Source organism: Budorcas taxicolor, chromosome 19 (assembly GCF_023091745.1).
Source record: "Budorcas taxicolor isolate Tak-1 chromosome 19, Takin1.1, whole genome shotgun sequence".
Taxonomy (NCBI): domain Eukaryota; kingdom Metazoa; phylum Chordata; class Mammalia; order Artiodactyla; family Bovidae; genus Budorcas; species Budorcas taxicolor.
Window position 1 is genome coordinate 43,613,243 of NC_068928.1, and position 112,415 is coordinate 43,725,657.

Sequence of the window (112,415 nt, forward strand, 5' to 3'; positions counted from 1 at the left end):
AATCCCTTTTTGATGGACATTTGGGTTGTTTTCAGTTTTTCACCATTTTAAATAATGCTGTGATCTGCCTTCTTATAGCTAAATCCTTGCACACATCAATTATTGTTTTCGTAGAGGTGGAGCTGTTTTGTCAAATATCTTGCATGCATGCACTCGTGCCTGCTCAGTCGTGTGCGACTCTCTGCAACCCCTTGGATGGTGGCCCCCCAGGCACCTCTGTTCATGGGATTTTCCAGGCAAGAATACTGGAGAGGGTTGCCATTCCCTTCTCCAGGGAATCTTTCTGACCCAGGGATCGAACCTGTATTTCTGGCGTCTCCTGCACTGGCAGGTAGATTCTTTACCACTGAGCCACCTGGGAAGCCCGTTTTGTCAAAGGGTCTACACACTTTTAAAGCTTTTGATGATTTATTTCCCACCTTGTAAGGGACACCACCCTGGGACCCAGTTGTCCAAGTCAGAAGCCTCAGGTGAAGTTCAATCCTAGAGAAAAAGGTTGACTGATACCCGGTGGTGGGATTCAGATTGGTCCTTGGAGGAACAGGTCCCGGGAGTGCAGAGGAGAGAAGCTACCAGGTTCTGAAGACTGTCAGATACTGGGGGGACACTGTGGGATCTCCCTGGAAACCAGAAGAATACTCTTGCCGTTACTCCATCCCCTCCTCACCACCAGCCACAGGTGCCCCAGACAAGCTTGAGCAGCTCCTTCCCTGCTGTCCCGTTTGTCTCCGTGCTCCAGGCAAGCTGGACATGGCTCGCAGGAATCTAGCCAGCTGCAGTCTGTCCTGAGTCCTGCCCTCCCCCACGGTCCGGAGAGAGTCAGCGTCGCTTCTAGGGGCCGACCTTGGCACCCCCCACCCAGGGGTCCAGCCTCCCTGCCTTCACCCCGCAACCGTGGAAGACCGCACGCGGAAGGCTTGGAGAGGTGGGTGTTGGACTGGAGGCGTAGATCTTGTGATGACTCACATGCCAGCGGAGAGGGAGAAAGGGGCTGGGGGGATGAATGGATTGCAAACCAGAGGGGAGGGGCCAAGGAGAAGAGTTTTGGTGCCTCGATTCCACCGCGTCAGTTTCTTCAACATCTGCAGTGCGTGGGGCTGAGCGATCCCACTGGGGAGTTAGGGGGGGTGGGCTGGCTGACGTTTGCTTCCCGCCCGCTGGGTTGGCCCGAGCAGTTCATGAATGACTCACCTCATTGTCAGGCTGATTCACTGCTCGCCTGGGGACTTGGAGGAGGGGGGGGACTCGGGGGGAGCTGGGGCGGGGGCGAAGGGGGGACTGGGGGAGGGGAGGCGGCCGCAGCCTCCCTGCTGGGGTCCGGACGCGATGGATGGGTTTCCGGGATAGGAAGGGGGTGCGTGCACCTGACTTGGTCCGTGGAGAACAAGCTTGAGGTTCTGTCACTAGTCTACCTGTGACTATTTACATTTAAATTAATTAAAATTAAATCCAACGAGAGCTTCAGTTCCTCAGTGTCACTAGCCACACTTCAAGCTGTCAGTAGCACGTGCTGTTGTCAACAGCTACTCTATTGGATAATGCGGAAAGTTCTATGCGGCAGTGCTGGTCTACACAGCCTTCACATACACAATGCCACACAGACCAGACCTTCAGCCACCCCCGTACACTCAGATCCCCCCTCTTTGTAGGCAGCATATAACAAACACAATTCCACACACATTCCACACACTCATTCAACATGCAACAGCCACCCACAGACACATCCCTACAGAACTCTCAGTATGTGTACACACTTCCAGTGTATGCCACTGTCCATGGGAAGACAAATGTAAACACATAAACATGCATCATCACTGTGAATTGCATACAACTGTTAATATGATCAAAATACAAATTAGGACAAAATGTATTTGCAAATATGCTGAAATAGATACAAACTCAAGCCATGTGGTTCCCATAACAAATCTCAGCACGTTTGCAAACTCCAGTATGGGGGAAGGGAACCCATGTTGTTGAGCCTCTGCCAAGGTGCTGGGCATGGAGTTAGCCATTTCAATGCGTTAATTCATTTAATTCCACAGCAATCCTGTGAGGAAGTTGTATTATTCTATTTGCATAGAGGGGACAGCTAAGTTCAGAGAGGTAAAGTAACTTACTGAAGGTCACACAGCCAGTTAGCAGTATGGTCAAATATGAACCCCCATTTATCTAGCTCCATGGACAATTGGAAAAGGAAATGGCAACCCACTCCAGTATTCTTGCCTGGAGAATCCCAGGGACAGCAGAGCCTGATGGGCTGCCATCTATGGGGTCGCACAGAGTTGGACACGACTGAAGCGACTTAGCAGCAGCATAGATAATGTAGCATGCTGTCTCCAAACACTCCCTCTAAACACATACACAAATACAGGTGTGCTCTCTCCTGTACTTAAGAAGGTGAGGCTCCTCATCCAACAAGTACAGGTATTTGGGGAAGTGAGCATGGAGTTGCCTAGACTCCTTTGTACTCCCTTATGACAAATAGCATTAGGTCATTCAACAAACACTTGCTAGTCTTCTGTGTGCTAGGTCCTGTGCCAAGTGCTGGCTCACAAAAGTGAAAAGTCATAGTCGGTTGCTCTGAAAAAGTTCAAAGGCCAGCAGGGAGGTATGAGGGAAACTTGAAGACAATACAGGGCATGCAAGAGATCTAAGCTATCAGAGCCCCCAAGTCCAGGGAGCCAAGGGGAAGGAAACCTGAGTCAGTAAAAGAAGGGTTCTTGGAGGAGGCAGCATGTGACCTAGGGCATGAAGAGTGAATGAGGTGAAGAGGGATTGGTATTGATTGGGACATTAATCACTTCCCAGGTGCAGGAGACACAAGAGACCTTGGTTTGATTCCTGGCTTGGGAAGATGCCCTAAGTAGGAAATAGCAACTCACTCCAGTGTTCTTGCCTGAAAAATTCCCTGGACAGAGGAGCCTGGCAGGCTATAGTCCATGGGGTCACAAGGAGTCATAGCACCAATGCGCATGAGAGATTAAATAGGACAGGGAAGCAGATTCCGGGTCATTGTAGGTGCTGGGGAAATTTTTTTTTTTTAACCCCACCATGTGACATGAATCTTAGCCCCCTGAGGAGGAATTGAACTGGTGTCCCTTGCAGTGGAAGCATGAAGTCTTAAGCACTGGGCCACCAGGGGAAACAGTCCCAGCCCTGGGGATATTATATATCATCCTCAGGTGACTAGAAGAGATTGAACATTTTTTACAATAGAAAAAGTAGTATCCTGCTTGCATGTTGGAAAGAATGGACCGAAGGGAGGAGACCTTGGACTAGGGAGACAGTGCAGCAGGCTATGGGGATTGTCCAGGCAGGAGATAGTAAGGCTTGACGTAGAGTATAAGATCTGGATAAGATAAGAGATACAGGGGGATGAGGGATCAGAGTGCATTCTGGCCCTGAGACAGTGCAAGGCAACAGCTTTCCCACCCATGAAAATGTAGTGAAAGCTATGATTTCTTTCAGAGCAAGGCATATGTGCATAGGCACGTGATGTTTTGGGCATAATTATAGGGGATCTGTATTCCCTGAATACCCAGTTTAAGAGCCCAGTTCATTGGAATTCTAAAAGGCAAAACAATGTACTGGTTAAGCTTGTGGATGCTGGTATCAAACTGGCTGGTTAATTATCTTAGCTGCAACACCTATTAGCAACGTGGGCTTAGCCCAGACATTGCCCCTTTCCTCCTCTGTAAAGCAGAAGTGATCCTAGCACCAATATCAAGACCTGTGGCTATGAACAAGTGAGCTAATTCATGTAAATTAATGAACCTTGCCTGGAACACAGAAAGTGCTCAGGGAAGTCCTGGTGGTTATTACTATAGACTGTTGTTACTGTTTAGTCCCTCGGTCATGTCTGACTCTTTTGCAGCCCCATGGACTGTAGCCCACTAGGCTCCTCTGTCCATGGGACTCTCCAGGCATGAATACTGGAGTGGGTTGCCATTTTCTTCTCCAGGGGATCTTCCCAACCCAGATATTGAACCCCCGTTGCCTGCACTGGCAGGCAGATACTTTACCACTGAGCCACCAGGTACGCCCATTACTATGGATTAACTCAGTACTAATGAGACATTCCCCTTTGTACTCGACTTCACAGCTGAAGTTCTGGTGTCTTCTGGTATGGGTCCTCCTACCTGAGTCCTAGAACCCACTTTTCTGTTTCCCAGAATCTACCCTTCCTTTTTGGTCTGAGTCTCCATTATCCTCAACCCTGGTTATTAGTAGTAAGCCCACTAACTCCTCTTCTAAAACAAGGAAGAAGAGGACCAGACTAGATCACCATGGGGATCTAGTCTTTGCTTTTACTTTGGAAGAAAGTGTCAGGAAGAAGACCTGTGATTTGGAGGAGAAGCCTTCAGCATGAGAAAGTGAAAGTCACTCAGTTGTGTCTGACTCTTTGTGACACCATGGACTGGAATTCTCCAGGCCAGAATACTGGAGTGGGTAGCCATTCCCTTCTCCAGGGGATCTTCCCAATCCAGGGATCGAACCCAGGTCTCCCGCATTGCAGGTAGATTCTTTACCAGCTGAGCCACAAGGGAAGACCAAGTATACTGGAGTGGGTAGCCTATCCCTCCTCCAGCGGATCTTCCTGACCCAGGAATTGAACTGGGGTCTCCTGCATTGCAGGCGGATTCTTTAGCAACTGAGCTATCAGGGAAGCCCAAGTCAAATCAGCATGATTGTCCTCCCCAAATTTAAAATCATAGACAACTTCCTCACTGTGGCCTGCCAGCCCCTCTCCAAAATGTCCCTGGCCCACATTTTCCATTTACTTCAGCCATCACTCCCACCCCCATCCAAGTTCTAACAGGAGGCGGGGGTGGCATTTGCCAAGTTCACTTAACTCAGAAAGGCAATGGAGGAGAAAGCATAGGACTTCCAATCAGAAGAGCCACCACCGAATGACTGTGTGACCCTGAGGAAGTCCCTTCCCCTGTAGGCCTCAGGTTCCTAATCTGTAAGTAATACCCACCCTTCACTCTTCGTGGAATCTCGTGAAGACAAAATAAGCCAATGGTTAAAACTGGAAGATGGAAGCTACGGTGTGGGTAGGAGTTGATAGTATTCCTCTTGGGTTTTTGGCCTCTGTGATGTCCCTTTAGCTGGAGCTGTCAGAGCCCAGAGCCACAGGAAGCCCTGTAACTAGGTCTCTAGGACTATCCACAGTTGGGTTGCCTGGGTTCCCTGGGAGGAGAGGGGGCCTGAAAATGGGAGGGTTGGGGGTCTGTCCCCTAGTTCAGAAGCACAAAGGCCTTGAAGGAATTCCTAACCTGGATGAGAGTCGGAGGTTCAGGTTTCCTCTCTCATCACCATTCTGGCCTCAGTTCTGACATATGACAGGTTAACTGGTCCACAAGGAACAATGATAGAAGTCATAGGCTTCCAAGAGGTCAGACCAGGCCAGGCAGTCTGCCCTTGGGAAGATGCATGGCTGGTTCAGATCAGATAGTTAAGAATTCACATCAGCTACCTTCCTTCTGCCTTTTGAGTCCTCAAAACTATGCAACCTGTGCTGTCTCTCAACTTTCGTGATAAGCAGGAAGGGAAACTGAGGTCAGGCTGAATCAGTAACCACAGTAGGCTTTAGTGATAACAACTGTACTTCCCAGATCACTAGGCCCTCTCCTGGTCTCTATCTTTTGTTCTGTATCTCCCTGACGTGTTCATATTTTATTTACTTATTTAATATATATATGTATTTTTGGCCACTGCGTGGCTTCTAGGATCTTAGCTTTCCAACCAGGAACTGAACTAGTGCCCAAGGCAGTGAAAGCATAGAGTCTTAACTACTGGACCACCAGAAAATTCTCTCCTTGATTTGTTCATGAACTTGAGAGTACAAGGAGTCATTCTTTTCTCTATCCCCAGTGTTAAGCACTGTGCCTGATAAATAGTAGTCGCTGTGTCTTTTATTTATTAATTCTATAGAGCATTGTTCTAAGTGCTGGGGATACAGAGTTGAACAAGCCAGACAATGTCCCTATCCTCATGGAGTTCATATTCTAGTGAGGAAGACACACAATAAAGATGTAAACCATGACGATTATCAATAATGAAAAATGCTGAGAAGGAAATTAAGCGTTGTGATGGGGCGAGGGATGTTACTTGAGAGATTAATGTGACAGGAAAGATCTGACATCTAAACTGAAACATGAAGGATGAGAACAGCCCGACCACCAACATCTTGCTTAATAAATATGTGTGGCAAGAACTGACGGATGGATGGATGGATGGATGGATGGATGGACAGGTGAACAAACGAACAGGGTGGATTCTGGTGTAAATGAGAGTCATGCTGTTAATACTCAGTCCCTAGTATGCTTAACACAAGAGAGGAAGGTGGTCAAGATGGGATGTAATGGGTCCCAAATTCCCAACCTTGCTCTCAACCCGAGTGCGCATCGAGCAAGCGGATTGGATCCAGGGTCTGCTGGGGGGCGTCCGAGAGCTCATGCCTTTCCCTTTAAGGCTGGGGCGGAAGACCGCGGTGAAGGGCCTTTGTGTCGGCGGGAAAGAAATAGGTCCGCCCCTTTAAGAGGGCGGAGACGCTGAGTGGCGGCGGCTTCGAACGCGGCCTAAGGAGCCAGACACCTGGTTCCCGACAACCCTCTTTCGGCCCCCACCTGGGTTTCCAAGACGCCTCTCTCCGACCTCGCCCCAGAGACATTGTCGCCAGGACTCTGACCCTCCCACGTGGACCAAGGCCGAAGCCCCGGCGACCCCTGGAGTCAGGGTCTGTCCGGCCAAGCCGCGGCCGGAGCCTACTGGCGGTCGCCATGGTAATGCCGCCCCGGGGACCACCCGGCCGCCGGGTCCCCCGGCCGCGGGGACCTGTCTTCTGGGTTCCAGCCTCTCCCTCATGCGAGCTGCAGGACCGGGTTAGGGTTTCAGGGAGAGCTTGGTGGGGTCGGGACGCCTGGCTCTAGTCAGGGCTCGTCTTGGACATGTCCGGCCCCCCAAAAAAGGTCTCCCACTCACCTCCGTCAGGGCTTCATCTCCCAGTCTCTAGCCTTCCGTTTCACCAAGGAAGACTCCGGTTCATCCTTACTGGTGTGCTCAAACGTCACGCCTCCCGGGCCCTCCCCCTCCCCCAACCATTCTAGTCTGTTTCTTGACATTGGGCGATAGGTCTCCCTAACTGTAGCTCTTGCTGCTTTGGCAGCTGGAGTTAGGCACATCCCTTGGCTCTAGGGCTGACACACTTTTAATGCCGGCCACAGCAGCCCTGCTGTCCAGAAAGGAGGATCTGTGGGGACGAGGGTGGGAGTGGGGGATAGGGGGTGGGGGTGGGGTACATCCCACCCTCCCAGGACCCTAGCTTCTGGGTATTAGATAAAAGGAAACCACTGACTTGTCTTTCAGAATCAAGGCCTCTGTGCTGGGCATGCTTGGATTTATGGTAATATCCCTTACATCTGACAAGGGTTCCCCAGGCCAGGCCTTTGGGGGTGTGACAAAATACTTAGACCTACATGCCCTGTACTAGCTCTAAAGAATGACACAGGCTCCCTTGGGCAGCCTTCCCTTTGCTTCCTCCCTCTTATTACAAGATTAAGGCAGATAGACCTAAGGGAATTATTTTACTAGACAGGATTCTAAATCATCATCTAAGCCTTTAAGTAAACCCCATCTCTCCTCATCCTTTATTCCTTCCCCAACACGACAGAAAAAAAAAGAAACAAGCAAACAGAAAACAGTACACCTGATGTCTTGTTAGAATTAGGAAAAAGCAGAGTGAAGACAAAATGTACTTGCAAATGGTATTTCTCCTCCAACCTCAATTGCTTTGTTTTCCTTTCAGGCATGCAGTCTGCAGAAGCTGTTTGCTGTGGAAGAGGAGTTTGAAGATGAGGTAAGGAAGTGTTGGTGATCAGAGATGGCACCCAGGCCTAGAACCCAGGTTTCCTTTTACCTGACATGTGTATCTTTTTTTCCTTTGTTTTCTGTGAGAGGCTGAGAGATGACGAGAAATATAAACAACCCACTTAACTGTCTTAAAAAACAAATAAAAAACCAGAGAGATGAGCTGCTTAATTGTCATACCTTTAAATTATAAGGGCCTTTGCCTGGAAGCTGTGTCACGTGGATGATTGGATCCACCTTCATGATGACATACTTCATGTGGGAAGGAAGTTAATGGAGAGGCAAGAGCAGGTACTAGACAGCTGGGGACCCAGGGTCACCAACTGGCCACCTGAGCCAGGGCAAAGTATTTCATTCTCTGGCCTTCCATTTTTGCTCTTATGACATGAGGGATGTTCTTCTGCCTCAAACATTCTTCCCTTTCCTGCTCTCTCTGGAGAAGATGAGGGATTAGATTAGACCTGAAGCTGGCATCTTAGAATCACCTCTGCTGGCATCTTAGAATCACCCTGCCACGTACCAAATAAATCAGAATTTCTGGGGATGGGCCCAGGCAGGGGTATTTTTAATCTCTGGGTGCACGCAGAGGCCACTGAACTAGTGATCTGCAATGCTGTCTTCCCACTCAGATCTAACAGATGTAGTTTCATCTGGGTGGCCCAAAATTGTTATGTCAAATCCTTTTCAGAAAGAAACAGGATTGAAGTGAATAAAGCCCCCAGAGGTCAATTAACTTGCTTAAGAATACAACACTGGGCTTCCTTGGTGGCTCAGTGGTAAAGAGTCTGCCTGTCAGTGCAGGAGAGATGGGTTCGATCCCTAATCTGGGAAGATCCCAGATGCTGTGGAGCAGCCAAGCCAATGCATCACAACTATTGAGACTGTGCTTTAGGGCTAGGGAGCCACAACTACAGAGCCCACGTGCCGTAACTACTGAAGCCGCACACCCTAGAGCCCCGTGCTCCGCGACCTTGGTGAAAAGCCTGTGTGTGCACTGCAACTACCGTGTAGCCCCTACTCGCCACAGCTAGAGAAAAGCCCACACAGCAACGAAGGCCCAGCGAGCTAAAAGAAAAAAATACAGCACTGATAACCAGCACCAGCGTTAGACGCAACTCCAGTCTCATGTGCATGGAAACTACTAAACTACGTTGATAGAAGAGTTGCTCTGGTTTATCAATGACAAGCCATTCAGAGCTACTTTTTGACTCCCAGTGGTCTGCTTTTAAAAAAACTCACTTCTAGATTTGTCCGGATGCCTAATTTATGCCTAGTGAGATGGTGCCCCAAGGACCCTTGTGGCAGCCATAGCCCCACACATCCCTCCCTTTGAAGCTTTTGAAACCTGAGGTTTGAAGGGAAAAACAGACCTTTTAAAATTCCCTCTCTGGCTTGTCTCATACCCTGAGGCCCCAAGACACAGTGACAGAGGCATGTATGAGTTCCAGTCCTGGTTCTGTGAAGTTACTTAACCTCTCGGAGTCTCGGTTTCTATATCCATAAAACAGGGATAATAATATACCTATTCATAGGGTCATTGTGATAATTCATTGAGAGAATTCTGATAAAATGTTTACTGGTACCTGGCACCCAGTGAGATGCTTCACATGTTAGGTGTTTTGTTATCTTTGGGGAATTGATTTTTGTTTTTAAAAATAACTCAAAACTGCCAGCTTTGTCGAGGAGATATGTGTCCTTGTCTTTGTCTTTCAGCTTTGGAGATGTGTAATTACAGACTGAAAAAGTGACCCTCCTGGGTCTTACCAGGTCAAGGTAGGACTGCTAGGCTAGTAATGGAATTAAGAGTGAAGGACTCTGACAGCTCAAGTTTCTGTTCCATGACCAGTCCCTTCCCCCTTCCCAAGGCAGATGACATCATGTCTGAGAGGGAGCTCTTCAGGGGAAAAGGGCTCTGTCAACTCCCAGGGTCATCAGGATTTTATTCCTGCTGTAATTCTAATATTATTATTATTACTAAGTCCTAAAGTAGTCCTTGGAGTATGCTAGTCTCCTGATAATACACCAAGCAGGAAAGATCCTTTCTCTAGCCTAGACAATCTAGTGCGGCAGCAGGGGGTGGGGGTGGAGGGGACCTTCCTGTCAGTTAAATCAGCAGTTCTGACTCAAAAACACCCTCAGAACAGGTCTGTTGCTCTTGAAGGTGTCAATCTCACCTTGCTTCCCAACTGGAATCCATACTTAATTTAACTTGCCTGAAAAGCTATATTTAACTTCTGCCTATTTTGCTGGATCCAAGGCCTCTTTGACTTAGCGAAGACTCTGTGTGTGTGTGTGTGTGTGTGTGCGTGTGTCTGTGTGATGAGGGGAAGAGTGGGTTGAGGACACGAAGCAAGACCAGCTCCTGAGTGACAGGCTGGACACCAGAAAGCTGATTTCCTTGAGACGGGTGTGTGCCCTGGGGAATTTGTTTGACTCCTTGGTGACCTGGTTCCTTTGCTTCTCTTACTGCTCCAACTGCCACCACCACCACCCCTCCTCTCCCCGCCCCCTCGAGACTGAAGAAAGAAAGAAGCTACCTGAAGACTTAGCCTTAGAATGTGTCTGGCAGAAGCGTGGTGGCGGACTCTTGGGCGAGGTCAAAGGTGGTGAGAGAGTCTACAGCTCCCTTACATGTCTTGGTTTCCTGCTTGCGTGTATCTGCACACACAGACGCACCACATGCCTGAAACAGTAAAAGCAGAGTGCTTCTTGATTTCCAGATGCCAAGACCCATTGTCTTTGCTTCTTTGTAGGATTTCTTGTCGGCTGTGGAGGATGCAGAGAACCAGTTGGCGGGCACACGGCCTGTAAATGCCGGGTGCCTAAGACCTGTCTCCTCCCGGCCACAGGAGGCCCAGCTGCTGCCTCGAGTCACTGCCCCAGCAGAGGCTGCAGGCCTGCCAGCCCTGGGACTCCGCCTTCCTACCGGCGGTGGGCCTAGGGCCACTGGGGGTCCGCCTCCCACAGGAACAGCTCCCCTGAGGCCTGTCTCGACATCCCGCAGCTGGACTGGCACTCAGGGAAGAGTGACACTGACAGAAGTGCTTGAAGAGCCAGGAAGACCCCAGTCCTCAGCCTCCTGCCCCCAGCTTACCTTCAAGAGCAAAGAGCAGGTGATTGGTGGCTTCGAGGGGCCTGAACAAGATGAATTTGATAAGGTCCTGGCAAGCATGGAGCTGGAGGGGCCCAGCTTGGAGCTGCAACTTGGAGTTCACAGTGAGGCCACAGAAATCCTGCCCAGCTGGCAGCAGGAGGACTCCACATTGGCTAAAAAGGCTCGGGTGGCTGATCTGAGCAGACCTGGTCAAAGGGGGCCTGTTCCTGCCCCCCACGTAACTGGTATCCCATCAGCCCGGGATGCACCCCCGGATCCCGCAGTCCTCTGCAGGACTCCACAACCTCACTTGAGACCTGGAACTGTGGGTAACTTTCCTGTCCCAGCTACCTCAATGGTTCGTGCTCAGCCACCCCACTGGGAAGTCTCTCCCGTGGGTCCCCCTCCTCGAACACCCCAGCCTCTCCAAGATGCTGGCAGGCCCATTCAGAGCAGCCCTCAAAATCGTTTCCCTGCTCAGCCATTCCGGTCTCCAAACACCTGTTCAAGTGGTGAACTCCGTTTTCTTAGACTCCGGACTCCCAACTCAAGCTGTGCTGCTCCCCCAAAGACCAGCTGTGGACTGTTTCCTCAGGGCCCACCCCAACCCCGAACTCCAGCGTCTTCTGTCCTGTCTCCTGTCTGCACCCCAAAGGGTCCCAGTCCCTCCCCGCTCCCTCAAGCAGCTCTGCAGACGCCCATCGTCACCAACCACCTGGTGCGGCTGGTCACCGCTGCCAGCCGGACACCCCAGCAACCCACCTGCACCTCCACCCGGGCCAAGATGCGCCGCTTCCCCGGCCCAGCAGGGCTCCTGCCTCACCAGGTGAGTGACAGCTTTGCTCTGACCAGAGCCAGAGCTCCCCAGGCGGCTCTCCTGGCTGCTGGAGAGCAGCTGGGTGTGTCCCGGCCCTGCCCAATCCCAGAGGATCTTCAATCCCAGAGGAAGTAGAGGAAGGAAGGGCAGGGGTCAGGGGCTTTCCAGAGCTGTGGGAGAAGTCAGAAGTGGGGAGAACTGAAGGCCTGAAACCCACATAGATGGAGATGCCTAAGGCTCTGAGAACATCACAGTTTCCATACATTTGTTGAGCACCTCCTGTTTCCTGGCACCGGCCAGGAAGACTCAATCTCTTACATTTACTAAGGACTGGTGTGTGTTGGGCCCTTTGCTTGGACCTGAGGATACAGAAATTAACATAGAAATAGTTCTCATTTTTCAGAGCTTCCAGGGGAGTGGAAGAAGCAGACTTAAACAATACGTAAAAGGGACAGAGAGAGTAGAGGTCATTTCCTGGGTGCTGGGGAGACACTGGGCTCCTTGTGCTTCCTGGGTGGGCTTTGGACAGATGAATAGGAGATTTACGGAGGTACATGTTGGACGGCTGTGTCCTGGAGGGCATTTCAGCAGTGGAAAGACAGGAGAGAGTGTGTGCAAAGGCACAGATTCTCTGGGAGATCCACGGAACCATTCAGTGTGGCTGGTGTGTGGGGTCACTGTGGGGGAGTTGGGGCTGAGCCTGGAGTGTGGATTTTGGCAGCAGTAGAGAGACAGGGTCCCTCAGACTAGTCTTAGATCCAATCCCAGATAATTGGACTGAGAATCTGGTCTGGTTGTGATAGGTTACCCCTTTCCCTCACATTTGAAGGGTGTTTTCTTCAATCAGAAGAGATTTCTACCCATTAACTTGCTCTTCCCTGGCACTTTAAGAGAAATCCAAGGAAGCCATGTACATTCCTCCTGGGTTGGATCCCTGTCAGGAAGGGTGAGGTCCCCAAGAAGGGGCTTGGGGAAAGCTACGCTCTTACTCACTTCAGGCCTCTCTATTCAGGTCATCACCCCCTTCAGGAAGCCCCGGGATTTGTTCCTGAGCCAGCTCCAGCTTCCTCACATTTTCCCAAACGGTCCCCAAAGCATCTTTTTTGAGCTGCCAGCAAGGCTCTTGAGACTTCGTTAGGAGAGATGTAATATGTGTTAATTGTCCCTGATAGTTTCCTGAACTCATTATGTAACCCAGACAAGAAGCTGTACTTGTAAATAACAGCTGCTGAGCTTGCTCTCTCTTTCTCCTCCCCTCTCCCCTCGTAGCACAGTGGGAAAAATCTGGACGACATCATGGTTTCCACGCCCCAGACTCCGACTCACGGTGCTCTGGCTAAATTCCGGACAGAGGTAACTGACTCCATGCAAATGCTAACTTCCTGGGACTCATTTAAGAGAGAGGGACATCCTTGTGAGTTTCAGAAGCTGAGAATCAGAATCAGTGCTGCTCAGCCTATTTTCTGGGGTCACACACGATAGCATGTTGAGGGACGCCCATCCTGATGCCAAAGAGGTATTAACTGATATCATGGGTTCAGCCTTCTTTCCCAGCTAAGAAAGAACCGCCTGGCTAACTCCATCTGCCCTCAGCGGAGGAGAGTGTAATAAGTATCAGGAAATTGTATCTCAGGAACCCTTCCTCTCAGGTTTCTGGGAATCAAGCTGGGAAGCTTGTGCCTTCACCTTGCCTCTGGTGGGTTCCCTCTTGGTGGGTGAGACTCAGCCTCCCTCCTCCCTGGGATTCTGGTTGACCTGCTCTGCCCCCGAGACTCACTTTTGCTTTTAATTCTCTCTAGAAGTTTTCCTCTGCTATAGCTCTGTATAGCCACCAGTCCATTTCAGCTCCAAAACAGTAAATACTCATCTGAATTTAAAGCATTTTTTAATATAACTAGGTGTACAGTTAAAGCCAGAGGCATCTCAAGTGAAATATAATTGGTTTCAAAATTGCCTGGAAGCTTATAAATTTTTGTGGGGGCTCCCCAGCCCTAAGCCTTTTCAAGTTCATTACAAAGGACAAGCGTAGCTAGCCTTTTGCATTATAATTTAATAATTTAATATAATTAAAGTCAGGTCCTGATTTAAAATAAACTAAGTTACAGAGCACCTCTGCTCTTGTTTCTCAGTGAAAGATGTGATATGCAGCAAGTTTTCACATACCCTTTTCTGAACCTTGAGATAAACGAAGGGAGAAAGCATGGCCACCGCGCTGCTGGGAATTCACCCTTGTTCCCCCACCCCTCCATCCCGGCTCAGTCAGGGTCTCTAGCAAAGTGGACCCGTGAACACCAGGCTCCCCTTCTCTGTTGCGCCAGGTTGTCACTCGTTCCCAGGCATCGGTGGAGGAAGACTTTGGACGAGGGCCCTGGCTGGCCATGAAGTCTACTCTGGGTCTGGATGAGAGAGACCCTGCTTGCTTCCTCTGTGCCTACAGCATCATCATGGTGCTGCGAAAGGTAAGGTTCTGGATGCTGAGACACAGAGGAAAGGCCGTTTTTATATCTCTCCCCCACCTTGCCTGCTCCGCCTTAGGAAAGGGGCACTCTGTTTGCTCCCTCCTACCCTAGGCCTGTCTCTGAGCAGCAGCATGAAGATACCATTGGGTTGTATCTTCCACTCACCTACCTTTTCACTACCATCCACAGTATCAGGCATAGGCAGAAGTGGCTTACGGGCATGTCTCCATACATCTGAGTCCTGAATGGGGTAGGCCAAGCACACTGCTCCCCTTAGAGCTCCCCATAGGTCAGAAGGCACGTGCAGACTCATGTTAGTACATACGCTAACATGCTCCTGCCTGTGGTCTGCGTGATAGAGATCTGTATAAATATATACACATAAATACATAAGAGAAAGGAGGCAGGGGAAAGAAATGAAGGGCCTGCCAGCTTCAAATCTGCCAGGGGGAGATGGGCTGAGCCCTTTACACTGCCCCTTGGCCCTCCACAAAGGAAGATCATCACCACACTGCTACGCTGCATCACCACCCCCACCCCTCCCTAGGTTGCCCTGGCTCATTTGGGAACCTTACAGATGGGACATGGCTGGCTCAGCAAATGCCTCTCCTTGTAACCAGGCAGCCCTGAAGCAGCTTCCTGGGAACAAAGTCCCCAACATGGCGGTGATGATCAAGTCCCTGACTCGGAGTGCAATGGATGCCAGCGTGGTTTTCAAGGACCCTACGGGTGAGGAGTTAGGTTCTGGGACTGTCTGATGAGTGGCCCCATTGAGGTCAGCAGGTGAAGAGGAGCCACCCTCTACATTCACAGTTAGGATAACTGAGACAGTGAGCCACCTACTTCCCAACTGGGCCCAGACCAGGCACTGTGCGGTCCTTGACCGTGAAACTGATGGGCGGAATGGTGTTTGCAGGAGAGATGCAGGGCACAGTGCACAGGTTGCTGCTGGAGACGCGCCAGAATGAGCTGAAGCCTGGCTCGGTGCTGCTGCTCAAGCAGGTACTCTCCCCCTCCTTCCATGGAAAAAGCCCTGGTTGTCTCCCTGATTCCCTGCCCTCCCAGGCCCCAGGCAGAGAGTAGCTGCGCTGGTGCTAGACCCTGGCTTACTGGAGCCGAGTAAAGGCCTGACCTCCATCCTCCAGGGGGTGGGTGGGAGTGGGAGTGGCCTGTGAAGGGCCAGGGGTGGGCAAGTGGTTCTACCCTGGCACCAGGGCTGAAGTGGGAGTGATTTCTGTGATCCTGGTGCAGAGGCCACCAAGGGAGAGGCAGGCGGGACCAGGTGGCCAGCGGTGCTCTCTTAGGACACTGGACCCCCCCGCCCACCCCTTCTCTCCTCCAGATAGGAGTGTTTTCTCCTTCACTCCGAAACCACTACCTCAACGTGACTCCCAACAACCTGGTCCATGTTTATAGTCCAGATGCTGGAGACGGGAACATCCTCAAGCGATCTCAGTCCTTCCCCAAGGTAAGAGGAGCAGGATGGAGGAGGAATGGGTAGAGCTGCTCTCCACCTGGACCTTCTGGTTTCTTCCCTTCCTCCACCCTGGGGAGCAGTTGCCCTAAGGTGAAAAGATGCCTTTGGGGACAGGGCCATCGCCTCCTGTCCCTGGTCCAGCCACCTGCCAGATGGCACGGTAACAGGACCTAGAGGAGCAGCTGGCTTCTGAGTGATCCCTGAGTGTCTGATGGCAGACTTGAACGTCATAGAGCATGGGAGTCACTTGAGAACTAACCAAGGTGACAGTCCACAAGGGGGCGGGACCCTCAGTGAGTGACTGAGGGTTGGACTTGCTGCAGGTGGCTGTGCAGAGAACAGACAGCTACAGGTGGTGTCAGGTGAGCCAGCCCTTGCTCGACATCTTTCCCGCTGCTTTCCACCTCTGCTAGGTGAGGGGACACCAGCCTAGAATGCCTCTGGGAACCAAGGAAGACAGTTCCAGGCAGCTCCACTCCAGGGTGAGGGTGCAGAGCCTGGCCTTGACGTGGCACACAGTGTTCCCTCTGGCCACCTGCACCTTCCTGGGATCCTGGGTTGTTGTCATGGCCTGGCCTGCCGGTCAGGAGACCTAGGTCATGTCCCTGCTCTGCTGGAAATTTGTAACATGACCTTGGGCAAGTCCTGTCCCTTCCCCCGCTGTTGCTTTGTCTATAAAGTGAGTCTATAAAGTTATACTCAGTGACGGCTAGTCAAGCTATGCTTTTAGCTCTAATTTGCTACTTCTCATCTTTCTCCCTAACCTTCTACATTCTCTCAGTATCACCCCTTTCTAACAAAGCATCTTGATTTCCTTCTAAATTTCAAGTCACCCCTGGACTTCCCTGGTGGTCCAGTGGTTAGGAGTCCATGCTTCCACTGCAGGGGGCAGAGGTTCAGTCCCTTCTCAAGGAACTAAGATCCTGCAAGCCAAATGGCATGGCTAAAAAAAAAAAGATCCAAGTCATCTATACTTGTTGAAAAAATATTGAAATGGTACAGAATAAAGAAACATAAAACTGACCCTTCCCTGTTTGCATTCCCTAGGGCTAACCATGGTTAACAGGTTTAATTACTAATTTTAATTACCTATTCATGTAATTTGGGGGATTGTTAGCAGCTCGTTTTTAATTCCAGCCTAACTCCTTAGTATATGTCTGAATGGCTTCTTCACTGTCTGCTCCAGTTTTAGAGATTCTCTAAAACATCAGATACCAGCTGAATTAGAAAAGAAAATCAGCCAAAAAGTTTTTTGGTTTTGTTCTATTTTTAAATTATCTGTTCTTTGGGGTGTTTGGTATTTCATCTACCTCCCCAGCATGGGCTGGGTGACTGGCCACTGCCGCTTCCTCTGTCCTGTCTTTCCTGAGCCCCTACCTATTCCTTTGAGCTTGTCTGGGTGGAGATGGTACCGTCTAGAGAGATTTCAGGGGTACAGATATTGGTAACCAGATCCTCTGTCCCCAGGATCTTGGAAGTTTCCATGAAAGCCTCCAGCAAGAGAGCGAGAAGCCTGGGAAAGGCCTCCAAACAGTACAGAACCCAGAGGAAGGGGCGTCCCTCGAGAAAGAACTCCCAGAAGCAGGTAAGACGGTCAGTCCACCCAGGAGCCAAAAAGATTCTCCGTTTCCTCTTGAATAGCTCAGGCAGATTGTTCTGGCTGCATCTTGTTCCTCCTCCTGTGAATCTTTGGATCTTACAGAAATTAAATGTGGTATCTTTCCTGGCAAGGCTGCAGGCCACAAACTAATTAACACAAAGAATGTGATCCTCAGCTCCTGCGTTTCCAGGCCATGTGCTGTTAGCCACATGGAGGAGATAGACTGGCGCCAGCCTTGAGTCTTCTGTGGGCTGATGGCTAAACCACAGAGGCAGATTTCTCCATCCTGACTAAGCTCTGAGGCCCTCCAGGTGGTGCTAAGGGGTCCAGCATCCCCGTGCTTAGGGTGGGACCAGGATACAGACCTGAGAGGCCCAAATACAGACCTCTTTGTGGAGGGCCAACTTGTTCCTCAGGAGGGAGCCTCACCCAGGTGATGGCTAACACAGTCCAGGTCTGGTCCTTAGCTCTTGGACCCCATAAATGGAACCCTCATGGGATTATGGGTAGGTGTCTCCATGTTAACCAAATTCACAGTAGACCATGGATAAGCCACAGAGCCCATTTATTTATATTGTATGAAAAAGTATCCACCCCATGTGCTGGAATCTTCTCTAGAATCTTCCACTATCTCCTTGTAAGTCAGCTTGAGGACAAGCCAAACCCTCCTCAGAAGGTTGCTGGTGGTCATGGAATAAGAGAGGCAAGCTGCCTGTAGAACGTTGTGGTTGGTGTCACATCTCCACAGTAGGGATAGACCTGCCAGGCAGACAGCTGCTGGTGGCGGCCCGGCAGCACTGAGACACAGATGCAGATTCCTGCTCTGAGTCCCATTCTCCTTGACTCACACTGGCTGCTCACTCCCCTTCATTTACCCTAGTGTTTCTCCAGACAGTGTAGCTAGTGAGCGGCAACTTTTTTGTTAAAATCAAATTCCAGTCCTACTTCCCTGGGTACAATGCTGGTCACCCTAGTTAAATTTAAATGCCCCCAAACTGACTTCTGGGCTTCCCAGATGGCACAGTGGTAAAGAATCTGCCTGCCAATGCAGGAGACGTGGGTTTGATCCCTGGGTTGGAAAGATCTCCTGGAATAGGAGATGGCAACCCACTCCGGTATTTTTGCCTGGAAAATTCCATGGACAGGGAAGCCTGGTGGGCTGTAGTCCATAAGGTCACAAAGACTCAGACACAACTGAGCATGCACACAGACTGACTTCTGCCCTTCTAGCAGCAGTGTTTGTCCGGTGCTCTGTGCCAGACTGGGAGCTGGCCTCTGCAGGTATAGTTTCCAGCCTGACTGACGCTAGGGCTGCCTGATTCCGTCCATTCAGCGGGCGCTTTCTAGTTGGAAGCCGTGGCTCTGGCGTCAAACGGATGCGCACTTGGGCAAGTTGTTGACCTCTTTAAACCCTGTTCTCTTGGGCAAAGTAAGGATTGTAACAGGAACCACCACGAGATGCCCTCTGCAGAGGCCCTGTGAGGCCAAAGTGATGAGTGTAACGTGTGCGGGCCTGTGCCTGGCACCAGGTGTGACCCCAGTTCATGTTAGCTGCTCTTGTTCACAGTCAGAGCAGCAGTGAGGGTTACTGAGGTCAGCTGTTTCCAGCTTCTCAGGCAGAAGTACCCATCTGAGAACTGTAGTCAGGACAGTTACTTCTGTCCTCTCGGCTCACAGAGGCACTTTGGGGGAGGGGACGGTGACTTCTCCCACCACGCAGAGTGCAGGTGAGAGACCATGTGAATGAGCCGTGTGATTCTCAGCGCATCTGAGGGCTTTGCCCAGCCTTCTTTGTCCCTCTGTCCAGTCAGACGGTTGCACTAGGAGACCTCTGGCGCCTTTCCGCTCAAGGACTGTGCTTCAGGATGGAAAGAAGAACCATGGAGGCCCAGGGGGAGCCCCTTTCTTTGCAGAGTGACCCTGGCATTTTGCCTCTGCCTTTTGTTGAGTGTGGGGAGCAGAAAGGAGATGGAAATCAGGCCAGCCTCAGGCCCATCGATGTGGGGGCCACTGCCCAGAGAGCCCCCTCCCTAACTGCAGCCAGGTTCAGACCCTCCTAAAGGGTGGGAGCTTCAGCTCTGAGTCACAAGGGGCCCTCAAGTTATCACTGAGTCTCCCCACCCTCCCTGTCCTCCCCTGCAGATGACCTGGATGGACTCCTGAGCGAGCTCCCTGAAGACTTCTTCTGTGGGACCAGCAGTTGGGACTGCCCCAGGGCAGGGCACCCGCCATGAGCCGGCAGCCTCTCAGCACCGTGCCAGAGCTCTGGTTGTGTCTGATCACATGCCTGGGAGAGAGGAGGACCAGCACAGCTGGAGAGCAGACAGAGTTCTGAGACCTCTGTGGTTGTTCCCACCCTGGACACTTTCCCTGAGAACACCCTTGTCCCTCAGATTGTGCACTGTCGTCACTTTGGGTCTTCCTTTGGCACGCGGAACTCTGCTCAGTATTGGATCTACTGTCCTTCAAGCCCTCGGGTGCATATCCCTTCTCCTCCAGCAGGGAAGGTGTGTCACTCTTCCACCTCCGCTTGACTTTAGAGGATGCTGGGCCTGGTCCCTTGACTCCCTAGTCCCAGGACAGCTGAGGAGCGAAGAGAAGCTGTGGCTTTTGTGGCAACTTGTCCCTCTGGACAAGGAGGGAACACACTCAGGCTTCCCTCTGCTTTGTCTCTTGAGGCCTATAGCTGCCCAGCTCACCTGTGTCTGGGGCTCCAAGGTGCGGGGGCATGGTTGTGGCTGGGGCATCTTATTCTGAAATAAAAGCAGCTGCCTGCTTCACCTGCCTCCCTCTCTTTCCCAGCCTCTCAACTCCTTGTCCTGTCTGCCCTGCCCTTGGTGCCTTGGCCAGGACAGAGCCAAAGCTACTCATTTTCTTTCTCTTTTTTCTTATAGACTTCGTTGTGTTTTTTTTTTTTGCTGCACTGGGTCTTAGTTGTAGCACACGGGATCTTTAGTTCCAACATGTGAACTGTTAGCTGCAGCATGTGGGATCTAGTTCCCCAACCAGGGATCAATCCCAGGCCCTCTGCATTGGGAGCTCAGAGTCTTAGCCACCGGACCACCAGAGAAGTCCCTATAAACTTTTTGACAGTTTTAGATTTATAGGATTATTGCAGAGATGTTCCAGGGAGTTCTCCTATACCTCACAGCCAGTCTAAGAGCCAGTATTGACACATTATTAACTGGACTCTATGCTTTATTGACATTAACCCAGTTTTCCGTTAATATTCTCTTTCTCTTCCAGGATCCCATGCAACATTTAGTCATCTTGTCTGTATAGACTTCTCTTGGCTGTGGTAGTTTCTCAGACTTTCCTTGTTTCTTAGTGACCATGACAGCTTCCAGGAGCACAGGTCTCGCTTATTGTCAGATGCCCCCCTGTTGGAATTTGTCTGGTGTGTTTTCGTGACTAGACGAGGGTTATGTGTTTGGGAGAGGAAGAGCACAAAGGTGAGCTCGCGTTCTCGTCGCGTCATATCAAGGGCTGGTGGTGACTTTGATCACCTGGCTGAGATAGGGTTCGTCAGGTTTGGTCAGGTTTCTCCTCTGTCAAGTTACTCTTTTTCTCCTTTTCCACACGATTTTGGAAGGAAGTCACTCTGCCGCCTACACTTAGGGAGTGAGGGGTTATGTTCTCTGCCTCTTGAAGGGCAGAATATCTACATGGATGATTTGAAATTCGGCATGGAAGATTGGTCTGTTTTCCCTTATTTCTTGTTCAGTCACCTGTTTATTATCAGTATGGACTCATGGATATTTATTTTATACTTTGGGTTAGAGTCCACTACTACTTTATTCTGTTGCCAAGCAACTCTTCGCCACTGTAGATTCTCTGTACCACCTTGAAGGCAAGAATTGGACAAGGGTCATGGGTGGGGTATAAAAGGTCTAATTATACCAAGTAACCAGCCAACCTTGTTTTCCTTTATGGAATGCAGGGAAAAGAGGAAGATGCTCTTAACATACGGTTGAGGGGATGTGAGCCCAGTTTGATGGCTGGTTTTGCCTGCCTCTGCCTCGGCTTTCACCAGGCAGCTGTAAGTCGGTGCCTCCAATAGACTTGGCACTGCTCTGGGGAAGGTGTTATTTTCCCTGTTTCCAAAGAGATCCCATGGATCCCAGCCTCAAAGCTGAAGGGAGCAAGTGCCCTAGGAACTCCATGTTCACCTGGCGGCTGGTTGCAGTGGGACTCTTCTAGAAGGCTTTTGTGGCCCAAGCCTGGGAACAGGCAGGAGCTAATTCACCAGCTCTGCCCTTTCACACTCTCACTTAGTCTTCCTGCTTGAACACCTACCTGAGGTGGTTGGATGGCTTCACCGATTCAATGGACATGAATTTGGGCAGACTCCGGGAAATGGTGAGGGACCAGGAAGCCTAGAGGGCTGACCAGGAAGAGTCAGACACAACTTGGTGACTGAACAACACCTGAGCACACCACGTAGTTCCATCTCTTCCCCCACTAACTCCCCAGCTCTGCCTCTCTAGCTTAGATCTGGGCCAGAGCCCTTCTACTCCGGTGGTCTTCATGCAGCTAAACCACCCGTTCCCCTGGCCTGTGTACCCATCCCCCCTCAGCCCCTTGGAGCTCTGTTCTTCACTCTTAACCATCCTGACAGATGTCCTGGTTTCTTGTGTACTCCATCACCCCATAGGCTCTGAGCTCCCAGAAGACAGGCTGGGTATCCAGTCACCTGGCCCGGTTTCTGCCAATAAAACTGGGCTCCCTGTGGGTTCCTGTGTGGGTTGAAGTAAAGGCCTCAGGAAGTTAATGCTGTGTATAGTTCTTCTGCCCTCAGGAAGTTAAGGCTAAGGACAGGACACAGAACATACGGTGTCTCTGGGGACTGAGCTGTAGTCAGCACCTTCAGGCCTGTGGCAAGAAGGCTGCCGAGAGGCTGGGGAGGTCAGCACAGCCTCAGGCCCCGCTCACAATGACTACTGTGAACCTCGGAGAAGGCCCCTCACAGCCCCACCCACCTTGCCAGCTCCCAACCCTGGGAACCCAGATGTGGGTGCTCAGCTGGGCTGTTGGCGGGGCAATTAAAACACCAAATGGGTGCCAACAGGGTTAATCACACCTGCATTTATAGAGGCGCCTTTCTCTGAGGATCTCTAAGCCCTCTCTGGGCATGATCTCATTGCTTCTCTGGGATTCCCCACCCTGGAATACCACCAAGAAGCTGGGGCCAGAGTGGGTGAACTCTGGGTAAGGCAGAGCCAGAAACAGCCCAGGCTGCTGCCACACACATGGGCAGGCAGATGTGTGTCCGCTCTGGTGGAGAACGGGGGCCTTCAGTCAACATGCTGCTCACAGGAGGCCAGCCTGCGACAAGACCTACTGTGTGCCATGTCCTGCTGGGGACCAGAAACCCAACTGAACCCACTCAGGTCCTGCTCTGGAGCCCATATCCAGGGCAGCAAGCTGTGGGCCACAGTACATGACACAAGCGGTCCTCCAGGAGCATGGATGGGGAGGGGCTGGAGCCTCAGGGGTGGGAGACCTGAGCGGGTGTCTCCCGGAGCAGGTGACCTTTGAGGTGGACTTTGAGGGATGAATCAGAAGGGACTTCCAAGCGGAGGGAAGGGCTAGGAAATGTGAGGGGAATGGTGCCTGACGCGGAGCCAAACCAGGGCACGGGGTTTAGTGGGAGAGGGCAGAATTCAGCAAACGTTTTTAAGCTGGGAAATGAACCATTTCAGATAGATCCTTCCCTATGGGCAGTGGAGCAGAAGAGGGGATACCAGGTAGGAGGCTAAGCTGGTCCGGGTTAAAGGTCTTGAGATGGTAATTGAAAATGTGAGAATGAGATGGAGTGTGTGTGTGTGTGTGTGTGTGTGTGCGTGTGCGTGTGCGTGTGCGTGTGCGTGTGTGTGTGTGTGGAGCGGGACAGCCAGGGCGTGCACCTGCAGTCAGGGCAGGATAGGGACAGGCCGACCCTGAGGGGCCCAGAGGCCACCCTCCACCCAGAGCTGAGGAGAGCTTCTGGGGCCAGGATTGGCCAGCCTCCCTCCCGCCCTCCCCTTCACTGCTGGGAACCCACAGCAGCTAGTGCTGTTTCACGGCCTCATTCCTCCCCCTAGAGGCTCCCAAGAGCAGAGCACTTTGGGTGAGTGGTTTTGCAGCTTGAAGGTCTCCATGGTCCCCAGAGTTGTGAGGTCAAGCCCTTGGTCCTCCTCAGGCAGGCATGTGAGCCCTTTTAGGAGCTAGGGAAAATCAAATAAGAAAACCCTAACCAAAATTCACTGAAGGCAGCGTTAGGGACCATGCTGTCCTGCTTGGAAGGTGGGGAGAGGCGCTCTTACTGAATCATTCCCATCTCGAGTCAGACGCACAGGACCCCAGCCTGGCTCCCCGTCACAAGCTGTGACCTTGAGCAAGTGGTTTCACCTTGCTAAGCCTCAAGTGCCTCATCCATGAAACAGACATAAGACCACCCATCTCAGAGGTGTTCAAACTGTGATAATCAGCCTGATCATATAATTTATTGTCAAAACCAAGGTGCTGTTTACCCGGGAAGAGCCAAGAAATCTGTATGGTGATCTGAGTAAAGGTGGATATAAAAACAATCTGAGTATTCTAAAGCTCTGGGCCCATATGTGCGGAGTTAGTGTTGTTAATGCAGATGCTGAGCAGAGCTGTTGGAACTCCGATGTGACCTGCCGGTATTTCCTGGGCTGGGGCCTGGTTTCCAGCCAACATCAGAGAGCCCTGTCCAGTCCATTTCTGATTGATTCATTTACCTCAGACCTGGCTGACCCAAAATACTCCAGGAAAGTGGGAGAATGCAGACCTGGGGTTCATCTGGGGGCCGGCTCCCCAGTCAGTCTGGGGGATGGCTCCCCACAGGGGCCATCCCAACCCTGGGCTGGGGGTTGGCCCAACACCTTCTCTGCACCAAGATCATGACTCTGGGCAAACCCTGTTTATCAGAGCAGCGAAGGGCCTATTTATAGCCTCAGCTGCTCCTTTCTTTGGGTTACGGGTGAGGGGGCAGGGTGGCTTCTCAGAGCAAGGGTGGCAGTCAGGCGAGGGAACCAGCCCTGCCCAGCTGCTGCCGCCCAAACTCCTGGATCCCCCGCCCTGGGCCCCCCTGCCATGGCGGAAGAGACCTTCCCCTTCACCTCCTCCACCCTGCGCTCTCTCCGCCTGCAACGGGAGTGGCTGGAATGGGAGGACCGGCGGCGGGCAGCAGCCCAGCAGTGCCGGAGCCAAAGATGCCCCCCAGATTCCCAGGCCCGGCTCACTAGGCCACGCCGTTCCTGCCGGGACCCAGCTGTGCACAATGCCCTGTTCTCCGGTGAGCTGCAGCAGATCAAAGCCCTGTTCCAAGATGAAGACGCTGCCAACATGATTGTGGAGACTGTAAGCAACCAGCTGGCCTGGTCAGCTGAACAGGGTAAGGAGCACCCGGTGGGGGCAGAAGAGGAGGGGTAGGGAGGAAGGTAGGGGTGGGGATGGGAGAGAGCCTGGGCCCAATCTCCCCTCTCCAGCCCAGAGAATAGACCATCCCCTCCCACTTCCCATTTTAGATCCCTCCTAAACAAAGCTGAGGCATGCTTAGTGGTTTGTATTCTTTTCAGAATTAAAGTTATATTAACATGTTGTTGGAATTACATAGAAATACATGTATGTGTGCCACTCTTTGCGACTCTATGGACTGTAGCCCGCCAGGCTCCTCTATCCATGGGATTCTCCAGGCAAGAATACTGGAGTGGATTGCTATTTCCTTCTCCTGGGGATCAAGACCCAGGCATCGAACCCGTGTCTCTTGAGTCTCTTGTATTGGCAGGAGGGTTCTTTACCACTAGCACCACCTGGGAAGCCCACATAAAAATACAGTTATATTCTAATGCAATTTTTTTCTCTGGATATATATCCACAGGAATATTTTTTCTCTCATAGAATGAAATTATACACCAGATGCTATTTATAGCCTGATTTTTTTCATTTAACATGTTTCTGTGGTAATAACTATTAAGTCCATATAATATTTTAGATAGGTGCATAAATTCTATTGTATGGTTGGCCCATGGTTTATACAGTGTTAGTCTCTCAGTCGTGTCCGACTCTTTGAGACCCCACCAGGCTCCTCTGTGCATGGGATTTTCCAGGCAAGAATACTGGAGTGGGTTGCCATTTCCTTCTCCAGGGGATCTTCCCAACCCAAGGATCAAACATGGGTCTACCGTCTGAGCCACCCAGGGAAACCCAATAGATTGGTTAGATTAGGTTCCTTTTAAAAAAAATCTACTTTAAATAACAATATGACCAACATCTTTGTATCCTTAGGATCTATTCTGACCAGAGCGTTTGTCAATGTAAACCAAACGATAATACATCAACTATCTGCCAATAAAAACTAATTTAAAAAAAAGATCGCTCCATTCTTAAGATTGACAGGAGAAAAGAAAAAAAAAAGACCAAAGACAAAAAAAGAGAGGAAAAATAAACCAACACACAAGAAGAAGAAAAACTGATTAACAGGAAATTGCCTCAACCCCCACCTATGGATTTGGGGGTTCAAAATCCTTGAAGAATTTATGCTATTAGTCACCACTGGCTCCAAAGTCCTTTAGCTGTTAGAGATGTGACCCCACCCAGGGCATCTCGGTCTCATTCTGCAGCACGTCCCCCATCTCCCAAATGGAACTTGGCCTTAATTTCAATCTTAATAAAAAACAAAGCATGTTTTACCCAAGATTTAGGAAACCCAGGAATTCACTTCACTACAATGCAAACAACTGATGGTCAGATATTAGGCATCTATGTCCTTCAAACAAGACCTTGGCTATTTCTACAATTTGGATCCAACACCAGTCCTATGATCAACCCCTCCTCCTACCCTTCCTTTCCCCACTCCCACCTCTTATCCCCCGCCCTCCACCCTTCCCCACACTTTCACCCCACCCTCCCCACTCAGGGAATATCCTAGGACTTCTTCAGCTTTCCTTTGGCTACTCCCCAAGTCAGTTCCAGGCCCTCCTATGCATAACTCCTTCCCCTCCCCAATATTAGAGCACCTAACTAGTCCATTCTAAAGGAGATCAGTCCTGGGTGTTCTTTGGAAGGAATGATGCTGGGGCTGAAACTCCAGTACTTTGGCCACCTCACGCGAAGAGTTGACTCATTGGAAAAGATTCTGATGCTGCGAGGGATTGTGGGCAGGAGGAGAAGGGGACGACCCAGGATGAGATGGCTGGATGGCATCACCGACTCGATGGATGTGGGTTTGGGTGAACTCCGGGAGATGGTGATGGACAGGGAGGCCTGGCGTGCTGCGATTCATGGGGTCACAAAGAGTCGGACACGACTGAGTGACTAAACTGAACTGAAGTTAACAAAAAGAGCCAAATACTCCACCAGCAGCTCAAAGACCCAGAAGTTTCCTTAATAGGATTGACCTCCTTAGCTGCCCTTGTAGTTTTAAAGAGCAATTAAGGGAATTTGTTGGCAGTCTAGTGGTTAGGACTCAGCACTCTTATTGCCAGGACCCAGGTTCAATCCCTGGGTCAGGGAACTAAGATCCCACAAGCTGCTCAGTAGGGCCAAAAAAAAAGAGCAATTAAATGTTTCTTTCTATGACACATATGATTTTCACAGACTGACAAACTGTTCTAAAAGGCTGTTCCAGATTACACTCGCAAATGGGGGCTTGAGGGAGCCCCTCTCCACAGGTACAGATAAGCACAGGGTTGTGCTCAGCCCAACAGGCAGAGTTGTAGACGACAGCATGCCCTGCCCGCTGGCCTCATACCCAACCCCCTAAAACTGCCTGCTCTCTCCAGGATTCTGGGTGCTGACCCCCAAGGCCAAGCACACTGCACCTCTCACCATCGCTGCTGCCCGAGGCTACACCAACTGCGCCCGCTACCTGATCCGGCAGGGAGCTGAGCTGGATGCTCGGGTTGGGGGCCGGGCAGCCTTGCATGAGGCCTGTGCCCGGGCCCAGTTCGACTGTGTGCAGTTGCTGGTGACCTTCGGCGCCAAGGTCAACGTGTTGTCTGAGGAAGGCACAACCCCCTTGCACCTCTGCACAGTCCCCGAGTCCTTACAGTAGGTGTCCAGGGGTTGAGATGGTTTGGGGAGGCAGAGTGTGTGCGCGTGTGTGTGTGCGCGTGCGTGCGTGCGTGCGTGCGTGTGTGTGTGTGTGTCTCCAGCTCACATAACAGAAAACATCTGGTAGCCACATTCTATGAGGATAAAACTGAGACTCAGAAAGGTTTAGTGACCTCTCCAAAGTCACATCAGCTAACCCCAGGAAGCAGAAGCCTTGTTGCTTTGGGGGAAAACTCTTTTCAACTGCAATTTCCTATTGCCTGGGAACCCTTTGCAGCCACATTCCTAGTTGTTTAGAGGTAGGCATCAAGATCTGACCCAGTGTTTTCCGATCCTAATATGAGGCACACCTCCTCTTCCCACTTTTTTAAGGTCAACAGGTTCTTGGACCCTCTACATGATGGTATTTGCACTTTTACAAGTCAGGCCCAGAGATAGAGCTGGCGAGGAAAAGGAGTCAAGGGCTCCTGGAAGACATTCCACAGCCCCAGTGCTGGGGCCCTCTCCCCACATAGATCTAGATCAGTGATGGACCCAGAAATGATCCAAAATTTCCAGTCCTTTCTTGAGTTTTTATGGGCACGTGGTGTACTTTCTAGCATTCTTGATTCTTTTTTCCCTCAATTTTTTATTTTATTTATTTCTGGCCACACTGGGTCTCCCTTGCTGCCTAACAGCTTTCTCTAGTTGCGGTGAGTGGAGGCTACTCTCTGGTTGTAGCACCTGGGCTTCTCATTGGGGGGGCTTCTCTTGTTGAAGAGCACAGGCTCTAGGCATGCAGGCTTCAGTAGCTGTGGCACGTGGGCTCAGTAGTTGTGGCACACAGGCTTAGTTGCTCCGTGGCATGTGGAATCTTCCCGGAACAGGAATCAAACCCATGTCCCCTGCATTGGCAGGTAAATTCCAACCACCGGACCACCAGGGACGTCCAGACTTAATTCTTTTAAGTGAAATGAGAATGGAACCTGACTGAGCGAGCTTCTTGGAGTTATTTAAATTTAGTATATACAATAGAAACAAAAATTAGTCTATGATTAGAATTTACCAAGGAAATAAATTATGTAGTTTGTGGCTGGCTAGATGCTGCTCAACTCTTGGTCCCTGAGCATGCACTGAAGGGAGCTGGAACTCTGTTTTGGGGAATGACACTTGGTCATCAGGGTTTCACTGGAGTCTGACGGATCTGCTCTTGAGTTTCCAGTGGCTACTGTTCTGGCTTTTAAAATTGCTGTTAGTTTAGTATCATCATTAATTTAGTTTGCAAGAATTTTTGGTTTACCCCATGGTGGTTTAACGATGCATATTTGCCTCAACAGTGTTTAACCTATAATTTTTCCAGGAACAAGAAGACTGAACCAGTGTTCCCTAAAGCTGTGCTCCCTATAGTCTGTGCTCCCTAAAATCTGGTTTTGGTTGTTTGGGTTTGGTTGTTTTCTCTAGAGGGAGTGGAGTAAGGGCGACACCCAAGTGCCTTTCCTTTGCTGGAGTGGGTGTGGTTGGCCAAGAAGGGTGGTCTTTATATTTGGGAAGCCCTTCATGTTTGGAGGCAGGAAGAAAATACTAATTAGGACTTTGGACTTTTTTTTTAACTTTAATTAGAACTTCTATTTCTATTTTCTTTGGTGATGGTGGGGGAAGGGTTACACTCAATTTTCTATGCTTCATAGTATACAGATTAGTGGGTTTTCAAAACTTTTTTTGAAAAGTGGCTATCAAAATGTTAGGAGACCATTCACAAGTGATTCAGAGCCAGGCCTTGGGGTCCCACTCTGATGGGGGAGTCAGGTTAGATTCTAGGAGGGACAGTCTCAGGCAGTGAGTATTAATTACTAACTTGCTGTGTGTCCTGAGTTGCACCACAACCTTTCTGGGCTGAAAACCGAAATGCTCCAGGTGGCTTGGATGGGCCGTCCTCCTCTTCTGCCTAGTCACGGGGCCTCCATGAGTCTGGCGGTGGTCACCAGGCTCACCTGAGCCAAGAGGGGTGGGAAGAAGGGGTCAGGGATGACAGGATTTGTCTCGGGGGCCTTGTACCCTGTCCCCAGGTGCGCCAAGCTACTGCTGGAGGCGGGAGCGACTGTGAACTTGGCCGCGCGAGACAGCGAGGTGACGCCCCTGCACGTGGCGGCGGCGCGCGGCCTGGACGAGCATGTGGCTCTCTACCTGGAGCACGGCGCCGACGTGAACCTGCGCACCAGCCAGGGCGAGACGGCCCTGAACGCCGCGTGCGCTGGGGCCGAGGGGCCGAGCAGCAGCCGCCGCCACCAGGCCGCCGCGCGCCGGCTCCTGGAGGCTGGGGCCGATGCCCGGGCGGCCGGACGCAAGCGCCACACGCCGCTGCATAACGCCTGTGCCAACGGCTGCGGGGGCCTGGCCGAGCTGCTGCTGCGCCACGGGGCCTGTGCGGCGGTCCCCAACGAAGCGGGCCACACGCCCATGGACTGTGCACTGCAGGCTGTCCAGGACGCCCCCAACTGGGAGCCCGAGGTCCTCTTTGCCGCGCTGCTGGACTATGGGGCCCAGCCTGTACGCCCAGAGGTGAGAGGCTCCTGGCGGGCAGGGGGGTGCCTGGAACTGGAATTGCCCAGCCACCGGGGAAGAGAGGCCAAAAGATAAAGAGCCCATCGTCTATGCCAGAGGTCGGTCCCCATCTTGGGAGGGACCAGCGAGAGTTATGGAGGAGAGCATCCAACAGAGAAAAAAGCCCCCAAAGAGACTGGAACACACTTGAAATGTGGGATAAACTGAGGCTAGAGAAGGATTAGGAGGGACTCAGACCTTGGCATCTCAAATTTGGATATAACTATAGTGGCCCAGGCTGATTGGTGGAAGCATGGTGCCCTTAAGAATCTCTTTTGGTTTCTAGATGCTGAGACACTGTGCCAACTTCCCTCGGGCCCTAGAAGTCCTGCTTAATGCCTACCGTTGTGTCCCATCCTGTGATACCTGGGTGGAGGCCGTGCTCCCCGAGTTGTGGCAGGTATGTCTACCCTACCTGCACAGCTCCTTCCTGGGCTCTGGGGGAGGTAGAGGAAGGGTGAACCCTAGGCCCATACACCCAGGATGGGCTTCCTGGAAGCAGGAGCAAGGGGAACCCTGGGCTGGAGGAGGATGGGCAGAGGGAAACCTCTGCGTTCCCTGCCCCCTGGCAGCTTAGAACAACCTTTAGTTACACACACCTCTCTAGCCTCTCTCTTACCTGCATCAGCATAGACATTTATCAGGCATCTCTGACTCAGTAGACAGCACTGTTGGAGTCGGGGGAGATGGGTGCAGACATGGCTGAGACCCTGCCCTGCAGTGTGGTCTCAGCTCCCATGACCCCTGCAGGGCCTTTGGTTCTGAATCTGAGTCCTATGAGATATACTACATGCCCAGGTGGACCTATGTTGTAGAATCTCAGGGCCCCACCACTAGGTTGCCCCCAGAGGGAAGGGCAGAGTCAGGGTGTTGGGCCATCTGACCCTGTTCCACTCCTGACCTAGGAGCACGAAGCCTTCTACAGCTCGGCCCTGAGCATGGTGAACCAGCCAAGACGGCTGCAGCACCTGGCCCGGCTGGCTGTGCGTGCTCAGCTGGGTAGCCGTTGCCGACAGGCTGCCTCTTGCCTCCCACTGCCCCCGCTCCTCAAGGACTACTTGCTGCTGCGTGTGGAGGGGCGTATCCAGTGAGCCCCATGCCCAGCCACTGCCAGAGCTTGTCCTGCCCTTCCCGTCAGTCATCCCTCCCAACCCTGGAGGACCAGTCTCTGACCTTCTTGTCCACACTCTCGTCCACATGTCCTCCGGGGCCAGCTCATCCATTTATTGGCTTCTTGAGCCACCTGCTGACCTCCAGCCTGACCTAAACTTCAGCTCCTCTCTCCAATGGGAAGTTCTGCAGATTCAACCTTTGCCCGCATCCTCCTCCTTTGCCTAAGTGGATGATGGCCCCACCATCCAGGCAGACCCCAAGCCAGGAGGAAGTGATCTTGTCATCCCCTCTGCCCTGCTCCTCATGTACCCATTCAGCCTCCTAAGGAGGGACAGACTCTGCCTCTAGCTGTACTGCCAATGCCCGATCTACCTTTGTCACCTTGAGGGAGGACCTCACTGACTGGTCTTGAAATCCCTGTGCCCTGCAAGGATGCTGGTAATCAGAGCTCCGATCATGACCTTCAGTGGCTCTACACTACCTTCAGGATAATATCAAATCTCAACAAGGCAGAATAAGTATTTAGTCCCTGCCTCCGCCAAGCTCTCTGGCCTCCTGATCCTGCTTTCCCCTTCTAAGGCTCCTGTAACCCAGCCTTAGCAAATGAGTTACTGGATTGCCAGATATGAGCCGCTCCCCTTAGCTTCCACGCAGCTACTTGTGCTCTTCCCTCTGCTTGGTCTACCCTTCCCACATCTTTTTTTGCCCTGGTTGAAGCTGATATGATCCTCAAGACTCAGCCCAATAGCCCTCTCTCTGCAGAGCCTATTTCGACTCCAGTAGGTAGCCTTCCTCAGTATTGTACTTATTTATTTAGGAACCTGTATCTGCCTCAATGACACTGAGACTGGACTATATTCCTTAAACAGGCCTTTCAGGAAATGGCTGTTGAGGGAGAAAGAAATGCATGATGTCCCCGACCCATTTACGGTTGTGTTCCCCACCCCCCAGTGATGCACAGTGCCTTTAACTATGGTCTTTGTGGTCTTTGAGGATCCATGACAGGAGAACCAGCCATCAGCTTTCCCCTACTCTCTCTCACTTCCTGCTGTGGTCCCAGAGGCAAAATTACCACTATTCATCCTTAGGAGGAAGCTTTTTAAGCTAAGCCAGTTTTTATGAATGCAAATAAATGATTTGTGCACAGACCAAAGCGTGGCTGTTGTTAGGCTGAAATATGCCTGAGCTACCTATCGCTCCGTGTTTACTCCCCATCCATCGTACTCTTCTGTGATTCCCGTTTTCTGCACAGATCAGCTGTTACTCTTGTGATAGGAAAAAGGGTGTAAGAACAACACAGGAGGACTTCCCTGGTGGTCCAGTGGTTAAGAATCCACCAGCCAATGCAGGGAACAAGGGTTTGATCCCTGGTCAGGGAAGATCCCATGTGCCACCACTACTGAGCCCACGCACCAAGAGCCCACGCTCTGCAACAATAGAAGCCACTGCAATGAGAAGCCCACACGCTGCAACTGGAGAGTAGCCTCCACTTGCCGCAACTAGGAAAAGCCAGTGTGCAGCAAGGAAGACCCAGCACAACCAAAAGTAATTACTTAATTTTAAAATTGTGGTTTGTTTCTTTTTTTAAGTACAACAACAGGAACCTTTCCAGACCCTGTACTTGCAGTACCCACTGGAGGATGGGGCTGTCAGCAGCCTGTTCTCCTGTCCCTTTGCTGAGGTGAGGGACTCTGGGCTCTCTACTGTCACTGCCACATGGAGTCACATGGTAGAGATGGATCAGGAGTCCTGCCTGGGTCAGTCTCTTGCAGCTGCTGCCCATCCTCCCCTCCTCTGCAGAGAGTTGCATCTGTAGGTATTTCCTTTCAACAACTAGAAGATAGTCTTCGACCTCATTATACAGAGTAGCAACGTCTCCTTTCTGGATGAAATTTCTGCTTTAATTTCACAGATCCAAAAGGCCAAGTGAAGAGAGAGAAATACCCTCTAGTCTTGGGGCCAAGCCAGGAGCCTCACTCTCGGGGGAGGATGCTAAGCTGTCTCCCCCTTTAGAGCAGGCAGACCCCAGTGAGCGTGGCTTTTTCTGTTATACTTACAATGACAAGATACCCAATTTAAAAAGCCCCAAAGATGCATGTGATTATGTATCTGATTTTGGGGTGAGATTTTTCTATGTGAAAGCATAGAAGAAAAAAGACTTATCTGGATACAGACTTATCTGGATACAGAAAATAATTTAAATTTGGTTATAAAAGCACTGAATCATAAACACAAGTAAAAGGTAAAATGTTGACAAAAGTATCTGCCACTAAAAGATATCATTTTCTTGATTTCTAAGGGCAGGAATGACATCTCTTTTATTTACCATTGCTGACTTGATGCTTGTACAGTGTCTTGCAGAGAGTGGACATGCAAATATCTGTCAAAGTAATGAATAGTCATGCTCAACCTCACCAGTAATTAAGGAAATGCAAATTAAAACAACAATAAGATATAATTCTCTTACTAGATTGAGGGACTGTTTTTTTCTGGCTGTGCCACACAGTTTGCAGGATCTTCGTTCCCTGACCAGGGACTGAATTGGGCCACTGTGGTGAAAGCACCGAGTCCTAACCACGGACCACCAGGGAATTCCTGCGGGGGGGTACATTTTAAAGACTAATACGCAGTACCTGTGACAATTTGGAGACACAAGTTCTTGCTCATCCTAGAGGGTCAGAAAGGAAACTGCCTCTTTGATGGCAGTATTAAGCAGTGCCCTTCAATAGCTCCCCAGTTACACCAAAGGCTGGTACACATGGCAGTATTCATCTCAGCCTTGCTTGCAACAACTCAACATGTGGGAAATGGTAAACAAATCCACACTGTGGAATACAATTCAGTCCTTACAAAGGGTATACCCGCAGCAGGAGTGATCTGGGCATAGAGTCCAAGTGACGAGCACATGTACTGCCTTGGGAAAGATTACCAAGACTATTACCAAGGTTGAAATATAACGTGGACAGCAAACAAAACCAAACCTCATGACTGGAGCTGAATAGAAAAAGGCCTGAAAGGCAGGTGCCCAAGAATTTCCTTTGAGGAGGAGAGAGGAACTGTGCCAGTGGGGCTTTTTATGGTCTGCATTTGAATTTTTGACAAAGGGGTGTACCCATGGATTCTTGTGAAATTTAAAGAAAAATTGAAGAGAAGAAAAGGCAAAAGGCCTAAATTGTTAATTTACAAGGTGGTTGATGAGACATGACAAATGTGCTAGCTTACTAGCAATCCAGTGAATGTAAATTAAAGGAACAGACACCCCTCTGCCTAGCAAATGGGCAAACATGAAACAACTTATCTAATGGTTAGGGAAGGAGTACTTTCTGATTTTTTTATAAAATGGATTTACTATAAATGTATTTAGTTAAGGCAACATCCAGGATTCACAGATACATTTGTTACTCCGCAGCCATCATAATTTGACATAAAGGTATAAAAATACCCAAGTTCAGTATTTTAGGAAAAATAAACAGATAAGGACCTAAGACCCACTGAAATGTTAATTTTAAATGATTATTACATATAAGAGGCCAGCTTTAGACAGTGGTATAGTCCCAACTGAAGTCTTCATTCTTTCCTTTCTTTTCCCCTCATAATTTCTCCACCGTCAAAAACCTAACCCCAGGGCTTTCCTGGTGGTCCAGTGATTTAAGAATCTGTCTGTCAATGCAGGGTATATAGGTTTGGTCCCTGCTCTGGGAAGATCCCACATGCTACAGAACAACTAAGCCCAGACACCACCATCACTGAATCTGCGCTCTAAACCTCACAAGCTGCAACTACTGAACCTGCGCACTAGAGCCTGTGCTCCGAAACAAGAGAAGCTACCATAATAACAAGCCCACATACGGTAATGAAGAGTAGTCCCCTCTCAGTGCAAATGGAGAAAGCCTGCATGCAGCAATGAAGCTCCACCACAGCCAAATTATATATATGTATGTGTATATACATATATGTATAATAAATCTTGGAAAACCCTAATCCCAAAAGTCCCTCTTTCAAAAGGTGGTCCTAGTGGTAAAGAACCCATCTCCCAATGCAGAAGACGCAAGACTCAAGACGCGGGTTTGATCCCTGGGTCAGGAAGATCCCCTGGAGAAGGCCATAGCAACCTATTCCATATTCTTGCCTGGAGAATCCCATGGACAGAGGAGCCTGCGGGCTACCATCATTCATAGGGTTGCAAAGAGCCAGAGTGACTTAGCATAGCAGGACTCAAAACACTCTTAACTGCATCCTGTCCTTTGCTGTACACATTCACAAAATGCATCCCTAGCTCTTTCCCCATCTTCTCTGAATTGCATCTATCATTCGCTTAACAAATTTTTATCAAGTATTCGCTGCATGCAGGCACTGGATAGACTTTGGGAATACTAGAATAAACAAAACATAGTTCCCGCCTTCAAAGAATTTGGTAAGACAGAAAATGAAAAATGACATGTAGCGTGGGGAATGCTATATAACACAGGGTGTATATCCCTAATCCTGAATAGAGGGATCAGGTATCTGGGGCTGTAGGCAAGACAGATTTCCCACATCCTCTGCAGGGCAAGCCCTAGTTGCTGGCTCAGCCCTTCCTGGCTTCAGAGGCCATTGCTCAGTCAATGATTCCCTTCTCAGATTGCATTTATCTTCACTTCTCCCCTTCTCCTCTGTTCTTTCCTTGTGGCTTATAAACATCTTCAGGATTCTATTTCTCTAAACCTCCCCCATCTATTCCCTGTTCCTCTCTAGCATCTACACTCTTTGAGGGGACAAGAACATTATTAGGGCTCTCCTCACACTGTTGATGGGCATGAAAATAGGTACTACCTTCTAGAGAACAACACAGCACCATATAGCAAAAATCTTAAAAATGTGAACATCCTTTGACCCAGCAATTCTATTTCCAGGAATTTATCCTAGGGGAAAAGAAATTATGGATGTGTACAAATAACCGTCATCAAAGATGTTTATCAAAGTGCAGTTTAAAAACAAAGTAGTGGGCTTTCCTGATGGCTCAGATGGTAAAGAATCGACCTGCAATACAGGAGACCAGGGTTCAATCCCTGGGTCGGGAAGATCCTCTGAAGAAGGGAATGGCTCCCCACTCCAGTATTCTTGCCTGCTGCAACTACTGAAGCCCACGTGCCCTAGAGCCAGTGCCCCACAACAAGAAAAGCGACTACAATGAGAAGCCTGAGCACTGCAAAGAATAGCCCCTGCTTACCCCAACTAAAGAAAAGCCGGCACAGCAACAAAGACCCAGCCCAAACAAAAATAAAACAACAACAACAACAACAAAACAGTAGACTTCCCTGGCGGTCCAGTGGTTAAGACACTGCTTTTCCAATGCTAGAGTGTGGGTTCTATCCCTGAGCTAAGATCCTAGATGCTATGCAGCGTAGCCAAATAGAACAAAAAGCAGCAAAGTGCTGAAAACAATCTGAATGTCTATCCAAATGAGACAATGAGTTTTAAAATGACAGTGCAACATGGAAGGTAATACTGTTGAATATCTATTTAAACGATTCTCTGATGCTCTAAAAATATTCATTGACAAGTGGAATGCTTTCTTAATACTTTATTGGAATATAGTTGATTTACAATGTTGTGTTCATTTCTGCTGTATAGAAAAGTGAATCAGTTATGCATAACATATATCCAGTCTTTTTTAGATTCTATTCCCATATAGGTTATTACACAGTATTGAATAGAGCTCCCTGTACTATTCAATAAGTTCTTATTATCTATTTTATATATAGTAGTGTGTATATGTCAATCCCAACCTGCCACTTTATCCCTCCCCCTTCCCCCTGCTGGTAACCACAAGTTTGTTTTTTCCATCTGTGACTCAACTTCTGTTTTGGAAATAAAGTTCATTTGTACCATTTCTTTAGATTCCACATATAAGCACTATCATATGATATTTGTTTTTCTGTCTGTGAAATGCTTTATGGTAATACAATATATATAAGTCGCTTCAGTCGTGTCTGACTCTTTGAGACCCTGTGCACTGTAGCCCACCAGTTCTCCTCTGTCCATGGGATTCTCCAGACACGAATACTGAAGTGGGTTGCCATGCCCTTCTTCAGGAGATCCTCCTGACCCAGGGATCGAACTCACATCTCCCATGTCTCCTGCATTGGCAGATTGGTTCTTTACCACTAGTGCCACCTGGGAAGGCCACATAGAAACAAAGTCATATTCTAATGCAATTTTTTTCTCTGGATATATAGCCGCACAAATATTTTTTCTTTCATAGGATGAAATTATACTCCAGATACTATTTATGGTAATAGCTAAAGAATAGGAAACCAAATATTGACAATAACATAATATATATATCATTTTCTTTCTTGAAAGTCGCTCAGTTGTGTCCAACTCTGTGACACCAGTATTCTCCAGGCCAGAATACTGAAGTGAGTAGCCTTTCCCTTCTCCAGGGGATCTTCCCAACCCAGGAATCGAACCCAGGTCTCCTGCATTGCAGGCGGATTCTTTACCAACTGAGCTATCAAGGAAGCCCTATATATATATTTAGCGAGGAGTGAGTGAGATGGATGATTTTAGCTATACCACTAACTGTATAATTTGGACAATTATTTGATCTTGCTGAGCCTCAGTTTCCAAATCTGTAAAGTGGATACAATATGATATACTTGATAGGGCTCCCTGAGATAATGTATGTGAAGTGCTTAATACGGAGCCTGCCTGGCACAGAATAAACTCTCAAAACATTAAATGGTTCAATTCAGTGATTTTTCATTCCCTCAAATATTTATTGAGAGCCCTCGAACCTGCTATCCTGTTTGGAACTTCACTTGGTAAATCTCAGTACTCAGTCTTACAATTTTTTTTGGCCATGGCATACTGTTTGTGGGATCTTAGTTCCCCAACCAGGGATTGAACACAGGCCACAGCACTGAAAGTACTGAGTTATAGAGAAATTAAAACAGTACCTCACAATCATAATATTGATCAAAAGAAGTCAGACAGGGGCTTCCCTGGTGGCTCAGTGGTAAATAATTGCCTGCCAGTGCAGGAAACACAAGTCAGATACCTGATCCAAGAAGATCCCACATGCCATACAGCAACTAAACCCATGGCCACAACTAGCTCAGCCTGTGTTCTACAGCCCAGGAGTCACATCTGCTTAAGTCCAACCACCGTAAAGCCCATGCTCTGCAAGAAGAGAAGACGCTGCAATAAGAATTTGGTGCAACTCAACTATCAGGTAGCCCCTGCTCGCCACAACTAGAGAGAGTAGCCCATGCAGCAACCAAGACCAAGCACAGCCAAAAAGAAAGAAAAAAAACCCTCAGACAAAAGAAGAGCAAAGAGGGACTAAAACTAATACTCGTACATCAATGTTCACAGACACATTATTTATAATACCTCAAAGGTGGAAACACAAATGTCTACTGATAGACGACTGGATTAAAAAATGTGATATATACATACAATGGAATATTGCTCAGCTTTAAAAAGGAATGAAATTTTGATACATTCAGTTCAGTTCAGTCACTCAGTCGTGTCTGACTCTTTGTGACCCCATGAACCGCAGCAAGCCAGGCCTCCCTGTCCACCACCAACTCCCGGAGTCCACCCATGTCCATCGAGTCGGTGATGCCATCTAACCGTCTCATCCTCTGTCATCCCCTTCTCCTCCTGCCCTCAATCCTTCCCAGCATCAGGGACTTTTCAAATGAGTCAGCTCTTCGCATCAGGTCTACAACATAGATAATCCTTGAAAACATCCTAAGTGAAATAAACCAGACAAAAAGGATAGATATTGTATGATTCCACTTACATGAGTTACCTAGAATAGGCAAATTCACAGAAGACAGAAAGTAGAATAAAGTGGGGAGGAGGAAAAATGGATACAAGAAAATGGTCAGTAATGATGGGTATACAACATTGTGCATGAATACCACTGAATTAGACACTTTAAATAGTCAAGAATGGTAAGTTTTATTTATATTTTACCACAATAAAAAAGGCTGAAAAAGAAAAAAAGAAGCCACACACCAAGAGTACATACTGTTTGATTCCACTTGTACAAAATACAAAACCAGAAAACTAATCTATGGTGGCAAAAATCAGAACAGTGACTACTCTTTGGAAGTGAGTGGCTGGAAGAGGACTGAAGGGCCGTTCTGTGGTCATTTTCTGTTTCTTGATCTGAGTCCCGGTTCCACCGATGTGTTCAGCTGGTGAAAACTACCGAGCTCTTCGCTTTTGAGTTTGCCCGTCTGTACTATTTATACTTCAATCAACAGTTCACCGGAAAACACCACCATCTCCCCACCCCGCCACAGAACGTCTTTAGAACAAATTTTAATTGCAAAAATTCTCTTGTAAGCTGAACCATTTCCCCCTTTCTTGGGGCTCCTGCTTTTCCCGTGCCCTAAGCCTGCAAGGAATCTGTGCCTTCTTTGAAATGGTTTCTTGCCTGATTTACCAAGGTTCCACACTACCTGGGGCCGCATTCTCGGAGAACCGGACGGTGATTAAATTGTCATCTCGTCTAGCCCCGAGTTGAACTCTTGGAGGTCAGAAAGACCAGTCTCGGCTGATTCCGCTAACCCAGAGCTCAATGCGCGTTGCAGACTAGTAATAAATCCAATCAGCCCAGGAGGCTTGGAGCAAGGCCGGAAGAAGAAAGTTGTGAAGGAAAAAGACGCTCTGAGCGGTGCCAGCCTGCTAGTACGTCCAGATCCGAAGCCACACCCCTTCCCCAAGCACCTCCCCTAATTTCCTCCTGGCCCTGCCCCTCAACCCTTGGCTCCGTAGACCTCGCCCACTAGGCGTGGCTCTGCCCTGGGAGGACCAGGATCCCGCCAACCATGACTCCGCCCCTCCTTCCGCTAAGAAACCTGTCCCTTTTATTTAAAGAATACGTTTACGTCAGCCCGCTTTACGTAGATTTTCGTCATCATTGCAAGGCACGGGGGCGGGACTTCCTGTCTCTGGTTCTAACAGCTTCCGGGAGAAGCCGGAAGAGACCGTACCCTGGGTAGAAACGGGGCTAGCCAGCCCCTCCCCTGGCCCCTACGGAAAGGTGAGTCCACAGGCCGGCTTGGCGAAGTCAAAACACTTATTCTGGCCGTTTCAGGTGAGGCCTTCCTTCCTTATCCAGGTGCTGTACCCGTCCAGTCCCCCTTTAATTTCCCATGTTCCTCTGCGTACCCAAGCCCCGCCCCCAGTGTCCCAGCCCCGCCCCGAAGTTTGAGGGGTGTGGATGGTTTGTGACCCCCTCACCCGATTCTATCCCTCGCTGGCTGGGAGAAACGGGTTTGGGTACAGCAGTAGGAACTAAGCAGCCTTTTGGCTCGAGTGGCCCCACGGACCTCTCTCTAGCGCCGCGGGAATAGGACCGCCCAAACGCGGAGCCTTCGCGTCAGGAAAGGCAGGATCGGAGACCCCTCCTCACCGTGCCATCAGGGTCGCTCACAGGTTGAGGAGAGCAAAGGCCTCTGAGGAGGGAAACCTGGGGTCCTACCCGGTCCCTCTCCTCGAAAGTTCCTGTGCCTGTGCCTCTCGTTTTTGCCTCTGTTCGCAGCAGTTTCCTTTTCTGTAGATCAGGGTTAATGACAACCTTCTTACCATCAGGGGTTAGCTGTTGAGTGATAATTGGTACTATTTGTTTACTAAACAATTCAAATGTGCCGGGCACTGTTCTAAGTATTTTGCTTCGATGATTTCCCGTCATCTTCAAAACAACCTTATGAGGTAGGTACTATTTTTAACCCCATTTTACTGATGAGAAAGCTGAGGCTCTAAGAAAATTGAGGTTATAGAGCTAGTAAGAGGCAAGACGAGGGTTATAATTAGTTTGGGGGTTTCTGTTTTCCCGAGTCCAGGGCACACGTACCAAATTAGGAGGTGAAAAACTATTCACATGTTGGTATGTTCCACAAATATTTTTTGAGCAACTGCTATGGGATTATGCTGGGCATTGTGGTACATAGAGAAATATATGTGATCTTTCAGGAGTTTATTGGAGAGATGGGTAGGTAGATAAGGCACTGTGAGAACAATCAGGTTATGATAATCATCAGACTGGATTTGCCCAAGGACAGCTGTGAAAGCAGGAGATTCTCCAAGGGAAAGAGGTGCTCCAAAGAGCAGAGATCCTTCCTACCTTTCTAAGAAACTGTCAAGAACACATTAAAAGAAGGGAGATTGCGATATGGGCTGTGGGAGCCATTTTAGAATATTTTCTAAATCAGTTCCATGCAGGTAGTGGTTTTGTAGTTGTGAGCCTACGGTGACCTAGGAGATGTTTCTGGTGTCTGTCCTGCTTTGCTGCCAGAAGAATTTCAGAGGAGACACACACAGTGTCTGCTGATGGTCCCTACAGAGGTGTCCCTTTGGGGTGGTCTGATTTTGCTCTTGATAAGTTGATTTTCTTTGGCTCTTGACATCTGGAGTTCAATCCATGATTGAATGAGAGTGGGTTCAAACGACACAATCTGGCAAGAGTGGCTCTGCTGTGCCTCCAAAGGAACTCCCAAATAAAATATTCCAGGCTTTTTTGGTTCCTCTGAAGCCACCTTAGAGGCATCTCAGGGAGTGCAGTTGCTTTACCAAAAAAGAAATCCTAGAGAAACTTAGGGCTCAAAGCAGCATGTTTTCCCCCACCTCCCAGAAAAGCAACAGACAGTAACAGCAGCAGCAACAAAGTTGTAACGTTTTTCTGGTGATCCATGCTTATTGGGGGATTGGAATGTGAGAGGAAGGGTGTGGAACCTGAAAGCCAGCATTTCACAATAGAGGTAAAGAGTAAATCCTTAGCTATAGATTGGGGGTCCAGCGTTAGGAGGTTTGTGTCTCTTTAGGATACTGAACTGCATTTTCTTTCAGGGCCAGGTCAGTTAGAACCTAAACAAACAAACCTGGTTGCAACCTCTCATGCCCTGCTGATACTGTCCCCCTTTGTTCCTGCAGTGTGGACCCGGTCAGCAGCCAGGCCATGGAGCTCTCTGATGTCACCCTTATTGAGGGTGTGGGTAATGAGGTGACTGTGGTGGCTGGTGTGGTGGTGCTCATTCTAGCTTTGGTCCTAGCTTGGCTCTCTACCTACGTAGCAGACAGCGGTAGCAACCCACTTCTGGGCACTATTGTGTCAGCTGGCGACACATCCGTCCTTCACCTGGGGCATGTGGACCATCTGGTAGCGGGCCAAGGCACCCCAGAGCCAACTGAGCTCCCCCATCCATCAGAGGGTAATGATGAGAAGGCTGAAGAGGCTGGCGAAGGTGGGGGAGACCCCACTGGGGAACCTGGAGCTGGGGGTGGTGTTGAGCCCAGCCTTGAGCATCTGCTTGACATCCAAGGCCTGCCCAAAAGACAAGCAGGCCCAGGAAACAGCAGTCTGGAGGCACCTGTGAGATCGGAGGATAGCACCTGCTTGCCTCCCAGCCCCAGCCTCATCAGCGTGCGGCTCAAATTCCTCAATGACACGGAGGAGCTCGCTGTGGCCAGGCCAGAGGATACTGTGGGTGCTCTGAAGAGGTACGTGGGCTTGGAAGTGTCAAGTGCAGCCTCTATGGGGCAGGCGGGGGAATCCTTCCTTAGAAACCCACCCTGTAATTTTCCCCCACCCCCCAGCGCCTTGCCTTTCAGCCTTCTCATTCCTCGCCCTCTGTCTTTCCTTTTGTCTTGCCCTTACAGTAAATACTTCCCTGGACAGGAGAGCCAGATGAAACTGATCTACCAGGGCCGCCTGCTGCAGGACCCAGCCCGCACGCTGCGTTCCCTGAACATTACCGACAACTGTGTGATTCACTGTCACCGCTCACCCCCGGGGTCAGCTGTTGCAGGCCCCTCAAGCTCCCTGGCCCCCTCCTCGGCCACTGAGCCACCCAACCTCGGCGTCAGTGTGGGCAGCCTCATGGTGCCTGTGTTTGTGGTGCTGCTGGGTGTGGTCTGGTACTTCCGTATCAATTACCGCCAATTCTTCACAGCACCTGCCACAGTCTCCCTGGTGGGGGTCACTGTCTTCTTCAGCTTCCTAGTATTTGGGATGTATGGACGATAAGGACCACAGGGAGAAAATGAAAGGCATGGTTTTCCTCCTTTATGGCCTCCCCCCATTCCTGGCCAGAGCTGGGCCCAAGGGCCTGGGAAGGAGGGGTGGAAAGGATGTGGTGGGTCCTCCTCCATAGGACTTAGGAGGCAGGCATGGGCATTCCCCTCACGTCCACGAGGGGACAGACATTCCCTCTGTGCAAGCACAACTCAGGTAGAAACGAGAATGTCATCTTCCTTCACTTCTAAGGTCCTGAAATTCAGAACTGAGCTGGTGGCCCAGCTCAACAGGGAGCCTGGGCTCTGAGGATTCCCTCCCAGTGGTGGCCCTGGCTCTTTCCATTATCCTGCATGTCCGCTCCTCTGCCCCCAGGGCTGCCTGCCAGGACAGCTCAGCATGGCCCCAGCATTTCTGTAGGGACCCTGGAGTCTCTCTGGGTTTCCTAGTGGAACATCCTTCTTTTGAGTCTAAAATCATACAGGCAGGAGTGAAGTTTGTGTCAGCTTTCCCCATGGGCACCTGGCTGCCTCTACCTTCTCCCTCCACCTCTTAGCAGGAATAGGGTGTTCTCTGTGTTCTGGACAGTTTCCAGTGTTCTCCCTTTCTTCCAAAGCACTTTGCTTATATTATTATTATTTTTTTTTAATAGTCCTTTATAGAGCTCAGTCAGGAAGGGGACTGGGGCACAAAGCCAAGCCCCCAGCACCGGGAGAGGCCAGGCCACAGCTGCTGCAAACCTAGGCCTAAGGCTGTAAGCAAGCGGCAGTTCTGGCTGCCAGCCAGTGTCCTACCCTGCCCAGCCCCAAGGACAGCTCTGGGTAGAGAGCACTGGGCCCCAGGCCCTTGCCTCTGGGGCTCTTGGATGGAGGGTCAGTATCTGTGACTGAATAAAGTTCCATTCTGTGGCTGTGGCGTCTCCTGTGACATGAAGAGAACGCTGGTTGCTCTGCCCCCAGCAACATGGGAATGAGGGTGGGCAGGCCGGGCTACCAACAGGAGATGCAGTTTATTTACACCAGCAGCCATGGGGGCAGGGGAAATACACAGCGTTTACAAAGTTAGCTACCTGTACAGGATGGATTACATATGCAAAAATAAAAATCTCAAGACCACAGGACAGCGTGAGCCCCACCCCCCTCCCCCAATGACCCCAGCATGCGGTAATGCCAGGCGGGTGGCCCCTGGGCATGCGGGGGGGAGTGATGCATGGAAGGAAAAGCCACCGGCCATGGAAATTAGTACAGAACCCCCCCACACACTCAGACACATGATAGGATACAGGGTGGACGACACCTAGCCGGGGTGGGAAGGATGGGAATTGAAACCCACACAGCCTGCTGTTAGAGGGAAGGGAGTGGAGAGCTCCTAGCCCCTGTTCAACTACATGGTAGGGGGGCACACTCTCCCCAGAAGGAAGGGGGTTTGCTCCCTCAGGGTCCCTGCTGGACCAAGCCCATCTCTTACCCAGCCTGGGCAGGGGGCTCTGCCCTGAGGGCGGGCCAAGGAACAATGGGGAAGTGGATGTGGACAAACCAGTTCCCAAACTACTTCCCACTTCTCCCTCCTCCAACCAGAAGGGGAAAACAGAGAGGCCAGAGGGGAAAGGGTGTATTAGGGCCTGAGCTGCAACTGCCTCTCAGAAGGGAGAGTGGCCTGCGGCCTTCCTCCCTTCATCTCCAGCCCGCTCCCAGGTCTTCATCTGGGAGCAGGCTGGAGGCTGGCTGAGATCCTCCTTGCCCTCTGGCCTCCCCGTGGAGGGAGAAGGCTGTGGAAGGGCGAGACCGGAGGAGCCCAGGCCCCAGGCTTTATTCTAACTCCTGCCAAAATCTGTTTGGCTTTTTAAAAAATAATCATAATTCTTGGGTTAAAAATCAATTTGTAACCAGGCATCAGCCACAGTCAGAGCCACCCCAGGGGGAGATTGGGGTTCCAGACAGGGTACTGCAGCCCCATCTCTGTTGTTCCCTTAACCCTCTAGGGTCCCTAACCCAGATCAGTCCGATCAGTCCTGGGTACTAACTACCCAAATGTGGGATGGCTCCTCCTGGGAGGAGGGCAGGGGTCACGTCCAGCGAGTGCCAGAGAACATGGTTCAGGGTCAGCTCCATCCCTGGGGCCATCAGTTCTGCTCCCACCCTGGACTGCAGTCCTCCAGCTCGGTTCCTGGGAGCGATGGTGCCCGCGTGGAGGTTGAATGATACATCTCTTCAGGATGTAGACCAGGCAGGTGGGCACACTGGCGTGACAGTCCCACAGGGGGGCACTTCCCAGGCATGGCACCCCGCCCCCTCCGGACAGCCCACAATACAGAGACCACCCTCTCTTCCCGCCCCACTCCTAGCAAGGGGGGAGAGGTAAAAGATCAGGATTTTCCTCAGAGCCCCAAACCACAAGTACAGAATAAATAACTTAAAAGCGGCAAAAGGAAGGGGAGACAGGGCAGGCTTTGGAGGCAGGAGCATCGAGAGAGGAACTGGAGCTGGTCAAGGTGAAAGAGGGGGGGTGGCAAGCAGCAGTTGGGAACCTGGGCTGCCCCGGGAGGGCAGTGGGGCAGGGTAGGCAGGAGGAACATGGGGCCACCCCAGGAGGGTGAGGCTGGGCCCCTTCCTGGGGCAGGGAATGAGGTAAGAAAACATTTCAAATAAAGCAGCACCTCACCTTGGGGCCCCACTCCTCGCCAGCCCTGGATCAGGGAGGAGAGGCAGGGGGGGAGACATCCTGATACACAGCTCCCTCTTCCTACCCTCCCCGTGCCCGTTCCTTGAAGCTGTAGAGGCTGGAGGCCCTTTCCTGGCACCCAACAACAAAAGGACAGCTCCTGCTGCCAAGGAGGCCCCCGGGGACTGAGGGGAAAGGGCTGCCCCTGTGAGGGGCAGGGAAGGCGGCGCTAGTTCGGGACGCCTACCTCAGCAGACAGCTCGCCGTGCCTGCCTCCCCCTGGGATGGGGGCGTTTGACAGGATTCTGCACACAGACAGGACACACCTAGCCCTGCCCCTCAGCTCCAAGCACCGGACCCATTCACATTGCTGAGGGCAGCTGGGGGAGGCCCCCTCCAGGCTCAGCTTCCAACCCGCGGCCTCCCGGGTAGCCACGATGCTCCTCGGCAGGGCTTAGTCCAGTTCCTGGGGTGGGGGGGGGCGGCAGTGCCCTGGCACAGTGCCCAGGTCAGGCCCCTGGCCTAGCTGGACATCCAGTAACTCACAGAATAAATAGGAAAACCGCCTCCCCACCAAACTTATGTCCAAGGCATAATATGTCCAGGTCTGAGTCCTGCACGCTGAGGGCTCGTGCTCCATCGCAGAAGACCCTGACACCCCCCAGGGGTGCATAATTGGATCCTCTGCCTGCCTGGCCCACCAAGCTTCCCAAGCCCAAACCCCCAGCAGCCGTCCATTTGCCAGGCTGTGCCGCCTGGGTGGGGGTCGGGAGAGACGGCTCTGCTCAGCCAAAGGCTATCCCCTTGTACCCAAGTCAGTTGATGTCATCGTAGATGCTGGGCGTTGGGGGCGCCGGTGGCTTTGGCTTTTTCTTCTTGTTGGAGCCCAGGCCGGAGGCAGTCCCTACCAGGCTCAGATGGGATTTCTTTTTCTTGGTTTTCCGTGACTCGGAACTGTTGGAACCTGAAGAGCAAAGAAGCAAGAGGGTTGAGGGGAGGGTTGTGGCAGGGAAACACAAGGTCCCCCGCACTCCACTTCAGGCAGAGAGCCCCTGGAGCCCGGCTATCTCACCTACCTAGACCCCACCCCTGATTCTCACTCGTCTTGGAGGAGCCTGAATCAGAGGGTGAGAGATCAGAGGAGCCGTCCCACTGAAGCCGGCTGATCAGGGCCTGGCTGTCAGTCATGTCAAAGCTGTCATTATCCAGGGAACTCTCGACCTCTGGAAGGACACTGGGGAGGAAGAGGTCAGAAAAGGGCTTCAGGGATGCTAGCCATCACCCTCACCTTCCCCAACCCACCACCCTTCCTGGAGGGTCACTCACGCTGAGGGTCCAAGGAAATAAATCCGCACGGCTCGCCGCTGCTCATCTGTATGCTGGGGGCAGCGTAGGGACCTGGCGGGGAGAGAATGATCAGACCCTGACAAGGCAGGGAAGGTCTGAGGAATACAGGCGAAGCCCCTCCCCTCAGCAGAGGCGGGAGGGATGGACAGACAGGGAAGGGATGAATGAAGAGGCCCCAGATTATGGCCTAAGGCCTAGAGGAGGGGAGGGGGAGGGTGGGAGTCCCGTTGCTCAAGTCCAAGGTACTCCCGACCCGTGCCCAGGGTGAGGGCGCCGGAGGGCCCCCCTGGCCCCCTTCCTAGGTTCTGAGCTCACCTTGTGCACATCTTCTTGGTGTGTTCAGAAATCACCCCACATTGCTGGAAGAGGAATATAAGCTGAAAGGAGGGACGGGGGAAGCCTATTCTATAGCCACTAGACACTCTTCTGTACAAATGCTAGACTGTGCGCTCAGAAGTGGCCCCAGGGCGTCCATGGCGGACGGTCCCAGACCACACTAGCCAGGAAACCGAACTCAGGAGAGAGACCTAGATGCCCTCTCTGCGGTGCACCAGCCTCTTCCAGGGCCTCGACCACTGCCTGTGGCTCTGCCTGCTCCCAAGGGCTTCCCCGCTTCTCTGATCCCTCACCGTGGTGAGCAGGCTGCGCAGCTCCTCCGGCCCCAGGGTCTCGTAGCTGATCCCAGTTGAGTTGTTATACTGGGTGAGAACCAGAGGTACAGGTTAGAGGAGGGACGGCCAAAGAAGGGAGGGTGGGGGTGTGGAGTCAGTCCCTCTCGTCCCTCCCTCAGCACTAAGGCCTTAAGGTTGCCCGCGGTTCTCCAACAGTTCCTTCCACCCCAACTGCACCAGGGTAAGGAATTAGGACCCACAAAGAACATGCATACCCAAGACCGAGACACCCATCTAGTTAGCGTTCTGACCCCGACTTGTCCAAGCCCACCCGACTCACAACGAGGCAAATACTGAGAGGGAACCTACGAGGGATAGCCCCTACTCACCTTAAAAGGATCCGAATTGCTAAGTTCCCCTGAAGAAGAAAAAAGAAGGGGAAGGGTGTTTGATGCAGAGGTACAGACAGAGAACCCTGAAAATAACCAGAGAGGAAGTGGGGGTGATAGAAGGATCACAGGCCCTCCCTCGATCCCCCTGCCCCTCCACCCTCCAGCAACAAGTCCCAGAAGACATAGTTAGAATCACTCCCATTGTTCCAGCCCCACTTACCATTTTTGTGTTTTAAAGACTTGGATCTTCGAGGGGAATTGGGGTTCTGGAATGGGAGATACCATAGCTTTGGGGAAAGGGTAACGATAAGGGGGAGCCGAGAACCCAGGGAAGGAAAAAAGATTTGACAAACATCCTCAAATTTCTACTCTTTCCCACCAGTAAGAGGCCTTTAACCCATACTCCCTCCTCCCACCTTCCCCCCAGGCCTCTGCTGCCCTCCTGCCCACCAGACACCCTCGGCCCTGAACCCAGAGAGGTACCCAGTGACCTCAGACTTGAGTCAAGACACCCGAGGACTCCCTGCCCAAAGGGGAGGGTATCTGTCCTTGGCCCAAATCTCCCTCATGCTTGCCCCGGCTCTCACCTTGTCTGATTTTCTCTTCTTGGCTGTGTAGGACAAAAGGGTAAAGGGCAGGGTCACTTTAAGTTCCCAATCTAAGGGCACCTAAAGAAAAGTTACAAAGCTACACTCTCCTCCCTCATTAGGGATAACAACTTGTGACTGTTACACACCCAATTTCTGCCTGCCTGCCTCACCCCGATGGCCCTCCCAATTCCCCAGATGCCCAAACACCTTTCTTCTCTGAGCCATAGGACCAGTCGTTGTCATTGATGTCATCATTATCCTCTTGGTCACTCTCTGACTTGTTCATGTTGTTGCTATTGGCAATCCTGCCGAGAGGAGGGAAGAGGAAGGGTCAAGGCTGCCATCTCTCTCGGCACGACTTCACACGTAGAGGGGAGCATCTGGGGCCAGGCGCGACCCACCCTCTATACCCTCCAAATGTCCCAGGGGGTGGTGGGGAACTCCACCATGGGATGGGCTGCAAAAGATGGGCACTCTGGTTCTAGCAGAAGAAGCCCTCACCGGCGGTTGGCGATTCGGCTGCTGTTCCGACCCATTCCTAGGCACTTCTCCAGGTGGGGAGCAAAACGGGAGGCGGCAATGCTGCGGCTGCAATTGGGGCAAACACACTCCTTGCTCTTCCACTGGTTGAAAACCTGTCCAAAGATGTCCAAACCCGGCTGGTCCACGATCTCTGGGGACAGGAGAGACGTAGCGATCAGGGCAGGCAAGGGGCCCTTACCTCTCGTTCCCACCCATGGCCCTGTGGCCTCTTCAGAGCCCCTGACTAAGCTCCCAGGAGCTCCAGGTTCTACCTCTGGTGTGGTTGCTGGAGAAGGACCCTCCAAGCACTCCCAGGGAAGGGCTAGGCTGCTCTCCTTCAACCCTGACGCTCACCAAAATCCTTCATGCTCTCAGGGTCCGTGTCGTCCAGGAAGAAGTAGCCACACTTGACAGCCCGGTGTACCTCAAAGCAGAATCCCAAACAAGAATCCTCAACCAGGTCCGCGTATATCTCCTGAGCGATGGCCTGGGCCCAGGGGAGAACATCCAGGGTCACGAGAGTCACAGTCCCATGGACTGAGGGCAACTCTCACCAACCAAATCTCCTGCCAATTCGCCCTGGCCAAAAATAAAGCTTCCTTTGCCATTTTTCCCCATCTTGATTTTGAGTTTTCTTCTTCCGGATCCTTGGGCCTTCTTAGCTGGCTCTTCCCTTTAAGGAACAAGGCTGACTACCCAAATTCCTCTCTGGTGTGGATTCCAGATATAGCGAAGGACAGACATCAAGAGAAAGAACTGGAGGCACACGTGGGGGAGCCCTCACCTCTAGTTTGCTGTTATCCAGGCCAGACAAAGACATTTCCTCCATTTTCATTTGTGAACTCTTGTGGAGACGGTGCTCTGACTGCTCATAGCACAGCGGGCGGCAACACGGCTGCACACATGTGGGGGGGATGTTGGTGTGAGTCCAAGGCACCTCCGATGGCTGCCACCTCCCCTCCCCACCTCGCTGCCCAGAGCTTAATGGTGGCATCAAGATCTACCTCTCCCTAAGGCCTCGGTTAAGTCTGGATGGTCCTGCAGGGCCTGAAACCCAAGGGCGGCCTAGTCCTTCCCAGGCCTGAACTCAGGCCCTGGACTCTTACTGCCAATCAGAGTCTGGGTTTACAGGAGGCGGCAGCTCACCCCAGGTTCCCAAAACTCAAACCCCTCTTCCATACCCATGGTGCAATGCAGCAGGGGGAGGAGAAGGAACTCTAAGGCCTCAAAGCAAACCCACAGGGTGTGGCAAAGAACTGCACAGACTCCTAAATACACTCCCCCCCCTCCCCAGGCTCTCCTCAGAGTCACCTCTGCTTTCAGCCAGGATGTCCACTTGGGGGGGTACTGCTACCAGAAGTAGCAATGGCCCTAGGACCCTACAACCTTCACCCCACTCTGTCTTCCCTTGAAATAAGCCTGCCACTACAGACGGAGAGCAGAGCCCACAGAAACCTAGAGCTAAAAGGCCATCCTAGCCACCATGAGCAAGAAAGAGGAGGTAGAATCCGGTGGGATGGCATGCCAGGAGTGGGCACTCCCCTTACCTGTTCTTCTTTGAGATAACCACCCTCCCTCCCTCAGGACCAGCCCGGAAGTCTCTCCAAGAGCCCCAAAGTCCAGGAATCCCCACCAAAGGATTCAGAAACAGAGCACACAGTCCGGGGCCCCTCTGAACGGTGGATACGAGTTTAAGGAGCTGCCGGCCTAGAGTGGGGTGGGGACTGACAAATGAGCCGGGGGCACTGGGGAGGGTAGGAGGCCGGGCCTCGGCTCTTCCCCCGTCCCTGCGGCACTGCTGCCGCATCATACCGACTGCGGGGAGGAGAGCCGAGCCGCCGGAGGCCGGCGCCGCTCCGGGACAGACCGACCCCTAGAGAGTGGGCAGAGTGGGACACGTCCCGGCCCCTCTTCTTCCCCGCCCGCCGACAGCCCCGGCCGGCCGGGGAGAGGAGTCCGGGAGGGTGTCTCTATTGTCCCGGGGGCTGGGGCCTGGCTCCCTAACAAAGGCCCCGCGCCCCCTCCCCGGCCGGCCCTGCCCCGCCCAGGGGGGACCCAGACAGGGGGAGAGCTGGGGGCCCCGGCCGGGCCGGGAAGCCGGGGGAAGCCGGGCGTTTCCGCGTCGGCCCTGGGGGGGGGGAAGGGGCGCTGACCCAGACCTGGGGGGAGGGGGCCCAAGCCCCGCCTCGGGCCCCGCCCCCCGCCCCCCACAGGCCCCTCCCCCGTCCCCGTCTCCGTCCCGTACTCACCCCGCCCGGGGGGCCGCGCCGGGGCCCGGCGGCCTCTCAGGGCCGCGTCCTCCGGCGGCGGCGGCGGCGGCGGCTGCTCCGGAGCCCCATGTCCGTCGGTCCGTCCTCGCCTCTCCCCGGGGCCCAGGGCCCGGGGCCGGGGGGTCGGGCCGCCCCCCCGCCTCGCCGCCTCACCGGGCGGCCATGGCCCCTTCCCCTCCCTTCTCGTCCCGTCGCCGCCTCCTCCTCCTCACCTCACCCCGCCCGCGCGCAGTCCGCGCGCCGTCCGCGCGCCCCTCCCCCCGCCCCCCACTCCAGCCCGCCTCTCCCGGGCGGGGGGTGCGGCGCGAGCCCGGAGCGCGCGCGCGTGCCGCGACCGGAGGATGGATGGATGGAGCGAGCGAGAACGCGAGCGTGCGCGCGCGCGCCCCTCTCCCCCTCCCTTCGCGCGGGCGCGAGGCCAAGCGCGAGCGCGCTCCAACCTCCTCCTCTTCCTCCTCCCGCCCCTCCTCAACACCCCGCCCCCGCCCTCCCTTCCTCTTCCTTCTTTCGCTTTCGCGCGCCCAGCGACTGCTCGCGCCTGCTAGAAGGGCCCGAGCGCGTGCATCTGCCCGGCGGCCGCAGCTCGGCAGCATTTGCTCCAGGGGGCGGGGACCGGGCGGGGAGGAGGGGCGCCACGCCGCCGTCCAAAGTACCGGCGGCCGGGGACGGGGGCGGGGATATGGGCGGGGCCTTCGGGAGCCACCTCGACCAATCGCCGTCTCGCCTCGGCCCGGCCGGCCCAATAGGATTTCGGTGGGTGGAGCGGCGTTCAAGGTGAGGTGCGCGGTGCGCTGGGGGCGGAGACGTTGTGCCGTCCCGGCCGGCTCCGGGGCGGGGGCAGCGGGTGGCGTCGAAAGAGAGCGCCGGCTTCCAGCGGCGCCTGGGACGCCTTCCGGCCCAGGGTCCCCCGCCCTTCCCTCCGGGCTCCCGGCTCTTTCCCCCCAGCGCCACCACCCCGGAGTTTACTTATGTGAAGAAGCCGGAGTTGAAGTGGGACGCAGTTATCACCTCAGGGCAGAAAACCGAGGGGTCTCGTCCGAGCCTCGGTTCCCCGTGTTTCTGGGCTGGTTTCAGCTCACTCCGGGCCTCAGAACCAACAGACGCCCTAGATGAGGGTCCTCCGCTGAGGGCGGAGGCTGAGCTGTGCCATTCTGAGCGGAGCGCCCTCCCCGCCCTCATCCTAATTTAGATCCCACACCTGCTCGCCTTTCCTGCTTCCGGAACCCACGCTGGACCCCCCACCTCTCCTCTACGCAGCCTACCAGGCAATGGCCAGACCCTTCCTCCGACCCAGTTCTTCTCCCCTGTGTGTACCCATATCCGCTCGCTCTCACAGTCCCTCTTCTGGAGCAAAGGGCCTTTCCCAGCCGCGGTAGATGCCTAGACTGGCTCTAACGTTTCGGTTACTCTATGTCTGGAGTCCTGGAACGGGTGTATGACAGCCCTCTTCCCCCAGAAGATGAGTTTAAATGAAGAAAGCGTTAAATCATATACTTTGGGACCATTGTTGACTCTAATCTTCGGCAAGCATTTATTGAGGCCATAGTTCTAAGTGGTTAAGACCAGGAACCGTCTGAATGCAAATCTGTGGACTTGACAAATGAACTTGAGCAAATGAACTCTCTGTTGCCTCTGTTTCCTCTCTTGTCACTGAGTATGATGACAGTACTTATTAGGTTGTGGGAATTAACAAGTCAGTACATGAGCAACTTGGTTCAATGTAAGTGTTTGGTGAATCTTAGCTGTTTTTGTGTGTTAATGCAAATATAAGACACACTTCCTCAAGAAGTTCACAATTTGTGGGGTAGACAGACCTGTAGGAAAGTAATTGCCCAACAGTGTGATAAAAATAAGAGAACTAGGAACTTCCCTGGCCAACCAGGGATTAAGACTGCTTGCACTGCAGGGGCCACAGGTTTGATCCTTACCTGGTTGGGGAACTAAGATTAAATACACTGTGTGGCGTGGCCAAAAAAAAAAAAAAAAACCCATAGGGGACAGAGGTGACTAGGAGGAGGAATCAAATGATGTAAAAGAGTTTCTCAGGAAAGGTTTCTTGCACTGGCTGAAACATAGGAATTGGTGAGGAAGTCGCATGAAGTAAGCAGAACGGACCACACAGGACTAAGGGTGTGCTCAGAAGTTAGTGGAATTTAACCCTACAGGCTGTCAGGAGTCCTCAAGGGGAGCTGTTTGACCAGACTTAAGCAGAGGCTCTGGAGTGGGGAGTCTGGATAGCTTAAAAGTAGTAGGTTTTTGTCATAGCTTGAGATGTGTGGGGTGAAGGAGAGAGCCTGAAGACATCGTTAACCAAGACGGGGAACTCTGGAAAGGTGATGTGAGGATACAGGGGAATGACAGTTCTCTTGTTTGAGTTTGAGATTCGTTGGGAGTTATACTGTGGGATTAGCTGGTAGAGACGCTCAGAAGTTGTTTGAATTTGAGTCTAGAGCCAAGTAGGAGGCCAGTACTTCAAGTGTCTTAGTGTGAATCAGAAATCCTCCACTCCGAAGATACTGATCTGTTTCTTGGTCTCAGAATATGTCCAATATACCCTGCCGTAAGGAATTTACATATGCCCAGGAAGCCTTCCTGTCTCCTCCCTGTTTACCTAAATCCTGTCTCACTTCTCCACCCAGGCCACCCTCACAACAAACTCCTTTAAAACTGGATTGTACTCTTCATTTGGCACTTGGCCTGAGTGGCTCTGTGGTGGTGACCTCTTTGGGCACGTGCCCGGTCTCCACAGTTAGCACCAGTCAATAAACACTAAGGACTACATTGGTCCAGGCTCTGGGTGAAGCCTTGGGGTTACAGCAGCGAGCCAGAGAGACACACAGACCTTGTCTTAGTGGCGCTTACTGCCCAGCAAAGCCTGATGTAGAAAAAAGGTTGAATGTAGAGGTATTCAAGCAGCCAAAGAAACAAACGGGTAGAAATCTTTTTGTCAGAACGTCAGGGCAGGCTCCCTAGAAGAAGAGATCTTTTAAGTGGAGCCTTGAATTAACTAGAAAGAGAGGTTAAGAGGAGCATTCTAGGGAACAGTTATGTATATAGGCAGAATGTGTAGAGGCCTGAGAAGAGAGTGTGGTGTGTTTGAGTCTGGGATGGTTTGTGCAGTTAGAGTTGGGTAAAAGGCTATTTATAATACATATATATATGACATTATTGTGGGCCATTCTTATTCGTTTGGCTGGGAATAAGAATCTTTTTTATCTTTTAAGTATTTTTATTTATTTGCCTACACTAGGTCTTAGTTGTGGCATGTGGGACCTTTTAGTTGCAGCATTTGAAATCTTTATTGCAGCATGTGAGATCTAGTTCCCTGATCAGGGATTGAACCAGGCCCCCTGTGTTGGAAGTCTTAACCACTGGACCTCTAGGAAAGTCTCCTAATGAATCGTTCTTGATTGTCAAATGTATGCTATGTATGCTCAGTCACTCAGTCGTGTCCAGCTCTTTGTGACTTCACAGACTGTAGTTCGCCATGGTCATCTGTCAAGGCAAGAATCCTGGAGTGGTTGCCATTTCCTCCTCCAGGGGATCATCCTGACCCAGGGGTCAAACCTGTATCTGCTGCACCTCTTGTATTGGCAGGCAGTTTTTTTTGTTTAGTTTGTTTTTTTACCACTGAACCACCTGGGAGTAGGTGCTGGGATTACTATAATGAATGAACACATCAGTTGTCTCCACCAGCTAATCCCACCGTAACTCCAACATATCTCAAACTGAGTGTGTTGGTCTGGGGAGATAGACAATGAACAGGTAAACAAATATAGAAACAAGGGGATGTAGGAGAAGGCCTCTCTAGAGAGGGTGGTCAGGCAAGGCTTGTGAGGTGACATTTGAGCCTAAGTCTGAAGGCTGAAAAAAGCAAGCTATCTGTAGTGTTGGGGGAATGGCATTTTGGGCAGAGAGAACAAGTGCAAAGGTCTTGTGGTAGGTATGTTTGAGGAGCAAAAGACAGATCACTTGGTTGGATCCTTGTGAGTGAATAGGGAGAGTGGAGTGAGAGAAGGCAGAGGGAAAACAGGCCAGGTCTTGTAGGGTCATGGTGAGACAAGGCAAGTTGTAAGTGCAGAAGTTACCAGATTTAAGTGATAGCTCTGGTTGCTGTGTGCAGAATGGACTGTAGGGGGCAAGACTGCAAGCAGGAAGATGAGTTATAGGTTTTTGCAGAGGCTGAGCAATGGTGATGGCCTTGAATAGGATGGGGATGTAAGCAGGCTGACAGATTTGAGAGATACAAGAAGTAGAACAAACAGGTCTCGGTAAGCAAATTTCACCTCCCTTCACTGAGAGATGAAACAGGGAGAAGAGTTAAGGCTGATACTAATGAGTAGATGTTTAGTGCTCATCTGGGGTCTTGAGGTACCTGTAAGATATCCCAGAGGCTACACTGAAGTCTGTACTGGTCTGCAGCTTTGAAGAGACATCTTTATAGAGGCCACTTTTTTGGAATGGTTACTATGGGTGATAACTGGAAGTTCATAGAGTGACTTGAACACCTATGATAGAATGAGGAGGAGCCAATGCCAGTAGAGGAGACCAAGAAGTCAAGAGTGTACATCCACTGGGTGTAATGATGAACATATTCCCCTCAGGGGAATCGTGAATGGAAGGCGAGGAAACAGGAGGCCATGAGGGGCAAGGAGCTTTTCAGAAGTTCGGCAAAGAATGAAACTGGGGTGTGGGGTGAAGGGAGAGGTCTTCAGTGGGCCTGGGTCTTTAGCCCTTGGTGGTTCTGGGAACCCAGCCAAGGCCTGTGGAGGGAAGGCTGTCTTCCTTAACCTCAGAGGGTGAGTCATCTTGGCCCAGCCCACTTCCCATAAGAGGTCTGGGTCCTTTAGGAAAGTCTTTTCTCACTCTGGTGAGGCTGAGGGCTCAAGGTTACCCCAACTCCCAATGATTAGCCCTTACATGATCAGGGTGAACCCCTGACCCTAATGGTTCATCACCTTCATTTTTCAAGGCAGTGCATGCTGGGAGAAAATTTGTTTTCCAAATTCTCAGTCCTTAGTGGTCTGACTACCTAAGTTAACAAACTGAATTGAGAACGTGCAAGAACAGTAGCACAAAACAATGTGAAAATAGGTTGCTGTGGAGCCTTCAGGAATGAGGAAGATGGTTCTAGAAAGAAGAGGCAAACAAGTTGCCTTCAAGGGTCTTACCACACTGAGCCTGTTGGGTCACCTCTGCCACCACTCCCACTTCACTGAGTCCAGTGATCAGACAGCAGTCAAATCTTTGTATTTTTACTTTATTATACAAAAAAAGGGAAAACAAAACTTCCACAGTTGGCCTTAAGCTTAGGCAGACACCTCTAAGCCATTCCCTCCCACCTCCCATGATACAAATTCAAGTTGTGGTTGTTGTTGAAACCTACAAAAACACTTCTTAAATATTAGAAAAAAACGGGGTGGGGGGGCGGAGAGCAGGGGTCCTCCCACCCCAGTCATCCCATCCCAGTGCCAAAATGCACTCAGAGTGACCTCTTACAGCACCCACACCCCCACCCCCACAGCTATGTTCGTACTGTAAGAATTTTTCAATTTTTAAAACAGGAAAAAAAAGTGCCCCAAAGTTGTTTTTAAATGAAAAACACATTCCACTAAAACACAACAGCGCAGGGGCACTGGAACAGGGAAATGGGGCTCTCTGCAGGGGCTCTTGAGAAGAAATAGAACCTATGAACCCCTGTACCTAATTCCAGAAGCAGGACAAAGAAAGGGGAGTGGGGAGTAGGGAGTGTCCCCCACTAGCTCCTCCCACCCCCAGCACCACATCCGAGAGGCAAAGCAGATTATCTACCTTCCTCTGTGAGCGGGACCCACCTTTCCCACCACACCTCCTAGACAAGAGTTCTTCCTCTTGCCTTTCATTCAGAGGGGGAGGGTGGAAAAGCACAAACCCCCAATTAAATAGGTCACTGACATGATTGTTTAAAAAAATTTTGATCAAAAGCAACAACAAAAATTAAACCCACAGAGACTAGGTGGCTTGGCTTTTTGAGAGTCTAGGAATCAGGGTTCCAAAATCTGGGGGATGGCTGGGAAGGGTTAGGACAGCTGTCAAAGCAGCTTTTGCAGACCTCTCCCTCAGCTGTGGGTTTGGGGAGATGGGGTGGGGAAGGGAGCTGACCTGAGAAATCAAAGGAAATGGGGGTGGGGTAGCTGGAGGATATGGGGGGCAGGCAGGAGGGGTGTCTAAGGGCTTCCAACACATCTGTTGAAGCCCAGGTTCAGAGCTGACGGCGGCTAGGTGACCCCTCAGATGAGCTGGAGACACCTTTCCCGCCAAATAAAATATTTAAGGTTCACCTAGTCTGTCCCCCTCCCCACTGTCCTGATGGATACTGGAGACTTGCCATAGCGCCAATGGCCCTGGCTGAGGGAGACCAGCAGAGGAAGCACCAGAGTGGCTTCAGTACACCCGAACTGAATCAGAGATCAGGCAAAGCGGAAGATATGGAGAAAAGGGCCACCCCAACCTATCCCCACCAGGGTCAGTGTCTCCATAGCCCTCACAACCCTTTTACCTTCTCTTACACACACAAATACACGTGCCTTTGCACACATCCACAGGTGCACCCATGCTATGTACAGGCCACAGGCATACACACACGCACACACGCACACACACACACACACTTTTCCATACACATCAAGACCGTTTTAAAAAAGCCCCAAACCTACCCTCTAAACCCTCCCTCTCCCAGAAATGACAACAGAGACGGCAGCCGAGATCGGTAGGAAACGTCTCGTTGACAGCTCAGAGCTTAAAAAAAAAATATATACACATATATAAAAAACACTTCTGCCCCCTCCCCCCCCGCCCCCATGAGTGGGTCCAGGCAGCTCCTTCCCGCAGGGGGCAGGGAAGAAGAGGGCCATGGGGCAAGGCCTATTTCTTCATAGGCGCCGGCCCTCTTCTCCCATGTTCCCTGCCTCCAGTTCCAATGCAGGGATCCAGGCTGCAAGCCCCTCTGGAAAGAAAGGGGTCTTCCTCAAGCTTCCACCCTCCCTTGGGTTGGGCTGCAGATGTAGGGGGCCTCACTGAACTCTTTGGGAACCCCGACCCACTCCCGGGTCCATTGTCCATGCCGGAAACCGCAAGTGCAGAAGAGGGGGTGGGCTGGACCAGTCCAGTGGTGGCTCAGTCTGATGGGTACGCTCCCTGGAGGGCCCCCCAGGGCTGATGTCTCTGAGGCCGAAGAGTTCTGGCCTGGGCGCCTCCAGCGCCTACCCCCCACCGTGTTTTGTTTTGTTTTAAAAAAAAAAAAAAAGAAAGAAAGAAAGTGGGGGAGGCCAAGGGGCAGGGGACAGAACATGGGGGAGAAACAAAGGTGTTCAGCCGGAGAAGGGAGCCCCGGGTGGGGCTGAGCCTCAGTTGGAGTCAGAGTCCGAGGAGTCCCCCGAGGAGGAGGAGCTGGAGCTGCTGCCCTCGGACTCGTTGTCCTCATCCTCGTCATCGTCCTCGTCGTCGTCCTCATCCTCATCGTCCTCCTCGTTCTGGGCGACAAGGAAAGTATGGTCACCAGGGGGCCGTCCTGGCAGCCCCTCCGCCCCGCCAACCATGCCCCATCCACCCCACCTCATCCCCATCCTCGCTCTCATCCTCGCTGCTGGACTCGGAGGAGTCCCCGCCATCCTCAGAGGAGTCCCCGTTCTCATCGTCTTCCTCCTCCTCATCCTCCTCGTCTTCATCCTCATCCTCTTCATCATCATCCTCAGACTCCTGGGAGGGATGGAAGCACATCAGTGGTCCCTGCCATGCCACTCAAGGCACCTCAAATCCCCCCACCCAGCCCCCCCTTCTGGGAGGGGCTCCTTACCGACTTAGATTGCAGGGCAGTCCGACTGGACTTGGGGTTTGGGCCTCGCAGCTTGGTCATATTCTTACGTTTCTGTAGGAGGGGATGGGGACATGGGCAAAGGGAGTAGCCAGGAGTTCTGTACTGCTCCTCCCAGAAAGTGAAAGTCGTGTCCAACTCTTTGTGACCCCATGGACTTGGGCTCCTCTGTCCATGGGATTCTCCAGCCCAGAATAATGGAGTGGGTAGCCACTGCCTTCTCCAGGGGATCTTCCCAATCCAGGGATCAAACCCAGATCTCCCGAACTGCAGGCGGATTCTTCACCGTCTGAGCCACCAGGGAGCAACCCCCTAGCCCCCACCCCCACCACAAGTTCCCTCCTTATCCCAACAGCACCCTGCTCCCAGACTCACATTAGAGATGTACTCTTTATATGCTGCACGTTCCTGGGGAGACAGACTCTGGGGGAGACAGAGGAGGAGGTGAGGGCGGGAACATGACTCAAACTACTGCTGACTGAGCACACTGGTCAATCGCCAGGCAGTGGGCTCAGCTCTGACCATCATGCCACCTGCGCCCATCCCAGTCTCCTTGGGTCTCTGCAAAGAACCCTAAGGACCTGAGAACACAGCTCAGTATTTCTGCTTAAGATGCTCCAAAGCCTTTTCTAAGCTACCCCGTCCTAAGACTGCTTTCATGTCTGTCCTGTGCTCTACCCAAATGGAGGCTCCAGAGTCAGGGCCTTCCTCAACTCAGAGAAGCACCCCCGGAAGACTGCCCCAGAAGCCAAGCCCAGAGCCACTGCCAAGGCAATCTGGGGCTCACCAAATGTCTGGAACCCTTAACTCCTGCTATTCCCCCTGAGTCCTTGGCCAATCCACCTGGGTGGCTGGGGAGGACATTGGTGACTCTCCCCACTTTACAGATCCGACTGCTCAAGCAAGGGCACAGAAGGGGAGCTCAGAGGCTAGAGGCTGAGCCAGAGTCTTGGAGACATCCCCTGGTCCCGGCTGGAGGGAGGAAAAGTCAGTCTGACTTGGATCTTCCTACTCCCCGGCTGTGTGACCTGGGGTAAGTTACTTCACCTCTCTGAGCCTCAGTTTCCTTATCTCTGATAGTAACCATTACCCTGAAGGACTGCTGGGACGCTGAATGAAATCATGAATGCAGACCAGGCAGCAGGATGCTTCCTAGGGTCCCCTGCCCTCTCACCTTGACCCAGAGGTCCAGGTTCACTTTGTACTGTTTCTGCTGCTCCTCAGCCTGCTTCTTGTAGTGCTCCTTCTGGCTCTGGGAGATGCGGTGCCAGCGGCTGCCAATCTCCACCATGCGCTCCTTCAGCGGCAGGTGGTTCAGTTGACCATTGGACAGCAGCTCCTGGGAGAACTTCTGATAACCATTCCTGGGAGGTGTGGGTGTCACAGGGAGGGTCAGGACACCAACCAAGCAGCCCCTCCACCCTGACCCTCCCCACCCCAAGGAGGGACTCTAGCCCCCAGACTCACATGGGAGGTTTCTTGGGTTCTCCCTGGAACTTCATCTTCTTGGAGGAGTTTGCAGCAGCCGGGGGTGCCCGCCTCTCACTGAGCTCTCTCTGTGAGGACACCCAGGAAGGTCACTATCCTCTCTCCTGCCCCATACCTGCAGTCCCTAGCAGACTCTCCTTTTAAGTGCCAGGAAGGAGGAGAAACTGAGGCACAGCTAGGGAGCAATTTCCTAACCACTCACGCCTCCGTCATGTAGGTCCTGCTGTCTGAAAGTGGTTTCATAATTGCACTCACATGATTGGTATCCTCACTCTCATTTTACTGATGGCACGACTGAGGCTCAGAGAAGGAAGTTAAAAGACTTATTCAGGGTCACACAACCCAAGCCGGGACTTCTGGCTCCAAGTCCCACGCAGTAAGGAAAGCCACCCACCCGAGAGGATGTTCCTGAGTTCTAAGTGGGAGGAGGTGGCCCTAGCTCCATCCTGTCCCACTGAACTAACCAGAAGCCCCCTTCCCACCTCGTATCGCTTTTGGTCTTCGGCTGCCTTCTTAATCCACATCAGTTTCTCCTTCTTTTCCATGTTGTTCCAAGTCATCTCCATGGCTTTCAAGGCCTTCTCCCGGTCATTCTGGGGACAGAGAAGGGTGTCAGAAGTGGGAGGGGTCACCTGGGGCTGCCCACTGTGTGGGCAGTAGCAGAACAACCCCTTTCCGAAGAGATTAATGATAAAGCAACTACTTATGCAGAAAGAAAGAAAAGGAAAAAGACCCCTTTCCCATTGCCTGCTACCTTGAAGCGGGCCAGGTAATCGCCAATGACACTCTGTTGCCAGATCTCCTCTGCTCTCTTGGGCGACTCCGGCAACTTGCCTGGCTTCCTCTCCGACTGGGCCTTCAGCGCCGCCTCCCGGGCCTTGTACTTGGCCTGCGGAGGGACAGTAGAGGTGTCAGCCTTCCGGCCACCCCCAGGGGGCGCGCACGGCCCATCCTGCAATGGAAGGTTCTCCCCTCCACCAACGGGTGGGGAGGGGCAAGCGGAGGCGTGGGCTGGTGCAGATGTCTCCAGCCAGGGGCTCAAGCCGCCCAGCGGCCGGCTCCCCAGGGAGCCTACAGCCCACAGCTGACAGCTTCCCGCCTTCCGGCTCACTAGGTTCCCAGCCCCACCATCTGCACTCAGGCCGCTGTGTGGCTCACACCTCACACACACACCCGGGGCAGGGTGAGGAAGTGCAGCTAGCCCCCGGGGGAGAAGCGGCCCAGACTCTGCCTGGCAGCCCCTTCTGGTCTGGCAAGCCTGACCTTTTTCTTCTCCGACAGGTCATTCCACATGCGGGCCAGGAGGCGGGTCAGCTCGCTCTCTGAGAGCTCGGGCCGCTCCTCCTGCAGCTGCCGCCGCTTCTCTTCCGAGAAGATGAACATGGCTGACACGGGCCTCTTGGGCTTCTCCGAGCCGCCCTTGTAGATGTGCAAAGAGGGTCGGCGTCCACGGGGTGCTCACAGGGAGCCCCGCCTCTTCCCCTCCACCCCACCTGCTGCTTGGTCATGCCCCCTGCCCACCTTGCCCGCATCCTGGGAGGGCTTCTTGGAGGCTGGGCTGGTGGCTTGCTTCTTGTTGATGTTCAACATCTTCTCTTCCCCCAGGACCCGCTGCTGCTCCTCTTCAGGCAGGCTCTGGTCAGGGAAAAAGAGGGGGCAGCATGGGGTTGAATACGTAGTCCCTAGGCTGTGTCTGTGTTGTCCTAGGGGCCTTGCTCACCAACCACTCCCTGGCCTCTCTCTGCCCACTGCCCTCCCCGAAGGAACACTCACCTCTAGAAAACGGAGCAGGTCCACCTCATAATCCTTCTTTTTCTGGGAAAGGAAGGGGAGTCAAGGTCAGTCAGGGGGCAGCCTCACTGGAGACCTCCTATGCTCCAGGGACCAACAGTCGCCTCTCAGAAAATCGTCCAGAGCCCGGCCAGGGCCCAGTCTCCCGCCACACCTGGTAGGCAGAAGGCCCAGGACCCTGCCTTGATCAGCACAGACACTAAACCAAGCACAACACCGCGTGTAAAGCAAGGGCCCAGGGTCAGACTTCATGCTTCAAAACCCCAAGGTTCTCCGGGTGTCCCGCCACTCCAGGGCTGGCCCTTGCCCCGGCGCACCTGGTCGCACTTCTTGTGGTAGGCGTCTTTCTCCTTCTGGGAGAGGAGCTTCCACTGCTGGCTGCATAGCACCATGCGCTCTGTGCTGGGCACATCCTTCATGTTGGCCATCAGCTCTGCGCAGTACAGTGAGTAGCTGTTCCTGTCACAACCGGCAGTAAGGGAAGAGCATGCCTGTGAGTGACCAGGGAGGCCCTGGGCAGCGGCCCCCTTACTTCCAGAGCCTGGGCGGGGGTCCTTCATCAGCCCGGCTCCCTAGCTGCCTGCCGGCTCACCCCTCACCCCCCAACCCCAGGGCAGGGCAGCGCTCACGGAGGTGGCTTGGTGGGTCGCCCATCAAACTTGTCCTTGAGCTGGCGTTCAGCCTTGGTGAGGGTGGACTTGGTGATGCCCTCCTCACTGATGTTGAGCTCAGGATGCTTCTGGATGTAGTCACGCATAATCTCCTGCAGAGTGAGGTTGAGGGGATGGAGGGCAACGGGGTGTGGGGTTAGCTGGGGCCGGGGGGGTGGGGGAGAGCCGCTGGGGAAGGGAGGCAGGGAGCCAAGCTGGGGGGTGGCCGTGCATCTGCTGTGTCACAAGAGACGTGGTGCCCTGCCCTGCCCTAGCCTGAGATCTCATGTGGGGGGGGGGCAGGGGGGGCAGGGAAGGTAGGGGCAGAGGTGAGGGGCCCAGAAGGCCCCTCCCTCAGTGACGGGATGGGCAGTGACTGCCTCCCGCAGAACGCGGAGGCCGCAGAGTCAGAGGGCAGAGGCTCGTGAAGAGCCGGACGGGGAGGAGCGCAGCGGAAGCCTAACCTCGTACTCCTTCCGCTGCTCCAGGGCCTTATGAATCCATTTCAGCCTCTTTTTGTCCGAGAGCTGAGACCACTGCTTCCCCAGGGAGTCCTTCACCTCCTTCGTAGTGGCCTGCAAACCAAAAGCCGTCAGACACACACAGGCAGCCAGGGGGAGGGGAGAGGGGAAGGGGAGGGGGACACAGAGGCCCCCGCCCCCTCAGGCCACAGGAGGTCACAAGAGTGTCCCCCACGGGCCAGGAGGGGAAGGCAGAGAGGCGGAGGGTCCCGCCTGGGTGCGAGGGGACAGGCTCACACACGCACACGCACGCACGCACACGCCAGCTGGCCCAGGCCCTGTCCATGCAGCCCACCCCTGGGGAGGGGCCTCCTCTCCTGCTCCCCTGCACCATGCCCGGCCGACCTGCCGCGGCTCCCCCCTTGCCACCACCGTGCGCCCTCCCCGCCACCCCTTGGCCGGACACTCACATCTGGCCGCACTTTGAGATACACCTTCTTCTCGTGGGTGTACCACAGCTGCTGGGGGGTTTTGGGCTTCTCGGGGATGTCCGACTTCTTGGCATTCTGGATTAGGTCTGGGTGATCCTCCCTAGCCAGGGCACGGGGAGCGACAGTCAGTGGTTGGGGATGGGGGTCCTGCCAGGGCAGACCCTGGCTAGCTGCCCCACTCGCTAAGGCTCCTCAGCCCATCAGCTGGGGCCTAGTGGACCAGTGGTTAGCTGCCAGTCTCTGCCCCTGAGTGTGAACCACTACGGTCAACAAGTGACCCATCCATCTTCCATGCCTCATGGGTGTTGAGCGCCAGGCTCTAATCCCCTCTCCTGCCACACCCAGCACCCTGTGGCCTCCTCTGGGCTCCACTGCCTTACCTGAATCGGGCGAGGTTTCGCTCAAACTCCTGTTTCTCCCTCTGGAAGTCCTGAATATATTTCATCTGGGGGGAGGAGGCGATGGGGTCATCCATGACCCAAGAGCTGAGCCACAAACCCCACCAAGTCCTCCTTGCTACCTGTTTTGCCTCCCTGTCAGTGATGTGTATGGAGAATGTCGTGAGTAGGGGGGTGGGGGAAGGGAAGATGGTGGCCTGCCTTCTGGTGGGTTGGTGGGGGGGACTCTGTAGCTGACACTAGGAACTACAGGGGTCTCCCAGAACACATCCCATCCCCTCCCTTTAAGAAAGGGAGAGTCCCAGGATGGGGGTGGAGGTGGGGTGGCCACATGGCATTACCCAGTCATTCACTAAGCAGGGACAGCACTGGGATTCCCCGAGATAGTCCCCCTCTGCCTTTCCCCAACACCAAGGAAACCCCCAGGGAGGGAGTCAGGGAGGGCACAGGCCTTGCCTGTCGCTCGCTCCTCCTCTGTCTGTGGCAGCTAATACTAGTGTGCCCTCTCAGGTGGCCCACAGGGCTGGGGGCAGGCTGAGTCCCACTTCTAAGGCACTGAGGAGAGAGACTTAACTGACTGCAGCCCAGAGTGAATTCTTGTCTTCTGAAGCTGGATTTCCCCCCACCTCCAATCCTCTATCTTTGGGTCCCTGGGTGTCCTTGGCGATCCTGACACCATCCCCGCCACAACCCTCGGTCATGACCACTTTCCCTGCCTCCGATCCCTTCTTCCAGGTTCTTGGCTCCCTGCGCCGTCCCTCCCCCAGCCCCTTCCTTCTCTCACCCTGGTCCCCCCTTCCCACCATCCCATCTCTATCCCTGCATCCTTCCTGCCTCCCTGCACCCCTCCCTCTTGGACTTCTTTTCCAGCCTGTCTCTTTCCCTTCCTCGTCTACCTCCCCTCCTGGCCCCAGTTCAATGTCCCTTTTTCCTTTCTCCCTCTTCTTCCCAGATTCACAATCAGAATAGCGCTGGAGGAGGCCAGGGACACATGCTACTTGAGCCCAACCTCTGCCTCTCATCAGGTGCGAGAAGCGAGGCAGTTCTGCTTCCCTCTGAGGTTCCACAAAAAAACCGAGAGCAGAGCCCTGCCTCCTTCGCCCCAGTCTCAGCTCTCCTCTCACAGAAACAGCAGCTTTCAGAGCCAGAAGGCACCACCCAGATCAGGCTCAACCTCCACGCCTCAGATCAAGACCAGGCCCAGAAGATGGAAATGACTTACCAAAGGGCACATGTACGGTGATGCAGTGGCAGTTCAGGGGAACGGGCTGTGTGTCCCCTAGGCCAGCACTCTGTCCACTGTACCTCGGAGTTTTCTCTGTCCCGCCCTGGTCCTGAGACCCTCTGCCTCTCCCTCTCACCCCATGGGAACATCTGGGCATTGTGTATACAGTCAGCTTGCAACAGCCCCATCAGAGGGGTCAAGAATAGCTCCAGCAATTCGTACTCCGGCTTGGTTCAGGCAGCAGCTGCAGACAGCTGGATCGACCCAGTCAAACAAGCTCCTTTTTTTGGGTACAAGACCAGGCCATGTGAGCCCGAAGCCAGGGTGTGCAAACTGGGACAAGGGCTGCTCCCAGGGCTGGTGCCCTCCCGAGAGCCAGCTGCCTACACTGTCTCCTCTCCAGCAAGTGTGCCTTCTTGTCTCTTCTGCTGCCCCTCGCTAGCATCTCTCCCTGGCTCCGTCTCACCACGCAGTATCTCCTCTGTGCGTCTTTCTCTGCCCTCCACCTCTCACTGTTGTCCTACCTGCAGGCTCCTCCGATGCTGTGCTGCCTGTTTCTCCCAGGGACCACACAACCTCACTGTGTTGACCATGTCCACCCCTGCCTGGGAGGCTGGGGCAGCCTCTACCCAAGGTTAATGGGCTTGACGATCTGGGACAGCACGGGGCCACAAAGGACAATATGTGTAAGGGGGAGGAAGTCCATGTAACCTGGGGACGCACCCGTTACCTGCCTAGAGAAGAGGGCTAGGCAGGGAGCCCAGGCACTAAACCATGGTCCTGGGACACGACGCCCTCCTGCACCCCAGTTCCTCTGACCGCAAAATCCAGACCACTCAGTCTCCTGGAGTTACCTCTATGAGCATCAAGTGAGACCATGTGGGGAAACGTCAGACGTGAACGGCTGTGCAAGCCTAACAGTGAGGACATGTGTGTGAAAGAGGACATGTGTGTTACAGTGTCTGTCTTGGTCGTGGTTACATCTGTAGCAGTGCCAACACCTGAGGGTGTGTGCGCCCGGGAGGCGATGATCAGGTGCACTCCCCAAGGCCCTCCTCTACTCTGCTGACCCACCCACGCCCCCGACGCCAGGTCCCTCGGTCTAAACCCTTGCTGCCCCCCTACCCCCCGAGCCAGATAACCTACACCATACCAGCTTCTCCCCACCTCTTCCCTCTGCACCTTAGCCCCCCGCCCCCCACCTTCTTCTTCTCCGGCAGTTCCTTGTATTTCTTGGACAGAATCTTGGTCAGGTCCAGGTTACTCATCTCCGGGTGGAGTTTAGCATACTTGGCCCGCTTCTCCATGAAGAAGCGAAAGTAAGGGGTCAGGGGCTTCTTTGGGAAGTCCGGATGTTTCTGGAAGGAGGGACAAGGACACAGTCTAGGTGAGACACTGTTCTTTGAGCCTTGCTTTTCTGAACTCTCGTGTTTCTCCACTTGGAAACTCACCTTGAGTTTTTTGCCTTTGTAAGGATTTTTAACGTGTTCCTGAGCATCGAGGATCAATTCTGTCAATGTACGGAACTTTCTCACCTGGAGGAAGAAAGGAGGTGAGGATAAGGGGAAGTACCAAAGAGGGGAATGCCACCCAGGAGCATACCCTCGTTTTCCAACAGGCCTTCTCTACTTTCCACTAGATTGAAGATATCAAAGGAGAAGGGCTGGGGTCGAGAGCGACACAGCTCAGGCTGTGCTGATACCCAGGCACTGGCCCATGTTTACTGCAGAGGTCCAGGCAGTCGGTACACATCGTAGGAGAGCAAGAAGGCGACCACCTAACCTCGAAATGGTTGTCCATGTCAGCACCTCATTCAATCCCCAGAACAGCTCAGGTGACAGATGCTCTAAGATGGTAAGTATTCAAGGCCACATAGCTTAGAAAGTAGAACTGAGAAGTCTTGGCCAGTGCTGTCAACCGTGCCAACTCCCGAAATGCACAAGGGCGACCACACGAGGACCTCGCCTGGTCTCTTTCCTTCCTGTTTATAGACTTCTGTTTCATCTCCCCCACCAAGAAGGCTGAAGCAAGGGTAGGTGGAGATGTGTGTTCGAATGTGTTGGGGAGGGAGGGGAATCCATTACCTCGTTAGAAATCTCCACCCATTTCAGCTTGCACATGTCTCCAGAAAAGTCTTTAAATGCTACTTTTTCCCAGTCCATATGTGACTCGGTGGTTTTGAACTTGGAGCTGTCATTGGATGGAATGTTGTTCTTCATGCATTCCAGCAAAGTCAACATGTCTTCCTGGGACCAGCGGTCTGGGAAGGGTAAGAAAGGCCATTATGCCTGGCTCATGCCAGCCCCCATCTGTTCCCTGGTCCTTAAGCACTCAACCCTTCCTTCCCAGAGCATCTCAGACCCTTCAGATGGTTATCTCCATCTGAAGACACAGACAACACATGGCCTGGCCCTAAGGAAAAGCTGTGGCCATATAGATTAGAGCAGGGACTCCAGTCCAGACAACATCACACCTGGAAAACCAGACTTGGACTCAAGTTTGGCTTACTTCAAAGCTATTATCATTTCTAACGTGCCAGCCTGCCATGGGTTACAGTTTATTGTAGGGAAGGGGGGAGGGGAAGGAAACCACAGTGATTTGGGACCCTGTTGGAGAACAGCTAGCTTACTGCAGAAGAAAGGGAAACAAAGAGACCACACACCTAAACGTGAAGCTAAATTCAGTCCCAGCTCTACGTGGCTACCCTAAATGTGCAGACTGAGGCAGGGGTGTGGGCCGCAAGGAGAACCCACGGCAATGTTTTGCTCCAGCATAGCTGGAGACTAACATTAGAGATGTGAGTATTCCACCACCCTATCCTCTCTCTCAGAAAGGACCAAAGGAGACTTTGGAGCAAGTAAAAGAATGATAGAGCCATACAAGGCAGCTAAGAGGCAAAGCCAGCAGGTGGGCAAAGGGTGAGCTCTGCTCCAGGGAGGGCCCCCCACCCTAGAATTCTGAGTTGTTTTCCCAGCCCAATTCCCCATGGAAGCAAAAAAAAAAAAAGGAGTCTGGACCAGCTATTTCCAGCCACTGAAAGGCAGCTCCATTAAGGGCTCTCTGGAGGGGACTACTGGGGAAGGTGAGCTAGGATGATAGCCAGCCACAGCTAGGAGTCAAAAGGGCTCTTGACTTGCATTCACATCTGGTCACCTGGGTCAGGGTTTTTGCAGGAGGGTCACATGAACCCATAATCCTCTCTCCTCTCAGTGCCCCACAGGCATTGCCAGATGCTCAGATTCATCCTACCCACCCTGCCACCCTACAACTGGATCCCCACTGGATGGGGTAGAGTATAATTAAGTGTGTTTCAGGTCTCCAGCCATCAAAACACCCTTCCTCTCCAACCTGCCTCACCAAACACTATGCCCTCTTAATAACAATTAAAAAAAAACAACCCTGAAAAGCTTTCCCAATCCCTTTCATCTCCCCCTTGCTCCCATATCCCTTGTCTCTCCTCCCATCCCAGGACACTGCTGAGGACACACTCGGGGTGACTGGGAACCCCAGAAGAAAGACTTAAACAGGCCTCTTCCTCCCTCTCTAACCTGGGGGTGAGGGGAATGGAGTGTGAAAAATACAATTTGTAGGTTCAAAGCCAAATAATTTGGGTTTAGCCAAACACCCAGTGTGAGGGGTGTTTGACACTCAAGTGCCTTCCTCCCATTTCAGTTCAGAGAACCCCGATGGGAGAAAACCTTTAGAAGGAGAGTGGGCCTCGCATACCTACGTGAGAATGGAGGGTTTAAGTTAGAGGGCTGAGGCTGGGGCTCCTACCTTGGCCTTTAGGGGCGGCCATTTCCAGGTCTGTGGGGCAGTCGGCTTCTCCGTTCATTCTCCAGCCGTCCAGCCACTTCCTCGGTCGTGCTGGCCAGGCAAGCCGGGGTCAAAGCCACCTCACCCTTTAGAAAAGACACCAGTCCCCTCTCAGGCGGGCTGAGAGGTGGGGGACTGTCTATCACTCCCTCCCCGAAAGGGGAGGGGAACATAACCCCACACTCTCAGAGAGACCCAGCCAAGACTCCAGAAGACTTGATGAGTTGGTGGGGGTGAGAGTGCACTCCTCTACCTCCTAACCCCACCCCCAGCCCCTACAGCCTCTACAGCTCCACTCATAGGCGTGCGCCCTCCGCTGCCCACGCGAGACACTGCTCCGCGCTCCAGCGCGCCGCGAGCGCCCGCCCTCCGCCCTCCGCCCTCCTTCCCCCACCCGGGCAAAAAAAAAAAAAACTCCTCCTCTTCTGTGCGCCCCGCCCCGGGGAGGCCCCAGGCTGGAGGGCGGGGGAGGAGGAAGGGCGGGTAAAGGGCGCGCGCGGTCGCGGAAGCGGGCACGCGCCTCAGTCTCCTCCTCCCGCTCCCCCCGGCCGGTTCCCCCCGCCTCCGCAACCCGGCGGGGACCCGGACGCAGCGCAGCCGCCGCCAGCCCCGGAGCGCAGCGGCCGCACCGCCCCCGGGGACCGGATCCGGATTCCCGACGCCCTCCCCCTCAGGCTCCCGACGCCGTCCCCGCCCGCCTGGGCGGGCAAGCAGCCGGAGAGAAGCGGCCTGGCCTGGCCCCCGCCCCCGAGCCACCCACCCCGGCCAGAGGCGCCGCCACCGCCCAGCCACCCCGACGCGCACGGAGGAGCCCGGCGCAGAGGCGCGACCACGGCGGGAACCGCCGCCTCCTCCCCCGAGCCTGCGGCCCAGCCCCGCCGGCGCCCCCGCCCGGGCCTCCGGGGAGCCGAGCCAAGGAGAGGGCGGGAGGACGGCGGCCGGGAGGCGGGGGAGCAGCGCTCACCGGCCCCGCCGCCCCCTCCGGCGGCCGGCGAGAACTGCGCCTGCCGGCTCGGAGAAGCGCGGGCTCCTCCGCCCGCGGCCGGGGCTCGGCTTGGGCCTCGCTTCCTGCCCTCCCCTCCCCCGGCTCTCGGCGTCCTCTCCATTTGCCCTGGTCCTCTCTCGCCCAGTTCTCTGCCTGGAACTCGCCCCGGGTCTCCAGGCGTCCACCGCACCCACGGCTCGCTCCCCGCCGCCTGGCCCCGGCCCCGACCCCGACCCGGCGCGCGTCCTCAGCCGCCTCGGTTACCCGGCGCAGCGCGGCCTCCGGGCTTCCCGCTCCGGCGGCTCCCTCCCCGGCTCTGAGCGGCGGCGCCCTCCCCCGCTCGGCCGGGCACAGCCGCAGCTCCCTCCCGCGGCGGCAGCGGCTCCTCCTCCGGGCGCGGCGGCGGCGGCGCTGGGGCGGCGGCTGCTGCTGTGGCGGCGGCGGCTGCGGCTGTGGCTGCTGCCTGCTGCTCCTCGCGGCGAAAAGCACAAAGCACAGCGCCCTCCGCCTGCAGGCAGCCCGCCCGCCGCCCGCCCGCCGGCCCCGGCCTCAGCTCGCACACCCCCCGCCGCCGCCGCAGCCTCCGCCGCCGGAGCGGGGAGGAGGAGGGAGAAGGGAGGAGGAGGAGCGGGAGGGGGGGCGGGAGAAGCGGGGCAGCGAGCGCGTCCTTCCCCGTAGAGCGCACACCGACCCCCGGGGAGCGAGCGCCAGCCCGCCCGCCTCGCCGGCTCCGCTCCCTCCCACAGCCTGCCCGGGCGGGCTCCGCGGGGGGCAGCTGGGAGGAGGGGCGGGAGCTGGGGGGACCCGGGCGGCCGAGGCGGAGGGAAGGAAGGAGGGGAGGGGGGTAGTGCTGGTGGTGGTGGTGGTGGCGGCGGCGGCGGCGGCTGCTGCTGCCGCCGGGGAGGGGGGGGGGGTCGGGGCAGGGAGACACGCAGCCGCCCGGATGGCGGCGGGGCTCGGAGCCGAGGCGGGCGGGCGCCGAGAGCGACCTCGCCAGACCCGCGGGGGAACTAGCAGGCTCGGCCGGCGCAGGAGGGAGGGCGCGAGGCGCGACCGCAGAGAGGGTGCCGGAGGGCCCCCCGGCAGCTGGAGAGGCTCCGGGGGTGTTTGCAGCCCGGCTCCAGAGCTCTCTCCCCCAGCTCAGATTCGGGCTTCCACTCCAGCCCTCACCCGCTTACTCGCCCGCCTCCTGGAGCTGGCATTTCGCGCCCACCCTTATCCCCGGAGCGTAGCCACCGGCTTGGGGCGCACGCAAGCCAATCGCCGTGCCAGGCTTCGGAGCCTGCCTCGCTGCTAAGCAGCACACACACGAAACTTGAAAAAAAAATCCCTAAAAAATGTCCTCTTTGCAAATTAAAAAATCTCCTTTGCTCTTTAAATCCCACAAACGGCGATAAAGCTACGAGTCGGCGGAGGAGCCTCTGGGGGAGCTGGTTCAATCCAGCCCGGCATGGCTCCCCAGGCCTGCCCGGGCGCATGGAGATCGGCGCCGCCGCCACTCGCAGAAACCCCTCTCCCCCGAAATCCGCGGCGCCGGGGCTCACTTACCGAGCGTGTGAATGGGACCACGGGCCAAGGGCACCTTAAGGGTGCGGCGGGCCGAAGAGCTGAGCCGCAGCTCCGCCGCAGCCGACGCCGGGGCAGCAAGCCGCCAGACAAAGCCCGAGATGGCGAAGCGGAGCGACGGCTAATGGCGAGCCCCACGCGCCGCGCTCCGCCCGCCCCGCTCCGCCCGCCCGCCCGCCCGCCTCGGCGCAGCGCAGCGCCGCTCCGAGCGCTAGCCCGTCAGAGCCGCCTCGGCGCCGCCGCCTCCCGGGCCACCCCGGCCTCGCCTGGCCCCTCCGCCTCCTCCGGGCGACTCAGCCTCACCCCTTCCCTCCCACCGTGCTGGGGGCTGCACGAAAATAAAAAAAAGAAAAGGAAAAATGCTTTTCTTTTTTTTTTCCCTCCTTTTGGCAGGGCGGGCGCGTTGAGACTTTCGAGTCTTTTTGCCCCCAGCTCGCACTCACCTGCGGAGCCGCCGGGAGGGCTGGGGGTGGGGGCGCGTGGGGCTGGAGCCGGCGAGCGCGGGTTGAAAGCTAGCCAAGCTCTGCAGCGCCCGACCCGGGCGTATACGCCGCCGCCAGTCCCCGCAGAGAAATCGTCCTCCTACCCCCGCCTCCATCGCTCTGCGTTTCTCTTCCAATCAGCCGATCGCTTGGCGGCTCCTCCATTCTCCGGCCAAGCCTGCTGCCTAGAGCGAGCTCCACTCCTCCATCTGCTCGCCCGGCTCCTCGCTCCCCTGCCGGGGCCGGCGAGGCGACGTTGGGCCGGAGGGGGATTTGCGAGGGAACCTGCCGGCTTCCCGCTCCCATTGCTCCCTCCCCGCTGCCTCCTGCTTCTCTCCTGCGTCTTTCCAACTCTCCCCTGTCGCCACTGGTGTGTGTCTGAGTGTATGCGCGGGTTTCTTTCTTTTTTTTTTTTTTTATTGCTCTTTGCTTTTGCAACCCTGGAGCCAAAGCAGGGTGGGGGGGAGAGAAAAGGGGGGGAAGGGTGTTACCAAAAAAAAAAAAAAAGCAAGCAAGAAAAGCTCTTAGGTTTGCAACACATTGGAAAACAGGGGGAGTGCCCCGCCTCGTCCGTTCTCGGTGCCCCGCGAGGGCCTTCCGGGTTTTAGAGCGAACCTCTCGCTATTCTCAATGCCCCTCACCTCCTCCGAGTTTAGGATCCGAGGAGTCCGAGCAAAGAGTTGTCCCCCCGGGCCATAGTAAAGGGGTGTCAGGGTGAGAGTTGGGGGCATTTTTCAAGAAGCAGCAACCATCCGTCCCACCCCTGCTTCGGTAGCTGGGCCGCGGGAGTCGGTTGAGAGCAAAAATCCCGGTGGGTTTAGGCGAAGGGGATTCCGGGGCGAAGCGGAGCCGCGAGACCGCGCTTCGCGCATCTCCCCTTCGGTCTCTGCCTCCAGTCTCCAGCCTGCTCCCCCTTTAATTTCCAACCCCCCCCCCACCCTTTAATCTAATTTCTTCCAACTCCACCTTTGTTGTTAACCGGCGTCACGCCCGGACCAGCCAATCCCCGGCACGCTATCAGCTTGTCAAAAAGGCTTGGCCAGCCCTGGGAAAGCAGGCCGCGGGCTCTGCTCCCCCTGCCCCTCCTCCCCCGGCGGCGGCGGGGAGCCGCGAGGGGAGCCTGGCACCCCGGCCTCGCCGCCAGAGCCGCAGCGGGGCAGCCTTCCCGTAGGCCTCCGCTCTCCACCATCCTGCGGGCCGGAGATAGAAAGGCCTAGGCGCGACCACCATCTATCCTCCCACTGCCGTCGGCTGCGGTTGTCTGTCTCTGCCTCTCCTCCACCGAGAAAGGTTCATCTGGACGCAGGAAGCCAGAAGACGGTCTGAAGAACGCCTGCTTCCATCAGGCGAGCGTACGGTTTGGGCCATCGCTCCGGGGCGGCGCCATCGCCCCCGGCTCTAGGGATGCCGGCCTACCACAGCGGCACTGCCAGCTGGGCCGCCGGCCCCTCTGGACTCTTCCCCTGTCACACAGTCTTCTCCATCCTCACACCACGGCCTCGCTGTTGCTGTAATTTATCTTGTCTCCTGGGAGAACTGAGAGTCCTTTCCCAGGACTTCCACAGCCCACATCTGCCACGTTTCACAAACCGGGAGGAAAATCTTGTCAAGATCTGGTGTGTCCGAATTTTTTAGTGGGTAGGAGGGGCCAATTTACCTTGATGCTAATGAAGCTTAAGCTTCAGGGCCCCTCATCGCAGGCTATCTCTTTACTTTTGATTCATCATTTGGTATTATTTTTTACTCTCCCCTCCCCCTCCCCACAAACCCAGTTCTGCCCTTGGAACCTACAGAGGGCATTTTGTGAAGGACCAAGCCATGTCACACTGTACTTAGAACCTGCTGCTGCTGCTGCTGCTAAGTCGCTTCAGTCGTGTCCGACTCTGCGTGACCCCATAGACGGCAGCCCACCAGGCTCCTCCGACTCTGGGATTCTCCAGGCAAGAATACTGGAGTGGTTGCCATTTCCTTCTCCAACTTAGAACCTGCAGGGAATGACTTTCTTGTTTTGACTTCGAAACATCAAAGGGTTTGGAGTCAGAAGTCCCGGGTTTCCAGCCTCTGAGCTTTCCCACCTTAACAGTGTGAGTTTGATTAAATGTCTTAACTTCATCTGATCCCAGTTTTCTTGTCTATAAAATTAGAATAGCAGCTGTGAGATTACTTCAGTCCCGAGGGTCGCTCGACAATTGCATCGGCGGCGAGTATCCTGCAGCATTTCCCCACTACTGCAGCGGTAGTCACGATGAATTTGCCCCTCAACCCCAAACCTTTCCTCAGCGGATTAACAGGAAGGCCAGTAATGGTGAAGCTTAAATGGGGAATGAAGTACAAAGGCTACCTGGTGTCTGTAGATGGCTATATGAACATGCAGCTTGCAAACACAGAAGAATACATAGATGGAGCATTGTTTGGACATCTGGGTGAAGTTTTACTAAGGTGTAATAATGTCCTTTATATCAGCGGTGTTGAAGAAGAAGATGGGTAAATGAGAGAATAGCATCTTTGGGGGGGGAATTTTTTTATATGTATTTGTAGACAATAAAAATTTGGTTTTCAAAAAAGAAATTAGAATAGCAGTCCTATGTTCTCTGCTTTTCTCACCAGGGGTTGAAGGGTTGAGTAAGATGATGTATGTAAAACTGTAAAATACTCCACAATGTCACTTGCAACATTTACAATGGGAGAAACTTAGACCCCAAGAAAGTTCCAAGTCTTCCACACACAGATCTAGTGTCCAGGTGTCCCAGCTCCTGGCCCTGAACTTCTTGGCTGGGCCAAGGAGCCTTTTGGTAAAGTGCTTTGGAATAAAACAGGGTGAACGTGAATCATAAGAATGATTATTATTGATTTTTCATTCCTTGGGCAGCAAAAGTCATGGCTGGCACTCCTCCCACTTGGAAACTGACTGGCTTGTTTTACATCTCCTGTGTCTCTGGTGAGGTCAGGAGTCTAGACTTGGGCTATGGGCCCAAGAGCTATGGGCTATGGGCCCAGAGCATAAGGGAACCTACCTACGCCCCCTCTTCCAATTTATTACCCCCTTGCTCCCAGTTTTCTGCCCTGTACCTCCAAGCAGAGCCTTAGCATTCCACAATCCCAGCCAGGCTGGTAACAAGGCATAATCCTAGCTACACATTCTCCACTTGGCCCCCGGCTTTCCCTGGGTTGCCAGTATCCCAGCACTAGTTCATATAAAATCCCTGCTGTGCCTGGAATGCATTAACCAAAGTGTGACACTTCAATTCCTAGTGTACATGGAATAATTTTAGATGGTATACAGATGAACATACTGTTTTCAAAGTTATGTATCATAATGTGTAGTTGGAAATGTTCTGTTTTCTTTTTTTTTTAAGATAGTGACATAAAGATGCTGCTTCTTGTTTGAGTGTGAGGAAGCTACTGTCCCTCTTTTATTTTTTTCTTTTTTAATTGTATAACTTTCAGGGAGTAAACTGCACACATCTTAAAGAATACAACTTGATGCATTTTTACATATGTATACATAGTATACATGTAATGTGTATACACACACACATATATATGTACATACATGCACACATATATATAATGTAACTATCACCCAGATCAAGATATTGAATATTTCTAGCATTGAGCATGGCACCCCACTCCAGTACTCTTGCCTGGAAAATCCCATGGACGGAGGAGCCTGGTAGGCTGCAGTCCATGGGGTCGCTAAGAGGCGGGCATGACTGAGCAACTTCACTTTCACTTTTCACTTCCATGCATTGGAGAAGGAAATGGCAACCCACTCCAGTGTTCTTGCCTGGAGAATCCCAGGGATGGGGGAACTTGGTGGGCAGCTGTCTATAGGGACGCACAGAGTCGGACATGACTGAAGCGACTTAGCAGCAGCAGCAGCATTGAGCAAGCTCACTCAAAGTCAGTATTCCCCTCCAAATGTCACCAGTATTCTGGGCTATTGCCATAAGTTTAGACTGTTTTTGGAGTTCATATACATGGAATCATTCAGTATATATATTTTTACATCTGGCCTCTTTCACTCACCATTGTGTCTGAGATTAATTTATGATCTTCCACGTAGTAGTGGTTCAATGCCTTTTCGTTGCCATACAGTAGTATTCCATTGTAGACATTAGTCAGTTCAGTTGCGAAGTCATGTCCCACTCTTTGCAACCCCATGGAATGCAGTGCTCCAGGCTTCCCTGTCCATCACCAACTCCCAGAGCTTACTCAAACTCATGTCCATCAAGTTGATGATGCCATCCAACTATCTCATCCTTTGTCGTCCCCTTCTCCTCCCAACTTCAATCTTTCCCAGCATCAGGGTCTTTTCCAATGAGTCAGTTCTTTGCATTAGGTGGCCAAAGGATTGGAGTTTCAGCTTCAGCATCAGTCCTTCCAATGAATATTCAGGACTGATTTTCTTTAGGTTGGATCTCCTCTCAGTTCAACGGATTCTCAAGAGTCTTCTCCAAAACCGCAGTTCAAAAGCATAAATTCTTCGGCACTCAGCTTTCTTTTAGTCCAACTCTCACATCTGTACATGACTACTGGAAAAACCATAGATTTGACTAGATGGACCTTTGTTGGCAAAGTAATGTCTCTGCTTTTTAACATACTGTCTAGGTTGGTCATAGCCTTTCTTCCAAGGAGCAAGCATCTTTTAATTTCATGGCTGCACTCACCATCTGCAGTGATGTTGGAGTCCAGAAAAATAGTCTGTCACTGTTTCCATCGTCTCCCCATCTATTTGCAATGAAGTGGTGGGACCGGATGCCATGATCTTAGTTTTCTGAATGCTGAGCTTTAAGCCAACATTTTCACTCTCCTCTCACTTTTTAGTTCTTCGCTTTCTGCCATAAGGGTGGTGTCATCTGCATATCTGAGGTTATTGATATTTCTCCCGGCAGTCTTGATTCCAGCTTGTACTTCATCTAATCCGGCATTTCGCATGATGTACTCTGCATATAAGTTAAATAAGCAAGGTGACAATATACAGCCTTGACGTACTCCTTTCCTGATTTGGAACCAGTCTGTTGTCCCATGTCCAGTTCTAACTGTTGCTTCTTGACCTGCATACAGATTTCTCAGGAGGCAGATCAGGTGGTCTGGTATTCCCATCTCTTTAAGAATTTTCCACGGTTTGTTGTGATCCACATAGTCAAAAGCTTTGGTGTAGTCAACAAAGCAGAAGTAGATGTTTTTTTTCTGGAATTCTCTTGCTTTTTCAATGATCCGATGGATGTTGGCAATTTGATCTCTGGTTCCTCTGCCTTTTCTAAATCCAGCTTGAACATCTGGAAGTTCACGATTCACATACTGTTGAAGGCTGGCTTGGAGAATTTTGTTTCAGCCGGGTTTCCAGCTGTGGGGGGCACCATTCCAGGTAAGGCATCCAACATGGTGAGGCCCCTGAGCCCCTGCCTCCGTGACACCCCCTCCTGCCCCTCAGTGCTGCTGCTGTTCCTCTGCCTGCTGTTGCTCCTCCGTCTCCAGATCCGATCATAGTGAGGGAAAGATGAGCGAGGAGAAGGCGACTTCTGATAATGAGGTGCATTTGTGGCATAAGATGGAGGAATAGGAGGACGTGTGCGCATCTCCTGCAAGAATTCCAAAACTACAACTCGCTGCTGAACAACCGTCGACTGCAGAATGTTGGATCCCACCAAAAAAAGATACCCCACATCCAAGGGCAAAGGAGAAGCCCCAGCAAGATGGAAGGAGGGGTGAAATCACGTCTGGAATCAAACCCCTTACTGGCCAGAGATGATCAGAGGGCTCAAACAAACCTTCTGCGCACCAGGGCCCAGAGACCCCACAGAGACTGAGCCAGAACTGTGTTTGAGTATCTCCTGTGAAGGTATTGGTCAGCAGTGGCCTGCGCAAGGGCAGGGGCTGTGGGTGCAGTAGACCTGGGTATGGCATAAGCCCTCTTGGGGGAGGTCACCCCACCATAGAGCTACCAGAACTTAAGACAGGACTGAGGAAACAAGACTCTTGGGAGGGCACAAACAGAACTTTGTGTGCTCCAGAACTCAGGAGGAAGGAGCAGTGACTCCGAAAGAGGCTGACCCAGACTTGCCCGTGAGTGTTCAGGAGTCTCCGGAGGAGGCGTGGGTCGATGGCGGCCTTCTATAAGCTCAGAGGCACTGAATGCGGCAGTGCGTGCATGGAACCTTTTGAAGGAGGTTGCCATTATCTTCATTACCTCCACCATAGTTTAGCCTCAGGTCAAACAACAGGGAGGGAACACAGCCCCCTCCGTCAACAGAAAATTGGATTGTATGCAAATGTGCGTGCTAACTCACTTCTGTCCTGTCTGATTCTTTGTGACCCCATGGGCTGTGGTCCACCAAGCACCTTTGTCCATGGGATTCTCCGGGCAAGAATACTGGAGTGGGTTGCTATGCCTTCCTTCAGGGGATCTTCCTGCCCGACCCTTGTCTCTTATGTCACCTGCATTTAAAGATGGATTCTTTACCCTTAGCACCACCTGGGAAGCTCATTCCATTGTGTAAGTATACCACAACTTATTCTTTCTAATTTTCATGGGGATACAGGTTATTTCCAGTCTTTGACTACTGAGTAAAAGTTTCAAACGTTCTTGTGCATATCTTTTGGTAGATATATGAATTCATTTTTCCTGTAGATTTCTAGTAGATTTCCTTTATCATAGGGTATAAATATATTGGACATTATTAGATATTGCCAAATAATGTCAGTATTTTTGGATTTTGATCGTTTTAAGAAGTGTGTTCTTTGTTTTAATCTCATGGTTTTAATTTGAAACTCCTTAATGACATGATGTCGGGTATCTTCTCATATGCCTAGTTGCCCTGTGAATATCCTTTTTTTAGTGAGATGTCTGTTCAGATCTTCTGCCCATTTTTAAAGTCAGGTTGTTTTCCTTTCATTTTATTTTTTGACTGTGCCACACAGCATGCAGGACCTTAGTTCCCTGAGCAGCGATTGAACTGCCAGGGAAGTCCCTGTTTGTTTTCTCATTGTTGGGTTTTAAGAGTTCTTTATATATTTTGGCTAACAGTTCTTTATCAGATGTGTCTTTTGCAAGTATTTTCTCCCAGTTTGTGGCTTGTCTTCTCATTCTGACCTTGTCTTTCTCAGAACAGAAGTTTTTTATTTTAATTCCAGTTTATTAATGATGTCTTTTCATGCCCTTGGTGTTGTACAATACCAAAAAAGCCACCAGTATACCCAGGGTCACCTAGGTTTTTTTCTATGTTATCTTCTACATATAGAAGATGTATAGTTTTATGGTTTCGTGATTTAGATTTAGGTCTGTGATCCATTTGGGGTTATTTTTTTTTTTTTGTAAAGGATATAACATCCATGTCTAGATTGATTTTTGAAGTTTTTGCATGTTGATGTCCAGTTGTTTCAGTGCCATTTTTTTGCAGGAGAGGCTTTGCCATGAGGCTTGTGGGATCTTAGTCCCTGGATCAGGGATTGAACCCCTGCCCACAGCAATGAAAGCACCCAGCCTAACCCCCACTGGAGCACCAGGGAATTTCACACACCATTTGTTGAAAAGACAATCTTTGCCACTTTGTATCTCCTTGCTCCTTTGTCTAAAATCAGTTGATTATATATATGTGGGTCTATTTCTGGTCTCTCTATTATATTCCATTGATCTATTTGTCTATTCTTTCAATCATACCACACTGTCTTGATTACAGTAACTTTATATACATCTTGAACTGGAGTACTATCTGTCCTTGAACTTTATTCTTCTCCTTCAATATTGTATTGGTTATTCTGAGTCTTTTGTCTCTCCATATAAACTTTAGAATAGTTTGTTGACCCAGGTGGTGCAGTGGTAAAGATCTGCCTGCCAATGTAGGAGACCAAAGAGACATGGTTCGATCCCTGGGTCGGGAAGATCTCCTGGAGTAGGAAATGGCAACCCACTCCACTATTCTTGCCTGGAAAATTTCATGGACAGAGGAGCATGGTAGGCTATAGTCCATGGGGTCCCAAAGGGTCTAACACAACTGAGCATAGCACAGCACACACACACACACACACACATCCACAAAATAACTTGAGGGGATTATGGTTCGGATTGCTTTGAATCTGTAGATCAAAATAGCAAGAACTGATATCTTGACAATATTAAGTTTTCCTATTCACGAACATGGGTATTTCTCCATTATTTCGTTCTTCTTTGGTATCTTTCATCAGAGTTTTGCAGTTTTCCTCGTATAGTTCTTATACATATTTTGTTAGATTTATACTGAATACTTCATGTATTTCACTCTTTTTGAGTGCTAATGTAAATAACACTGATTTTTATTTACAATTCTTCTTGTTCATTACTGGTAAATAGGAAAGCAATTGACTTCTGTATATTAACCTTGTATCCTGTGACCTTTCTATAATCATTTATTAATTGCAGGAGTGTTTTTTGTTGGTTCTTTCAGATTGTTTACATAGATGATTGTGTCATCTGCAAACAGAGATAGTTTTATTTCCTTCCTCCTAATCTGTGTTTCTTACTTCCTAATCTTTCTTTTCCTTTTCTTTTTCTCTTCTCCTTATTTAGGATTTCTAGTATGATGTTGAAAGGCAGTAGTGAGAAAGGACATACCTACTTGTTCCTAATCTACATGGGAAAGTGTCAAGATACTCACCATTAAGTATGTTAGCTGTACCTTTTTTGTTGATGTTCTTTATCAAATTGAGGAGCATACTCTATTCCTAGTAAGTTGAGAGTTTTATGATGAATAGGTATTGACTTTTGTCAAATGCTTTTTCTGCCTCTATTGAAGTTATCATGTGATTTTTGCCCATTAATGTGATGAATTACATGGATTTTCAAATGTTGAACCATCCTTGCATATCTGCAATAAATCCTACTTGGTTGTGGTGTATAGTTCTTTTTATACATTGCTGACTTTTTTTTTTTTTGGCTGTGCTGGGTCTTCGTTGCTGCACCGGCTTTTCTCTAGTTGGGCCAAGTGGAGGGCTATTCTCTAGTTGCAGTGTGCAGGCTTCGTGTTGTTGGTGGCTTCTCTTGTTGTGGAGCACAGGCTCTAGGGCGCTTGAGATTCAGCCGTTGCGGCGCATGGGCTCAGTAGTTGTGGCTCCCAAACTCTAGAGCACAGACAGGCTCAATGGTTGTGGTGCTCAGGGTTAGTTGCCCTGTAGCATGTGGTGGGACCTTCCTGGAGCAGGGATTGAACCTGTGTCCCCTGCATTGGCAGACGGATTCTTTACCACTGAACCACCAGAGAAGCCCTATACATTGTTGAATTTGATTAGCTAATATTTTGTTGAGAATTTTTGCATCTATATTCATGAGAGATATTGATCTGTAGGGTTTTGTTTTTTTTTTCCTTTCTTGTAATGTCTTTGGTTTTGGTATTAGGATCTCATAGACTGAGTTAGGACGTACAGTTGTCCCTTGGTATCCACAGGGGATTGGTTCCAAGACCCCCACAGATATAAAAATCCACAGATGCTCAAGTCCCTTATATAAAATGGCTTAGTATTTGTATAAAACCTATGTATGAATATACCATCCCATGTACTTTAAATTGGGCTTCCCTGATGGCTTGGTGGTAAAGAATTCACCTGCCAATGCAGGAGACATGAGTTCAGTCCCTGGGTTAGGAAGATCCCCTGGAGAAGGAAATGGCAACCCACTCCAGTATTCTTGCCTGGGAAATCCCATGGACAGAGGAGCCTGGCGGGCTACAACCCATGGGGTCACAAAAGAGTGGGACACGACTTAGCGACTAAACAACAACAACACCGTACTTTAAATCACCTGTAGATTGCTCATAGTACCTAATACAATGTAGATGATATGGAAATGGTTGAAAATGCATTGTAAACGCTACAGAAATCGTTGCTGGCACACAGCAAATTCAAATTTTGATTTTTGGAGATTTCTGGAAAATTGTTTTTTGGATTATTTTCAATTCACAGTTAATTGAAATCTGTAGGTGTGGAATCTGGGGATACAGAGAGCTGACTGTATTCCCTCCACTTCTATCTTCTCGAAGAGACTAGAGAATTATTATAATTTCTTTTTTAAACATTTGGTAAAAATCAACAATGAACCCATCTGGGCCTTGTTATTTTGGAAGGTTACTAACTATTGATTCAATTTCGTTAATAGATAAAAGACCTATTCAGATTTCTTCTTGTGTGAATTTTGGCAGATTGTAACTTTTAAGGAATTGGTCTATTTCATCTAGGTTATCAAATTTGTGGGCATAAAGCTATTTATGATATTCTTGTATTATCCTTTTAATGTTCATGGGAGCTGTACTGTTGTCCCCTTTCATTTCTGGTATTAGCAGTTTTTAAAAAATTATTTATTTTTGGTGGCGTCTTCATTGCTGCGTGTGGGCTTTTTCTCTGATTGTGGTGAGTGTGGGTTACTCTTCATGGCAGTACGTGGGTTTTTCATTTTGGTGGCTTCTCTTGTTTCAAAGCACAGGCTCTAGGTGCAGAGGCTTCCATAGTTGCCGCACGTGGGCTCACTGTTTGTGGCCCACGGGCTTTATCTTCTCTGTGGCATGTGGAATCTTCCCAGACCAGAGATTGAAGCCCTTGTGTCCCCTGCATTGGCAGGCAGACTCCTATCCACTGTACCACCAGACAAGTCCTGATGTTAGTAATTTATGTCTTCTCTTTTTTTCTTAGTTACCCTGGCTAGAAGTCTATCAATTTTATGGATCTTTTCAAAGAACCAGCTTTTGGTTTTGTCGATTTTCTCTGTTGCCTTCCTATTTTCAACCTCATTGATTTTGGCTATGATTCTTTTTTATTATTTCTTTTGTTGAATTTGGATTTAGTTCGCTCTTTTTGTTCTTGTTTCCTAAAGTGGAAATTTAGATTATTGATTTTAGATCTTTCTTCTTTCTAATACTATCTGCATTTGTTGATAGAAATTTGAGCAATGGTTTTGCTAAATCCTACAAATTTGGATAAGTTGTTTCTGTTTTCATTTATTTCAAAATATTTTAAAATTTCTTTTGAAATTTCTCCTTTATCCCATGTGCTATTAGAAATATGCTGCTCTGTCTCTAAGTATGTGGGAATTTTCCAGCTATCTTTCTGTTGTTGATTTCGAGTTTCATTCCATTGTGGTCTGAGGGTAGACACTGTATGATTTCTAATCCTCTAAACTTATTAAAGTGTGCTTTATGGCCCTGAATATGGTATACCTTGGTGATTGTTCCATGTGTGAGTTTGAGACCAATGTGTTGTTGGATAAGTAGTCTATAGATGTCAATCATATACAGTTTATTTACAGTGTGGTTGAGTTCAACCATGTCCTTACTGATTTTCTGCCTGCTGGATCTGTCCATTTTCCATTTCTGATAGAGAAGTGTTAGAGTCTCCAACTGTTACAGTGGAGTCATCTATTTCTCCTTGCAGATCTATCAGTTTTTGCACATGTTATTTTGACACTCTGTTGCTAGGCCCTATAAGTGAAGGATGGTTGGGTACTTCCCTGGTGGTCCAGTGGTTAAGAATCTACCTTGCAATGCAGGGGACATAGGTTCAGTCCCTGGTCAGGGAACTAAGATCCCATATGCCATGGGGCAACTTGGCAACTAAGACCTGATACAGCCAAATAAGTTTTTTTTTTTTAAAGGATTGGTACATCTTCTTGGGGTATTGACCTTTTTATTAATTGGCAGTGCCGTTTTTATCCCTGGTAACTTTGCTTGCTCTGAAGTTGGCTTTGTCTGAAGTTAATATATCTATCCTCACTTTTTAATTTTGGCCGTGCTTTGCAGTATGTGGGATCTTAGTTTCCCAACCAGGGATTGAACCTGGGCAACAGAAGGGAAAGCACTGAATCCTAACTACTAGACCACCAGGGAACTCCCTCCACTTTTCTGTTGATTAGTGTTAGCATGGTACATCTTTCTCCATCCCTTTGCTGTGAATCTATATGTGTACTTATAGTATTTAAAGTGAGATTCTTGTAGATAATACTAATTGGGTCTTGTTTTTTAACCCTTTCTGACCACCTTTATCTTTTAATTAGTGTATTTGGACCATACATGTTTAAGGTGATTATTGACATAGTTGCATTCATATTTGTTGCTATCTTCTATTTGTTCCCTTTGTTCTCTGTTCCTTTGTTTCTTCCACACATTTTCTGCCTTTTGTGGCTTTAAGTACTTTATGTGAATTCATTTTCTCTCCTTTCTTGGCATATCATTATGCTTTTCTGCCTCTATGTTTTTTAGTTGGTTGCCCTACACTTTGCAATATATATTTACAACTTTCAAAAACACTATACCACTTCATGGGTTGTACAAATACTTTATAACAAAATATTCCTAATTCCTCCCTCCCTTCTCCCATCCGTCCTGTCATAGCTGTCATTCATTTCACTGATATATAGGCATACATATATATGTATATAAGCATACGACCTGGGTTCAATCCCCAGGTCGGGAAAGTTCCTTGAAGGAGGGAATGGCAATCCACACCAGTGTTCTTGCCTAGAGAATTCCACAGCCAGAGAAGCCTGGTGGGCTACTGTCCATGGAGTTGCAAAGAGTCAGACAGGACTTAGGGACTAACACACACCCACAAGCATACATAGTCAAATACATTGTTTCTATTATTATTTTGAACAAACTGTTATGCTAGGTTATTTAAGAATGATAAAAATTATTTTTCTAAAAAAATAAGAAAAATAAATGTTTTCCTTTTACATTCACTTTTTTCTTCTCTAGTACTCTTCCTTTCTTTATATAGATCTGAATTTCTGATACCATTTTCCTTTTCTCTGCTGAACTTCTTTTAACACTTCTTACAAGATAGGTCTGCTAACAACAAATTCCCCTCATTTCTGTTTGTCTGAGAAAATCTTTCTTTCTTGTTCGCTTTTAAAAAATAATTGTATTTATTTATTTTTGGCTGTGCTGGGTCTTCATTGCTGCTCAGGCGTTTCTGTAGTTGGGGAGTTGGGGCTACTCTCTGGTTGCAGTGTGCTGGCTTCTCATTGCAGTGGCTTCTCTTGTTGCAGAGCACAGACGCTAGGGCCCACCGGCTCAGTAGTTGCGGTTCCCGGGCTCTAGAGCTCAGGCTCAATAGTTGCGGTGCACAGGCTTAGTTGCTCCTTGGCATGGGGCGTATTTTTGGATCAGGGGTTGAACCCGTGTCTCCTGCATCGGCAGGCGAATTCTTTACCACTGAGCCACCAGGGAAGCCCTCTTGTTCACTTTTAAAGGGTAATTTTGCAGAATACAGTATTCTAGGTTGGTATTTTTTCCCTCTCAACACTTTTAAACACTTTTCTTGCTTGGGTGGCTTCTGAGAAGCCAAATGTAACTTACCTTTGTTCCTCTATAGATAGATTGGGAGTTGTTTCCCCCTCTGGCTTCTTTCAAGATTTTTTTCTTTAGCTTTAATTTTCTGAAGTTTGAATAAGATATACCTGTTCCTATTGCAGGGTTCTTTTATGTGTATGTGTGTTTTGTTGGGTTTGTTTTTTGGCAACATCAACATCTTGCTTGATGTTCTCTGAGTTTCCTGGATCTGAGACTTGTTGCCTGACATTGATTTGGGGAAATTCTCAGTCTGTATGTACGCATGTATATATTTACTATCTGGTCGCAGCTGTACTGGGTCTTAGTTGCGGCATGCAGGATCTTTGTCATGTGGGATCTTTTGTTAAGCTCCAGAGCACATGCTTTAGTTGCCTCTTGGTGGGTGGGATCAAACCCTCAAACCTGCAGCCTTTTGTATTGCAAGGCAGATTCTTAACCACTGGACCACCAGGGAAGTCTGAATTCTTAATCATTATCGCTTCAAATATTGGTTCTTTCTCTCTTTCTTCTCCTGGTATTCTCACTGTGTGTATATTGCACCTTTTGTAGTTAAACTCAGTTCTTGGATATCCTGTTCTTTCTCTCTCTGTTTTACTCATCTTTCTCTTTGCTTTTCAGTTTCAGAAATTTCTGTTGTCATATTCTCAAGCTCAGAGATTGTCTCCAGCCCTGTCCAGTCTACGAAGGAGCCCATCAAATGCATTCTATAGTTCTGTTACAGTGTCTTTGATCTCCAGCATTTCTTTTTTATTATTTTTTAGACTCTCCATCCCTCTGTTTATATTATCCATCTTTCTTGCATGGCACCTGCTTTTTCTATTAAATTCTCAGCGTCAGTTCAGTTCAGTTCAGTAGCTCAGTCATGTCCAACTCTTTGCAACCCCATGGATTGCAGCATGCCAGACCTCTCTGTCCATCACCAACTTCTGGAGTTCTCAAACTCATGTCCATTGAGTCGGTGATGCCATCCAACCATCTCATCCTCTGTCATCTCCTTCTCCTCCTGCCTTCAATCTTTCCCAGTATCAGGGTCTTTTCAAATGAGTCAGCTCTTTGCATCAGCATATTAATCATAATTTTTTTAAATCCTAAACTGTTAATTCTAAAATTCATGCCATACTGGACTCTGGTTTGTTCTGCCTCGTCAAACTGTGTTTTTTGTGTTTTAGTGTGCCTTGTAGTTATTTGCTGCAAGGCAGATATGAAGTGCTAGGTAAAAGGAATTAAGGTAAATAGGCCTTTAATAATGTGGTGGGAACTTGGGAAAGCATCCTGTAGGTCTGATTAGGTCTTCTCTTTTGGTGAGCCTGTCCTATTAGATTGTGAACCTAACCAGTACTTTTCAGGTTTCTCTCCCCACAGGTGGGGCAGGATGACTGCAGGGGGCTGGAATTGTTCTATTCTCTCTTAAATTAGTCTGCGGTAAAATCCCAGCAGGAGGACATCCCTGGTGGTCCAGGGGCTAAGACTCTGCTCCAAATGTAGGGGGTCCAGGGTCCCATCCCTGGTCTGGGAACTATAATAGATCCCACATGCTAAATTCAGAGTTCTCATGTTGCAACTAAGATCCAGCCGTACCCAAATACATAAATACTTAAAACAAAACAAAACAACTGCCTCCCCCTCTCCCAGCAGGTTAGGTCTCATAAAATAGTTTCTCCTAAGGGCAAGTTAAAAAGAAAGGAATGCTCTAGGATATTTCAGAATGGTTCCTTTCCCCTCCCGGTGTCAGAAGTATGACAGGATTTTTCTCTGATATTCTCTGTGAGGACCTGGTAGAGCCCTTGGATATAAAACTTGGATAAACTCAAAAAAGTTTGGGTCCCACTAGAACTGGGTTCCCTTGGAGTGTTCAACTCCCGGGCATGTCTACACTAAACTTCCAGCAATTTGTCAGTCACAGTTCAGGTTTTCCTGCTGACAGTGGTTCCAGTGCCGGTTTCTGCTTAGGTAAATTGCAATCCTCTGTATCAGCCTGTCTGCCCTTCCAATTTTGGGAGTGGGGGGTCCACAATGGTTTGCCTTGTGACCTTACTTCTCTGGCAGATCAAAGAACTGTTGTTTTTTCATTTGTTCTTCTCTTTACTTGTTTTTAGGACAGAATGAAGATTTCTAGCCTTTTTATATGCTGGACCAGAAACCAGAAGTCCTCTACTTCTTTTTGTTGTTCTTTTGTTTTCTCCTTTTCTACACTATTTAATTCATTATTTTCCCCAATATGTATAACATAAAGTTTACTGTCTTAATCATTTGTAAGTGTGCACTTTAGTGATATTAAATACATTCATAATATTACACTACTATCACTACCATTCATCTTTATAACTCTTCATTGTGTAAAACAAACTCTATACCCATTCAATAATTACTCCTCATTCCTCCTCCCTCCAGCTTCTGGCAACCACCATTCTGCTTTCAGCCTCTATGATTTTTTTAAAAGCATGTAAACCTGTATGTATGTGCGTCAAAAAGCAACAGTTAGAACCAGATGTGAAACAACAGCCTGGTTCAAAATTGGGAAAGGAGTACAAGGCTGTATATTGTCACCCACTTATTTAACTTATATGCAGAGTACAACATGCAAAATGCTGGGCTGGATGAATCACAAGATGATGAAATCGAGATGGCTGGAAGAAATATCAACAACCTCAGATATGCAGATGATACTACTCTAATGATAGAAAGTGAAGAGGATCTAAAGAGCCTCTTGATGAGGGTGAAAGAGGTGAGTGAAAAAGTTGGCTTGAAACTCAACATTCAAAAATGAAGATGATGGCATCCGGTCCCATCAGTTCAGTTCAGTTCAGTCGCTCAGTCGTGTCCGACTCTTTGCGACCCCATGAATCGCAGCACGCCAGGCCTCCCTGTCCATCACCAACTCCCGGAGTTCACTCAGATTCACGTCCGGTCCCATCACTTCATGGCAAATAGATGGGGAAACAATGGAAACAGTGACAGACTTTATTTTCTTGGGCTCCAACATCATTGCAGATGGTGATTGCAACCATGAGATTAAAAGATGCTTGCTCCTTGGAAGGAGAGCTATGACAAACCTAGACAGCATATTAAAAAGCAGAGATATCACTTGCTGACAAAGGTCTGTCTAGTCAAAGCTATGGTTTTTCCAGTAGTCATGTTATGAATGTGAGAGCTGGACCATAAAGAAGACTGAGGGCTGAAGAATTGATGTTTTTGAACTGTGGTGTTGGAGAAGACTCTTGAGAGTACCCTGGACTGCAAAGAGATCAAACCAGTCAATCCGAAAGGAGATCAGTCCAGAATATCCATTGGAAGGTCTGTTGCTGAAGCTGAAGCTCCAATACTTTGGCTACCAGTTGGGAAGAGCTGACTCACTAGAAAAGACCCTGGTGCTGGGAAAGATTCAAGGCAAAAGGAGAGGGGTGGGGGCGGCGACAGAGGATGGGATGATTAGGTAGCATCACCGACTCAATGGACATGAATTTAAGCAAACTGCAGGAGATAATGAAGGACAGAGGAGCCTAGCATGCTACAGTCTCTGAGGTCACAAGGAGTCAGAACTTAGCTACTGAAGAATAACAACAAAACTACTGTTCATGTATAAGTAATCTGGAGGAAAATAGTCTAAATTATTAACCGTGGTTACTGGAGGAGGGTATTGGAGGCTTTTATTCTCAGTGTTAAATAGTTCTGTAATTTTAAGTGTTTTATGATATGCATGTGTTAGGGGAAGCACACTGATTGAAACCGCCCACCCTGGCCAGGCACCATAGTAACCATTTGCATGAGCTGTTTCACTGCAAGAGGTCCTGGTAAGGAACACAGAACTAATAAGCCTCCACCAACTGGAAGAGTTCGGGAAAGGTCAAAAGGAGACACCACATGTCCGACCACCTCCCAGAATCCTCTCTGGCATCCATCTTGGCCGAACAAGACGTGCACCACCAGGAAGGACTCTGAGTCAGAATGATTGGCTAAAGACAACCTGGAAACTAGTCCCATCACCATAAAATCCGAGACTGCAAGCCATGTGACAGCTGTTCTCCTGGGTTCCCTTACCCTACTGCTCTCCACTCAGATGCCCTTTCCCAATAAAATCTCTTTCTTTGTCAGCATGTGTGTCTCCTCGGACAATTCATTTCCTAGTGTTAGACAAGAGCCCAGTTTTGGGGCCTGGAAGAGGTCCCCCTTCCTGCAACACTTGTATTATTTTGAAATTTGAAAATATAAAGGTGCCCCCAAATGTGTCCTCCCAGCCTGCAAAGCATTCTGTGGTCTATCTCAGAAAAAAGGGAGCTCTCTGCCTGTCCCATCCTGCCAAGCTCCCAGACCGTGGCTTCTACCTCCTGCTTCTCTTGCTTATCAGCCCTTTCTTCCTCACCTCCTGTCACCTGGCTTTGGGCCCAGGTGCCTGGGAAAGAAATAATTTTTTGAGGTCACCATGTGGCCTGCCAGCCCAGCAGGCTTTCCATCATGTGACTTGATTTTGTCGAGCAAATTTCACCCACTTTATCTTCATATTATGTCTCAATGTTTTCCATTCTCCAGACTCTTATTCTCTCAAGATATTTCCCCTCTCTTATCTCTGACCCAGCTCTTACTTTTCCTCAGGAGTCAGAGTAAATGTTTCCAGGTAGCCTTGCCAAACTCCAGTCTCCTCTGCTTCCAGCACTTGCTGTAGATACAGATCACTCTTGAACCCTGACTCCCATGTGGACTGGAAGTCCTATGAGGGTTGAGTTGGCATCCACCTGCCTCTGCTATTGACTCATCTACCTGGAAAGATTCCCAATTTATCTCTTTTCAGGCAACTCCTCCTGTATATAGTTTCCAAATAAATCACTTTAATCATGTCATCCCCAGTTCTAGAACCTGCAATGACTCCCTAGTGCCTGCTGAATCAAATCCAAACTCTTCCTCTTGTGTATATTTAATTAAATCAAAGCTAGGGGAGGTGATGGAATTCCAATTGAGCTGTTTCAAATCCTAAAAGATGATGCTGTGAAAGTGCTGCACTCAATATGCCAGCAAGTTTGGAAAACTCAGCAGTGGCCACAGGACTGGAAAAGGTCAGTTTTCATTCCAATCCCAAAGAAAGGCAATGCCAAAGAATGCTCAAACTACCGCACAATTGCACTCATCTCACATGCTAGTAAAGTAATGCTCAAAATTCTCCAAGCCAGGCTTCAGCAATACGTGAACCGTGAACTTCCAGATGTTCAAGCTGGTTTTAGAAAAGGCAGAGGAACCAGAGATCAAATTGCCAACATCCACTGGATCATGGAAAAAGCAAGAGAGTTCCAGAAAAACATCTATTTCTGCTTTATGGACTATGCTAAAGCCTTTGACTGTGTGGATCACAATAAACTGTGGAAAATTCTGAAAGAGATGGGAATACCAGACCACCTAACCTGCCTCTTGAGAAATCTGTATGCAGGTCAGGAAGCAGCAGTTAGAACTGGACATGGAACAACAGACTGGTTCCAAATAGGAAAAGGAGTACATCAAGGCTGTATATTGTCACCCTGCTTATTTAACTTGTATGCAGAGTACATCATGAGAAACGCTGGACTGGAAGAAACACAAGCTGGAATCAAGATTGCCGGGAGAAATATCAATAACCTCAGATATGCAGATGACACCACCCTTATGGCAGGAAGTGAAGAGGAACTAAAAAGCCTCTTGATGAAAGTGAAAGAGCAGAGTGAAAAAGTTGGCCTAAAGCTCAACATTCAGAAAACGAAGATCATGGCATCTGGCCCCATCACTTCATGGGAAATAGATGGGGAAACAGTGGAAACAGTGGCAGACTTTATTTTTTTTGGCTCCAGAATCACTGCAGATGGTGACTGCAGCCATGAAATTAAAAGACACTTACTCCTTGGAAGAAAAGTTATGACCAACCTAGATAGCATATTCAAAAGCAGAGACATTACTTTGCCGACTAAGGTCCGTCTGTCTAGTCAAGGCTATGGTTTTTCCAGTGGCCATGTATGGATGTGAGAGTTGGACTGTGAAGAAGGCTGAGCGACGAAGACTTGATGCTTTTGAACTGTGGTGTTGGAGAAGACTCCTGAGAGTCCCTTGGACTGCAAGGAGATCCAACCAGTCCATTCTGAAGGAGATCAACCCTGGGATTTCTTTGGAAGGAATGATGCTAAAGCTGAAGCTCCAGTACTTTGGCCACCTCATGAGAAGAGTTGACTCATTGGAAAAGACTCTGATGCCGGGAGGGATTGGGGGCAGGAGGAGAAGGGGACGACCGAGGATGAGATGGCTGGATGGCATCACTGACTCGATGGACATGAGTCTGAGTGAACTCCGGGAGATGGTGATGGACAGGGAGGCCTGGCATGCTGCGATTCATGGGGTCGCAGAGAGTCAGACATGACTGAGCGACTGAACTGAACTGAACTGAACTGAACTGTTCAATGAGGTGGACAAAGTTAAGAGAGAGATGACAAAATGGGAAAATATATTTGCAAGATCCAAAACTAACAAACGATAGACTCTTTCAGATCTCCTGCAAATCAGCCTCCAAAAAGGCATCAATAGAAATATAACACAATGATATAAAAAGACTGTTTATGTAAGAGGAAATGTGAAAGACTAATCATCAAGTGCAGAGATGCTCAAACTCTTTAGTGAGTGCCCAGACAAATGCAAATAAAACAACAATGAGATCATACCTCAGTCAGGGTAGGAAAAACCAGACAGCTGGATAACATCAATCATATGGGAATATAGGAACCTTCTGCTCTGTGTGTGGGACTGTGCACTGGGGCAGACACTGAGGAGAAAAATATGTCTGTACTTAGTCAAAGGGAGACATATATTTACAGCTTATGACCTAGCAAGTCCACTCCTAGCTTCGACATATATAACCCAGAGAGATTCTCACTGAATCCATAGGTGAACAGGGCTGAGGGTGTGCACTGCAGCACGGCTTGTTGGAGGGGAGTTGGGTGCAGTCAGATGTTCCTCTCTGAGATAGTGGAGAGGCCAAAGTGGGGGTGGTTGCCCCCACAGCAATGAAAACACCTCAGTGTTCACAGGGCAACCTGATTGGATCTTAAAACCATAGTGCTGGGTGAAAGGAGGACCAACAGAACAAGGCCTAGAACACAGTGCTGGTAATGTATAGAGATCAGTTCAGTTCAGTGGCTCAGTCGTGTCCGACTCTCTGCGACCCCATGGACTGCAGCACACTAGGCTTCCCTGTCCACCACAGCCTTGTTTAACTCAATGAAACTATGAACCATGCCATATAGGGCCACCCAAGACGGACGGGTCCTGGTGGAGAGTTCTAACAAAATGTTCTGACACCGCTGGAGTCAGGGGAATGGCCATGGTCCACCAGAGGAAGGAATGGCAAACCACTTCAATGTTCTTGCCTTGAGAACCCCATCAACAGTAACGTATATATAGAAACACACACTGTTCTGTCAGGCCACTCAAGATGGCTGTTCTCTTGCCTTGTGTACACCCCCTGCCTAGCCAGTGCCTGCTTCACTTGCACCTTACTCACATGATTGACCTTCCTACGTACTTGCCCCAGGGCCCAGCTACTGATAGCTTATTAAATGGGTGGTAAGGGGCATGCCTCTCTGCTGGTTTCCCTGGTAACTAATGACAAGTGAAGTCGCTCAGTCGTGTCCGACTCTTTGCCACCCCATGGACTGTAGCCCACCACGCTTCCCCGTCCATGGGATTTTCCAGGCAAGAGTACTGGAATGTGTTGCCATTTCCTTCTCCAGAGGATCTTCCCGATCCAGGGACTCAACCCAGGTCTCGCGCATTGTAAGCAAGATGCTTTACCGTCTAAGCCACCAGGGAAGTCCTTAACTAACGACAAACCAGATATCAATTCCCCCTACAATTGGCAATCTCCTCTTCCCCACCGGAACAGAGACTGCAGCCAAGTCTTGCTTACTGTCCGCTATACATGGTAGGGTGTTGCTCTAGGACTTTGCTTCAGACGTGTAAGCTCCCCCATCCATTAAACCACTGATGTGCCTATTGCTGACTCCAGACTCCTTCTTTAGACTTAAAGCTCGGCAAGTACAGCATTTGTAGCCCAGAGAAACAAAAAGCAAAGGAGAAAAGGAAAGTTATAAGCATCTGAATGCAGAGTTCCAAAGAACAGCAAGGAGAGATAAGAAAGCCTTCCTCAGCGATCAATGCAAAGAAATAGAGGAAAACAACAGAATGGGGAAGACTAGAGATCTCTTCAAGAAAATTAGAGATACCAAGGGAACATTTCATGCCAAGATGGGCTCGATAAAAGACAGAAATGGTATGGACCCAACAGAAGCAGAAGATATTAAGAAGAGGTGGCAAGAATACACAGAAGAACTGTACAAAAAAGAGCTTCATGACCCAGATAATCACGATGGTGTGATCACTCACCTAGAGCCAGACATCCTGGAATGTGAAGTCAAGTGGGCCTTAGAAAGCATCACTACGAACAAAGTTAGTGGAGGTGATGGAATTCCAATTGAGCTATTTCAAATCCTGAAAGATGATGCCGTGAAAGTGCTGCCCTCAACATGCCAGCAAATTTGGAAAACTCAGCAGTGGCCACAGGACTGGAAAAGGTCAGTTTTCATTCCAATCCCAAAGAAAGGCAATATCAAAGAATGCTCAAACTGCTGCACAATTGCACTCATCTCACACACTAGTAAAGTAATGCTCAAAATTCTCCAAGCCAGGCTTCAGCAATACGTGAACCGTGAACTTCCAGATGTTCAAGCTGGTTTTAGAAAAGGCAGAGGAACCAGAGATCAAATTGCCAACATCCGCTGGATCATCGATAAAGCAAGAGAGCTCCAGAAAAACATCTATTTCTGCTTTATTGACTATGTCAAAGACTTTGTGTGGATCACGATAAACTGTGGAAAATTCTGAAAGAAATGGGAATACCAGACCACCTGACCTGCCTCTTGAGAATCCTATATGCAGGTCAGGAAGCAACAGTTAGAACTGGGCATGGAACAACAGACTGGTTCCAAATAGGAAAAGGAGTACATCAAGGCTGTATATTGTCACCCTGCTTATTTAACTTGTATGCAGAGTACATCATGAGAAACGCTGGACTGGAAGAAACACAAGCTGGAATCAAGATTGCCGGTAGAAATATCAATAACCTCAGATATGCAGATGACACCACCCTTATGGCAGAAAGTGAAGAGGAACTAAAAAGCCTCTTGATGAAAGTGAAAGAGGAGAGTGAAAAAGTTGGCTTAAAGCTCAACATTCAGAAAACGAAGATCATGGCATCTGGCCCCATCACTTCATGGGAAATAGATGGGGAAACAGTGGAAACAGTGGCAGACTTTATTTTTGGGGGCTTCAGAATCACTGCAGATGGTGATTTCAGCCATGAAATTAAAAAACGCTTACTCCTTGGAAGGAAAGTTATGTCCAACCTAGATAGAATATTCAAAAGCAGAGACATTACTTTGCCGACTAAGGTCTGTCTAGTCAAGGCTATGGTTTTTCCAGTGGTCATGTATGGATGTGAGAGTTGGACTGTGAAGACAGTTGAACGCTGAAGCTGAAGAATTGATGCTTTTGAACTGTGGTGTTGGAGAAGACTCTTGAGAGTCCCTTGGACTGCAAGGAGATCCAACCAGTCCATTCTGAAGGAGATCAGTCCTGGGCATTCTTTGGAAGGAATGATGCTAAAGCTGAAACTCCAATACTTTGGCCACCTCATGAGAAGAGTTGACTCATTGGAAAAGACCCCGATGCTGGGAGGGATTGGGGGCAGGAGGAGAAGGGGATGACCGAGGATGAGATGGCTGGATGGCATCACCGACTCGATGGACATGAGTTTGAGTGAACTCCGGGAGTTGGTGATGGACAGGGAGGCCTGGCGCGCTGCGATTCATGGGGTCACAAAGAGTCGGACACGGCTGAGCGACTGAACTGAACTGAGGGTGCAGCCTAACACATACACAAACACACTCACACACACACACCCCAAACCAACTGAAAACAGACATTCTGAGAAATTTGGTTCTGGATTGGACAGAGATTATGGTGGTGCAGTTGAGCAAGAAAATGTATGATGCTGGAGGGATGCAGAGCTGAAAAATATAGGGGTAAACTGGCACAATGTATGGAATTTACTTTCTAGTGGTTCAGCAGAGGGGAAAAAGATGAAACAAATGTGTTGTAGGCAGGGATTTAAGCAAGATTTTAAGGTAAACTCTTGATACGTTTTGTGTCTGAGAGATGAATATATTGGGGGTTGTTGTACTATTGTCTCTATTTTTGTGTATGTATTAAAAATTTCATAGTAAAACAAAATAGCATCAATTTTGATACATATTTTCACGACTATGTTCACATAGTCCTTGACTGTTCAGTGGTTACAAAGCTATGCTTCCAGTGTAGGAGGCGCAGTTTTAATCCCTGGTCAGGGAACTAAGATCCCACATGCAGCAAGGCAACCAAGCCTGAGCACACACAAGTAGAGAGTTCGTGTGCTGCAATGAAAATTCTTTGTGCTGCAACTAGAACCCAACACAGCCATAAAAATAAACAAATTTATTAATTAAAAACAAATCTGCCATGGTTTCCTTTTTTTTTTTTTTTTTTTTTAGTAGAAAATGAAGACAAAGGGGAAGGAAGGACAGAAGAAAGAAAACAAGAGTGATCAATGAAAATCCCATTTGTCCTCAGGAGGATAATTAACCTTTTGCACCTAAAGTCCAATAGAAGGGGGAGGATTTTTCTGGTAGTCCTGTGGTTAACAATCTGCCTGCTAGATCCCCTTCTTGGATGGTCCCACATGCCTCGGGGCAACTCAGCCCCTGAGTCCCAGAGCCCCTGCTCTGAAACAAGAGAAGGGACTACAGTGAGAAGCCCTCGCACCACAACTAGAGAACAGCCCCTCCACTCGCTGCAACTAGAGAAAGCCTGCACACAGCAACGAAGACCCAACACAGCAAAAACAAATAATTAAAAAAAAAACAGAAAGAAATTGATACCTCATATACCTCTACCACTATGGCATTTTAACCATTTCTGTCTAAGCCTCTCCCCTTCCTTCCTGTGCCCACCTTACTTTTCCACCTGGCTGTCACCATGACTGCCACATCACCATATGCCTCCCTTAGAAACAGGAATGCCCTTCTGCTTACTGAGCGCCAGCGCTGAGCTAGGACTCACTGGTGTGTGATTTCAATTCATCCTCTCAGTAACATTGTGAGTGAGGTCAGTCCCGTGTCCTGGTCTCCATTTTACAGATGCAGAAAACTGAGCCCAGGAATGTGGTTCTTAGCTGAAATTTCAAACAGCTTGGTCTCAGGATCCTGTACCAAGCTGATCCAATCGATTCTTCATCATCATCATTATTTTTGAGTGAATGAATGTGAAGTCACTTAGTCGTGTTGGGCTCTTTGCAACCCCATGGACTGTAGCCTACCAGGCTCCTCCATCCATGGGATTTTCCAGGCAAGAATACTGGAGTGGGCTGCCATTTCCTTCTCCAGGGGATCTTCTCAATCCAGGGACGGAACCCGGGTCTCCCGCATTGCAGACAGAGGCTTTAGCATCTGAGCCACCAGGGAAGCCCATTATTTTTAGGGCCTGCCTAATAGTCCATTATATTGATGTAACTCCCTATAATTTACTAACAGCCCTCCTATTGCTGAGTATTTGGGCTCTTTCTAGATTTTTACTTTCATTGACAGTCTTGCAAGGCATATTTTTGGGTATAAAGCTTCTGGATTCTGTGGCATTATACCATTACCAGGAGTGGGTGAGGGTTAGGTTAGTTTGTGCACACACAGTAGACCTCATTATGGCAGTTATTTCACGTTGAGGTAGTTTTCCTGAGAGGAAGTGCAGGCATGAGGGCAGGGCATCTGTGAGGAGAGAAGGCAGGAAATGTAGGGGTGGAGGGGGTGAGGTCTCAGGCCAGGCAGGAAGTTGGATCCTGATTGATTTTTGTGGTCTTCATGTTGTGGGGGTGGGGGTGGGTCTCTGGCAAGCCCCAGGGACTGGGCAGGCCTGTGGGACCTGAAGCTGCTGTGTGTTGGAGAGGAGTGCCTGTGACCACTATCCCTGGGGTCACGGCAGCGCTCTGGCCTTTTGGCGGCTGCCCTGGCCAGCCTGGGAGGGGTCAGCTGGGGATAGGCAGCATGTAAATATAGATCCGGGGAAGGAAGCCAGGCTGACCCTGCCCTGAGCTCTCTTGGGAAGGTTGGAGGGCTGTGGGGGTGGGGGTGGGGAGGGATTATGCCCTGGCATCTTCCTCAGGATGGGTAACCCCCGACCCACCAGCCCCCTGGGATTGCTAGAAGTGGCTGGGGGAGGGGAGGGGAGCCTCCTCGGGGATCACAGTGGCGAGGGCTGGTGAGAAGGTGGTCAGGAGACGCTGCTCCTCTGTGGCCCATGGCAAATTGCATTTCCTCTCCGGCAGTTTTTTCTATTCTTTTCCTTTTTATTTATTGGATGCTCTGGGTCTCAGTCCTGACCTGCGGAATCTAGTTCTCTGAGCAGGAATCAAACCTAGAACCCCTGTATTAGGAGCGAGGCGTCTTAGCCACTGGACCACCCGGGAAGTCCCTCTCCGGCAATTTTCCTTAGAGGTGCTGTCCAGCCTGATGAGTCCTAGCTAGGAGGCTCATTGGCCCAAAGGGACTTGGGGTTCACTGTACAAGGGACAGAGGGAAAGGCCCCTGGGAAGTTCCTCTCCCCACCTCCATGGGTCTTGCTTATTTTGCAGAGGTGGGCTATCAGGGCATAAGCTTGTCTTCCTTTGCTCTCTCACTCCCTCACTGGGTGCTGGCCCTCCCCACCAGCCCTGCCTTTCCCCCAACTCTAGTGCCACTCCCCTCCCCCAGCCCAGCCCACCTTGCCCCTCTCCACCCTCCTCCCAGGGCCACAGCCCTGCCCCAGCTCCACACCATACATTCCTTGTCCGCCTCATCCAGCCCAGACCCCTGGGAGCCCCCCAACTCTGGGAGGGGAATTCTAGCACAGTCCTCACTCTACCATATATGCATTTATTAGTAAAACCTATTTCCCACCATCAAGGGGAAGGATGCTAGCAGAGTGACTTTTTCCACTTGGCAGTGATCAAGGAGCAGAGGGTGGGGACAGGGACACTCCATTCAGAATAACAAGACCAGTGGCTAACTCTGCCAGACTCTTGCTTAGGGGTCTGTGCTAAGCAATCACTTTACAGGCATTGTCTCCTTTAATCCTTAGAACGATCCTACAAAGTAGGTACCACTTTACAGATGAGAAAACTGAGGCATAGAACAGTGAAGTGGTGGGAAGCAGCTGTCAGCCTTCAAGAGGTACCGAGGGTCCTCTCTCAGCCTCCTTTCTTTTCTGTCATACCCCGCTCCCCAGTTTCAACCATCTCTCACTGCTTCTAGTTCTTTCAACTCTTTTTATAATTTTCTTTTGTAAAAAAACAAAAAACAAAAACATTTTGCCCATATTCTGCAGCTACCACTGTCTCCTACCCCAGTTGGTCGAATTGGGATTCTCCCCAAGATTTGGTTCAAGTGGAGTTGAGGACAGTGGGTCTTTAATCAGGGTATGCGTGTATGCGTGTGCATGTGCATAGGTGAAGTACAATGAAAGCTCTGAGAATATACAAGGTATAAATTACAAACCTCTCTCCCTTCCCCTTCCCATCTCCTCCCTATCTTCTCATCCTCTTTCCAACCCCCTCCAAATCAAGAAGACTGCACACTGCCCCCACCCCCAACCCCAGGGCAAGGTCTTGTCTCAGCAACCTCTGTGGCCGCAGGGTCCAGGGCCTTTGGTACATGTTTGTGGAATGAATGAATGAGTGGATGAATGAGAGCACGGGAGAGAGAGCAAGCACTTTAGGAGTCCTGAGTCCCAGCCCTGACTTTGTCCTCACCTGATCCTTGCTGCTTCCAGGATACCTCCTCTGCCCAGAGGAAGAGGGTCCCAGTATGAGCAGAGAAGGGGAAGAGAGGGACCAGCAGGCACACCTCTAAGCCTGGAAAGGTGGGTGGCTGAAGCAGACTCTGGCCTCAGAGGTCAAATGCCAGCTGCATGGCTCAGGAGCTGGGTAACCTTGGGCAGGCTTGAAGAGTGATGAGTATTGTCTAATCGTCTGTTCAGATTTTACAGAGCCCTTTCTTCACATTTATCTTTGGTGCTCAGAGACCATCCTGTAATGTGGGTAGGATTATCAATATACCCACTTTACAGATAAGGAAGCAGAGGCTGGAGAGATCCAGGGACTTCCCCAAGGTCATATAGCAAGCAGGATTTTGAATCTCCACCCCCCACCCCCCACCCACCCCCCACCAACTCCCACCTTGTTACTGCCCCTGTCTGTGCCTTGAGGAGGTAGGACTTAGATTTCAGTCTTCCAGGCCAGGACCCTCAGGTAGCAGTGTGGCCCAGGAGGGGCTGCACAGCAAATCCTCTACTTTGGGCCCCTCTGGTCATTTCCATCCAGAAGCCAGTCTACCCTTCATGCAAAGCTACCTAGACACCCCTTCCTTCCCCCACCCATGTCCCCGGGACCTCGACTGCTGCCCAGTGGGCACCTGGGAGTCCATGGGGTGCCCAGGAACTTCTGCTTTTCTTGGAAGAACGGGGAAGTTGAATGGTGGAGGGGGCTCTGGGGCCCGGGCTCTCCCCTCACACAGGCATGACCACCTCATCATATTCATCCTGACCATTCTGCTCATCTAAGTTCATTTTGACATCCTCAGCATCCAGCTGTGGGAAGAAGGAAAGACAGAGGGTGAGCGGCGGAGGGGCCACGTGAGCCCTCCCCACTGCACGGAGGCACTTCTGGAGTCAGGAGAGCCTGTCTCTCTCTGAACCTGGGTCAAGTCTCCCGTCCTGTCCTTTCATCCCCTAGGGATGGTCTAGACGAGGGGTTTCCTCAGGGTTAGGAATGCCCAGGAATCTGGTTCCTGGTGGGAGAGGGCCTCCAGAAGGCAGGCAGGAGACCCCTTCATGTGGGCAGTGCTGCAGTAACCTGTGTTGTGTCGTGGAAGCATTCTGTTGGAGGAGTGACTTTCTAGATGGTTTGAAAGACCAAGGGCTAGCTGCTCAGTGGTCAGGACAACCCACAAGCAACGCATCCCATGAGCCTCTTAGCCCTCTCACCAGCCCTGTCACTGTTCCTCTCTTTCCAGGGGAGGACGCCTGAGGTACAGAGCAACGAGGCCACTTGCTCCAGGTCACCCACCAGGACATGGCAGGGCTGGGATGAGGAGGCAGGTAGGATACCCAGGCCTTGGTCACAGTGCTCTTCTGCCTTCCTTAGTTCCCAGACTCCTCCCCCTCCCACGTTCTCCCAGAGCAACTGATGACCCCTCTCTGCCTCCTGCCCTGGAGTTGTGCCCTCTGGTCAGAGGAAATGGGTGAAGGGGACAGAGGTGGGAGCAGAGACTCACAAACTTGAGCTCCATGTCTTGGAAGATGAGTGGTAGCAGGAAGCGACGTAGGGGCACTGTGAGGATGAGGACGAAGGGGAGGGCCAGCGAGATTTGTTTGATGCTCCTCACCACCCACAGCAGCACCAGGCAGGCAACCTGGATGATCGTGAATATGTGCATGCGCCAGGGTTTCACCTGCGGGCAGAGGCTGGGGTCATCGCCTGCCCGGCCCGGGCACCCAGACCCCCACCCCACCCCGACCTGGGCATCTGAGACGGCCACATACCCTCGTGGCGTAGGGCACGTCTGGGTAGTACTTGCGCGGCTTCAACAAAAGCAAGATGCGGTCAAACAACTGGATGCCACTGAGGGATGTAACCCCCATGTAGAGGAAGATGCCGAATAGCACCGCCAGGGGGATGTGGCGGAGGATGGGTCCCATGAGGATGGACACGCCTGCGGGGAGAACCACGCACTCTTAGCCCCCAAGGATCAAGGATCGGCACCAGCAGGGGCTGAGGAGCGAAATCACAGGAATTATATGAAACTCCTTCTGTGGATCCTCTTTTTTTTTTTTTGGCCATGCTACATGGCTTGTGACATCTCAGTTCCTCTGCCAGGGACTTGAGCCTGAGCCCACAGCCATGAGAGTGCCGAGTCCTAATCACTGGATGGCCAGGGAACTCCCTGGATCCTCTTGATAGATGTTATCCCCATTTTACAGGTGAGGAAACATGCAGAGAGGGGAGGCAACTTACCTCAGGCTACACAGCTAGTAAGTGCAAAGCAGGGAGTCAAACTCCTGCCTGCCTGATGTCATAGCCTACTCCTTTAATCGAGGGAGTTATGGAGGTCAGAGAAGCCCACCTTTCCTCTTAGCCCAGTCCAGAATGCCTCCATCACCCTCCACCTACCCGAATCCCAGCTCTCCTTCAGCTAACATCAACTTCGCCTCCTTCAGGAAGCTTCCCTGGCCTCTCCAACAGTGACCGTGGCGCTGCCCACACACAGAGCCCATTGGACTCTGGGCTGCTCCAGAACTCAGATCCCTGACCCTCTGTCTTCACCTCACCCATCCCCTGCTCTAGGAGCCCTGCTCTTTGTATCAGTCACAGAGGGGCTGAGCTGGGGAGACCTCGGGCATCTAATGAACCCTCTCTTGGTGCAGACAGAGAAATTTGAGGGCCAGAGATGAGATGAGATGCCTGGTTAGCAGCCAGTCAGGGTGGAATCCCAGTTCACTGAACTGTTGGAGAAGCTCTGACTACAGGGTCTTGTCTAGAGAAGGTTCCAGCAAGTGGTCCACAAACGTGCCCTGCCCAGATGCCCATCTCAGTGCCTGGAGTTATCCTCCAGAATTCCCTCATGTGAATAATTGACTCTAGGAAGATGTGGGCAGTGGGTGTTTGGGGGGACCTGGCTGCAGGGCCAGGGCTAGAGGGACACTGGATGCTAAGGGGCAGAGCCAGCGGGTGGTGGAAAGTTGGAGAGTGTGGCCAGTCTTCACTCACCCACGAGCACAGCGACCAGAAGTCCACTGATCCGCTGTTCCTTGACTCCCTGAATCTGGGATGCAGCCCCTGGGGTGCTGTCCTTGCTCGTGACGGTGAGGGCGTTGGCATGGGTCACAGTGCGCACAGTGGTGGCGCTGAGCCAGGGCATCCCAAAGATGGCGGCCACCCCACCCATGCCCATGATCAGCAGCAGGTCCAGGTGGAAGCCAGAGCCCTTGACCATCTTGCGCTCCGGTTTGCTGATGATCAGCCTGGGGGTGTGGAAAGTCAGGAGTAACCAGGGCTCTCCTTCACCCCAACCTCCCTTCACCCCTCTTTTCTTCCCCAGACTTGGGTCCCTCTACTTTAGTTTGTCCTTCTTTGCCCTTCTCCCTTGGAGTTCCATGCTCCGCCCCTCAACCCCCACCCCATCTTGACAGTAGAGACTCTAAGAGCAGAAATGTCTTCAACATCACCTAGAACACCCGCCAGCAGGCCTACCCGGAAACTGAAGAAGCGTACACTTCAGAGAACCTCCCTGGTACAGGCCCTTTCCAAGATCGAGCACCTAATTTTACAGTTTTCATTTTATATTCTTTGTCTTAAAAAGCACCCCTCAAATAATGTCATATCAGGTCCCACAAAATCTGGACCTGCCCCTGCCCGCCCATCATTCCTCTGAGCGCTTAGTCCCTTGCCTGCTTGGAGCTTGTCCCTTTCTCTGCCTCGGACCCTCCCAGGCCCCATCCCACCCTGGCTCTTACGTGGTGATCTGGGACTCAAGGAAGATGAGAATAAAGACCAGCAGGGCAGGCAGGGCAGAGGCAAACATCATCCAGATGGGAAATTCGACATGTATGCCTAGTGGGTGGATAAGCCAGTCTCGCTCTGTGGGGTTAGATACAGCGAGGCCTTCAGGTACACTGAGTTTCTGTGGGAGGAGAATGCTGGTGAGAACACTTGGGGGTAGGAGGATGGGGAAAGGTGGAGCCAGGGTCCTGGGCACTTGGGAACTTGCTTATACTGAGCATCTACTTGGTCCTCCAGAACTGCACTAGGCCCTTTACGTACGTTTTCTCATGCCTTACTTTATGGGTGAGGGAACAGAATCAGAGAAATTATGCAGCTGGCTCTGCATCGCACAGCTATTTGGTGGCAAAACTGAGATTCATACTCAGGACAGCCTGGGCTCCAAAGCAGATTCTTCTTTCCTATCGCCCTGGATTAAGGAGTAGAAGGAGGCCACCTGACCCAGGCCCTTGCTGCAGCCAGAGGGGTCCTGAGGGGCTGTGGTAAGAACACGGGGCTCCCCGGGGAGGCAGGGATGGGGGAGGGGTAGTTTTAGCTGGATTCAGGCATGGGAAGGCAGTTTGGGGGAGGGGCTTGCTGGGGGAATGAAATGAAGTGGCAGGGTGGGGAGAGAGGGTCACCTGGGTGTAGGTGTCCTGGACGAGGGCATCCACCATGACCATGATCAGGATAGAGATAGGAACCCCAAAATCCCCAATGATCCGTCGCAGCTGAGGGCAGGTGGAGGGGCCGGTGGTCAGTGCCCTGTGGCGTCCCACCTCCCACCTTCCACGTGGCCCCACTCGTGCCCCATCTTCACCAGGAGGTGCCCACTCTTCTCAGGGGGTCCATCAACATCTAACGACCTGTCCTGCGCCTCTACATACCTGCCTCCTTTCTTGTCCCCCTGGCCCAGTTGCACCCCGGCCCCACAGCTTCTCTACCCCCTTCAAAGAACTATCCTTGTCTCCCCACTTGGGTCCTCAGCCTGGATGTGCTGAGAAAGGGATTGTCTCAAGGGTAAAATCCTAAGTGATGAGGGGGCCAGCAGAGCTTGGAATTGGAAATGGGAATCTAGCGTAAGAAGGGGAAATGATGGCACTGGGAAAGCTGAGGCGAGTGCCTTGGAATTGGATGGGGCAGTAAAGGCAAGGACAGGTGGGGAGGGTGTGCTGACCTTGCCAGGGAAGAAGGAGCTGTTCTTGAACCTGCGCAGCATCATGGCGAGGAAGAAGGTACCAGCCATGAGCACAAGAGAGAGGAGGGCTGTGTTGGGCAGGGCGGCCTGAGGTTTGGGTGTTGTCACCACATCGTGGTCATAGTTCTTCTGCAGTGGATGTTCCTGGAAGATCTGCAGCAGAAAACCAAGGCATCCTGTTCCTTCCCATCCATCCACCTCCAACCATCACTTATCTATCCATCCTCCATCTATGCATCTCTGTATTCACCATTTATCTCTTTATTCAGCATCCATTCACCAATCCATCATCCATCTACCTATCTTATTCCTCAATTGTCATGGAAACAGAGAGGCAATGGGATTCCACAGCTTGGTTTTCAGCACTGAGGACCAATCTAAGCTTGAGTGGGGCAGACCATGGAGGAAATGAGTCTCTGCGTGTGTGTATACGTGCATGCAGGGCCTGGGAGCCATTAGAAGGCTAGAGGGCAGGAAACAAGTGCCAAGGAAGTTTCTAAAAAGACTTGGGCTCCAAAGACTTGAAAACAGAAATACCCATCAACCAGCAGAATCAGGGGTAGACGTACAGTATTCACCCTTCCTCCATATAAAATGCAGGCCCAGAAGTAGGCATAGTTCAGGGTGACATAGCTGAGGAGGCGGGGCACATGCTCTGCAGGCCCTGTGGTTCTTAAGGGCAATAGCAGGAGAGGGAGCGTTGGGGTGGGGCTTCAGAGCCCCCAGGACCTCTGCCACCATGCCATGCCTACTCGTTCCCACATTCAGTGTCACACACATGTAAGTGAAAGTGGTAAGTCACGGCCAACTCTTTGTGACCCCATGGACTGTAAGCCACCAGGCTCCCCTGTCCATGGAATTCTCTAGGTAAGAATACTGGAGTGGGTTGCCATTCCCTTCTCCAGGGGATCTTCCCACCCCAGGAATCAAACCTGGGTCTCCCGCATTGCAGGCAAATTCTTTACCATCTGAGCCACCAGGGAAGCTCATTAGTCACTGTCTGTGATTATACACATGGGCCTTTGCACGCAGAAGGGCCCTCTCATGCACATTCATGGTGAGAATACCGGCCCACAGACAGCTGGTGTCAACATAGATGTGGCCACAGTCACATTCCGTGAAAACATGGCCACATAAATGCCGAACAGACACTAGCGCAATGACACCCACAGTCACATGGCTTATGCACAGTCACACACACACACAGATGCGCACGCCGCTAACACTCCTGCAGCCCTCACCGTGACCAGCTTGTAGAAGGTCTCATAGATGAAGATGAGGGAGATGAGGAAGGCGAAAATCTCCTGGGTGTAGCGGGAGATGAAGCGGACCAGAAAGCTGCCCTCGAAGGCCACCACCAGCACCACCAGCAGGATGAGCCAGAAGCCAATCCACACACGGCCCACAATGTACTCCAGGTTGTTAGTCTGGCAGAACTGTAGGGTGGTCAGAGGGAGCTGGGGTCAGATACAGGGGCCCAGGCACCATGCGTTAAGCAGGTGGGGCTGGGGGCCAGTAACAGGGTCACAGTGGGGCCAGGATAGAGTTACCGTGTAGAAGGCTTCCTCAAACACAAGCAGGGGTCCCGAGAAGCCCAACACGAGCAGGGGCTGAGCCCCCAGCAGGGAGAAGATGATGCCCTGCAACGCGGTGGAGAGGAGCAGTTCCGACACTCCCATCATGTTCTGGGTCTTGTCTCCTGTGGGTGGAGGTGTGGTCAAGGTCAAGATCATTTCACGGGTAAGCTGACGTAGGGGTCCAGAGTGTCAGATCGGGGCAAAATCAGGGCTGATACGAAGGCCAGAGGGTCAGAGGTGAAGGTTAGTGGGACACATGGAGACACTGACCCAGGAGGCCGCCGAAAGTGATGGCAGGGGTCAAGGCGGCGAAGTAGATGAAGATGATGGCAGACAGGACCTGGGGGCTCAAGGCATCTGTGATGTCACTCAGGTAGTGGGGGTAGCGGCGCCGGATGTCACGCACCAGTCCCCCGAAGAGCCTGCCTGTTCGCTGCAGAGGGTCTTCTGGGGTGTCCCCTGGACCTTTCTTCACATCTGTAGTGGAGGGCAGGACCACGGTCACAGAGGATTGAAGGGGGAAGTGAGGGGAGAGGGGAATCGAGGAGGAGATGCCTGATGGGAATGGGGTCATCGGGGAGGCTGGGAGGGATGAGGACAGCGAGAGGGGAGCCAGGGGGTCACAGGGCCGTGCTGGGCGTCTGGGGGCTCAAAAAGACTTGGGCTGGGCAGAGCAGGGCAGGTACCTAGGTCCTTGAAGATACTGGGGTCGGGCTTGGCAGGGCTGGGCAGGTAGCGTCTTCTCAGCAGCTCTTTCTGCACAGGCACCAGACTGAGCAGGGCCTTCTCAGAGGGGGCGTCCAAGGGAGGCAGCACCAGACTGCAGTCAAGAAAGCCCTCCAGGGACTGGACCAGCGTCTCCTTGCTCTGGGCCAGGTATGCCTCATTCCAGAACACCTGGGGGCAGGAGAGAAGGTTGGAGCCACTAGGACCTGCTGGATAAAATGACCCAGGAGTCCACAGCCAAGGCCTCTGGGGATCAGAATCCTTTCACCCAGCTCCTGCCAGCTAGGATCTGCTTTTCCTGCCCTGTCCCTCCACCCATCCACTCTCTACTGAGAAAGGGCAGACAGGACCCTGAGTGGGGAAAGCAGAAAGAACTAAAGTGAACCAAGTGGCTTGTAGCAGACCAGATGGAACGAGAGCAGACCAGGCCGGCCCTAACCAGGTAGAACCAAGACAGAGTGGGCCAGACTAAACCAGGCCTGATCAGGCAGGGCTAGGCCGGAACACGGGCCTGGACCCTGCTGAGCAGACAGGATAGATCCAACGGAACGGGCCAAACTAGCGACGCTAGAGTAAGCCAGGCCTCCCCTGCCACCCAGGGCCCCCGGCTCCCCCGGCCCTCGCTGGCCCCTCCTCACCCTCTCCGACATGAGGGTGGCGGCAGCTCGGCCCAGCTGGGTGTAGTCGATGTTGGGGCCCTCGGGTCCCAGCAACACAATGAGGAAGCGCACAGGCACTGCCGGCTCCTCTGACCCCTCTGGCTTTGGCTCCGGCTCCATCGGCTCCTTTAGCCTCACAAAGCCGAGCACTGGCCGCTTCAGGAAGTTGGCGCGGCCTGGCAAGTGGATGAAATGAGGTGCTGAGGCTCGCTGGGGAGGTGAGGGGCACGGGGCAGGGTGCGAGCAGTGCTTGTGGGGTCCAGGCTTATGGAGGGGCAGTGCCAGGGCAGGAGGCAAAAGCAGGGAGTATGTGCAGGGATGAGGGAAGGAGCCCACTGGCCACTTACCCGCTAGCACCAGGGTGGCCTCCCAGTCCTGGGGACTCTTTCCCAGAATTTCAGATGCATGCCCTTGTGTGCTACCGTCTCCCTGTTGGGAGGAGGTGGTGAGGGGAGTCCTCGGCCACCGCGGACCCTCGACATCTGAGTGTCCCACCCCCTTTCCCCTACTCGTTCTCATTTAGAACCACGTTCAGGCCGAGGGCCTTCTGGCTCTCCTCACACGGCCTCGGCACAGCCTCACCTGTGCACAGAAGAGCTCTGTCTCCAGTGATGGACGCTGTGGGAGCAGAGGCTCCGAAGCGTCCCCAGAACGTGTCACGACCACAGGCTTCACACCCTCCAGGGCCTCCATGTCGCTGGCGTGGCTGCAGGGCACACAGTGGACATGGGCTGAGTAGGCTGCTCAGGCCGGGCTCTTAGCAGAGTGGAGACTGGGGCTCGCTAACATCAGACTAGAGAGGCCCAGGGATGGAAGGAGAATCGGCCTCCTCCAAAGGATGCTGTGGTTGTGAGCGGGTGTCCTCAGTCTGGACTGACTAGGTAGAGCCAGAAAAATGGATGGAGGGAGGGACTTTGAGAGTCTGTCCTCCTGGGGACCAGTGGCCCCCAAAACTGAACATGGAGACACGGTTACTGCCTGAAAGGTGTCGGAGGCAGGAGACATGGTGCAGGACAAGTGGGACCCAGCCTGGTGGGGAGGGGCTCCCGGGGAGAGCTTGGGGCAGGCGGGCTGGGGAGGTAGGCCCTGTGGGCGTGGGGTCCAGGGCCCAGCAAGCACGGGCACCTGTGTTTCAGCAGCAGGACCCGGAGCAGATTTTCTTGGTCGTCTGGCTGGATCTGCCCCTCAAAGATAAACCTGTCCAGCAGCTGATTGGCCACTTCAGCCAGGGATTTCCCTGGCAGATCCAGAAGGACAGTACCTGCAGGTAGTGGAGGGGTGAGGTTGCTGGCCCTGCCCCCGCCCCCTCCCCCCAGCAGGCTTTACATGCAGGGCTGCAGAGGGTTCACCCACCCTTGGCAAAGGCTTTCTGAAGCTCCAAGAGGCTCCAGAAGTTGAGGTAAGGCAGGTGGGGGCGGCCCCAGATCCCATCTTTGCCCAGGTTCTCCTCCAGCCCCACCCAGCGTGCTGTTTCCATCCATTGTATCTCTTGGTTCTTTTCATCCATCACCAGTTCCCGCAGTTCCACGCACACCTGCAGCCCCACAGGCTTGAATTAGTTCCTCAGGCCCAGGGCAGGGCTGTAGTGGGGACTGGAAGCCCAGGGCATGGTGGGCACTTGGCAGGCCCTGAGGGGTGTCTGTCAGAGGCCCAGGATCCTGGGGCACTCAGGACAGAGGCTGAGATTAGAGGGGACCGTCAGGGGCTACAACCTGGGGGTGTAGAGTGAGTTGTGACACGTGGGGAGATGCTTGAGGGTCCCCCACCTCTGCCTCTGTTCCCCAACTTCCTGACCAGGCCCTTCCCCCCATTTCAGAGGCATTTGAAGATACACAAAAGGGGTGCTAGAGTGGGCACGGGAGAGGAGAGGAAAGCCTTGGGAGCCACTGGGTCTGTCTCTTGCCACTAAGATTTCTGCGTGGGCTCAGCGTGCCCTTGGGTTTCCATGAGGCCAGGGGCCCACTCTCAGGGGCCTAGCTGAGGGCAGACCCAATTTCCTAACTGGCTACACAGTCTGGTGCCCAGCAATGACATGGGGGGCCTGGGGAGGGAAAGCTGGGTGGAGGAGAGCATGCATGTAATTCTGTGCTTCTCCAGGGGGCACCTGACAGCCTGGCCCAGGCCAGCGGACCTGGGGGCTCAGACCTCCAGTGGCCAGTTTACCTCTGTCCAGGGAGCTCCCCATGAGTGCAAGGAGGCCCAGGGCTCCCCCCTCACCGGGAGATGTCCTCGTCTACCTATTTCCCAGGATGCCCGTTCCTTCTCTGTTTGTGGAGTCTCCCCATCCCAAAGCTGTAGCTCTCCCTCCGTTCCTCCCCTCCCCTGGGAGAATGATGGGTCCCAAGGGCAGCACAGGAAAGAAGGTTGGGGGAGGCTGGGGTGCTCACCTTGTGGGTTTCTGGGTGTTGTGATGCTGTGTGGTAGTCTGTGTCTGTCAGCTGGGTGACCTGAGCTGAAAACCCCAAAGCCAGTTAGCGATGCCCCCAGACAATCCCCCCCAAGACCCTCCTGCCCCATCCCCACGAGATGCAGAGACCACACAGGATGACGCCTCTCTCCCTGGCTGGGACCCTGCCCTACGCCTGTTCCTGGCCCAGATTGGCGCTGTCACTCGCCATCTGAGCCCTGTGGAGGACCCCTGGGGCTCATCCCCCTGCACTGACAGGAGGGTCATCTCCAAGGGGATTGGGGAGTCCTAAACAGCCGTTCTCTTCCCTCTCCTGCCACCTTCTGGGACCAGATTCCCTTCTTTTTTCCCACCTGCCTCAACAATCTCACTGGCCCAGCAGCTTCTCACCACCTCCAAGCGGAGCTCTGGGAGCCAGGGTGGGGGCTGCCTTTATATTGGCCCCCACACCCCCTAGCCCTCATTTCCCAGAGGGGCCTCTTATCTGCTATATCAATTGTCAGCACTTAAGTCCAGTTGACAGTAAACAGGTCCCCTCCCAGGGCTCCCCAACCAAGACCTTGGACAAGCCCAGGAAGGTTTCCTCAGGTCTCTCTGCCCTGAGGGTCCCCACAGCCCCCCATTTCTCAGGACTTCTGGAATTCCAAACAGAACAATGTTCTCAGAACAGGCCCAGCACCTGGCCCGGAAGCTGGATGGGCACAAATGGCATGGGGGCTCATGTCCTTGTTCCAGACAGGGCTGACTGCCCAGTCACAAATCTACGGGGCTCAGTAATGGGTGACTGGTTCTGCCCCCTCCATTGCCCCTAGTCACCTCCTGTGATCATTTCAAACAAAACTCTGTTTATCCTTCAATCAGCCAGGATTGTGGGAGAACTGGCCCTGGGGCTGGGCTGGTGGAGAGGGGGAAGAAGGCAAAGACAAACTCCCCACGTGTCAATGATAGGGTTCAGCAGCTCATCCCAACAGGAGAGCGGGAGATGGGCTCACCTTCTGCCTCCTCCTCCTGAACTGTGTCATCTTCTTCCCCTTCCATTTGGATGCTGACGGATTCAGGGTCTTCAGATTCCTTTAGCTCTAGAGTCTTCTCCAGTTGATCTTCATACTCCTGTGAGAAGCTGCCATCAGGGCTGGGCTGCGGGGGGCTCTGAAGGTGGGAGTCCAGGGCTGGGTTCCCAGAGCCCCCAGGTGGGAGCCCTGCAGACACCACCAAAGACTCACCTCTGGATCCCCCATGGTGCTGTCCTGATTGCTCAATTGTCTGTGGTGATCTGAGCCCCTAGCATAACCCACGCTCGGAGTTCCTGTGGTGGATTGGGGGGAAGGTACAGGCTGGGTGAGGCATGGGGCAACCTGGGGTCTCCCCTTCCCTTCGTCCCCCAAGGGGACCCCCCAGGGGGCTGCATTTGATCAAAGTGGGATCCTGAGTGTTAGGAGACAAGGGAGGGTCAGAAGAAAGTGTAAGTGGGGGGTTGAGGGGAGGAGCTGGGTTTGCAGGAGTGAGGGCAGGTGTGCAGGGGCCGCGGACAGTGCTATGCAGGGGAGATGAAACTTGGCTGGCATCAACCTAAGGGTGTTTGGGAGGATGGGGGTTGTTCTTCAGATGAACTCCTTCCTCCATCCACCAGTCCTCACCCGACTTCCTTTTCTGCCCCTCCCCAGGAATCAGCTAACTTCAGGAGATGACCTGTCCCTCTTTCAGGGAGCTTAGCTGAGAGTCTCCACAAAACACTGTCTTCTCCCAGAAATGGCTGCTTCCTGCTGGGCATAGGGCTGCGGTATCCTTAGGAGGGGCTCACAGGCCCTGGATGATGCGGCCTTGCTTCTCTGCCCTACTCCATCTTGAACTCCATCTCTCTTGCTCTCTCACCACCTATTCCACTGGCCTGCTTACCAAGCCCTTTCCTGCCCCAGGGCCTTGGCACCTGCTTTGTCCATGTCCTGGATGTCCCTCCCCCGACTTCAGCCCTTCCCACTCCTCAGCTCACACGCCAGCTCTTCAGATTCCCTTCCTGACCACCCTAACAATCACTAACGCAGGCTGTCATTTTCTGGTTTCTTGATTCATTTCTGTATATATGGTCTGAGTGAGTGACTATTAGTCGTTTAGTCATGTCATTCTCTTTGCGACCCCATGGACTGTAGCCCACCAGTTTCCTCTGTCCATAGAGTTCTCTAGGCAGGAAGACTGG

General features: G+C 51.6%; 6 protein-coding genes across 14 annotated transcripts; 3 read left to right on the forward strand and 3 right to left on the reverse strand.

The window, feature by feature from the left end:
* The first annotated feature begins 6,367 nt into the window (after nucleotides 1-6,367).
* Nucleotides 6,368-19,553, forward strand: HROB (homologous recombination factor with OB-fold). The gene is made up of 10 exons (XM_052658630.1): nucleotides 6,368-6,496; nucleotides 7,811-7,861; nucleotides 10,626-11,792; nucleotides 13,053-13,136; nucleotides 14,102-14,242; nucleotides 14,863-14,971; nucleotides 15,159-15,244; nucleotides 15,585-15,710; nucleotides 17,187-17,304; nucleotides 19,462-19,553. Exons 1-10 carry the CDS (start codon nucleotides 6,368-6,370, stop codon nucleotides 19,551-19,553), a joined length of 2,103 nt encoding a protein of 700 aa, XP_052514590.1.
* A 4,757-nt stretch (nucleotides 19,554-24,310) lies between these two features.
* ASB16 (ankyrin repeat and SOCS box containing 16) lies at nucleotides 24,311-32,214 on the forward strand. The gene is made up of 5 exons (XM_052658445.1): nucleotides 24,311-24,718; nucleotides 27,108-27,375; nucleotides 29,424-29,916; nucleotides 30,245-30,358; nucleotides 30,864-32,214. The coding sequence occupies exons 1-5, from the start codon at nucleotides 24,418-24,420 to the stop codon at nucleotides 31,047-31,049; spliced, it is 1,362 nt and encodes a 453-aa protein (XP_052514405.1). The 5' UTR covers nucleotides 24,311-24,417; the 3' UTR covers nucleotides 31,050-32,214.
* A 7,816-nt stretch (nucleotides 32,215-40,030) lies between these two features.
* TMUB2 (transmembrane and ubiquitin like domain containing 2) lies at nucleotides 40,031-43,995 on the forward strand. 3 transcript variants are annotated; one of them, XM_052658474.1, is made up of 3 exons: nucleotides 40,031-40,114; nucleotides 42,004-42,570; nucleotides 42,730-43,995. In XM_052658474.1, exons 2-3 carry the CDS (start codon nucleotides 42,029-42,031, stop codon nucleotides 43,094-43,096), a joined length of 909 nt encoding a protein of 302 aa, XP_052514434.1. In that variant the 5' UTR covers nucleotides 40,031-40,114; nucleotides 42,004-42,028; the 3' UTR covers nucleotides 43,097-43,995. The 3 variants fall into 3 exon arrangements, with proteins under 3 accessions (XP_052514434.1, XP_052514435.1, XP_052514433.1); XM_052658475.1 differs by having other exon boundaries at nucleotides 40,104-40,168; XM_052658473.1 differs by having other exon boundaries at nucleotides 40,111-40,785.
* ATXN7L3 (ataxin 7 like 3) lies at nucleotides 43,743-50,201 on the reverse strand. Of its 4 annotated transcripts, none has more exons than XM_052658447.1 (12): nucleotides 49,992-50,201; nucleotides 49,562-49,694; nucleotides 49,187-49,358; nucleotides 48,893-48,990; nucleotides 48,683-48,705; nucleotides 48,316-48,382; nucleotides 48,093-48,178; nucleotides 47,722-47,790; nucleotides 47,408-47,451; nucleotides 47,072-47,143; nucleotides 46,822-46,979; nucleotides 43,743-46,709 (listed from the first exon to the last, which is right to left on the reverse strand). In XM_052658447.1, the coding sequence occupies exons 1-12, from the start codon at nucleotides 50,199-50,201 to the stop codon at nucleotides 46,561-46,563; spliced, it is 1,281 nt and encodes a 426-aa protein (XP_052514407.1). In that variant the 3' UTR covers nucleotides 43,743-46,560. The 4 variants fall into 4 exon arrangements, with proteins under 4 accessions (XP_052514407.1, XP_052514409.1, XP_052514411.1 ...); XM_052658449.1 differs by having other exon boundaries at nucleotides 48,316-48,361; nucleotides 49,992-50,092; XM_052658451.1 differs by having other exon boundaries at nucleotides 43,744-46,709; nucleotides 48,093-48,121; nucleotides 48,316-48,361; nucleotides 49,992-50,092.
* An 8,021-nt stretch (nucleotides 50,202-58,222) lies between these two features.
* Nucleotides 58,223-72,330, reverse strand: UBTF (upstream binding transcription factor). Of its 4 annotated transcripts, none has more exons than XM_052658428.1 (21): nucleotides 72,183-72,330; nucleotides 69,611-69,735; nucleotides 67,918-68,093; nucleotides 67,285-67,368; nucleotides 67,036-67,191; nucleotides 64,591-64,655; nucleotides 64,190-64,310; nucleotides 63,723-63,833; nucleotides 63,238-63,371; nucleotides 62,926-63,067; nucleotides 62,591-62,632; nucleotides 62,339-62,452; nucleotides 62,081-62,236; nucleotides 61,572-61,706; nucleotides 61,300-61,410; nucleotides 60,797-60,885; nucleotides 60,504-60,693; nucleotides 59,705-59,752; nucleotides 59,312-59,383; nucleotides 59,071-59,214; nucleotides 58,223-58,988 (listed from the first exon to the last, which is right to left on the reverse strand). In XM_052658428.1, the coding sequence occupies exons 2-21, from the start codon at nucleotides 69,666-69,668 to the stop codon at nucleotides 58,863-58,865; spliced, it is 2,274 nt and encodes a 757-aa protein (XP_052514388.1). In that variant the 5' UTR covers nucleotides 69,669-69,735; nucleotides 72,183-72,330; the 3' UTR covers nucleotides 58,223-58,862. The 4 variants fall into 4 exon arrangements, with proteins under 4 accessions (XP_052514388.1, XP_052514387.1, XP_052514389.1 ...); XM_052658427.1 differs by lacking the exon at nucleotides 72,183-72,330 and adding an exon at nucleotides 70,899-71,023; XM_052658429.1 differs by lacking the exon at nucleotides 72,183-72,330 and adding an exon at nucleotides 70,410-70,530.
* Nucleotides 72,331-100,623: 28,293 nt separating this feature from the next.
* On the reverse strand, nucleotides 100,624-111,459 carry SLC4A1 (solute carrier family 4 member 1 (Diego blood group)). The gene is made up of 19 exons (XM_052658422.1): nucleotides 111,445-111,459; nucleotides 111,214-111,331; nucleotides 110,202-110,266; nucleotides 109,168-109,348; nucleotides 108,940-109,075; nucleotides 108,397-108,520; nucleotides 108,162-108,243; nucleotides 107,794-107,990; nucleotides 107,116-107,326; nucleotides 106,700-106,906; nucleotides 106,403-106,551; nucleotides 106,094-106,288; nucleotides 104,832-105,005; nucleotides 104,296-104,385; nucleotides 103,630-103,796; nucleotides 102,884-103,137; nucleotides 101,659-101,828; nucleotides 101,391-101,567; nucleotides 100,624-100,704 (listed from the first exon to the last, which is right to left on the reverse strand). Exons 1-19 carry the CDS (start codon nucleotides 111,457-111,459, stop codon nucleotides 100,624-100,626), a joined length of 2,793 nt encoding a protein of 930 aa, XP_052514382.1.
* Between the last annotated feature and the right edge of the window lie 956 nt (nucleotides 111,460-112,415).

Bases quoted from the DNA above. Each gene is read 5' to 3' on its own strand.
- ASB16 (XM_052658445.1), top strand. From the start codon at position 24,418: ATGGCGGAAGAGACCTTCCCCTTCACCTCCTCCACCCTGCGCTCTCTC. The intron at 27,376-29,423 runs GTAGGTGTCCAG...CCCTGTCCCCAG, and splicing joins ACAGTCCCCGAGTCCTTACA to GTGCGCCAAGCTACTGCTGG. The intron at 29,917-30,244 runs GTGAGAGGCTCC...TTTGGTTTCTAG, and splicing joins CCCAGCCTGTACGCCCAGAG to ATGCTGAGACACTGTGCCAA.
- UBTF (XM_052658428.1), bottom strand. From the start codon at position 69,668: ATGAACGGAGAAGCCGACTGCCCCACAGACCTGGAAATGGCCGCCCCT. The intron at 62,453-62,590 runs GTGAGTGTTCCT...TTCCCTGACCAG, and splicing joins ACCTGCTCCGTTTTCTAGAG to AGCCTGCCTGAAGAGGAGCA. The intron at 59,753-60,503 runs GTGAGAGGGCAG...TGTCTCCCCCAG, and splicing joins ACCTGGACCTCTGGGTCAAG to AGTCTGTCTCCCCAGGAACG.
- HROB (XM_052658630.1), top strand. From the start codon at position 6,368: ATGGGTCCCAAATTCCCAACCTTGCTCTCAACCCGAGTGCGCATCGAG. The intron at 14,972-15,158 runs GTGAGGAGTTAG...TGGTGTTTGCAG, and splicing joins GGTTTTCAAGGACCCTACGG to GAGAGATGCAGGGCACAGTG. The intron at 15,245-15,584 runs GTACTCTCCCCC...TCTCTCCTCCAG, and splicing joins CGGTGCTGCTGCTCAAGCAG to ATAGGAGTGTTTTCTCCTTC.
- SLC4A1 (XM_052658422.1), bottom strand. The intron at 103,797-104,295 runs GTGACCCTCTCT...CTCCTCCCACAG, and splicing joins TCCAGGACACCTACACCCAG to AAACTCAGTGTACCTGAAGG. The intron at 101,829-102,883 runs GTGAGTGAAGAC...TTCTCCCCGCAG, and splicing joins TCTGGTCGCTGTGCTCGTGG to GCGTGTCCATCCTCATGGGA.
- ATXN7L3 (XM_052658447.1), bottom strand. From the start codon at position 50,201: ATGCCACCATTAAGCTCTGGGCAGCGAGGTGGGGAGGGGAGGTGGCAG. The intron at 46,980-47,071 runs GTGAGTGACCCT...CTTCCTCCCCAG, and splicing joins TATTTCCTTGGACCCTCAGC to TGTCCTTCCAGAGGTCGAGA. The intron at 46,710-46,821 runs GTAGGTGAGATA...TTTGCTCTTCAG, and splicing joins GAATCAGGGGTGGGGTCTAG to GTTCCAACAGTTCCGAGTCA.
- TMUB2 (XM_052658473.1), top strand. From the start codon at position 40,751: ATGATTTCCCGTCATCTTCAAAACAACCTTATGAG. The intron at 40,786-42,003 runs GTAGGTACTATT...TTGTTCCTGCAG, and splicing joins CTTCAAAACAACCTTATGAG to TGTGGACCCGGTCAGCAGCC. The intron at 42,571-42,729 runs GTACGTGGGCTT...TTGCCCTTACAG, and splicing joins ACTGTGGGTGCTCTGAAGAG to TAAATACTTCCCTGGACAGG.